Below are 107,576 nucleotides of genomic sequence, written 5' to 3'. Positions count from 1 at the left end.
TTTTATCTTTGAAATATCTCTGAATATTAATATCCTTGAATATGTAATATCTTCTGACATAGCCCCCACTTTAGTGCAAGCCCCCATCACCTCAAGCCTGCCTCAAGTCTTTCCTATCACCAGTTCATCCTCCAAACACCTACTAAAGTGGTTTTTCCTAAAACCTAAGTCATTCGTGTCATTCCCCCTCCTCAAAGAACTTCAGTGGCTCCCTATTGCCTCCAGGATCAAATACAAAAATCCTCTGCTGGGTATCCAAAGCCCTTCATCACCTTTCCCGTCCTCTTACACCTTACTCTCAGACAAATACTCTGGTCCAGGGACACTGGTCTCCTGGCTCTCCCATTCTCCCTCCAGGCATTTTCTCTGGCTGTCCCCCTCCTCCTCAACTCCAACCACTCACCTCCTTGGCTTCCTTAAAGTTTCAACTAAAATCCCACCTTCTACAAGAAGCCTTCTCTACCTTCTCTTCATTCTAGTGCCTTCCTTCGGTGAATCATTTCTCCTTTATCCTGGGTCTAGTTTGCTCGGTACAGATTCGTTCCTGCAGACACACACATGCTCGCATACACACACACACACACCAATTGTATGCTTTCTGAGGTCTAGAACTTCTTTTCTTGGATCCCCAGTGTGTAGCACAGGTCCTGGCATACAGTGGGTGTTTAATTAATGTTTATTGATGGATGGAATTCTTTGGAATTCTAAGTCCCTCTAGAGTATGCTCCCAATGAGGAAATCTTTGAAACCGACTTGAAAATTGCCCAAACTGGGTCGGGCACGAGATGGTTCAAAGGGAGTAGCAGATAGAAGGCAAGAGTTTGAGAATATGGTGCAGGCTCAGAGATTAAACCATGTAGACGCCCCAATGCCAGCTGTCTAGATACAATCGGGGCCCTTGCTTTGTGGAGGAGGAGGAGGACCAGGGATGCCAGTCTGTTTGGGGGGCAGATGATTAACCAGACTTGGCTGCTAGACACTGGAAATGCAAGCGACAGCCTTAGCCTAGAGGATGAGCAGCTCCCTTTAGGCACTGTCAGAGTCCAGGGCCAGGGAATTCAAAAGCAGAGCGCCGTCTTCAGGGGACAGACCCCTCTTTTCCCTCATGGCCATGTCTGCTGTATGCCAGGGAGGGTGCTCGAGCTGGTCCCACCCCTCGTGCAACAGCTGCTGACTCAATGAGCGTTTCTGGACTGCTATGGGCCACCCACGTTGCCAAGCACTGGAAATGCCAGGAAAGGCAAAACTGCAGCCCTGCCTTCCAGGAACTTACACTCTGACTGGGAGAAAACCTGCAGATTGCCATGAGCCTACTAGAGAGATCCAGGATAAATTGGGTGAGAGGGGGTCTGAAGCCCTTACAAAAGGTGGGATCGGAGCCCAATCTTGAAGGAAGCCAGGAGGCAGAACCCAAGAGGGAGTCAGCCAGCATGCCCTGTGCTAGAAGCAGTGCCCAACTCAAAGCATCCGTTATATCAGAATTGCTTTATTCCACATGCAGACATCTCAAATCTTTTCACTTGTTTTTTATTATTATTATCATTATTATTATTATTATTTCTAACCCACATGACATCATTTCAAACTGTCCCAACTAATGTCGGATACCGAAACATCCTCTGATACTTTAGAGGGATCTGTTTAGGCTCCTAAAATGCCATCTTTATGGTTGTTCCTCTAACAAACTCAGAACTGTTCTCCCATTTTCCTCCAACTTTAAAACATACTTCAATATAGGAACTTCATTGAATGGCCAGCCAAGAGTGTTCTGGCCTCTGGCAAGCATCTCCCAACTTAGGTAGGCCAAGGACCAGCCTGAGTCAGGTGACAGACACCCAACATCCAGCCTAGCAGAATTGAGTATCAGATACCCAGGGACCAGTCTGAGTCAGTAGACAGATACCCAAGGACCTGGCTGAACTGAGTGACAGATACCCAAGAACAAACCTGGATGAACTGGGTGACAGACACCCAAGGACCAGACTGGCTGAATTGGGTGACAGACACCTAAGAACAAGCCTGGATGAATTGGGTGACAGACGCCCAAGGACCAGACTGGCTGAACTGGGTGACAGACACCCAAGGACCAGACTGGATGAATTGGGTGACAGACACCCAAGGACCAGACTGGATGAATTGGGTGACAGACACCCAAGGACCAGACTGGATGAATTGGGTGACAGACACCCAAGGACCAGACTGGCTGAACTGGGTGACAGACACCCAAGGACCAGACTGGCTGAATTGGGTGACAGACACCTAAGAACAAGCCTGGATGAATTGGGTGACAGACGCCCAAGGACCAGACTGGCTGAACTGGGTGACAGACACCCAAGGACCAGACTGGATGAATTGGGTGACAGACACCCAAGGACCAGACTGGATGAATTGGGTGACAGACACCCAAGGACCAGACTGGATGAATTGGGTGACAGACACCCAAGGACCAGACTGGCTGAACTGGGTGACAGACACCCAAGGACCAGACTGGATGAATTGGGTGACAGACACCCAAGGACCAGACTGGATGAATTGGGTGACAGACACCCAAGGACCAGATTGGCTGAATTGGGTGACAGACACCTAAGAACAAGCCTGGATGAATTGGGTGACAGACACCCAAGGACAAGCCTGGATAAATTAGGTGCTGGAAACCCAAAGACCAGCCTGAGTCAGGTGACAGTTCATCACAGAAGTCTTCCCTGCTTGCTGGCACCCACTAAACCTTGAACTCTGATGCATAGCCCCCCAAACCCAAGTCACCTTCCTACTCCCATGTGGCATCAAAGCCCAACTTTGGCAAGAAGCTGACAAATCCCAGTGTATTCCGTGATTGAAGTTTTGCCCTCTTTGTCCCTAGCTCAAGTGAACAACAGAGCTTGCTGTGACAGGAAAATATCAAATACGAAAATAGATTAAGGATAAATAGTAATTCTTTCCAACTGCAGGAAGTCTGGGTCTCGCCATCACTTGACTTCCAAGTGATACAGGCACGACAGCTGGTGATTTCCCACCCTCTTCCAACAGGAACCCTCCTCCTCCCTCACTACAAAAGCCCTGGCTCCGTTCCTACCCCCACTACCAGAGCCACATACAAAAGCTGTCTGTAGTCCCTGCCTCTTCCCTCCCCAGCCGGCTGCTGCCAGAATCTTCCCTCCCCGTTGCCCTGGGAACTGTTTCCCCAACCCACACCCTTCCTTCCTGCCCTTTTTAGGGGTCCGAGGGACTCAGGACTCCTCGGTACCCAGGAACTCCGGAAGGGGACGTGACCTCCAAGCTATTATTATTTCATTCTCATTATGAGGAGCATTCGCTTTTGGGGGCTGACCTGAGAACGTACAGCGTAATGGAAGAAGCATGGGATATGAAGTCTAGGAGACCTGAGTTCAAATCCTAATTCTACTGGCTTCCTGAGTGGCCTGGAACAAGTGACTTAAAATTACTAAAAGCCAGGATTTATGTGTCTGTTTAAGGTTTGCAAAGTACTTTCTAAAAAATCATTTCCTTACCAAAGGGCACTGGGAAGTAGATGCTGTTGTTTATTCCCATTTTACAGATGAGGAGAGATTAAGTGATTTACTGAGGAGCTGAGTCTGAATTCAAATTCAGGTTTTCCTGACTCCTGCCCCCCTCCCGCCCCACCCCCACAGGCTTCTGCCTTAATGAGTACTTATCTCATTAGCACTAGTACCACCAGGTTAGAGGAAATAAGACCACTGACCAACACATCCTCCTAACAGTTGTACCCAGAAATAGTGACCCCTGGGAAAAGACGAAGAGCCCAAAAGGAGAGGGGGGGAACCCATCCCCCAGAGAAGCTAGCCTTTACCCCTCCCCACAACAACGGATCCCCCCCTTCATTGGGGGAGAGAATGGAGAGAATTACGCCGTCCAAGTGTCTCCCCACTACCAAGGGATTGGGATGCAGATCTAGAGAACGGAGGGATGGGCGAGGGCTGGGGCAGGGATCCGAAATGAGGCAGAGAGGACGACGCCCTGCGCTTACACAGCAGGTCCTCAGCCTCTCCGTTGCCCCTCCCTGGACTCCGGACTTTTTAGTCCCGCCCCTGGGTTGCTATGGTAACCCACCTCTGCCTTGGGAGGCTTGGACAGATGCTGAGCTCCCCTGGAACTCCTCCCTTTCACTGGCCTCAGACTTGAGGAACAGGGAGGAGCAGGGGTTTGTTTTGAGGCAGAGGCTTTCAGGGCGGAGTGCTCGATACAGATAAGGGGTTTTTCACACCTGGGATGGCTTTCCCACCAGCCCTGGTGGATATGGTCAATGGGGCTACCTTTGCCTCCCAAAAGCTCTTTGGGGAATTTGTGCTTACAGTATGGGTTTGGTTTTTTTTTTTTTTTAAGTGCTGCTAGAAGAAAGGAGAAGAGAAAAAAGGCTTAATATTCAAGAGTAAACCAGACAAGGCACTCCATTTCTACTAAATGAACCATTTGGGAAACCAAAGGAGCCTTTCCTAGTCTGGCTGTTCTTAAATATGATTTGTTACTGTTCACTTGGCGTGTGGGACTTTTCATGACTCAGTAGATCATACTGTCCAAGGAAGGGGTTTTCTTGGCCAAGATACTACAACTGTTTCCTTTTCCAGTGGATTAAGGCAAACAGATGTTAAGTGACTTGCCCCTGTCACTGCTGGATTTGAACTCAAGTCTTTGTGACTCCAGGCTCCTTGCTCTAGTCACTGAACCACTAGCTGCCTCCTTAAGTGTAATGCCTTGAGCTAAATTATTTGTGATCTCCTTATGTATGAAGTGCTTCTCAAAAGCACCTGAGAAGATTCCTGCTTTCTATTTCCCCCTCTCCTCACCTTAGTGTCTGATATGAACACTTCTTTATAATTTCACTAAGGCTTTTGGTAGGAAGAAAAAAGGGACAAGAGCACTTTTTCTCTCTCTGGGGCAGCCCTTTTTGTCTCCCACTCCCTCACTTGTTTAGGGCTTGGGGAAGCTGAGGATATAGTCTACAAGAGCACCTAGAGACTGGTCCCTGACCAGAAGGATCATAGATTTCAATACTCCAGGGGACCCTAGAAATTCTTAAATACAATTCTCTTGTTTTGCAGATAAGGAAGCCAAACACTGGGAGGAACTGTAATTTGTCCAGTTCTTACAGGTTGTTAAATGCAGAGGGGAAAACAGTGGAGCTGACCCCCAAAGGGGATAGGCACTGGAGCACAAAGACAGCCACTGTTTCAGTAATCAATTCACCCAGCATGTATTAAGCTCCTACTATGCATAACCAGGCACTGTGCTAAGTGCTGGGGATGCAAAGGCAAAAATGAGTGTTCTGCTCTAGTGAGATCTCATTCATTAGTGGCACAATGAATAAAGGCTTGGAGGGGCCAACAACAGTTACTTGTTTTTCCTCTAGTCTTATTACTCTGCTGCCGTTCAGTCATTTTGCATCAGAATTTTAGCAAACACATTTGGACTCCACAGAAGCCCTTCTACACCCAGGCTTACCAGGGGATCTGCATGGGAATGGGTATACACAGTTTACCAAATCTGAAGCTAACCAGAAACCAACCAACCAACCAAGCAACAAAAAACCTGTAAAGTTTAGATTCCACTCCTGCTCAGGACCTGGCTTAAACATAAGAAGAAGCATGCAGCTGGCTGTACGTTTGGGTATTTGCAAGAGAAAAATAATAATAAAGGACTTCTCCCCATGCTCATTTTAGACACTTATTCACACCATGGAATAAGGCATCGCCTTCGGGAATCCAGTTCCCTTGAAGTTTCATCCCCTGGTTTTTGCATCTTTTCAGGTTCTCACAACTTGGATCTATGTCTATGCTACAAATTAAGTCAATACTCTAAAATGCATCGGGTGGATTGTCTATAATTACCTCTAATGCAAAGTGATTAGCATCTATAGAACTAGCAAATTTTTGTAAATCTAGGGGAGCTGATTGGATATTGATGCATATCTTGACTTGATTTTTTTTTAATTCACCCATAAAGAGAAAAGCAAGCCAGAGAACCCTGGGTTCCTCAGGTACCTTCCTTCTCTTTCCATAGTTGTGCCTAGCTTTGCTGCCCTTCTGCTAATGAAGGCAAGTGGAAGGTTCTCTGGGGAGTCAGATCATGGCCAGCTATATCCCCAAAAGTCAAGCCATTTGTCAATCAGAGCCTAGGCATATCAATAGGGTACTGACTCAGTCTGAGTGCCATGGGTCCCTGGATCCAGCCAATGACTGCTTAGCTTTCATTTCCTCCTGAAATTACTTACTTTCTCCAAGGGTGTGATGACTTGAGAGTTGAAGCTTTTGATCCAGGTCCTAGAAGGAGAAGACAGTACCTTTATGACATCAGCCACTGCTTGGGACCTGGGCATCTCTACTCAGGACAGCTGAAATCCCTGAGATTCTACTCCTTTCCTCAGCTTGCCACATTGCCCTAATCAGTGAATATTCATTCTGTTTTGGGTTTCTCTGGGCTGGACTTCCTGGTCTAAAGTGTCCAGGTCTGAGGAGAGAGGAGACCTCTCCCTCAGGGCTGCTCCAGCAGCAAGAAAGGAGTCCTCTGAGGTGGTTCTTATTCCTTCAAAAGGAGTGGGGAAGAATTGAGGCTTCCCCGGCAAAAGTCAAAATACTTTTCTCCCTCTCCCTCCCCAACTCCAAGTACAGTTTGTTCTCATGAAATCTTAATTCTCTAGCCTAAGTTGTAATAAATAAGATTTTTATCCATCAGGGAACTTTAATCAACTATCTCCTGATGGCCACTAAACAAAAGGCAGAGGGAGAAAGAAGTTTCTCTAGTGATGGTGGTGATGTTCAGTCATTCAATCATGCCCTACTCTTCATGATCTTGTGGGCCATGGCATGCCAGTACTCTCCATGGAGTTTCCGTGGCAAAGCAATGGAATGGTTTGCCATTTCTTTCTCCAGTAGATTAAGGCAAACAGAATAAGCAACTTGCCCAGGAAGTAGAAAAATGAGAGCAGCCTCGAAAGGAAACCACTCCTTAGTCATATTCATGGAAAGAACCCTGGCTATAGAATCAGAGACCCTATGTTCAAATCCTGATTCTTTTACTATTGTATAATCTTGGAAAGCCATTTAAGTGCCAGGGACCTCAGTTTCCTCATCTGTAAAACAGGAGATTCTAGAGAGGCTCCTAAAGTTCCATCCAGCTCTAGGACAATAATCCAACTATCTCCAAATTAGGAAGGACCTCAAAGGCCATCTGATTCATCCACTATTGGATAAGCATCCCATCTAGAACATATCTGAACAAAAGTAAATGGTCATCCAGCCTTTGCTAATGAGAGAGAACCCACTACCTCCAGAGGAAGCCCATTCTTTCAGAGAGCTTTCTGATAGCTAGGAAGTTTTTCCTTATTGTGATAATTAAAATGTTTGGGAGCAAGGGAAATATATATATATGTATATATATATATATATGAAAATATACATATATCAATTATGACCGCTGAAATATGTTTTCTACTGTGTCTTGGTTTTATATAAATATAAGATGGTCACCAGGGAATATATTCCCAATTTATGAATATGCCCAAGCCAACTGGGTTTCATAGAGAAATTTAATTTATAATATACTGATTAATCAATAGAAAAAGAGAGAAAGTAAGAAAGGAATAAGAATAAATAAATCAGTCAGTTGGTTTTATCACTCACCCAAGATCTCTCTAGGTAAGGCTTCTCATGCCAACCTCAGGCTCCACCTTCAAGAGAGCCTCCTTTCAAGAAATGTTTCCAGAGAATTCTCCTCCTTCAGAGCCAGCCTTCTCTCCTGGTCCTCCAACAGAGCAACCTCCTCAGTCCTCCTTCAGAGCCACCTCGCTCAGAGCAAAACCTCCCTCTCTTCTCCTCAGACCCCGCTATCTTTAAGGAAACCATCTAAGTCCCCTCCCCTCAGTTCTCACATCTACCAATCACTGTCGATGTCTCCCCTGTGCCAATGGTGTCTCTAGCTTAACCCAGGACTGCCCAGAGGTCTGTTTCCTTTGCACATGTCTGTTGTAGGTCATATTCTCAAATAATTAAATCTTGATCTATGCTGCAGCCCTTCCTAAATCCTGTTACTCTAAGTAGGGTGGAGATTGTATTTTCCAAGACCTGGTTCTGTCATTCCAAGTATCTCTATTGTATCAATTCTAAAATCAATCATGACTCAAAGAACTTCCTGTTCTATGCTTAAGCATAGGTCAAAGCCCTTTCCATTGTTTAGCAAAAGGTTTCTGTCCTAAAGTAGTCTTAAGTAGGGAGGAGAAGGATCCTCCCATGCCAAGGGGTTTCACATTCCAATAGAGTTCTTACTATCAGTAGGAAATTTTTTCCAAGTATGAAATTTCCCAATGGTGAAATTTCCAACATTCATAAGTCTAAGAAATTTTAAGGTTTACAATATGTCAAGCTTGAATTAGCCTTCCTATAATTTCCACCCCGGGTCCTATAGGTTTAAAGGGAACAAGTCTAATCCCTTTTTTATTGAAAGGTAAAAATATTTGAAGACAGTTATGTCCTCCCCAAATCTGCCCTTCTCCAGACTAAACATCCCCAAGTCCTTCAGCTGAAACTCCTACAGCATGAGCATTCAGAGGAGAAAGAGCATCCTCCATCTCTCCTGAGAACAGATCAGAGGAAAATAAACTAGAGCTTTTGCATGGATGATACAGTTTGCATGTGTAGCAGGTAAAAGATAAAATAACCCATGAACACAGGTCTACAAGACTGAACTGAGATGAGAACCCAGGACTCAGCCCTACATTCCTGACTACACCATACAAGTTCCTCAAATGTGAGAGAGATTCACGTGAGGAAGGAGTATTAAATGTGAGAGTAAGAGAATTCCACAAGAGGATTCAGAACTTCTTTACTCGATGGCTTTTTTGAAACGGGCTAAATCTTTGTCTGATTCCGGTGATTTTTACATATATTGTTGTTATCATTCAATCATATTTGATTCTTCTGACCCCTTTTGGAATTCTCTTGGCAAAGATGCTGGACTGGTTTTGCCATTTCTTTCTCCAGATCTTTTGCAGATGAGGAAACTGAGGCAAACAGGGTTAAGTCACAGAACTAAAAAGTATCTGAGACCAGATTTGAATCCAAGAAAAATTGTCTTCTTGTCTCCAGGTACAGGGCTCTAACCCCTGTGCCTGCTGGCTGCCTGATTTACCTATGGTCCTGCCTAAAGCCTAGAGAATGGCTTAGTTGACCTTTCAAAGTCAGTTTCCATCTCTGACCCATAGCTCCTATTCACAAGCAACAGCAATCAAGATCTGAAAGAAAGAAAAAAAAACCTCACCCCTTTTCCCCATCTTTGGCTTGAGCAAGCCAAATTCTGAGAGAACCAAGAGAAAATGGGTTTCCCCTTAGTCACCCAGTCGTCCATTTCTTGATATTCCATCTTATTCAAGCCACATTAGAAAATGTTAGAGGAAAGAACGGCGCGTACCAATTTGACTGAAATAATAGAGAAAGGCATGAGACAGAATCTGGCTGTGGGAGGGAGTTTGTAACAGTTTGGGGTATCAGTGCCTTTGAATAAATTGCATAATAAGATCTGCTGGGTTGTTTTTTTTTTTTTTAATGTAATCACTAGATGAGTCATTCAACCCACAATTTAAGTTATAACATCAGCTTCTCAGTCTGTTCTTCAGCTGGCTTCTTGCTTAGAGCGGGTGACCTTTGCAGGTGAACGCTTTAGCAAAACTGCGATTGGACAGGAGTGTCATTGGGCAGCCAAGCAGACGCTGAACCATGCCTTCGGTCCTACGCTGAACCGGAGCTCCTTGGTGCCACCGCAAAGGACATTTCCATTCCCAGAAGCACCACACATGAGAGGCGAGGTGGTAAATGATCTTTGCTTAAGAAGAAACAGTACCGGGTAGTGAATAGAGGGTTGGTCTCAGAGTAAGAATAGACTGGGTTCAAATCCCACCTCTGACCCAAAAGTGGCTGTTATTGTAAGCAAGTCACTTATTCTTTCAGTGGCCCAGGCAGCTCTCTAGGAATATAAATATAATATATGTAATATAATAGAAATATAATAATATAATAAAGAATATAAATCATAAAGTGCTGATTTACATTAGTAGACGGTGTTCCCTATGTCAAAGAAATCACAATTCCGGTTTAAAATTTTTTTCTCTTTCTCTTTTTTTCTCTCTCTCCCTCTCTTTCTCTATGTCTATCTGTCTCTCTCTCTCTCTCTCTCTCTCTCTCTCTGTCTTTTTCTCCCTCTCTCTCCCTCTCTTTCTCCTCCCTTCTCTGTCTCTCTGTCTCTTTTTCTCCCTATGTCTTGCTCTCTTTCTCTGTCTTTCTGTCTTGCTCTGTCTCTCCCCACACACATATATATACACATATATGTACATACATACAAATATACACTTATATATTAATATGTATGAAAAGGTATGATTCAAGGATCTCACTTAAATATATACATATATGAGGAAAAGGATTATTTGGGGGACCTGACAAATATATATGTACATACAATACACATGTGTGTGGGGTGTGTGTGTGTGTGTTTGGAAAAGGATGATTTGAGGAGCCTGGGTTCCCATCCTAACTCCAGCATTGCTCCTTACTCTTTGTGTGACCTTAGATAAATCAGCAGCCTCTCTAGACTTCTGTTTTCCCATCTTTAAAAATGAGAGTTCCCCTTTATGATATCTAAGTCCCTTCCAGCCCCAAATCTGTAATCCTTTTATCTAAATCCCCTTTCCTCTCCCTGCACCCTTACTTCCATCCATCTCTCCTTCTGGGACTTTAGTCCAATAGTTATCTCTAAATTGGGACAATTCCCCTTCTTCTCTCTTCTAGATCTTGTCCCCCCCTGTCTACAAGCTCACTTGGGTCTCCTTTTTCTTTACTAAAGAAAAACAACCTTCCTCCCTCCACTTTTCTCTTTCTCTTTCCTTTTACTCACAAACCTCCCCACAAAAGAGTAGTTTCCACAATCTGCTTCTATATTCCCATCACCAATTCATTCTCACTGCTCCCAAATCTACTTTCCCTCCATCTTTGACAAACTTCTGTCTCAAAGGTCATCTCCTAATGAACAAACCCAGTGACCTTTCTCTCGGTCCTCATCTCCTGGCCTTTCTTCTTCTGTTAGATCGCCTTCCCCTTTTGAGGCTCTCTTCTTGGCTTTGGGGTCACTGAATTATCCTAGTTCTCCTAGCAGCTCTTTGACCCTTCCCCGTCTCCTTTTCCATCCCCTCTTTATCTTCCCATTCCCTAAATTGTGTCAGACTTGCTAAAACCGCCTCCTGCCTAAGCCCCCTTCTCCCTCCATGATCCTATGGGCTCCTGTTCCTTCAGCTATCAGCTCTATGCCACCTCCCCAACTATCTTTATCATCCTAACTGTTTTCCTAATCTCTGCATTTTCAACTGCCTGCCAGATGTCTTCACCTGGATAACCCATCAGCACTTCAAACTCCTAGCCCAGACTGGATCCTCATCTTCCTTCCGAGGATGCTCTTCCTTCCTGCATCTCCTGTTTCAGCTAATAGCAACAATGTTCTCCCACCCACACAAACTCAAATTGCCTGGTTCCATTTGCCTCTGCCCTCTCCCCGCTTCTGAATCCAACCAGCTATGAACGCCTGCAGCCCCTGTCCCCAGGGTGCATGCAGATTCCTTCTTCTTCTGCATCCCCTCTGCCATCACCCAGCTCTAGGCACCCACTATAGCTGCCTCGCCTGAATGGCAAACCATGATTATTTGCAGGGCTTCTTTTTTTCTTTTAGAAACCCTCACCTTCCATCTGAGAATTGAGACTGTATATTGGTCCCAAGGCAGAAGAGCCATAAGGACTGGGCAATGGGTGTTAAATAACTTACCAGGGTCACACAGCTAGGAAGTATCTAAGGACCAATTTGAACCCAGGACCTCCCGTCTCTAGGTCTGGCTTTCAATCCATTGAGCCACCTAGCCGCTCCCTTATAGAACATTTCATAGAAATTATATACACAAACACACATATATTTATATAAATATAAATAAAGATATAAACATAAACCTAAATATATAAATTTAAAAATAAATAAATATAAATATATAAAAATAAATACAAACATCACAAATATAAATATAAATATGTGTATGTGTTTAATTTATATATAAATATATACACACACAGGATATCCCAAAGATTATAGTAAAATTTTAAGTTCTTAATAGCTTTAATATATGTGCATATATATACATGTAAGTGCTAATGAGCATACATTATGTATGTATACATACATGAGGTGTCCCACGAGTCTTAATGCCACTTTAAACTCTAATAAGCTTTAATGTATGCATATATATACATACATCTTATATACACATCTTGCATATAGGTATACAGCTGTACATTATATTGTATACATGCCTATACATACATGCACATGTGTATGTACACAGAATATCCCCAAAGTCTTAGGGCTGCTTTAAGCTGTAAGAGTTTTGATGTGCCTGTGGACATACATGTATGTATGTATACATATATTTTATATGTTATTGATTGTTATTTACACATATTTAAATATTATTATTTATGCATATACACACACATAGGGGATCCCCAAAATCTTAACGTGGTTTTAAGCCTTGATCTCTTTAAACAACGTTTTAGGAGTTCCAAAAAGACTTTGGGGATATCAAGTATGCATGTGTGTGAACAAAATGATACGCAGAAATTTGTAGGCAATAGGAATTTTGCTTCATGGTATAAATAGAAATCCTAAGAAAGCACAACAAGAATGATAACAGTTCTAATGGTAGCTCTCACTGGGTGAAAGGCTACACTGTAAAAAGCACTCTGTTTAAAATGATCATCCCTATGCCGTCCTTAATAGACTTCTTCCCTCCCCTGCATTCGATGAGGAGCCCTTGGCATTCCCCAACACCTGGTACTCGGCTGCCCCACACCTCCCTGCCCTACAGTATTCATTGCAGGATGTCAGTTTTCCATATTCTCACCTGAAACCAAGTCCCTGAGAACTGCTGCCTGCATCCTCTCCAGCTCAGGCCAGATGAGTCAAGACAAATCAGAGGTTCTGAGAATCGCCAAACTGGTCCCAGGAAACTCCCCGAGAACCCAGGAACCCCTTTAGCCTGGAAATCTCTGACATTTGCACTTTTGTGCCTGATGTTTCTTCCACATAGAGGGTTCTCTCTGGCTCCCATCCTCCCCGCCATTCCCACTCCATACAGGCTCCACCAAGAATCTCCATCTATCAGAATCCTACCTGTTCTCCCCCTCTTCCATGATGTCTTCTTGATTTCTCCCTCTTTAACTCCTAGAACTCCAATTGATTTAGAAAGTCTGCATGCGGTCCTGGAAGGAAGATTAGACTTGGAATCAGAAGATCTAGTTTCAGAGCTTTATGACATACTTGCCATGAGATTTTAGACAAGTCAATTATCCTCTATAAGCCTTAGTTCTTAACATAATACCAGAACCACTCTATGAATTTGATGTAAGAATCAAATGAGATAAAGGATGCAAAAGTACTTTGCAAACCATATAATGCTGTCCAAATGTGAGGTACCATTCACAGGCTTTATATATTTGTATCTATCTATCTATCTATCTATCTATCTATCTATCTATCTATCTATCTATCTATTGCCTTATCCTTTGGATACATTTTTGTAGACATTTTCTCTCCTTTTAGACATTCTTTAAAAAACAAAAACAAAAACTCTTACCTTCCATTTTATAATCAATGCTGTATATCTCTAGGCTTGACTCTCAATCCACTGAGCCACCCAGCTGCCCCCTAGACTATAAACTTTCTTAGGCAGAGACCATGTCTTGTTCATCTTTGTTTACCCCATTGAGCCTTGTGCACTACAAGTGTTCACTAAATATTTGTTAAATGCAGAGAGGGGAATAATCAAACCATAAGCTTGTGAGCATGACTGATTCCTAGCAAAATTCATGAACAGATTATTAAAGGGATGCTCTGTGAATGTTTAGAAAGAGAAGTAATAATTAATAAGAGTATGTCTTTGTCAATAACAGACCAATAATTATTAAATTAATTTAATTTTCTTACAAGAATACCAGGCTAACAGGACAAGAAAATTCTGTAGATATATTTACCTAGATCTTAACCAAACATTTACCCAAGCCTTTTGTGCTAATGTAGACAAAAGAGAAAGATGGGCACTCGATGTTGATACAATTAGATAGATACAGAACTAGTTGAATAACCAGGTGCAAAAAGCAATAATTAATGGGTCTGTCAGAGCAACAGGGAATGTTTAGTCTGGAGAGTAGAAGACATGAAGAGGAGAGAGGGGAGGGGGAAGGTGATGTGATAGCTGTCTTCAAGTATGTGTGGGAATGCCATGTGGAAAGAATATTAGACTTGTTCCCTTAGTGCTAGGAACAGAGAGAAGAAGCTCCAAAGAGAGGGATTTGTACTAGATTAAAAAAAAAACTTCCAAACAATCAATTATCCAAAAGCAAAATGGGTTGCCTCAGGATACAGGAGATGTAAGAAAAGGAACATCTAGCCTTAGAGAGGGTAACAAGAAACAGAGTGTCTTCATAAAACTACCATGCAATGAACCTAATATAAATAAAGTCAAAGTAAATAAATAAAATGGAGGTCATATGGAAGAAACCTAGGATGAAAGAAAGTTTGCTAACAATGAAGAATGGTTTTTGAAGAAGATAGGAATTGGGGAAGGCCAGGGGCTAAGTTTACTAGGGTAGAACCATGGAAGTGGTCAGTGTGTACTACCTTCCTCAGTCACCCCCGCCCTCCCACTAAAGAAGGAAGGTAAGCTCTAGGAGAAGATGTCTCTAACAGTTCATGGTAGGTATGGTATGGTATCCAAGATTTAAAGGAAACTAGGAAGAGTAGATTTAGCCAATCTTCTATGGAGCCACCATATTCCCATTGTCTAAGACCAGTCCTATAGTAATCAACACTACAGTGATGGATTTTTGGAAGCTTATGGCAATCAACCCATAAAAAATGTTAGGTGGGTTCTTTTATTTCTTTTCTTTCCTTTTACTAAATTTTCTTAGTTTCTCTAAACACAACGAATGTGGCATTCAATGGCCTCATCCCTTCCAGTGGTCTTTTGGAAATAGATTGATGCTCTAGAGGGGATAATCAAATAAATTCTTCTTAGACTTTGGTTAGAATTTGAATAAAGCTGAAAGACCAGAATTGATAGTTCAATGAAAGAAAGGCTTAAAGTAATCACAAAGTTGCTTTTGGATGGGATGAGATATTTATGAAATGGAGGCCAAAGCACAATAGAATATAGGTTCCTTGAGGGTAAGCACTTGAGTCAGTCTGGTCTTTGTATTTTCTATGCATAAGGTAGTAGGTACTTGATAAATGTTTAGTGGTTAATTGGTAGCAAAGAGGCTATAGACACTGTCCTCATGAAGGGGAGGCCAAACAACTGGGATTGCTGTGGTGGGGAAAGAAGAACAAAGAAGAGACTTTTAAAAATCCAAATAAAGGGACTTCCGGTTAAGATGGCGGCTTAGAGAAAGCTGAAGTTCAGATCTCCGGAAAACCCTTCCCGACCGATCTCAAACTAGAAGCTCCTAAGGCGCCGAAATTCAAAACGATCAACAGCACAGACCCTGGGAACCCTCCTCCTGGACCTGGACCCGGTTCAAAAGGTACGGCTCCCCTTAAAAGCCAGAACCCGAGATCCCTCGGACCTCAGGGGTAGGAGCGCAGAGTCCAAGGCGCCGGGCTCAGAGAGCAGGGTCTGAGGAACAACAACCCTCAGGGTCTTCTACCCAAGTCCCAGTCCGGGTGAAAGTTACTGCCTGGGGCTTCCGCTGCAGAGAGCCTGTCGGTCAGGGTGAAAGTTACTGCCTGGGGCCTCCGCTGCAAAGAGCTGGTCGGTCCGGGTGAAAGTTACTGCCTGGGGCCTCCGCTGCAGAGAGCTGGTCAAAACAACAGCAACCCTCAGGGCGGGCAAGACAGCCTCAGGGCTGGATCCTGCTATCCAAGTCTCAGTGAAAGTCTGTGCTCTCGGAGCTTGGGGAAGCGGCAGCCCATCCCCCCGCAGGCCGACGAAACAGCCTCACGGCCAGGGATTCTGAAGGCAACTTCCGGAAATCGAGCCAGGGGGAGAGTGTGGCCTCGTGGTCCGACCCTTCCATTCCAGTTCCAGTGAGGCATATTCAGTTTAACCCAGGGAACGCTCATAGAACCAACATCTGCCCAGGACTAAAGCCTCTGATCACCAGACAAAGACAAGAAAAGCCAATCCTCCACGTTCAGAGATGACAAACTCCACAGAAGCACAGAAGCCCCAAAATACCAAGAAAAATAAGAAGAAAGGGGCGACTCTGGACACATTCTATGGAGCCAAAATACAAAATACAGAGCAGATAGAAGAAGATATACAAGAAAATTCTCCAAAATCTTCCAAAGGAAATAGAAACTCTCCACAAACCCATGAAGAATTTGAATCAGAAAGGACCAAAAAGATGGAAGCCCTCTGGGAGGAAAAGTGGGAAATGATGCAAAAGAAATTCACGCATCTACAAAACCAGTTTGACCAAACTGTAAAAGAAAACCAGGCTTTAAAGCAAGAACTAATAAAGCAAAGCCAAAACACCAAGAAATTAGAAGAGAACATAAAATATCTCACCGACAAGGTGATAGATCTGGAAAACAGGGGGAGAAGAGAAAATTTAAGAATAATTGGACTCCCAGAAAAGCCAGAAATAAACACCAAACTGGACATGGTGATACAAGATATAATCAAAGAAAATTGCCCAGAGATTCTAGAACAAGGGGGCAATACATCCACTGACAGAGCTCACAGAACACCTTCTACACTAAACCCCCAAAAGACAACTCCCAGGAATGTAATTGCCAAATTCCAAAGCTATCAAACAAAAGAAAAAATCCTACAGGAAGCCAGAAAAAGACAATTTAGATATAAAGGAATGCCAATCAGGGTCACACAAGACCTTGCAAGTTCTACGCTGAATGATCGTAAGGCATGGAACATGATCTTCAGAAAGGCAAGAGAGCTGGGTCTCCAACCAAGAATCAGCTACCCAGCAAAACTGACTATATACTTCCAAGGGAAAGTATGGGCATTCAACAAAATAGAAGACTTCCAACTTTTTGCAAAGAAAAGACCAGAGCTCTGTGGAAAGTTTGATACCGAAAATCAAAGAGCAAGGAATACCTGAAAAGGTAAATATTAAGGAAAGGGGAAAAATGTTATCTTCTTTTACTCAAACTCTCTTCTATAAGGACTACATTTATATCAACCTATGTATACTAATATGTGGGGAAAATGTAATGTATAAATAGGGGGTAAAGAAAGACCAAATAGAATAATGGTTCTCACACAAAGATTCACAGGGGAAGGGGAGGGGAAGAAAACTCCTATAAGAAGGAGAGGAAGAGAGGGGGGGGGGTTACTTAAACCTCAATCTCAGGGAAATCAACTCTGAGAGGGAAAAACATCCAGATCCATTGGGATCTTGAATTCTATCTTACCCAACAAGGGTAAGGAGAAGGGAAAACCAAGGGGGGGAGGGGGAGAGGGAGAACAAAAAGGGAGGGAAAGAGAGGGGGGAGGGGGAGGGAACAAAAAGGGAGGGACTAAAAAGGGAAACATCAAGGGAGGGGACAAGGGGGACTGATTCAAAGTAAATCACTGGACTAAAAGGTAGAGCCGAAGAAGAAAAGGTTAGAATTAGGGAAGGCAATCAAAATGCCAGGGAGTCCACAAATGACAATCATAACTTTGAACGTGAATGGGATGAACTCACCCATAAAACGTAGACGAATAGCAGAATGGATTAGAATCCAAAACCCTACCATATGTTGTCTTCAAGAAACACACATGAGGCGGGTTGACACCCACAAGGTCAGAATTAAAGGATGGAGTAAGACCTTCTGGGCCTCAACTGATAGAAAGAAGGCAGGAGTGGTAATCATGATATCTGATAAAGCCAATGCAAAAATAGACCTGATCAAAAGGGATAGGGAAGGTAATTATATTTTGTTAAAAGGGACTCTAGACAATGAGGAAATATCATTAATCAACATGTATGCACCAAATAATATAGCACCCAAATTTCTAATGGAGAAACTAGGAGAATTGAAGGAAGAAATAGACAATAAAACCATACTAGTGGGAGACTTAAACCAACCATTATCAAATTTAGATAAATCAAATCAAAAAATAAATAAGAAAGAGGTAAAAGAAGTGAATGAAATCTTAGAAAAATTAGAATTAATAGACATATGGAGAAAAATAAATAGGGATAAAAAGGAATACACCTTCTTCTCAGCACCACATGGCACATTCACAAAAATTGACCATACATTAGGTCACAGAAACATAGCACACAAATGCAAAAAAGCAGAAATAATGAATGCAGCCTTCTCAGATCACAAGGCAATAAAAATAATGATTAGTAATGGTACATGGAAAACCAAATCTAAAACCAATTGGAAATTAAACAATATGATACTCCAAAACCGTTTAGCTAAAGAAGAAATCATAGAAACAATTAATAATTTCATCAAGGAAAATGACAATGGCGAAACATCCTTTCAAACCTTTTGGGATGCAGCCAAAGCGGTAATCAGAGGCAAATTCATATCCCTGAAAGCTCATATTAACAAACAAGGGAGAGCAGAGATCAATCAATTGGAAATGCAATTGAAAAAACTCGAAAGCGATCAAATTAAAAACCCCCAGCAGAAAACCAAATTAGAAATCCTAAAAATTAAGGGAGAAATTAATAAAATCGAAAGTGATAGAACTATTGATTTAATAAATAAGACAAGAAGCCGGTACTTTGAAAAAACAAACAAAATAGACAAAGTACTGGTCAATCTAATTTAAAAAAGGAAGGAAGAAAAGCAAATTCACAGCATTAAAGATGAAAAGGGGGACAGCACCTCCAATGAGGAGGAAATTAAGGCAATCATTAGAAATTACTTTGCCCAATTATATGGCAATAAATACACCAATTTAGGAGAAATGGATGAATATATACAAAAATACAAACTGCCTAGACTAACAGAAGAGGAAATAGAATTCTTAAATAATCCCATATCAGAAATTGAAATCCATCAAGCCATCAAAGAACTTCCTAAGAAAAAATCCCCAGGGCCTGATGGATTCACCTGTGAATTCTATCAAACATTCAGAGAACAGTTAACCCCAATACTATACAAACTATTTGACATAATAAGCAAAGAGGGAGTTCTACCAAACTCCTTTTACGACACAAACATGGTACTGATTCCAAAACCAGGCAGGTCAAAAACAGAGAAAGAAAACTATAGACCAATCTCCCTAATGAATATAGATGCAAAAATTTTAAATAGGATACTAGCAAAAAGACTCCAGCAAGTGATCAGAAGGATCATTCACCATGATCAAGTAGGATTCATACCAGGGATGCAGGGCTGGTTCAACATTAGGAAAACCATCCACATAATTGACCACATCAACAAGCAAACTAGCAAGAACCACATGATTATCTCAATAGATGCAGAAAAAGCCTTTGATAAAATACAACACCCATTCCTATTAAAAACACTAGAAAGCATAGGAATAGAAGGGTCATTCCTAAAAATAATAAACAGTATATATCTAAAACCAACAGCTAATATCATCTGCAATGGGGATAAACTAGATGCATTCCCAATAAGATCAGGAGTGAAACAAGGATGCCCATTATCACCTCTACTATTTGACATTGTACTAGAAACACTAGCAGTAGCAATTAGAGAAGATAAAGAAATTGAAGGTATCAGAATAGGCAAGGAGGAGACCAAGTTATCACTCTTTGCGGATGACATGATGGTCTACTTAAAGAATCCTAGAGATTCAACCAAAAAGCTAATTGAAATAATCAACAACTTTAGCAAAGTTGCAGGATACAAAATAAACCCACATAAATCATCAGCTTTTCTATATATCTCCAACACAGCTCAGCAGCAAGAACTAGAAAGAGAAATCCCATTCAAAATCACCTTAGACAAAATAAAATACCTAGGAATCTATCTCCCAAGACAAACACAAGAACTATATGAACACAACTACAAAACACTCGCCACACAACTAAAATTAGACTTGAACAATTGGAAAAACATTAACTGCTCATGGATAGGACGAGCCAATATAATAAAAATGACCATCCTACCCAAACTTATTTATCTATTTAGTGCCATACCCATTGAACTACCAAAATACTTCTTCACTGATTTAGAAAAAAACCATAACAAAGTTCATTTGGAAGAACAAAAGATCAAGGATATCCAGGGAAATAATGAAAAAAACCACATATGATGGGGGCCTTGCAGTCCCAGACCTCAAACTATATTACAAAGCAGCAGTCATCAAAACAATTTGGTACTGGCTAAGAAACAGAAAGGAAGATCAGTGGAATAGACTGGGGGAAAACGACCTCAGCAAGACAGTATACGATAAACCCAAAGATCCCAGCTTTTGGGACAAAAATCCACTATTCGATAAAAACTGCTGGGAAAATTGGAAGACAGTGTGGGAGAGACTAGGAATAGATCAACACCTCACACCCTACACCAAGATAAATTCAAAATGGGTGAGTGACTTAAACATAAAGAAGGAAACCATAAGTAAATTGGGTAAACACAGAATCGTATACATGTCAGACCTTTGGGAGGGGAAAGGCTTTAAAACCAAGCAAGATATAGAAAGAATCACAAAATGTAAAATAAATAATTTTGACTACATCAAACTAAAAAGCTTTTGTACAAACAAAACCAATATAACTAAAATCAGAAGGGAAACAACAAATTGGGAAAAAATCTTCATAGAAACCTCTGACAAAGGTTTAATTACTCATATTTATAATGAGCTAAATCAATTGTACAAAAAATCAAGCCATTCTCCAATTGATAAATGGGCAAGGGAAATGGATAGGCAGTTCTCAGATAAAGAAATCAAAACTATTAACAAGCACATGAAGAAGTGTTCTACATCTCTTATAATCAGAGAGATGCAAATCAAAACAACTCTGAGGTATCACCTCACACCTAGCAGATTGGCTAACATAACAGCAAAGGAAAGTAATGAATGCTGGAGGGGATGTGGCAAAGTAGGGACATTAATTCATTGCTGGTGGAGTTGTGAACTGATCCAGCCATTCTGGAGGGCAATTTGAAACTATGCCCAAAGGGCGACAAAAGAATATCTACCCTTTGACCCAGCCATAGCACTGCTGGGTCTGTACCCCAAAGAGATAATGGACACAAAGACTTGTACAAAAATATTCATAGCTGCGCTCTTTGTGGTGGCCCAAAACTGGAAAACGAGGGGATGCCCATCAATTGGGGAATGGCTGAACAAACTGTGGTATATGTTGGTGATGGAATACTATTGTGCTCAAAGGAATAATAAAGTGGAGAAGTTCCATGGAGACTGGAACAACCTCCAGGAAGTGATGCAGAGCGAGAGGAGCAGAACCAGGAGAACATTGTACACAGAGACTAATACACTGTGGTATCATCGAACGTAATGGACTTCTCCATTAGTGGCGGTGTAATGTCCCTGAACAACTTTCAGGGATCCAGGAGAAAAAAAAACACCATTCATAAGCAAAGGATAAACTATGGGAGTGGAAACACCGAGAAAAAGCAACTGCCTGAATACAGAGGTTGAGGGGACATGACAGAGGATAGACTTTAAATGAACACTCTAATGCAAATACTATCAACAAAGCAATGGGTTCAAATCAAGAAAACATCTAATGCCCAGTGGACTTACGCGTCGGCTATGGGGGGTGGGAGGGAGGAAAAGAAAATGATCTATGTCTTTAACGAATAATGCTTGGAAATGATCAAATAAAATATATTTTTAAAAAAAAAGCTATTTAAAAGCAGATTTGATTCTCTTACATGCCTTGTAAAGGTTTCGGTTAGTGAACAAATGCCTGTTAATGTCATAATGACTTTGTACTGCCAACTAATGTGATATATATCATGAGATATGCAGAATTCTGCAAGGATGGCTTTCAAATCTATTTTTAATGAGAACTTAAATGTGTGTTTATTTACTACATGCTTAATAAATTATATAAATTGTTAAAAAAAAATCCAAATAAAGTCAGATCTGTGCTTCAGCTCAACTGTTGGCATCTTTTTTTATTCCAAGATAATGTTCAAAAGAACTGATGGATTTTGGCTAATTTCTGGTGCCAATAATCAGTATCAAGATGGGTGATTGGCCCATTTGTGGGCAGGTCTTCCTTCCTGAAACAAAATGGCAGCAGACCAATATTTTCAGGCAGACATATTCTCAATGATTGGCTTAAATGCTATATCCATTTCCCAAAACCGAGATCCTGGCTCAGGTTTATGTGTCCATTTTTCTAACTTGTTCCCCCAGAGGGGCAAACATATAAAAAGAAATGGTCATAACTAGTTTGTGAACAGAAATTGCCAAGGCCCCCTGAGGGCTCAGGTCTGTCTGATCTCTCAGTCAGTTGCTCACTTTCAATTCTTATATTCATCCAGAAAAATCACTTTCTAGTCTGTCCCCCGAATCATTGTACAAATGTAACATTTCATCTAAATCAGCTCCTAGAGGCCCTGACATTAGAACGACTTTATTGCCAAAGGAACAGAACACAATCCATTTATGGGACCAGGAACATCTCAAAAATGTCCTTTCTTCCAGTTCCATTTGAACCATGATGACATTTTCACAAAAGGGGATGAGATAATAACATTTTTTGAGAACCCTGATTCCTTGGCTCAGTGCCACAGAATGAAATTAGCTAAATTTAATTACAGATAACAAATGGCTATGCTTAGGCTCTCTGGCTCCCACTGTCCTCATCTCTTTGGCACACAGCTCTCCCTACTGTCCTTAGTTTATTCACTTCCTGCCTCACACACATATATACCGAGAACCTCACTCCCCCCTGCAGATGTGCAGGTTTGCCTCACCTGCCCCCAGGCTATCCCAGGGGGATGTATCATTCAGCCACCTCTCCCAAGGCTCCATCCACAAAAAGCTCCAGATCTAAGATGCTGCCCACTTTCATCCGGTCTTTCTCTGTTATTTTGTTTACCTTGGCGACAGTTGTGAGGACAAATAGGACTTAGACCCTATGGCAGCCAGCTGGTTCACAGCATAAATAAGAAATAATCAACAGAAAACTTGAAGCTGCAGGCTAGTGGGCACCAAATAAAACTCCCAGGCAATTACCCTGACATCTCCCTCCATCTCAACCACAAATTCATTTGTTCCTGACCAGCTCCAGAGTCACTTCTCCCCCTCCTCTCCCTACTAACAAAGAACTGCTCTCTCTCTGGAAAATAATTCTGCCCAGCAAAGATTCTTGGTCAAGTGGTCATTAGTGTTTAACCAAACAATCGGAAAGCCGGAGCTAGCAGCCTTCAAAGGAGTGCAGTTGTTGGGAAGGCAGCATCAAGGTCTGTCACTGTCCCATCCCTCATACTAGAACCATGGCTCTGTGACTTCTGTAGACAAGCTCTGACCCCTAATGCCAAGGTCTGCCACAGTCCCCAAGTCTCCAGGCTCCAACAGACATCATTTTTGCCCAATTCTTGCATTATCTGTCTCAAATATATGCTTCATGAAGGTTTCTTCGTGGTGCCTGGCAGCATCATAGGTGTGTAATAAATGCTTGTTGGCATGATGATTTGACTTGACAGTGGAATGGGTTTCTGGGATAAAGGCAGAGGAAAATAGACAAATCACCCAAAAGGATGAGGCAGTCTATGGGAGGGTGGGGGTGATTTCCAACCCTTTGGCAGGGTGGGGAATAAGAACTTCTTTTTAAGGTTGTGTGAATTTTAGGTTTTCTCCATCCTACTTAGTCTTTAGAATTCTAGCAACCTGTAATGTATACACCCCTACATAAGGATTAAGTGTTGAGGAGGGTGGCCTATGACCCGCATGTGCTAGCAAGTGACAAATCAGAAAAAACTGACAGACCCCCTGGGCTGTCCTAAGTCAAGCTTAAGCTACCATTGGTACATGTGAGACTCAGGAAGTGATGTAAAGAACTGTCTATATATTTGTCTATATATTTGGCATCACTTCCTCTTTCCAGCCTGTCTCTTTCCACCTTGGGAGCTCATGGTGGCATGCTTAGTGTGCTTGCAGGAGAAGCTTTGTAGAGTGGTTTAGGTGCGGCATCTTCCCTGACTGACTTTGGTGAGCGGTTTAGGTTGATTCCTCTTTTCCTTTACCTTCTAAATGAAACTATCCTCTGAGGAGACCTCTCATCTCAGAGGAGGCCTCATGGCTGGAAGCCAAGCTAGATTGAGAAGGCCCCTTGGCCTAGGCCTCTGAACTCCTATTGGCTTGCCAGAGCAATCCAATTCCCTTTCCTTTCTCTCTTCTTAATTTCTTCCTTCTATTGTAATTAAACCACCATAAAAATCCCAAACTGACTTGAGTATTTCATTGGGATTGAATTTTAATCCCTGGCGACCACTAATATAATATATTCAGTCAACAACCCTAATTTTACCCCTTAACAGTCGAAAAACTTATCCCATAGTAATAGCTATACTATCAGTATCCATTGATGGAGAAAATACATGTTGACAAAAAGTGACTCTGAATTCAATAGTGCTTTTAAATTAATTTATAATTTCATCACTATAGCATCTATTGATAATTTTATCCTAATAGTATCTATAAATTGAATCACAATAGCATCTACATACAATTGAAAAAGAATACTACAACTCTAAATGATCACCCTAGTGCAAATACCAATAATATGAAAATAGGCCTTGATTAATGACACATGTAAAACCCAGTGGAATTGCACATTGACTGGGCTTGGGGGGAGGAGAGAAGGAAAAGAACATGAATCTTGTAACCATGGGAAAATATTCTAAATTAATTAATTAATTAAATTTAAAAAATAATACTACATATATGTATGAGATACTTGGCATTCCAAAAGGAACATTTGCCTGTTCATGGCATCCTGGATCCTTTCTGGTTCATCTCCAGCCCATAGTTTTCAAACCACTGGTCTGCTATTTTTTCTCTGGCAAAAGAATCCAATGCCGTTCCTGTAAACAAGCCATTTTCTCTCCTTTTTTTTTTCAAATCAGAAACTTGCAGAAGTCTGAGCTTCCCATGTCACTGCGCAAGAAATGAAGACACCTTTTGTCGCCCTGCCCTCGCCCTAAAGGGCACGAAGTCAACACTTCCCCAAGTGTAAGGAAAAACATCAGCTAAATTTAAGCTCGCTGGTGACAAAGGAGTAGCTTTAGAGGAACATGATAGCAGGCCACAGGGGAAACCACTTGCTAAAAGTCAGTTTTGGAAGATGCAAGAAACAGTCTGTTTCTTCCAGTCCCTGAGGGTCTCCCTTCCCAATTCCAGACCCTGCCAGGGACATGCCAAGACTGGATAATTAATTCAGAGGCCCTGTCTCTGTCTAACAGAGCTTTGAGTTTGCAGAAAGGAGAGCGGGGCAGCAGCATACGGGGACTCAGAAGCAATGGCTTGCATCAGAACTATGGATGATTCAACTTTTTAAGAAAATCTTTTTACAGATGATGAAAGATATTATTTTTTACTAAAGCTCCATGAGAGATGTCTAGCAACTACTGGAGTGAAAGAAAAAAAAAATTCATCCTTTCCATTCCCAGCAAGGCTCCCTCCCATTGTTTGGGTGTTTTCTAGTTTCAGTTCCTTGAAAAATAGTCCAATTTAGCTCTACCTAGATTCTTAGGACACTGTCGAACAGAGCCTAGAAGGTAAGGGGGAAGCTCTGGGACCCTCAAATTCTCATTTCAACCACAGAGAAAAAGCAATCTGATAATTAATTTATACTAATGTATAGAGATCATATGTGACCCCTCCTGTAGTAGGAGGGATTTGTGTGCATTTCAATATGGGGCAAAATTGAAACCCCAAAGGATGAATGGGGGACTAGCTGGGTAGCTCAGTGGATGGAGAGCCAGACCTAGAGATGGGAGGTCCTGAGTACAAATCTGACCTAAGACACTTCCTAGCTGTGGGACACTGGGAAAGTCACTTAACCCCCATTGTCTAGTCCTTACTGTTCTTCTGCCTTGGAACCAATACATGGTCTTGATTCTAAGGCAAAAGGCAAGGGATTTAAAAAAAAAGGATGAATCTCTGATTATGGAATTTCAATTCCATTTTTTAATATATTTATATTTATTTATTTATTTATGTATTTATTTTGTGTACAAATTATAGATTTTTACATTTATACATATTTATGCAGTTATGTATATATTTATGACATTTATATACACATATGTGCATACTTTAGAAATATTTCTATATCCATGTACATGTATGTATATATAATATGTACACAAATACATATATAAAATAAAGGAGATATTTGAGAGGCAGGAAGGTCTTCCTAATAACCCTTGAATCATGTTATATGCTGTTTAATTAATTTATTAAGTACTAATTATGCACAGGACCAAAAACTAGACAACCATTGCCCTTTTTATTCCACTGGGGGAAACGATAGAGAAAAAAGATAATAATAATAGCAAACATTTTAAGCTCTCTAAGTTTTACAAAATATTTTACAAATATTCTCTCATTTTATGCTCATAACAACCTTAAGAGGGAGGTGCTATGATCCTCATTTTACAGATGATAAACTGAGGCAGCCAAAGGTTAAATGAATTGACCAGATATGTATAGCTAGTAAGTATCTGGGGCTGGATTTGAATTCAGGTCTTCCTGATTTCAGGTCCAGGGTTCTATCCACTGTACTACCTAGCTTCCTGATGAGTAGATATGAAATGATCTGAAGAAAGAAAGAACACCAACAATGTGGTTGGGGGCAGGGAGGGAGGGCAGCTAGGTATAGAGAGCCAGGATTCAAGTCATTTTAAAGCATGTGTGGCCCTGAGCAAGTCACTTAGCCCCCATTGCCCAGTCCTTTCTGCTCTTCTGACTTGGAACCCGTCCACAGTATTGATTCTAAGATGGAAGGGAAGGATTTTAAAAAGAGAGAAAATATGAAGAGAGAAATGAGAAGAGAGCCCAGGTTAGGGAGCAAGAAGTATATGCTGATCCAGCAATTGGAGCCTGAGAAAGAATGTCAAGAATCACCAGGACGAGCATCAGGAGAGCAATATCAAAGAAACTAAGGAAGGAAAGATTATCCTCAACTTTTGTCAGGAGAGAGAAATGTAGGACGATATGCTGAAAAGATTTCAAAATAAGTGAAGGAGTTTGAAAAAGAATATGTTGGAAGACTTGGACATATTTATGGACAGAAGGAGAAAAAATCTATACATAAAGAAAGTCTGAATGTGAAAGAAATTAGAGAGGGTAAAATCAAGGAGATAGAAAGACATTAATTAACCTTTTCAGGAAAAGGGCTTCCTCTTGCTCAGAAAGTATGGAAAGGTAGTTGGATTTTTGGTTCTGCGGGAAGAGAGATGAGAGTGTTCATGAATGATGACCCTGATTTTTTTCACTAAAGTAGAAGTCTAGGTCATCTGCAAAAAGGCAGGGGGAAGGGTTGGCAAGGAAAAGAAAAGATTTGTCCCCTGAAGAATGTGAGTCCAAAAGGGAGAAATAAAAGGAAAAAGCTGATGGTAGGAGTTGCCAAGGCTGAAGCTTGGCAGCGTATGAATGGTAATACACAAGAGGCATCCAAGGGTTGGGGTCAATGCATGTTGACTTGACTGACTCATAGTGTCACAAGTAGTAAGAGAGAAAAGAGAAACAAGACCAGGGATGATGGTGGTCTTGGAAAATGGGAGGAATGGAGGAAATCAGAACTGAGGATGAAGAAGAGCAAACCAGAAGAAAAGATGAAAAAGTATTAGGTGATGGTGGATTCTAGAGGATGTCTACCCAATGGATGTCTGAAGCAAAGGTTTAGGTCATAGCAGTTAAGGTAGAAAAATGGTGAGACCAGATTATTCAAGGAGAGATCAATGAGCATAATGAAGACCCTATGTTTGAGTGCAGAGTTTGGAGTGGAGGAAAGGCTTAATGAACTTCTTGAGAAAGAAGACAGAGTGATATGAAGGCCAAGAGAATACAGCCACAAAGAACTGGACCAAACCAACGATGGGTGGAATGAAGCTCAAAAGAGAAGAGGTTCCTGTGTAAGACTGAAAGAAAAAATAGAAAGGGCAAGGGAAGTGAAAGCTATTCTGACTTGACTTTTTACTCCTGGTTCAGGGTGTGGGTGTGAAGACAGAGTAGACATAAGAGAAGGCACAACCAGTGTTTCAGAATGAGAATGTGGCATCTTCTGGAGAGAGCTAAGTCTCTGTGAGTTCAAAAAGATCTCTCGGCAAGCCATGTGGTGTCTACTATGCTCTAGGCATATACTAGACCCTGGGGATACAATGACAAAAATGAGACAATCTATACACTGAAGGAGATCACATTCAAATAGAAGAGAGAACATATGCAGACAGGTGCCTATAAAACACAGATGAGGAAAAGGGAGGCACTGGCAGCTAAGGAGACCAGGGAAACCCTCTGGTGGTAGATGACAATTGGACAGCAACTTGAAGGAAACCAAGGATTCCAGGAAGCAGAGATGATGAAGGAATATAGTCTAGGCATGGGGGATGGCCAGTTCAAAGACACTGAAGACAGAAGTTGGAGAGTCATACAGTAGGAAGGCCATTTGGCTGAACTATAGATTATGTGAAGAGTGACATGCCATATGTCCTTCTGTCTTAGAGAAGGAAGGAAGGAAGGAAGGAAGGAAGGAAGGAAGGAAGGAAGGAAGGAAGGAAGGAAGGAAGGAAGGAAGGAAGGAAGGAAGGAAGGAAGGAAGGAAGGAAGGAAGGAAGGAAGGAAGGAAGGAAGGAAGGGAGGGAGGAAGGGAGGGAGGAAGGGAGGGAGGAAGGAAGGAAGGAGATGTAGATGTAGAAATAATCAAATCTGACAAGTGACTGGACATATGTGGTGAGAGAGGAATCAAAACAACACTAAGGTGAAAGATTGGTGGTGCCATCAACAATAGGAAATTTTGGAAGAGGGAGGAGGTTGGGATTTTGTACATGTTGAATTAGAGATGCCCACAAGTTACCCAATTCAAAATGTATAGTAGATGGCTGGTGATTATGGAACTGGAGTTTATGGCAGAAAGATTAGGACTGGATATATGGGTCTGGGAATCAATTTCCTAGAAGGAAGAAAGGAAATGAGCATTTATTAAGCACTACTATGTACTGGGCACCATGCCTGTAATATTGACAAATATTATACATTTTTATCCCCACAATAAGCCTGGGAAATAGGTGCTATTATTATCTCCATTTTAAAATTAAGGAAAGCTGAGACAAATAGAGGTTACGTGATTTGCCCAGTGTCACAAACTAGCCTGAGTCTGGATTTTAACTCGGGTCTTCCAGACTCCAGGTCCATCACTCTTTTGATTGTACTATCTGTTTCTGGGGAAGCTAAGCCAATGGGGGTTGATGAGATCACCAAGTGAGAGAGTATGGGGAAAAAAGAGAGCCCAGGGCCAAGTCTTGGGGTACACTCAGAGTTAGGGAACAAAGTTAATATTGATCCAACAAAGGACACTAAGGAGTAGCCAGACAGGTAGGAGCAAATGCAAGAATCAACAATATCACAAAGAAACCCAAATGAAAAGAGCAGGACAAAAGACATCTAGGATGACTGGTGGGGGACTGGTATCAGGAGAGTAGGAGTAGAAAGTAGCAAAGGGATGGGGCTTTCTCTTTGACATATTCCATCTGTGAAAACCCAGAATCAGGATTGCGTGAGGTTTGGGGAAGGCAAATGCTACCTTTTGTCTTCCCTGTGTCCACCATAAGATGCTTATTCTCTGTCTCTCACTATGTCTGTCTCTAGCTCTATCTCTGTCTGTCTCTATTTCTCCCAGTCTCTATCTTGCTCCCTTTGTCTGTCCCTGTTTCTCTCTTTCTCTCTGTCTGTCTCTGTCTGTCTCTCTTCCTGTGGTTGGTATGGGAAATTGGCAGCGTCACTACTCCCTCTACCAATTCAGTTCAGATCAGCAGCTGTCCTATAATAATATGGTCTTAAAGAGTTGCTGTCTTATCACTGGAAAATAGGGAATAAGCTCAGCCAGTCCAAATCAGATAAATGGCTCTGAGCTGGATCCTATCAAAGTTTTATCATTTATTCTTCCAATTCTGGTGTACTCTGTGTGTGGGCTCCCCTGACCCACTCCCAACCCAGATTCCTCTGAGCAGCTGCACTCAGTGCAATGGAGAGGGAAGGAGAGATAGCTAGAGGTAGGAACATTGGGATTTAGAACTGGGAGAGACGTTCAAGTCCACTCCTCCCCCACTTTCCAAATGATCAAATTAATCTCAGAGAAGTTAAGAGATTTGCCCAAGCTCACACAGCTAGGATTGTGGACATGGCCAGCATATTATTACCCCCATATTAACATAGTCCCTGTACTCATGCCCCATCATCTGTCCCACAGATCCATTCCCACTTTCTGCCTCTCCTAAATTTTGTTGTTCAGCTCATTTCACAAATGAGGAAACTGAGGCAAACAGGGTTCAGTGACCTGCCCAGGATCATACTGCTAGTAAGGCTCTGAGGCCAGATTTGAACTCTGGTCTTCCTGACTCCGTGTCCTGCACTCTATCCACTGAGCCTCATAATTGCCACCTGATGGCACTCCATTTAGTAATTCCTTGCTTCACCTGTGCTACCAAGAGGTCCTAGAAGGATGTCCTCTATGTTATTCGAGGACCCATCTGTTTCCTTTTCTTCTACCACTTCCTTGATAAACTGAGGGCCCAGGAGGGGAGGGGAGGCAGACCCTGGACTCAAACTAGTCGATCTTAAAGGTCAGCTCACCTTCCATGATATCACTCTTCCTTCCTCCATGCTGATAGCAAAGGTCAATGGTTCTTACTTTTGGTCTCAGAGTCCCTTCGTGTGTCCTCTTAGAAATGATTGAAGAATACCTCAAAGAATTTTTTAATGCAGGTTATCTCTACCAATATTTGCTGTTTTGGAGGTTGAACTGTCTTCGAATTGTTATGAAAAGTTTTTCACCTGGCAGACTCCAAAGGGTTTCTGGGAGCCCGCTTTGAGGACCACTGGCATAGACCATGCATGGGCTAGTCTGTCTTCTCACGACAAGAGCCCATGAACGCTCGCCTACTCCTTTCTCTTTGGCAACCTGTGAGAAGTCTCTGGCTGCCGCTGAATATTTTTCCTTCCTAGATCATGGTCTCCTCTGTCTTCCTATTCTTGTGCCCAAAGCACCTGTAACTGCTTGGTTGCCCTCCTCAGTCTCACAAACTGAAATGAGTCCACGGGTTGTTCTCAAGCCAAAAAAGCTTGAATGAACAATAAGGAAATGCTTGGGAAACCTGGGGGCTCCTCCCGGATTGGCCACTGACTTGACGGATGAAGGTGAACTGGAGGCTTCATCTCTTTAGTTCTCTATTTTCCAAGGGGGTGGAATGAAGTGAGGGGGTGGAAAGAAAACTGGCTCTGGTCTTAGAGAATGCGGGTTCAAATCCCACCCATGAAACTACCTGGGAGATTTGGGGCAAGTCATTTGACCTCCCTGGGCTTCAGTTTCCTAGTCTGTAAAATGAGGGGGTGGGACTCGATTCCTTCCAGCTGCAAACCTTTGATCCTTTGATCCTTCTGGATATTTTCTCAGAGCCTTTCCAGATCTTTAAAAAAAAAAAAAACCCAAACCTGAGATTGTAGGGTCCTATTAGATTTTAAGAGCTTGACTCATGCAGTGGACTTCTGGGTAATAAAGGATATCAAGATTGGAGAAATGGGGCTCTCTGGTCCTCTCTGGCTATTTGGGTCACACACATCTGTCAAATGAGAATAGAACCCCAGATAGTTGTCTGTGCTTCCCACCCCCACCCACTTGCAAGCCCCTACACTGGAAGGGCGAATGAGATAATTCCCAGCAGACACAAAGTCCCATTATCCTCACCCTTATTAATCATCATTATGCTTGTCCCCTCAGGGCAGGGTCAGACTTTTCCCTCAATTGGCAGACTCTGATTTCATTTGCTTCTGGAGCAAGGAAAGGAGGCTGAGAGATGTCATCATGGTTTTTCTCTCCGAGAGGGATAAAAGTATGTTGTGGGCTATTAAGTCACTGAAGAGCTTCCTGGAAAAGCTGGAGGTTTTTCTGACACCCTCTTTCCCATTCCCTCCTCCCAATCCTCTTCCTTGAAATAGTCTTTCCCCTCTCTCCTCCCAAAATAATGAAAAAGACTTATGGAGGTACAGTTTTCTTTGTTACAACTCTGAATGAAAAATATTTATGGCTCTCGAAGAATGAATGAGTTGGAAGGGACCATGGAACCAATTTCATCCCACCCCCTTTCACTAAGGTGAAATGATTTATCCAAGGTCACACTATGAAATGGCAGAGGCACTAGAGTTAGAACTCAGGGCTTGTTCCCAAGCTGAGGCTTGTTCTACTCCATCAGAGCTGTCCTCTCCTGAGATTCATTTTCCCAGGAGAGGTGACCACCTCCCCAGTGACAGAAGTGGGGCATGAGAGTAAAACCATGACAGGAAAAGTGGTACAAAGGGGGAAAAACTGATCTTTCCAATCGAGCGGCCAATGTAGAAGAGAATTTTGTTCTTTGAAAAATATCTCAAAACTTCTCAGAGATCCTTGGACACCTCTTCTTCCCTCTGTAGGTCAGAGTTGAGTATTTCATGATCTCTACAAGACTTTGATCCTAAGGGGAAACTAAGCCTGGAAAATACCCTGGTGTGTCTTAGCAAGTTCAAACTACCCAACACATCTTCTACGTAGTCACCTTTGAGTTTTACTTACTTCCATTCCCCATTCCAGGAATGTGCTCCCTCCCACTCTTTACTGTTGAATTCCCTCTATCTATCTATCTATCTATCTATCTATCTATCTATCTATCTATCTATCTATCTGTCTGTCTGTCTGTCTGTCTATCTATCCTTCTATATATATATATATATGTATATGTGTGTGTGTGTGTGTGTGTGTGTGTGGTTTGGTTTTTTTGAGATAGAGTCTCCTTGTCTCAGTTGTCTCACTCAAGGTAGCCACTAGTTGATCCCAATTGGAATGGCATGGAAGATTTAGCCTCCTCCATTTTTCTAATCTAGGCTCATGTGCTAATGGATCTGCCAGGTACAAACACCAGGTCAGCTTTAGTTCTACTGCTGGTTAGAACTCCCAGACTGGAGATCCATCATCCTCAGCATCTTCAGCAGCCAAGACAACAGGCATTCTCAATCACACCCAGCATGAATGTATTCTCCAAACCTTGAAGTTCTTCCGTAACTCTTTCCCAATTACCTCTGGTTGGAGATCCCTTTTCTCCATAAATCTTCACAAAATGCCCTCTTTTGTAGCTCCTAAATTCACTGAACATGTCTGTGTGACACTAGTTATCATCTTTGAGGGTTTTATTCCTTAGTAGGCTGTCAACTCAACAGATCGAAGAATTTTGAGCCACAAAGAACCTTAGAGACCATCCATCGGTTCTATCCCCTCATTTTACAGATGAGGAAACTGAGGCCCAGAAGGTTAAGCCCAAGATCTCATAGGTGGTCATCAGCAAAGCCAGAACTCATACCAAACTGTGCCAAATTCCAAATCTAGGGTTTTTTCCATCTCAACACAGCTGCTAAAGACTACAATAATGTAAATAAAAACAACTCCAAAATGGGGCTGAACTCAGGTTAATTGAAATGATCAACCTTGTTTGTAGAAATAAGGGAAAGGAAACCGTCTCTCACTCCCCTCTATTAAAAAGGAGAGAGATTACAGACAGACTGCTGTGGGTACGCTCAGATGCAGCTGCTTGTCCCTGGGGTTTTGCTCAGATTTTTCTTTGTTTTAAAAAAGGGTTCTGTGGCAAGGGGGTGGGGAAGTGGATAATAGGAAATGATTCTGGTATTTTAGAAAGGGAGTAAATAAGAGTTATTAACTGAAAATTATTTTAAAGATGTAGGAATTCCATGGCTGAAAAAACTCCAGTATCAAGAGTGAAACAAAGCCATGTCTAAGAGCCTTCCTGGAGGGAATCTCCACTCTTGGAATCATTGCTTCATAGACTTTGGGGCCATTCATTGACCTACTGGAGCAAGGATTGCTTAGATTTAGAAAAGACTTTCGAGAACTTCAGGCCCAATTTGCTCATTTTTCAGATCAGGAAACTGAGACCCAAAGAGATTAATTTAACTTTGCTAAGGAAGGCCATCATGAAAATCTATGCATAAAAAGAAATTGCAGTGGGGAATGACTTGTCAAACAAAATAACATTATGAGTAAAATCAAAGGGAAGGGCAACGATGAATAAAATCAAATCTATATGATGACTAGTGGAAAAACTGTTATTTCTGGAGTCAGAACAACTGGGTTCCTATACTGGCTCTGCCACCTACTCCCAGTATCACATTGGCCAAGTCAGTTAATGATTCTGTGCCTCCATTTCCTCATCTGTAAAATAGAAGGGTTGTACTAGATGACTTCAAAAGTCCCTTTCATCTCTAAATCTATGATTTTATATTCAATTCAATATGCAAGCCCAGGATCTATTCCCTCTCTTCCTTCTCCAAGTGTCAAAAGAAAAATGCTGATACAGGTCACCCCAGGGAAACTGGGTCACAGAAGAGCCCAGGGTAAAAGAACAGTAACACTGAAAAAATATCTCCTTTATTAGGATCTTAATTGCTTGCATTTATATGACAGTCAGAGAGGGGAAGTGGAGACAACTCTGACTTTGAAAACAGATTTGTCTGAGTTCTACCATTTACTAGCTGATTGACATTAGATAAGTCACTTAACCTCCATGCCTCAGTTTCTTTATCTGTAAAATGAGGGAGGGCAATACTGGATAAAATAAAATCCATAAGAGACTACCAAGGAAACCAATTATACTGGAATATAGTAACCAATTAAAAATTTAAAAATAAGCTCACAGCCCCCAGATTAAGAACCACTAGTGATTAAACAGGTGTTTACCCATGAAAATCTATGCCTAAAAATAAATTGGGGAGGGGCAGCTGGGCAGCACAGTGGATAGAACACCAGACCTGGAGTTGGGACATCCCAAGTTCAAATCTGAGCTTAGACACTTCCTAGCTATGTGACCATGGGCAAGTCACTTAATCCTGATTGTCTAACCCTTACTACTCTTTTGTCTTAGAATTGATACTAAGACCAAAAGTATGTGTTTAAAATAAAGAAAGACTATTGTAAAACATTTCCTGAAACAACTGGGAAACTGACTGGATAAAAAGCCAGTCTCAGGAAGATCTGGGTTCAAATTCCCTTTGACACACAGTAGCAGTGTGACTCTCCGTAAGTCACCCAACATCTCAGAGTCCCCCAGTCAGATTTTTAAGATGATAAGTCATAATTACCGATCTATATTGGTAGAGGAAATGTCCTATTCCAATAAAATCAGAGGTCCAATTAGAAGAAATTACAAACCAGCTTCAGATATTTCAGTAATTCTGTTGGTTAAGATCTGACAACACTTCAAAGATATACTTTAATCCCTCAATACCTTACTATGTGCCTGGTCTATAATAAGCCCCTAATAAAATGCTAAGTCTCCTTTCTTGCTTCCTTAGTGACCTTGGACCTGTGGTTGCCCAGTTTGGTCTGTGGGAACATTGTGTTTTTTTTTGTTTTGTTTTGGGAAATTTTTATTTAATTAGTTAATTTAGAATACTTCTCCGTGGTTACAAGATTCATGTTCTTTCCCTCCCCTCCTCTCAGCCCCTCCCGTAGCTGATGCGCAATTCCACTGGGTCATTGATCAAGACCTATTTCCATATTATTGATAATTACACTGGGATGATCATTTAGGGTCTACATCCCCAATCATATTCCTGTGGACCCATGTGATCAAGCAGTTGTTTTTCTTCTGTGTTTCTACTCTGTGGGAATATTCTTAAATGGGGTGGGAGGAGAAGAGAGAGAAGACCTTGAACTTCTGTGGCACCCTCTCTTCCAAGGGATAGCCTGAACTTCACCAGCAAGAACATATCACAACTTAATCCATGCCTGCCCTCCAGAGTCACGATAAGAAAGCCCTGGCTGGTTCCATGATAAGGAAGCAGACACCACGTGAACACCGTCCTTTCTGCCCAACCTAGTCCCAGCTCTGACCTAATCTAGGTTTTCAGGCTGTGAACTGGATAATGCAACCAGACACCTTCGAATGTGCCATCTGCTAGCTACCAATTATCAACTGAGCCTAGCTTGTGGAATTCATTTGTGAGCCATGCTTACGAAAATAGTCTAGGACGCTTTGGGAAAGGACAACGATGGGAGCAAAGCAAAGCGGATTGGGCATTAGAATCCACCGTGGTGGAGGGACCTACAGTGAAATCAGGACTGCCTCATCCAGCCAGCCCTTCTCAGGAGAGCTCTGATGGTTGTGAAGAGCATCCGGGCTGCTAAAGGGCATGGCATCTTTCCTAAGTGACTATCCATATGCATGTGTCGTTTTTCCAAAAGGGAATGTCTCTGGGTGGGAATCTAGTGTCACCATAAAACAAGACGGGACATCTGGTGTCTTCTACCTCTAGGCACAAGGATGAGGCTTGAGCAGAAAAATCAACAATCAAGGAACTGGGGCTGCTCATTTCAGAGCAATTCTTGACCAAGCTGCCAAGGAAGACCGGGACATGGAGAAAGTTGGCATCTGCAAAACAGCAAGAAAATGGTGACTCCGAGGAAAGGATTTGGGCTAAGTACTTGAGAAAAGGGTCTGCCATGTTAGGAGGGGAATAGCTAGATGGAAGGACAGATAACCCCAGCACTCCTGACAAACAGATCATAAGATTGTAGCTCAATTCAGAGCTTCATTTTAATCATGAAGAAAAAAGAGAGTTTGGTGACTTGCTCTAGGTCACACAGGTGCCCTGATTCCAAATCCAGCTATCTTTCCACTATTCTGATTCCCTAGATTTCAGAGACTAGTGTGGGCTGCTGAACTGGTAATGGAATACTATTGTGCTATAAGAAATGATGAATAGGATGCTTTCAGAAAAATCTGAGAAGACTGGTATGGAGTGCTGAACTTGGAATCAGGAAGACTTAGACTTAAGTTTCACTATAGGCATTTCTTAGCTGTGTTATCTGCCTTGGGAAAAGCATTTCATCACTCTGGACCTCAATTTCCTAATCTGTAAAATGAAGACGTTGGCCTCTTAGTTCTCTTCCAGCTCTAAATCTATACCATACCATTCCATATTAGACCTTACTATATACCATCTCATACTATGCTATTTCATAGCATATCTATATACTCTAATATTTCATACTGTATTTATTATCCTGTGCTATATTATTATATATTATACTATCCAGTGTTGGAGTTGTTTGTTCTTCATTTCAAAGAGGACCAATGACAACAAGGAATGAGATCTTGACTTGCAGATGAATTAGATTCAAGTAAGGCAGAGTTGCACAAAGTTGTCAGCCTCACTCTCTCTTTCAGAGTCATCAAAGTCTAATGGCAAGACATAAGTCAGGACAGCTGGTGATAGCTCAGAATACAGTGGATGACCCAGGCATCTTCGATGTCTGATCACAACGCCTGCTTCAGCTGCCTTCATGGCTGTTGGAACAAATTGTTCTCATTTGCCCATTCTGCCAGGAGAAGTCTTTACATGCTTGGGGTAGACACTCCCTACCTCACTGATGAGTTTCAGACTTAAGAAAGAACCCAGAAGGCCTGATTCTAATTTTCCCTGTACTGGGGAATTCAGTGACTCCCAAGGGAAAAACATCTCTCAGTTCCCAGCATTTTCTCCGACTGTCCCTCATTCTGTTTAGCTGTGCCCCATTCTGTCTACTGACTTTCTTGGCTTCTCTTTTTCCCAATTACATATAATAACAATCTTACTTTTTCTGAAATTATAAGATCCAAATTATCTCCTTCCCTCCCTCTTCCCTGAGAAAGTAAGTAACTTGATCTGGATTGTACATGTATGTTCAAGCAAAATACATTTCCCTATTGGACACTGTTGTAAGAGAATATTCATATAAAACCAAAGCACAAAAATAAAAACAAAATAAAGTGAAGAGTAGTTTGCTTTGATCTGCAATCTGACCACAACAATTCTTTCTCTGGAGGTGGATAGCATTCTGTGTCATAAGTTCTTCAAAATTATCTTGGATCACTGTATTGCTGAGGGTAGCTAAGTCTCTCGCAGCTGATCATATTGCTGTTACTGTTACAATTTGTTGTCCTGGTTCTGCTCACTTTACTCTACATCAGCTCATGTAAGTGTTCTCAGGTTTTTCTGAAAACATCCTGCTCATCATTTCTTAAAGTTAAATAGCATTCCATTATCATCAAATACCACAATTTGTTCAGCCATTTCTCAAGTGATGGACATCCCCTCAATTTCCAACTCTTTGCCACCACAAAAAGAACTGCTATACATATTTTTGTCCAAATAGGTCCTTTCCCCATTCTTGGATTCTTTTAAGTCTCAACTAAAAACCCACTTTCTCTAGGAAGCCTTCCCTAACCTCTTTTAATTGTAGTGCCTTCCCTCTGGTAATTACTTTCTATTTATTCTATAATTAGCTTGCTTTGCATATATTTTTATATGTGGTCTCCCCCATGAGATTTTAATCTCCTTGAGAGCAGAAATTGTCTTTTCCCTCTTTTTGCATCCTCAGCATTTGGCACAGAGCCTGGCATTTCTTTTTTTTTTCTTTTTTTAAATTAATTTTTTTGGTCAATTTCAAACATTATTCCTTGGTTACAAAAATCATATTCTATTCCTCCCTCCCCTCTCCCCACCCTTCCTTTAGCTAACACACAATTCCACTGGGTATTACATGTGTCCTTGATCAGAACCTATTTCCATGATGTTGATGTTTGCACTAGGATGTTCATTTAGGGTCTATATCCCCAATCATATCCCATCAAACCATGCAATCAAGCAATTGCTTTTCTTCTGTGTTTCTGCTCCCACAGTGTTTCCTCTGAATGTGGATAGTGTTCTTTCTCATAGATCCCTCGGAGTTGTTTAGGATCACTGCATTGACACTAATGGAGAAGTCCGTTACATTCGATTGTACCACAGTGTATCAGTCTCTGTGTACAATGTTCTCCTGGTTCTGCTCCTCTCACTCTGCATCAATTCTTGGAGGTTGTTCCAGTTCCCTCCACTTATTATTTCTTTGAGCACAATAGTATTCAATAACTTAATAATTCTTATTGATCAAGGACAACTGATTTCTTTGGCTAAATAAATGCCCCAAATTTGGCATCTTAGTGGCCAACAACCTTATCCTCTTCAACTACCCCATACGTGTAAAACCTACCCTGTCCTTCTCTAAAAGCCCAGTCTGTGTGATTGAGAATAGAGAGAGCATGCAGCTGACTTTTACACTGGGTTCTCTAATTCCAGAGAGAGAGGGAAAAGAAAGGAGAAAGAGAGTGTAGAGATAGAACATTTAAAGACTTTTCTTTTTTGTTGTTGTTTTATCAAAGGGCTTTCTCCAAATGCCTGCGTTGGAATGGACCTCAAGGTTTGCCTGGCAGAGGTTGCAGGGGTTCTGGGGCATCCCCTATGGGGCTATCCACCTCAATGATGAAGGCCATAACTCATGGTTGATCTCCCATCCTGTGTGCCCCTTATCCGTGACCCCCATAAGCTCACCAGAGGGGCTCTACCCAGGACTGGGGATACTCCTCCACTTCTTTTGGCATCGTGAGGGTACCAGTGGTTATCCTTTCCTCCTGCCACATCATCAGCCCATCTTCCTTCCCCCTTCCACCATTTTATACTCATTTGAAGCCATCATCTTTAACTTTGTGTCCTATAATGAAGCAACTTGCTAACTCGGGCCACCTACCTCTCCATTGCCTGCTGAGTGAGAATCATTCAATAAGCATTTATTAAGTATCAGCTATGTGTCAGGCACTACATAGATGGCTAAAAGTAAAAGCATCAGCCTCTGTTCTTTAGGAGTTTATAACAGAGCTGATAGAGATAACATGCTTATAGATACCTAGCCCAAAAAGGGTAATTGGGAGGGAAAGAAGAAAGGAAAGGCAATAGCATCCAGGGCTATTAGGAAAGGCTTTGGGGGAAGGTAGAATTTGAGCCTTGCAGAAAACTCACAATTTGAAGAGGCAGCAGTGAGCTCCCAGCATGGAGGATACCCAATGCAAAGGTAGAGAGCCTGAAAGTGGGATTTTCCAAGTCAGGAAAGAAAGAAGGCCAGTATGGCTGGACCACAGTGTAAATGATAGAGAACCATGTGTAATAAGGTTGAGAAGGGAGGTGGGGCTGGGTTGTAAAGAGCTTTAAATGCCAGATAAAGGAGTTTATGTCTGATCTCTGAAGTACTGGGGAGTCATTGGAGTTTAGGGAGATTAAGAGTGACACAAGATGACCTAAACTTTTGGAAAATCACTTTAGTAGTCATGTAGAGGATAGATTGGAGTGGGGAGTCATTTCAGGCATGGAGCTGATTTAGAAAATGACAGCAATATGTGATAATACATGTTTAACCCAGATGGAATTGCTTGTCAGCTCTGGGAGGAGGAGAGGAAAGAAGGGAGAGAGACAATATGGATCCTATAACTTTGGAAAACTTAAGTGGAAATTTGTTATTAAAATAATTTTAAAAAAAGAAAGAAAATAACAGCAATAGACTAGGGAAGATGATTCTTTCATACTTTTAAGCCATACAACAGAGAAATTTTGGTGTTAAAAAAAAAAAGAAGAAATGGGGCAGCTAGGTGGCTCAGTAGATAAAAGAGCCAGGCCTGAAGATGGAAGGTACTGGATTCAAATCTAAGTGGATGAAATGTGGTACCCAGTTAAATGGAGAGGCATACAGGACAGCCTAAGCTTCCCACATCAATGGGGATGCTCCTTGTCTACGTCTCCTCTAAACTTCTTCCAAGGTCCCTGGGGTGGGTTGACTTTTTTTTGTTTATTTGCTTGTTTTAATTTCTGGAATGCCCAGAACTTTGTTTAACCTCCCTTGCCCCTTGAAAAACGGAGGGGGAGGAAGGAAGAAGGAATGAGAGACTGGGGAAAGGGGAGAGGGAAGAGGCTTTGTCCTCATTAATGATTTGATAATGAGCTCATCCACTCAGGCTGGAGGTTGGGCACCAAAGTGATGGCTGCACAATGAGAGGTATTTCACCATGGAGAATGCAGGGGGTGGGGAAGGCCAGAGAACATATTGAAGTCATACATCAAGGGGACACTGACATGAGGCCCAGCGCCTTTGGCCTCCACTGACTAATACCTTCTGCTTAGCTGGTGGTTGGTTCTAGGTCTATTGCGACCATCACCTTGGGGTAGCAGAGAAGGGTCATTGAGCCCTGGGGAAACTGGACTAATAGAGAATTCCCCAAATTCAGAAAGTCTCCCCCAAAGCCTCCTTCTTTATTTTTTCCCTTTGTTCTGGAATTTATTTATTGGCATAATTCTTCATGTGGCCATCCCTAGTCAGAAGGCACTTCTTTACTTTGGCCAAGGAACCCCCACCAGGGACTCATGGGGAAATCTGGTTCTTTGGGGGCCTTTCCCCCAAGGTAGAAATTAACATTTGCATGTTTCTGGGAATTGGCAGGTCCTGCTCTGATCACATTGTCCAGCTCTGCAGGTCCATAACTGGTATCCTCTGCACAGAGGAGGAGGAGAAGAGCCCTTCTTGAACCTTAGCCATCATTCTCTCCCCTGAGGGAAGCCTTATCAGCACCCAGACTCACACATTCCTGATGCAAGGGAACAGCTTCTACTGTTACCAACCCTGAACTAAAGTCCAGGGAGGAAATTCAAGCAGATCGCCTCCTGGTCCCAGAAACCCTTTTATCATAACCCATCGGCAGCAGCCCTTTGATGAACTGAAGTTGTCTAGCTGAGCATCTCTGGGGAAAATCAGCTCTGATCTAGCATACCCTCATCCCACCTGCTGCCGTTCCCCTTCCTCAAGTGGCTCCTCTTTCCCTCTTCCAAGAACTAGCAAATATCTCAGATTCTCAGCAAGAAAGGAAGCCGTAGAGTGTGATGGATAGAAAATCCACTTAAGAGCCAGAAAGACATGTGTTAGAGTGCTGTCTCTGACAAATACTATCTGGGTGACCTTGTCAAAGTCAACTCCACTCAGTGCTCTAAGCCAGTGGCATTCAGCTCAAATAAAAATGAGGGTCCCTAATCCATACATAGCTGGAAACAGCTAGGTGGCTCAGTGAAGATCTGAGTTTCCTGACTGGGAAACCTACTGCTGGTATGACCCTGGGCAAGTCACTTAACCCTATTTGCCTTAATCCACTGAAGAAGAGAATAGCAAACCACTCCAGTATCTTCTCTTTTTCTTTTCTCTTTTAAATAACCCTTCTCTTCCATCTTAGTATCTGTTCTAAGACAGAAGAGTGGCAAGGGCTAGACAATCTTGGTTAAGTGATTTGTCCACCCAGGGTTACATAGTTAGGAAATGTATGAGCTCTGATTTGAACCCAGGTCCTCCCAACTCCAGGTCTAGAGCTCTATCCATTGTGTTAGCTAACTACCTCATCTTTTGGCCAATACTGGCAGTGGACCCAGTCCCCTGGGTCACAAAGAGTTGGTCATGACATACAATAACAATCCATACATAGAATATCCTTGTGGACCATCGATGAGCTTGGTTTTTGAATGAATTTTGAATTTACTTATTTCATTAAATATTTTCTAATTATATTTTAATACCTATATCTGAGTAATCTGTTGTGGGCAAATCTTGAAGGTTATAAGTTCTGGAGAAGATGTCATCTTACATTGATGAAATGAATTTTCTTACATTATTTCCCTCTCCCAGTGAAATCATGGATCAGGAATCCCTGTCTCTACTCCCTGTCTCCTGCTTCTAAATCTATCTAGATCTACACAGCTCTCATCAATGCTGATACTGGAGAGACCAGTGCCTAACCCTTAAGCAAAAAATACTTTCTTCTCCCAGTCTCTATCCATGCCCACCCAAATGAACCACACCAACAGCAAAAATCTCCCTCTCTCTTCTCAGACTTCTCACTTTGGTGAACTGCTGCCAGGTTTGTCAGACATATCCCCATCCTCCCATCCCTCCTTTCTCTCTCCCTCCCACCCCCAATCTAATTCACTGAGAGGTCAGAACACCCAACAGGCAGGAACCAATTCAATGCGGGCAAGAAGCTTCCTTCCCTCACCAGGCGGAAAGAGGGAGAGAACGCCAAGGGGCCAGGCAGTGCTTATAAGGAAATATTGCCTTTGACAGCCCACAGGCATCATATTTCATAACTGAACCGAATGCAGAAAGGATTAGCTGTTTGGGCCAATAAACCGCATCTGTAGTTACATTCTGACTGGGATAAAATTACCAGGGTTATTAATCCTCATGCTTCAAGGCATAAGCTGCTCACCAGCTGGGGTCAGAGGGAAAGTCTGTCCCAGCCCCCCCCCCCCCCCCCCTCGAATCGCAATAGTACAGGTGGACTTTGACTCCTCCATCTAAATTGCCTGGCTTGTGCAACTATCAGGAACAAGATGGCACCCTTGCCCAGTCTAATGGGACATCAAAAGTCTAGGAAAGACAGCCACAGCCTGGTAGGAGCAGAGTTATGGGAAGGGCAGCCAGGAATCCCATGTGGTTATCGGCATTTCCTGCCATGAGAAGCCCAGAGTAGATCAGGTGGCCCCAGAGGGACCCAGTGTGGAGAGGAGGAATGAATTTTCTGTTGCTGCCGCCAATCAGAATGGAGACTTTCCCATCCCACGATGACTATGATTGATGCTGCACTTTGCCCCTTCGTTCAATGAATGAAGCCAGGGTAGAGTATTGTGGTGTCATGGAAGGAGGGCTGAATTTGGAGTCAGAGGACAGATGTTTGAATCCTGGCTCTGGGTGATCTTAGGCAAGTCACAACCTCTCTAGCCCACGATTTCCTTGCCTGTAAGGCTGGGCAGCTGAATTAGATCAGGGATAGATTTCAGAGGTCTTTAAACTTGTTTTTTTTCTTCAAAATATTTTAATAACTGCATTTAAATATCATTAGTTTCCTTTGTAAGCCTATGCATTTTATTTTATTTTGTTAATTTATTTATATTTGTTAATTTATCATTTTATATTTATAGTATATATGTATATTTATAGTTAGATTTTATTTTGTTAATTTATTTCTATTTTTATAATATTTCTATTATATATTTCTATTTTATTTTTGATTTATTTATATTTTTAATATTTATATAATATAGTTATAGATATATTGTTAATTTATTTATATTTTATAATATTTATATTCTATATTCTATATTTTATTTTGTTGATTTATTTATATTTCAATATTTATATTATATAGTTATAGTTATATTGTTAATTTATTTATATTTTTACAATATTTATATTCTATATTTTATTTTGTTGATTTATTTATATTACATAGTTATTGTTATATTGTTAATTTATTTATATTTTATAATATTTATATTATGTTATATTTTGTTAATTTATTTATGTTTATAATATTTCTATTTTATTTTGTTAATTTATTTATATCATATATTTATTTTATTTTATATTATATTATATTTTGTTCATTTATTTCTATTTAAACCTTTACCTTCTAGAAGTCTCAGTATCAATTCTAAGACCCAACCACAAGCCTCAAGGGCAAGGAAATCAAGGTTAAATGATTTGCCCAGGGTCACACAGCTGGGAAGTATTTGAAGTTATATTTGAGCCCAGGTCCAGTGCTCTATGAACTCTGCTACCTAGCTGCCCCTATGTATTTTATTTTATGCATTTAAGAACATTATTCTCAGATGAGATCCATAGATTTCGTTAGAATGCCAAAGAAGTCCATGATAACCTCTGGGCTAGATCTCGTCTAAGGCTTAAGCTCTTATTGCCTGACTTTGGTTCTTCACTTTTTCACCCCCACACCCCTCCTTCCTTTGTCCTCCCAGGAGCCCCATGAACTGATGTTTCCAGGAAGCCTAAATGAGGGAGTTTACCTTGAAACCAGGGAAGAGGGGAGGCAGTTCAGAGAAGTGGTTCAGAGGCCAGAGAGTTCTTTTGTTTATTCTGGTTCGCCAAAGATTCAGACCTACAAGAGATAGGAAATACCGCTGTTATTTAAACACAAACTACAGTGGAGACCCAGAGTCTGGCCCATCAATATCCTGAAATGTAAAAGCAAAGAAATAAGCAGGATTTTTTTCCTCTCTCTTCCTTTGTTCCACTTCTTGCTGAGGAAACCCATTCCACAGACTTCCTTGGCACTCTGACACTGGGCCTCCAATAATCCCCAAGAAATCTGTTTCTGGTCATTCTTGTTAACTTGCTAGCTTCAAAATGGATTGTTTGGGGTATCTGAATATACAGTCATGGCAAAAATGTCTAACACACAAACTAAGAAAGCCACAAATTCAATAGTAAAAACATTTAATTAAGATGGAGCAATAGTGTAAATAACAAGAGAGAATCAAATTATAGATTAATTCTGTTTCCATATATAAATAAGTATGATAACAATCCTTAATTAGGGCAGCTAGATGGCACAATGGAAAGAGCACCAGGCCTGAAGTCACAAAGACTCATCTTCCTGAGTTCAAATCCGGGCTCAGACACTTACTAGCTATGAGGTCCTGGGCAAGCCACTTAACCCTGCTGTCCTCAATTTCCTTATCTGGAAAATGAGCTGAAGAAGGAAATGGCAATCCATGCCAACATCTTTGCCATGAAAATCCCAAATGGGGACACGACTGAAGCAACTGAATAACAACAAATACCTCCTTATAGGATCCAAAGAAGTATAATCTAATTCCCCCTTATAATCTTTTCAGCATATTGGAGGAGACATTCATTTTCGTAACAACCCAAAGCCCAGTGGTCAAAGTGTAGTTTCTTGATTTCTGCCTTGTAGTGATCCAGGTAAACCTTTTAGATCAGATTTGATAGCTGCTCGAAGCCCCTTAGGACAAGCTAGCAATCTGCTGAATCCCTAGGGAAGATTCTTCCAGGCTTTTGGATTTGGGAATCTCTCAACTACTGTGTCCCCTACCTTCCCCCTTCTGGCTCTCTGCTCCAGTTGCAACCCGTAGGTTGCTTCCTTCTCTTTCCTTCTTCCATCTCTTGCTGCCCCACTTTTTAAACTTCACATTTACCAGGAGATTTCCTACTAATCAGAGTGCACCTGCTGAGACCGCTCTTCTGTGCCCATAAATATGGCCTTCAGGGAAATGAAGACCAAGAAATTGCTCCCAGTAAGCATTGCTCTCTAAACCCCAAGTTTCATGGGAAATGAAGTCTTAAGGATTCTTTTCTTTAATTATACCCACTTTAGAACCATAAGGGAAGAGGAAAAACCAGAGTTCTGGGAATAGAAGTGATTTTCCTCATAAGAATGCAAGCAAAGTCTAGGACATGATGGTCTCTAAACTATACCAATACATGGTTCTGTTTCCCCATTTCACAGCCAAATGGCCCCTACTCCCTGGGGCCATTTTAATGGTTGCCCAGATGGCCATAAAAGTAGATCTTTGGATATGCTGAGTGGATGATCCCCCTGAGCCAGCCAGACACAGATCTTCATGGACTTGCTGGGTTCCATGGGAACTAAAGAGAGATAGTATGTAGAAAGCCTTGAAATTGGAATTAAAAGACCTAAATTTAAAAATCTCAGTCACCATTTGCTAGTTTCATCACTTAATTCCATCAATACTCTTTGTACCTTAATTCCATAGAAATGGATGGGAGGTAGGTAATAATGACTTCTCCCTCTGGAAGGAGCATAGCATTGAGAACCAAGTGAAACCACCGATACAAAGACTTTGAAAACTCTCCAGTGCCATATGTAAATATAAGGTGTTGTCATTTCCCAGCTTCTGGGCCATATCATAGGCATCATTAACCAAGGAATCATGAAGTTTTAGAGCTGGAAAGACCCAGAAGAAGGAAGGAGCATAGAGCGCAAGTCTGTCTTGAGTGGAGATTTCCTGTGAGGGAAAGTAGATGAAAGCAAGAAATGGGTTAGGTCCATTTTACAGAGGGCTCTGAGTGCTAGCATTTGGATTTTACCTTCTAGGTTGTGGTGAGTGAGGAGTTTGGATATCATATGCAAAGCAGGGTAATTCCATCAGCATATAGCAGTTCCTATAGAGATCTTAAGAGTAATAAGGCTAAGCAAAGGGAGTTAAGTGACTTGCCCCACCAGGGTTACACAGCTAGGAAATGTCTGAGATCATATTTTAATCCAGGACCTCCCATCTCCAAGATTGGCTCTCAATCCACTGAGCCATCTAGCTGCCTCTTCTTATTTCTACAATACATTTTTCAGTTCCTATGCCCCATCAAATTCCTGCCTGCTAGATGATTATTTTTTTAATTCTAGATGATTATTTTTTAATTATTTGTAATTGTTTAAAAGCATTCTTTTCTTTTTTTATTTCTTCATCTGAAAACTGCCTATTCAAATCCTTTGACCATTTATCAATTGGGGAATGACTTGGATTCTTATAAATTTTATTTATTCTTTATATATTTGAGAATTCAGACCTTTATCAGAGAAATTTGTTATAGAATTTTTTCCCCAGGTTGTAGTTTCCCTTCTAATCTGGGTTGCATTGGTTTTGTTTGTACAAAAAACTTTTAAATTTAATATAATCAAAATTAGGCATTTTACATCTTGTACTGTTGTCTATCTCTTGTTTGGTCATAATTTCTTCCCTTCTCCATAGATCTGACAGGTAAACTATTCTATGTTCCCCTAATTTACTCATATCATCATTCTTTATGATTAAATCATATACCCATTTTGACCTTATCTTAGTATAGGGCATCATTGAGTTCACATGCCTAAACTATAAGTTAAAGATGTCTGTAAACCAACCCCATTCCCCCACCCCACCCCCAATTACCCCAGAGAACAGAGGGAGGAAGTGATCCCTTTGGGGGCTGGAAAGAGGAATGGGACATGCAAAAAAATGTCCTAAGGCACTGGGAAGAGGGGGATGGAGCTCTCCCCTCCCCTGCTGACTGGCCATCCATGACAATATTTCACCAATGCTGGTATAGGGTGTGAGGTATTGATCTACACCTAATTTTTGCCAGACTGTTTTCCAATTTTCCCAGCAGTTTTTGCCAAATAGTGAGTTCTTATCCCCAAACCCGGGATCTTTGGGTTTATCCAACACTAGATTGCTGAGGTCCTTTACCCCAGACTATCCCATTGATCTCTTTGTTTTCTTAGCCAGTAACAAATTGTTTTGATGACCACTGCTTTATAGGACAGTTTAAGATCTGGTCTACCATCCTTCACATTTTTTTTTCATTGGTTCCCTTGATATTCTTGACCTTTTGTTCTTCCAGATGAATTGTGTTATTATTTTTTCTAGTCCTATAAAATAGTCTTTTGTTTGTTTGAATTCTTTTCTTTTTAAATTGAGTATCCCTAACCAATGTTGGTTCTCAAGCAGAAGATAAGGACTTGAAATATTATATATTAAAAAAAATATATATATATACATATGAAATGGGAGGTCATGACAGAAAAAGACTCTATTGAGAGAATGGAGGTTGGGCAGGGAAATCTGGTAGGAAGGTGGGGATGGGGGTCCATTTAAGAGCAGCCCAAGGTAAGCTTCCACAACAAGTCTCCAAGCACGTGTCCCTGCCCATGGCATGACCCTAAATGCAGGTGGATTTCCTCAGTGAGCTGGGCACTATGATGAATGGGTGCTGCAGCCGTTCTGGGGGAGATGAGAGAAATCTGGCCACAGATCAATCAATTGTGCCTTGGCTGAGTAGTGAGAGATGGGAGTTTTTATGGAATCAGAGGCTGGGGGCCTCTCTGGTCTCCATGATTGAAACAAGTCTAATTGCAGCTGGAAACTTGGGCAGGTGGGATTAGAGGAAGAAATGGATCAGGGGAGCCATATACACAGAGCCCTAAATTCAAATCTGCAGATGCTGAGTATGCTTCATTCAAAAGAAAGAAGAGATGTAAAAGAATGGGATGCAGGGCAGGGAATAGCATCATATGTTAGGAAGGTATATCAATGGAGTCAAGTTTCTCATAAGTGCTTATAAATCTGTGAAGAACTGAGGAAGCCCAAACCTTCTGCAAGCTAAACAAACTCAACCCTAATATTTCCTGGTTGACTCCATTTCCCAGAAAGGTTCTGTTTTGTTGAATTCAACCTAGGGACAGCTAGAAGGTACAATGTGTAGCATCCCAAGCATATTCACATCTATGAAATATAGATGACTGTATTACTACTGTGTCTCCAAGCATGAGGCTTTACCGATAAGCTTTGTGAAGGTAACCTTGACCTGATCACGAGACCTATTGCCCAACACAAGTCCATTAACATGTTCGGAGACTTGCCCGGGAAAGTGCGGTTGCGTCCTACACGCCCAAAAGGTGTTCCCTCTACCTTGCCACCCAATCTTAATTGTCTATACTTTGTGATGTGGTTACTACGTCCTTGGGAGTACCGCCCAAGCAGGACATGAATAAATTCAGAGGCAATCCCATGAACTTCCTCTTGGCCTTTCTCCCTTCCATGGAGCTCCACTGGGCTCCTCTATGACTATGTCTCTCTCTTCTTGACCTTCTCCTTCCCCGAGGCTGGAACCATCTCGGCCTGCATTCTCTATCTTAATCTCCTCAACCACCTTGTATTCCATTATCCTCATTTTCCGCCTTAAGGAAAATCATAGGGGTTGCCTGCCCTATCCAATCACTGATTTGTCCGTGTCTTTCATTTCCACCCTGGTTCTCGGTTCCTACCTCTCCTCGGGTCCCATCACAAAGGTGAGCCCCTTCCCTTGTGGGACCCTGCTGGTCAGGGAAGTCCATTAAGGAAAACCCCACACATGGCACCCCGGATTTGGGAGCGAAATTCCTTTGTCACAGGCATTCAAGCACGTGCAACTTGAGGAGCGATCACTGAGGTACGGAATCACAAAGGCGTGACCTTGCAGGTGGCCTCTGAAGGTGAGAAACGTCTTTTATTTCAATTTCTCATTTTAAGAAATTATCTAGAACCGGGTCCATAAGCCTCATCATATACTAGTCACCTTAGACGGTTAATGTCTCTGATTGAACAGAAAGGTATTGAGATCTCTGAAGCATTGCTTAAATAGGCACTGAGAAGCAAAGCCTGAATTCCCAGCAAGGGGAATTCCCAAAGTGCAGCTATGAGATCTGATTGGTAAAAGAAAAAAACGAGGCAGTATCAGAAAGAAAGACAAAATATCACAAGTCAGTTGGAATACTTGGGAAACTACAAGGATGGCCTTGATGGCACAACCTGTGCAGACTTTAGGCATCACAGGTGCTGGAAAGCCAAGCCTCAGTCTAACCCTAATTCTCAGAATGAGGAAGGTCCCTCCATCTGTGGAGGAAAAAGCCTCTGCTCAAACCTATCTCTTAGGGCAGATGGCCGAGAGAGCGCCATGGGCAAGTCTAACACTTTCTCCTAATCTTTTCACTATGAAGGATATCATTCTAAAAAGCTGGGAAGCCATAACGTTCAATGCGTTTGGCTCGTGGCTCCCTCCTCTACCTTTTAAAACGTGGGAAATTAGGCAAAGGGCATTAAACGCAAAGCCATTTCAGCATCCCGATCATAAGGTAGAAGGACCTTTCCAAATGCAAGAGGAAGTCCCTTCCTCGGAAGCTTTCAGTCTTCTTCAGCCACATTCATCCTTTAAGGCTTCTTGTCTTGTGCAGCCCGCCCCCTCCCCCGCAGAACTCTGCAAGCCAAAACGGCATTAAGGAGGCTACAGATAGCCCCCTGCAAAGGAGAAGCAGGATTTCTAGATTGTGCCATAGCATGCAAAAATATGGGAAGCTCTCAGCATTACAGAGCTGATCAAAACTCTTTAGCAACAAATTTTACACCAGATGATTGGAAATTAAGAAAAATATTAGCTGCTAAGAGCACATGGATTCTGATTAAAGTGCTACATTAAACAAGGAGGATTGACTTATCTTTCAGTCTTTTGCTCTTCCTTTCACTAAAGATACTAACAATATACTTAACTCTCTTCCTTTGACTGACTGATCTATCCTTGCTATCTCTCCCCTGTCTGTTGCTGCAGAAACAGACAGAAATATTCTATGTCAACCTCTGCCTCCACCCATGCTTAATGTAGTATTATGATCATTTAAATTTATAGAAATAAGCAGATAGAAATGTTTCTTCTACAAAACTTAGAAATGATTCCAATAGTACAGACGGAAGTTTAATTCAGCCTCTGGCCATTGAAATCCTGACTCCTATAGAAATTCAAAGCAGAGTGTCAAGCTTCTAGCTAAAGCATACGGGGCTAGATAAGACCAAAACAGACAAGTCCTAGAACCAAACCATTCTTATCAATTAAATATAAGTTCATGGCAAGAAATTTCTTTACTTAAACATTGCTTATTGCAAAAGTGAGGCAAGAAAAAAGTCAAAAATCGTAACTCTGTGCCATAACATGGTCATCTACCAGAAGTTACCTGGCACAGGTGAATGGTGAAAGCTTAATGAGCAACACTTAAACTTAGAGCAAACCTTTCATCACTTTGGGCTACTAGCATAAGGTTAAAGTGCTGTGAGGAGACAATCCCTCATGTAAGGACTATAAGATCATATCAAAGCATGAAAACTATTCCTTAAGCACCTAAAGGAAGACCAGAAAAAAAAAAAAAAAGCAGAGCACGTGTTTGCCCTAACTAGGAAGCAAACAGACATTTTGCTCTCATGAGGACAAACAAGCAAAAAGACTTTCTTATCAGCAAACCTCTCCACCAGTTTAGCATTTCTAAAAGGAACAGGCCTTTTGAAGCAGCACCAGAGAATACAGGAAGAATATTATTTAAATGTAAAGGTATAAACCTGTTATGCAGATCTTTGCTAAGAGATGGTATTATTATGAACCAAAATTTAAAAATTAAATTGTCTTAATTTGGATTGGACATGGCAAAATTACATAAGAAGGTCCAATTGTATTTCTTATAAGGCAAAGTTTTAAAGTTAAAAAGTCAGAGAAAGACTTTTGTCATATGCTACAGGAGATATTTTATCTGTAATAATATTTTTAAAAGAATTATTGTATAACTGTACGCCAAAAACCAAGGTATAAACACAAATTTATCAAGGTTTTCAGAGGTAAAATCCTCATGGACTCTTGCAACCATGTGACTCACTACCAAAACTATTTGGATCTGGAAAGAAAACTTAATTCAGCAGTTTCATAAATTGATCCTGCCATATAGAAGGCAATGCATCTACACCTCAGGTTATAAGTTTTTATGGCAAGTATTGAATATTATCAAAAGCAAAATTAATAATCAGTGCAAATTTTTAATTGACCAACATCAATTGGCATATGCTTTAGAAAACTTTCAAATATATTCCAATTTTAAATATGTAGAAATCATTAAAAATTTTTAAACAGGACATAAGGTCAACAAGGATAAAAATTAGCAGCCATTATTTAAAAACCTGTATAAAGTTAAAAAATTGTATGTAAAGCACATTACTGCCACTTTATCCAAAAAGCAAATTAATTAAAATTACTCAATATCAAAATAATATAGCATCAATTCTAAATATGAGACACATTCTCAGCATTGCAAGGCATCAAAGTAAAAACAGTGCTGATAGGATTCAAATTGTTAATCAGTAACAAATTATTAAGGCTATTAATTAATTTGATTAACCAGTAACAGTGACCTATGTGTGGTTTAGAATGGGCAACACTACCACTTATTCAAATTGCAAATATCAATCCTAATCATTACTGCAGTATAAAACCAATTACTAGTGTACAAGCTCAAATGTTACTTGCACTAGGTGGTCCATTTTGGCAACAGAATTTTATAAAACTCATAGGTAAAATTGATAATTCCATTCATATTATCAAAATCCTTTCAGTCATGAATTTAAATTTGACAGTTTAAAAATAAAAACATCACAGCAATTGCTATGCTTACACTTACTGCATCTATTTAGGGTACAGCAGATTGTTAAATGCACAGTATAAGTTTATACAAAAGCAAAAGCTACATGCAGATAGGCTACTGCTTAAGATCACAGCACAAGCTGGTAAAATCAAATGTGATTTATGGTATAATGCTTTTATGAGTATTGGTTCAAAACGTGAATATTAGACATCTATGCAGACCTTATTGCAAAGCCAAGGTGAAATCATTATCAAAGGCAAATGGCCTTGAGGACACTGCTTTTGAGCAGACACAGATCACTTGCACTCTCTGACACATCAGAGTGCCAAGTCCAGTATTCCTCAATATTTTATGCACACAAGTGAAATTAGCTACCAGTGCAAAATCTTGTGAATGTTATCATGTCACTCATGCACTTAAAACATGTGTCCAAACTAAACATTGTGGACTAAGGGAAGCATTACTACATGCCCCTATGGTATAAAAATCTAAAAGCTAATGGGATGGGAGATAATCACTCTCCTGATGTATAGGATCAAGCTCAAAATGATAAAGTATGCAAAGTTTTTACAGATCTTTTAAATAATTGGGCATATCTAACTATTCCAAAACAATTGTGGAGTAACAGTGCTTGTAACAGCAATACATGGGCTGACTGGGATAATCTATGGCCTAAATGCAAGCAATTTCAAAAGGGCTCAAAGGAATTGATAAGTCCCAAACTCCAAACACAAGGAGATATTTTCAGCCACTTTCTAATTTAACAAGACCCAATAAGGCTTTCTTTTGGGGTCGAGATTTCTGTTTATTTTCTCAGATACCAGAAGTCCATGGAAGAAAACTGAAATGATCCAGCTGAAAGACAGTCTGCCCAGAAAGTCAATGCAGATGTGCCTGGCACCATCCACAACATGGCACCGATGCCAGACAACAGGAAAAGCAGCCAATGAACTGGGAAAAACCATCACTGCCCTATAGGCAGGTCTAATGCAATATCCACACAAATGTACTTGTATGAAAGACAATACCTAGAGAAAAATAACATTGTTACTCACTAGCATTCTATTATGCTAGTATATGGGTATTTGTTGTAAGATCTAAGTTCATCATGTACCTGAAAACTTACCCTTTGAAGTATTTGTACAATATGTAACATGCAATTATTTTAGTGGAATTGTTCCATGTTACCCAAATTTGATCAAATGAAAATCATACTATTGAAATATTGAAACAGTACAGTGAATACTGTCCAATTGTAACACATTGTTGCTATCATCCAAAATGTATGTATAATATTTATCTTATAGGGTTCATTTTAAATTTGTAAGAACGAATTAGGTCTTCATTAGAATCAATCTTATTCAATATGTTATTGGAAAAGCATTGAAGCTTTTAAAAAGAAAAACGGGGTGGAAATGGTATTACTAACCATCTATCTCTCCTACACCCCAGAAGGAATATAAGCTAATATTATTAAATCACAATTCTCATGTAATGACAAACGTTGCATTGTATGTTGTACATGGATTGGGCTGAATATTGCCAGGAGATTAAGACTGTCAGGGACCCAACAGAATGATAATTTTGGGTCGAGGTTTTGTTTGTATGTTTACAGAGAATGAAAACACCTGGTCACCCACCAAGCACATCATGCCATGAGGCACGGGACCAGGAAGAGAAGCAGACGAGTACCATCTACGATGCCAGCTGATTGCATAACAAGCAAGCGGCAAGAAACCATTATTGGTGACTATAAAAACCAAACACTGACATTACACTACTTTTAATGACATTTACTATTCTACTGAAGGACAATTGTCATGCTGACATCCATTGGTCTTTTATAACTAAACCAATATCAAGCATGTCAACTTGTATGGACTAAACCCCACTCATATATTTATGACGTCAGGTGGATCCCACACTCCAAAGACTTTATCATGGGATCAAAATCGAAACAGCTATAATTGTTATATGTCAAAAGGAAATCTATTTTGTACGCATTGTAAAACTCCTTGTATTGTAAAAAATTGATCTATCAACAAGGGTATAGACATTGGTATGATTCTCCAAAGGAAAGGAGATAGAAAATTTTTCATTCATAACACAAACCTAGCAACCCTGACTACAAAAATTATGTTCTATGCAGGAGATGCTGAATAGGAATGTTTAATGCACAGATGGTCCTGATGTCACTCTTAAAAAAGGGATGAGATATCAGGCAAAATGCACTTTAGAAATTTTTAATTAGGAACCAAGGTTATTGAAAATTGATCATCTACATCTATTTGTAGATTATATTCCTGACAAAATCTATGTAGACATTATGTGCCAACTGCCATTGCTGTAGTTAAATGTTAACATCATTGTTGATCACTACTCCTAAAACTCCATCTTTTGGATTAATATCTTTATGGAAACTCTTTCTTGCTCTCTAACACCAGTCCCAGAATTCAGACGGCCGCTGGATTCGGGGTATATTAACTTCCACTTCAAGTACTGGAAGACGTTCTGGTACATGAAAGTAAAGCCTAGGTTGGACAATCTCTGTGGACGCGCAGTTTTTGAACCTCCTAGATGGAATAGGTTATTACACACATACATGGAGCAAGGGCAAAGTATACACTAAGTTTCTCCTTTTTGGAGTATGTATTGAAAATAAGAAAAATTTTGGCACTAATAAGCTTGTAGAAAAAGCACGTTGAATATTATTCATTTACAACTAGGAAAAGTAAGTTACATCAAACTCTGTATGATCAAGTAACTGTAGAAATTGCTTCTACAGAGAAAGCAACTCAAGCTTCTATCACTCCAAACATTGGTTTGGTGGAATGAATTTTGCAAACATTGGTTATGTTATATTCTTGGTTATTATATTGATTAATTCATTTATAGCAGAGATTTAAATAAGGCTCATATAAGAAATATGCAGCCAGAATGTACAAAGTCATTTCATTAGCTTCATTTTATTATGTCTTCAACAAATCAAAATGTTATATTTATGGCAAAATTGATATTTGTATTAATGTTTGCACTACTGTTTGAAAAATGTAAAAGATGCTAATATCTTTGGTATGCTATTCAAAAAAAAAAGGGGGATAAGACAGAAAGTATTTTTAAGAACATTTTTATATCATTTTAATCCTTTTGAGCAATTTTGATTTGATGCTCTCACTTTATTTTCTTTGAATATTTTGATTATACTATGTTGTTTTCATTTTTCTCTTATATTTTGAAAAATATTTCAAGTACTTTTAACACTCTAATCCTGAGCAATGAAGGTGCCAATATTTCTCTTGAAATGTACCCAACAGCATCAGATTACAAGAATGTGACAGCAATTGTTAAAGTTGCAGATGACTATCCTGGGAAACCATCACTGATTGCATAAAAAGGGAATGCAGAGGACACCTCAATGGGCCGGATAGCCAAAGCCACACACACAAGCATATATTCCATAAGAGATGGATATATGTGGGCTGCTGAAGTTGGAGGTCCTCGGACACGGTGCTTGACAACCTCATTCACAGATGGCTCGGGTATCAAAATCCAACCATATTGCCATGTGGCAGGCATCTAGGCGGGTGTATCCCTAAAATGCATAATCAGTACAAGGGAGAAAAAGGAAATTCCCCTTCATATCCAGATGCAGTCATCTTTTATCTTGCTACAAAAGCACTGGCAACTTCTTGTAATCCTAACTGTGTGTGGGCAATAATCTAATGCACCCATCCTATGTTCTATGGGACTACTACCTCAATAATTCAGGACAATCAGAGTGAAAACTATTTTCTCATTACTTTTGTCATTATTTTTAATCGTTTATGAAAATTTTCATCTTTGATTTTGATTGTTTAGTATTAAGAACACATTTTATCTTTGCAATAATCTTTATGAGCAAAGAGGAAGATTTTATTATTGTTGATAATCACACTTACTTTTTTCAGCCAAGGCTTTGGCAATATTTATTGAATATCTATTTTTAATCACTTGATGCATCAATTGGTGATGCTACATGATTTTTATATTTTTGATTTTGTTCACATTTCTATATCAACCACCTTTCATTTAAAAAAAAAAAAAGGGGGATATGTAGCATCCCAAGCATATTCACATCTATGAAATATAGATGACTGTATTACTACTGTGTCTCCAAGCATGAGGCTTTACCGATAAGCTTTGTGAAGGTAACCTTGACCTGATCACGAGACCTATTGCCCAACACAAGTCCATTAACATGTTCGGAGACTTGCCCGGGAAAGTGCGGTTGCGTCCTACACGCCCAAAAGGTGTTCCCTCTACCTTGCCACCCAATCTTAATTGTCTATACTTTGTGATGTGGTTACTACGTCCTTGGGAGTACCGCCCAAGCAGGACATGAATAAATTCAGAGGCAATCCCATGAACTTCCTCTTGGCCTTTCTCCCTTCCATGGAGCTCCACTGGGCTCCTCTATGACTATGTCTCTCTCTTCTTGACCTTCTCCTTCCCCGAGGCTGGAACCATCTCGGCCTGCATTCTCTATCTTAATCTCCTCAACCACCTTGTATTCCATTATCCTCATTTTCCGCCTTAAGGAAAATCATAGGGGTTGCCTGCCCTATCCAATCACTGATTTGTCCGTGTCTTTCATTTCCACCCTGGTTCTCGGTTCCTACCTCTCCTCGGGTCCCATCACAAAGGTGAGCCCCTTCCCTTGTGGGACCCTGCTGGTCAGGGAAGTCCATTAAGGAAAACCCCACACAATGGACAAAATGCTGGACCTGGAATCAACAAGACCTGAGTTCAAATTTGATCTCAGAAACTTACGAACTGGGAGACCCTAGGTAAAGTCCTATTGGCCTCAGTTTCCTCATCTGTAAAATTAGCTAGAGAAAGGAATGACCAACCAGTCTAGTGTCTCTGCCACAAAGAGTCTAACATGACTAAACAACATTTACAATCCATCATCCAGCCTTATACCTATGTAGTATAATACAGTTTTTAAAGAACATGAATTACTGCATTTTCTCCCATAACAGAGGATAAGGACTATCCCATTTTACAGATGGGCAAAATCATACAATTAAGGACAAAAAGGGTCATCTAACCTGCCATATTTGTCATTTACAGCATTCGTGTACCATAACTTATTTAGTCATTCTCTTGCTGATGGGCATCTATTTTGTTTATAATTCTTTGCTAACACACACACACACACACACACCATGCTGCTATAAACATTTCAGTGAATATAGGACCTTTCTTTTTTGGACCTTGGTATATATGCCTCACCAAGGAATCTCTGGGTCAAAAGACATTTATGTTTGTGATTTATATAAGCCAACACTAGATCAGAACATCATCACGTGGTGACTAAATCCACACTCTTAAGGGGCAACCTTTGGCTTGGCAGTAAAGTTATCCAAGGACTTCTCCACTTACGTTCTGGCTTATCTAGTGCTCCCCTGGAGGGGTTGCTGGGCAACGAGGGCATCAAACTTTAAGAAAAACGCTTTGTAATTTGTACCACCTTGAAAAATGGGTAGGACACTGTGGAGGGCATGAGTGTAGACATCACCACCATCTGAAGTCCATGTTGGGGAGAAGAGGGAGCCTAAGATGAAGGTTCCTCAAAATTATACAAAGTAAGACACCAAGGAACCGAATTCTGTTTGAAAAGTTGTTTTTGTTCATCCTTAAATTTTCTTTCTTTTTTTGTTTTATCAGTAGAAATAATTTTTTCAAAAAATTTTACACATGAATACAATTTTTAATAATTCTTTTCTAACATTTCATCCTTTGCTTTTCTAAGAGGACCAGTGACAGGACAGGTGATGTCTTGACTTACTCATAAATTGGATTTAAGGGAGGCAGAATTGGGCAAAGTCTGCAGGATAGAGAACCCAGGCTCAGGATAACAATCAATCAACAAGCATCAATGAAATGCCTTCTATTTCCCAGGCACTGGAGATACAAAGACAAAAACGAAACAAGACCCTGCCCTCATAGACCTTACATAGGAGAGAGAGGGTGGGTTGGACATATATAAATAAATAGATAGATTCTAAATAAATACAAAGTGGGAAGACAGTTCCTGCTCTGGGGATCAGAAATTGGATTTGGGATAGAAGGTGATTCTTGAGAAAAGCTATGAAGGAAACAAATGATTTCAAGAGACAGAGGGAAAGGGATTGTATTCCAGACAAAGGAACAAAGGTGAGAAGGGAAATGAAATATTGTAAGGAGCAGCCACAAAGCCAATGGTGCTCCGGTTGAGTAGAGTGGAAGAGTCAGGAAGAAACTTAGGACCAGAGCTCTCAGATCAGGAATAAGGGCCTAATTACAGCTTTGACATTGACAGTGACCAGGTTCTTGAAGGCCAGTGCCCTCCTTCCCTCTGTCTCTGGCAGTCTTCCAGGTTTATTATCTACTGGGAAGTAGTATAATCCCTTGAGCAGAATTTATGTCTATTTAGGGAGAGAAGCAAAATCCCCCACATGGTGTGATTTGGGGAGCTCCAGATACTTCCTAAAATCATTCTCTAGCCCAGGCCCTGTTTCTACCTCTTACATCCTGTCTAACATCTTTAATTCCATCTTCCAGTTAATTTGAAATGCAAATGTTATCTAGAATGGGTAACATGCCAGATGTTTGGGTAGTACCCATGGACATCTTTGCTCAAATGATCCAATCATCTAAATGGCTACCAAAGATCTTGAAGGAACAGGGCCTTTTGAAGAAAGGTCATGGAAAGTCCAAAGCATCCATCTAACAAGAAAATAGACCCAAATATGAGTAGCCACGCTGGGGAGAAATGGGAAAGGACCCAAACTTATCTGGAAGCACAAGATAAGTGGAATAGAAACATTCTCCTTGATGGTTTTATCCTGTGCCACACTAGCTCAACAGAGGGAGTCTGCTGCCCAATCAAGTTGAAGCCCCTTTCATTCTCACATTCATTCCATGAAGATGACAACATAATATCATTTTATTTGGCTAGTGGCTCCTTGGAATCTGGGGCTGACCCAAATTCAAATATTTAACCTTCACTCTGCCCAAAAAGATGAGAAACTGAATATCTGGGCACAGCAGAGTATTCCAGCCCAGTGACTGAAAGACCCATCCTCACTCTGATTTTTTAAATTTTATAATATGGTTTAATCCTCTTCTCCCAAGTTTCCTTCAAGCACATGAAATATATACAAAGACTGACCATGTACTAAAGCACAAAAACATTGCAAACAAATGTAGGAAAGCAGAAATAAGAAATGCTATTTTTTCAGACCATAATGCAATAAAAATCATGATCAATAAGGGCTTGTGGAAAGGCAGATTTAAAATTAATTGGAAACTAAATAATCTAATTCTTCAAAAATGGTGGGTCAAAGAACAAATCAAAGAAACAATTACTAATTTTTTTGAAGAAAATGACAATGAGGTAGCAACTTATCAAAACCTATGGGATGTAACCAAAGCAGTACTCAGGGAAAATTTATATCCCTGAGTGTATATATCAACAAATCAGAGAGGGAAAAGTCAATGAATTGGGCATACAACTTAAAAAACTAGAAAGAGATCAAATTTTAAATTGCCAGATAAAAACTAAATTGGAAATCATAAAAATCAAAGGATAAATTAATAAAATTGAAAGTAAAAGAACTATTGAACTAATAAATAAGACTAGGAGTTGATACTTTGAAAAAACAAATAAACTAGATAAAGAACTGGTTAATCTAATAAAAAGAAAGAAGAAAATAAAATTAACAGTATCAAAGATGAAAAGGGCAGTCTCACCTCTAATGAAGAGGAAATTAAGGTAATTATTAAGAACTATTTTGACAAATTATATGGCAATAAATATGAAAATCTAGGTGAAATGGGTGAAAAAATACAAAAATACAAATTGCCTAGATTAACAAAAGAGGAAATAGAATATTTAAACAATCCCATCTCAGAAAAAGAAATTGAAGAAGCCATCAAGGAACTCCCTAAGAAAAAAATCCCCAGGGCCAGATAGATTCCCAAGTAAATTCTATTCAACATTCAAAGAACAACTAATCCCATTACTCTACAAACTATTTGACAAAATAAGCAAGGAAGTAGTTTTACCAAATTCCTTTTATGACACAAATATGGTACTGATTCCAAAGCCAGGCAGGCCAAAAACAGAGAAAGAAAACTACAGACCAATCTCCTTAATGAACATAGAAGCAAAAATCTTAAATAGGATACTAGTAAAAAAGACTCCAGCAAGTTATCATGGCCATTATTCAATATGATCAGGTGGGATTTATACCAGGAATGCAAAAATGGTTTAGGAAAACCATCTACATAATTGATCATATCAATAACCAAACCAGCAGAAATCACATAATTATCTCTATAGATGCAGAAAAAGTCTTTGACAAAATACAACACCCATTCCTATTGAAAACACTAGAAGGTATAGGAATAGATGGGCCTTTCCCAAGTTTCCTTCAAAGCTTAGTGCAAATGACTCCTGCTAGATGAGACCTACCAACTACTATGTCTCCCCTGCAAAATTACATTGTATTTGTTTTGTATATATTTATATGTATACACAGTCATTCCCCTGATAGAATGTAAGCCACTGGAGGGAGAAGCAGGAAATATTTCCTTTATATGAGGCTGTAAGGTTCAGAAGGGAAAGTCTTGGATTTGGGATTAGAAAATCTAGGATCAAATAGTGAGTCTACCTGTTTGTCCTTGGGCAAGTTGTTTAAACTGGGGTGGGAGGGAGGTGTCCAGATTCTTTCAATGTATTCATTGCTTTACTGATTTTTTTTCTATTTTTCTTTTTAAGAAATCTTTTTTGTTATAAGGGATGGTCCTATGATGGGAAGAGGGATACAGGAGAAAGTGTAGGTAATGAAAAACAAAAAAAGATAAATAAAAATCTATTTTAAACAAAGAAAAGGAGAAAGTGAATCTTTAGTACAAAATTTCCAGAAGTCTGCCCTGGCAGAAAAGTCAGGTTGGATTATGTACCACTATGAGGAAACATAAGAAAATTATGTCATGTGTTTTGTTGTGCCAAGTAAAATAAATAAATGGTTGGTGGCCACCTTTGTATTGCTGATGGTCTTTATGGCACTTTGACATTTCTTGTATAGAGCCTGTTGCTTTGCAAATTACAACCATTTTCTCAATTCTTAGCCTCACTGGAGTCTCCTCTCCCCATAATGTTCTCTCTGGAAGTTCACACAAGTTGCTGAGCTGCCTGGGTCACTCTCCTCTCAGCTTAAAGATAATAGGAACAGGTATTACCTAAGGAGAGTAAGTCTCACCTCTTTTTCCAAAAAGAGACTCTCAATGGGAGATTCTCCAGAGGAGAATCATCAGGGTGGGGAACAGGGTGTAAAGAGACAAAAACCAGAGACAGAGGAGGAGAAAGAGGAAGAGAAAAAGTCAATGAAGGGGAAGTGAGAGGGAAAAGTGCCAATTCATTGGGAAATGGCTGAACAAATCATGGTATCTGAATATATTGTGAAACTATTGTTCTGTAAGAAATAGAGAAAAGGTTTGCAGAGAAACCTTGAAAAACTGATATGGCCTGATTGCAGAGTGAAGTGAGCAGAAACAGGAGGACAATTTAAACAATGTAAGAGTGAGTAACCTGGAAAGATCTAAAAACTCTGATCAAGGCAATGACCAGACATGATTCCTGAGGACCGAAGATGGAAAGAATGCTGCTAGCTGCCTACCTCCTGAAAGGGAGGCAAAGGACTCAAGATAAAGAATGAGATATGTTTTGGACATGGCCAATGTCCACTGTCCACTGTAGAAATTGGTTTTGCTTGACTAAATATACACATAAAATGCATATATTTTCATCACAATAATTTTGGATCTTTTCCTTCAAGAAGAGAAAAAATATGTGCTTGTTCATTGAAGAAAGTTTTCATTTTTATAAAAAAAAAAAAAGACTTGGAGGAGAAGATAGGGTGGTAGGTGAAGGAGTGCCTGTCCTCATAGCTGCTGGTCATTCAGATCAAGGGAACTGTCCTGATATTCAGTACCTTTCAGTATCCTTTCTCAGGTAGCCCAGATAAGCTCCTCCAATAAGCTGAAGGATGACTTGCTTGGAGAAAAGGGTTATTTTACTTACTACATTTTGAACAGCTGCAGAAAGGAGTCAAGGTGTCAGGTGAATGCTAAATATGCCAAAATTCTAAGCTAGGGTAAGGAGCAGACAGAGTCTCCTAACCAACTGTGTCCAGATTTGTATCTGGAGGTGCTTGATCATCCCTAACCCAATTATATACCAATTGGGTTGTCCACAGAGGTTGTGTTTCTGCCAAAAGGTTGGCAAAAATTTTCTTCGGGTATTTGCAAGGCACTACATACACACACCTAGGATTTAGTCCACCCCACCATTGTTATTTTCACCCAAACAACAAAATTGACCTCTGGCAGGTAACTGCATGACCTTGGGCAAGTCATTGAACTACCCTAGACCTCAGTGAGGGAGTTGGACTAGATGACCTCTGAGGTCCCTTCTAGTCTGCGATCTGGGATCCTATGTACTTAAGCTGCAGAGAAGATAGTGATCTCCTTTGGTAGAGGGAGCTCTTAACTGGAAGCTCCCTTGTTGTTATTTAATCATGTCCAACTCTCTGTAACCCCATTTGATATTTTCTTGGCAAACTTACTGGAATGGTTTTCTATTTTATTTTCCAGTTCATTTTACATATGAGGAAATCGAGATAAACAAAGTTAGGCAACTTGCCTAGGGTCACACAACTAGTAAGTCTCTGGGGTAGGATTTGAACTCAGATATTCTAGATTCCAGGTCCAGCACTTGTGTAATTAGAAAATTTTGTATCTTTGACCTACATTTCCCAGCATCCCTTTCCTCTTTACCTTTGCATTAGTTATCTGTGTATATAGTTCTATAACTCTACCCAAGGGCTCTCTCTCTTTTCTTGCAACCATGGCTGTTAGCTGACTTTTTGCTCTAGCTTTTTATTTTAGTTATTATTAATAAATATTATTAAATATCATACTCAGAGTTATGTTTGTATGTATAGAGGTATGTATCTATTATCTATCATAGTTAAAATTTTTACTTTTAACTTTTTAATTTTAATTAAATAAAAGTTTTCACTTTTTAAACTTTAACATTTTTAAATCACAGGTCTGATATAAAAAATAAGAGCTAGAGAAATGAATAGACAAGATAGATTGGCGAATAGATGGTAGATAATAAAGCCATGCCTACATACATAAATACATATTTATCTATAGATCTCTATACATGTATGGTTAATAAAAAGATATAAACATATCTAGTCAATACGAAATTTTTATACAAATAATTTAAATAGTCGGGTCTTCCCATGGCCATTTTTAATTTCTAGTGGCCAGGTCCTGGGATAGGTCTCATTTGAGCCAAACTCATAAGTTATAAGGCAGAGAGGCTGTGAGATAATCAAACAGAAAACCCCAGAGCCTCGCCTAACAGCCCAGCATTCCCAACCCAGCTCCCTAGTCTACTTGGCTCCGTCCTAGGGCAAAGACCAGATCAGAGACCCAGATCCAACAGCCCTGTGTCCTTCTGTGAATAAAAAGCAAACAGAATCATCAGAGAGTCAGGGAAGGGGTAGGTCCTGGGATAAAGGAGTCAGACAGTGTCCAAGAATAAGACAAGAGCTGCAAACCGTGTCTGTCCATGGACCAGCCAGAAAACAAAAACAACATTCTGAGTGTCTGTGGTCAAGGACTGCTGGGCTTATCCTCGTCAGTCTCTCACAGGTACATGACAGCTCGAGCAGCAGCAGCATCCTGGAAGGGCAGTGGACAAAGAGATCTGTGCCCCCTGACTGAGCCAAAAAGGCATCCTCTCCATGGCTAGCTGAGCCCTGGGATCTAAGCAGCCTCTAGAAAGGGTGAGCTTCAAAGAGGATCTGAACAGGAAAAGCTGCACCTCAGGCACCAAGAAGGAGTCACTTATTCAGGAGAAAAGACACAGATCTAGGAGAGGGCTCCAGAGGCCAGGAGGTGACCAGGAGGGCACACAGGGTAGACAGAAGGAAAGCTCGGGGAGATCTAAGCCTCCAGAGTTAATAAAAACAATCTAAGGAATGAACGGTCTAAAATCAGATGTCTATAAATAGTTTTCATTTTGAAACCTCCCTTTCCAAAGGAAACAGCTGCCAGGTTAGTTTCCTGGCTCTTGCCTGTGGAGAAAAGCAATACAGACCCTCTGTGGCAAAGAAGCTTCTTGAGGGCAAGGAAAGTGTCTGATCATCAGAGTCGCTGCCTCCTCCCCTGAGCAGAACTTTTCCCATCAATCACATAGCCAGAAGTCACCTGGTCCTCCCCTCTCATTTTACAAAATGAGGAAACTGAGTCACACAGAAATAGTGCAACTTGCCAAGATTGCAGAAGTGAAAGTGAGGGAGCTGGAATGGGAACCCAGATCCTCTGGCCACAAACCCAACAATCTTTCCACTCTACCACATTGTAGATCCTTAATAAATGTCTGTTGTGTTGGACATTCCAAAAAGTTTATTGCATATGAGCTCATGGTTCTCATAGCCAGCTTCTTAAAGAATGTTCTTAGTTCCTTTCTTGAAAGCAGGAACTGCCTGCCTGACTTTTGTCTTTGTGTGCCTAGTCCATGGTGGATGCTGAATAAATGCTCACTGAATAAATTGAGAAATGCTAGAACCAAGACTGCTAGAGAAGAAAATGGCGACCCACTCTAGGATCTTTGCCAAGAAAATGCCCAATGGGGTCTCAAATGACTGAATGGTAAGATGTCAGCTGATCTTTTATGACCATCATTATTGATCGAGGAAAGGACACATGGCATGGTAGCTGCATAGTTGACCTCCTACCCAGGAAGATTTGGTTCAAGTCCCCCCTCTGACACGTACTGTCTCTTTGGTCTCAGGAAAATCACTTGAACTCTCAATACTCTAAACAACTCTAAGACTATGTGTTTCAGAGAAGATAGAGCCGATCTGCAGTGGAAGAGGGAGTTTCCTCAAGAGTTCCCCATACCAGTAAAATCACTGGTTCAATCCCAATGATTTTATTTATATTAACATTAATTTATACCATATTAATTTTGTTTATAAGAATATGTTATATGGGAGTTCAGGATTTACAAAGTGCTTTAAATACATTGTCTCATCTTCTTCTCACAATACCCCACAAGATTGATACTCTCATCCCTATTTTACAGATAAGAAAACTGAGGATAAGTGTCCAACTAATAAGCTATTATGTGTATGAGGCAGGATTTGAACCCAGGTCTGGAGCCTAACTCCAAATCTGGTGCATGATTCATTATTATCATTTTGCATGACTTTTATGGGCATGATGCAAATCATAAGGATATATATGTTATATATAATATAGATTTATTATTATATTTCCTATTCGATATATTATTATATATGTTACATATATATTTATATATATAATAATAAATATATATTTGAAACCCTTACCTTCCATCTTAGAAACAATACTGTGTATTGGTTCCAAGGTTACCAAGAGTGGTAAGGGATAGGCAATAGGGGTTAAGTGACTTGCCCAGGGTCACACTGCTCACTAGAAGGATATTTTTAAAAATAATATTTTAGGAAGCAGCTAGGTGGCTCCACGGATAGAGAGGCAGATCCAGAGATGAGAGGTCCTGGGTTCAATCTGGCCTCAGACATTCCTAACTGTGTGACCCTGGGCAAGTTACTTAACCCCCATTGCCTAGCCCTTCCTGCTCTTCTGCCTTGGGACTGTGGATGAGAGAGGTAGTCTGCATTGCAAAGACTTGGTTTGCAAGGAAACCTGATGCAGGAAGAGAATGGAATTCTGCTGATCTGTTTTTCTTGGCTAGAGGTTCCAGCCCCATACCCCTGTTGCCGTACATTAAGGGTTTTTAAAGAATAAAAAAAAAATAAAAATATTTCCCCAATTTCACATAACAAGAATTTTTTTTTACATTTGTATTTGTGCATGAGAGTCTTTTTTTCAAGTCTAGTATAAGTGCTGATTTTAATTCAATGGATCCTAAGGTTAGAAATTTAACTGGAGGGAAACCCAAATCAAAGCAGAGAGCTTAAAGTGGTTTTCTGTGTGCCCCCTCACCCCCACCCATCTAGGTTCTTTATAAACAAGATGTTTTGTGAGTTGAGATGAAAGGGTCTCCCAAAGGGTGAGGCAAATAACTATTAACACTTCTCTGTGCCTGAGGAGGCACGGCAGCAGTCATGACAACTTCTCTTTCTGTGAATCCTGCTTCCCCATCCCCACCCTACCAAGAATGGGTCAGAAAAGGGAGCTGGCTAGGTGGCACAATGCAAAGCACCAGGATTGGAGTCAGGAGAACCTGAGATCAAATCTGGCCTCCGACACTACCTGAGTCACCCTAAGCAAATTATTTAACTCTATTTGCCTCAGTTTTCCCATCTATAAAATGAGGTGGAAGAGGAAATGGGAAAACCCCTTGGTTGCCAAGAAAATCTCAAATGGAGTACAAAGAGTTGGATGCAGCTGAAACAACTGAACAACAACAGAACATGTCCAGGATTTAATGTAGCCTCCCTCTTAATCCTCAATGTCATCTCCCCATCCTAAAGGAAGCCTGGTGGAAACCCAGTTGGCAAAGAAGAATGGCACAACCACTAAACTGACCATAATCGACTTTAAGCCAATGGCTTTGACATCCTCTCCAATCTAACCCCAAGCCTCATCCCATCTCCTCCCACCTCTGTGTATTTGCACACCAACTTCAGGACTCCCCAGAACCCCACCTCTGCCTACTGAAATTTCTCTCTTCCTTGTAGGCTCAGCTCAGATGCCTTTTCCTTCTCTAAACCATTGCTCACACTCCCACCTCCTCTGAAAGTACCAACTTCCTCCTCTCCACTTTCACGTCCCTCTGACCTTTTCAAAGTGATGTGCCAAGGTACACCTGCTTTCCTAAGTGATGGGGGCAGAGGTGTCCTGGGGGAGGATGTTATTTAGAAACTGCTGTTTACTGAGAAGGAATGGGGGGCAGGGATTTGGTCCAGGAGGTGCCAATCACCAATTTACAAGAGGGAAAGGGGAGCACATGCCAGCTGCCAACTTTTGAGGTTGGAAGCAGCTCTTACAGATGGAAGGGAGGGAAACGTGGTTGCCAAAGAAAATTACCCAGCCTACCATCTTTGGCAGGAAAGGCAGGGGTTTGCCAACTCGTGGACTCTGCATGGTTAACTCGGAGCTCTATGTGGGATTGAACCCATAGCCTCGGTCTTGGTGGTGCTTTGCTCTGGCCAGCTGGGATAATCAACCCTGACTTCCCAGAAATACAACTGAAGGAAGAGAAAAAACTCTCTTTGGGCAGTTCTCCAGGGAAGCCCTGCCACCTGCAAGCCTCCCTAAGTGGGAACGATGGCATTGATTCAACTGTGGCCAGGATCAGGGCAGGGAAGCTATACATGGGAGCCCTTTCACAAGCTGCTGGCTGCCCTGCTCACTTGCTGTTTGCCTGGCAAAGCTCACATGGATGCTAAAGACCTCTAGTTCTCCTGGAACCAGGCTGTCGGGGAGGAATGAAAGAGCCTGGCCAGCTCACAAAGGAGGGAGGGCCCTGTGCACAAAGCCTGATTTGGAGAAAGCAGAGGTCGAGAGATGGGGAGGAAGAAGAGAACTGGGGCAAGAGGACTTGCCTTCCTTTTCTTCACCTCCACTAGGTTCAGAGATGAGAACAGCAGCCTGAAGGTCCTGACTGCCTGCTGCAGTCCTACACTGCCTTCTGGGCTGTTCCAAGGTGTGCTTACCGCAGGCGGTGTTACTCTGACATTATGGGAAAAGATGGTGGCAAAATCTCAAGCCCTGGGCACTGCTGTGTATCTGCTGTCTCTCTTACTCAATCTATTTTGATCACTGCCTCTCTCTTCTCTTTGATTTTTCTCATTTTTTTCCTCTCGTATTTGTTCTCCATGTTTATTGCTGCCTCCCTCTCACTATTAATTTTTCTTTCTATCTCTTGCTCTGTCTCTGTCTCATGATTCACCCCACCCCAATCCCATGCACATTTGTTATGTTTCTAGCTCTTTTATCTGTCTTTGTCTCTATTTCTCTCCCATTTGTTTCTTCTATCTGTTTCCACCTCCTCCCCCTTCCCTATCATTCTTATTTGACTCTGCCTTTATCTCTCTGTCTATCTCTCTTTTGCTCTTTCAGTCTTTTTCTACCACCCTCTCCTGTTGCTCTCTCTTTTCCCTCTCTGCTTGGCTATCTCAATCTCTCCTCTCCATTTCTCCTTGTTTTCCTACCTTCCTCCCCTTTGCTATTACTCATCTCTCTTCTTTCCATTTGTCTTCTGTGCCTAATTCTACTTCCCACCCCTTCTATGTTATTCTCTCTCTCTCTCTCTCTCTCTCTCTCTCTCTCTGTGTCTCCTCTCTTCTCTATTATTCTTTCTCTTCCTTTCCCTTCTATATCCTTCTTTCTCTCTTTCCCCTCTTCTATATCCTTCTCTCTGTCTTTTTCTCTATCTCTGTCTGTCTCTCTCTCTTTGTCTCTCTCCTCTCTTCTCTATCATTCTTTCTCTTCCTTTCCCTTCTATATCCTTCTTTCTCTCTTTCCCCTCTTCTGTATCCTTCTCTCTGTCTTTTTCTCTATCTCTGTCTGTCTCTCTCTCTGTGTCTCTCTCCTCTCTTCTCTATCATTCTTTCTCTTCCTTTCCCTTCTATATCCTTCTTTCTCTTTCTCCTCTTCTGTATCCTTCTCTCTTTTTGTCTATCTCTGTCTCCCTGTTTGTCTGTCTGTCTGTCTCCTCTTCTCTATCATTCTCTCTTCTTTTCCCTTCTGTATCCGTCTCTCTCTGCCTCTTTTTCTCTCTCTCTCTCTTCTTCTTTACCCCCTCCTCCTCCCTCCCTCTCTGCCTCTCTCTCTGGTGATTCTGTCTCCTTCATATTAATTCATTTACAGCATTCTAGCTTGGCTTCCCTCGTCTCCATCTGGAACACAAATGGAGAGGGTCCCAAGGGTCTCTGAGACACCCAAGGCTTGAGAAGGAGAGGCAGGGAGCAAATGCGGTGGTGCTAGCACTTGAGAAGGCTGATAGTGGAGTTCATGGCAGTGCATACAGGCCTCCCACTTACCTGAACAGGCAGAGGTGATTGGACTAAAACTCTTACAGATTCTTAAGAGGAGCCAGGCAGTCTCATTATTGAGGCCGCTGAGTCACTGCTGGGAGGGAGCCAGGCTGTGTTCATTAGGCTTCTGCTTGAATGAGACACAGACCCCGCAGAAGCCAGTAAATGAGAAGTCCAGTCCTTGTTACTGTGGTAATGATTTCCTAGCTCGGGTGTGTAGGAATAAGTTGGGAGGCTTGGCTGCTTGCTATATCCTGTTGACTTTTCAGCATTTGCACTTTTAATACTAACACCGGCTGGATCGAGCCACATGGCAGGGGTAATGGCAGCAGAGCAGAAGTCATCATTTCTCAGGCCCAGGCATCCCTGGGGAGGGCAAGTGGGGAGAATCCCACTAAAGAGAAAAAGAGAGATGGAAACAGATTCTTCTGGGAATGGGGAAGGGGGGAAGGAAGGAAGTTGATAAAGAAAGAGGAGAAAGAAGAGAGGGCAATGAGGAAAAAAAGCTATGGAGAGAGGAAGAGAAGCAAAGAGAAAGATGGGAGAGAGAAGGAGCTTGTAAGGAGAGGAAGAAAGAGAAAGACTGAGGAAAAAGGAAGAGTAAATTAGAAGGTAAGGAAAGAAAAAAAGAGAGGGATAGCAGAAAGGGGAGAAGAAAATCAAGCCTAAAGGGGGTTGGATTTAGCACCAATGCGATGGGATGTCCTTGGATCTGAGGTCCAGGCTGGCCCAGGTTTGGCCATGAAACTGAATCACCACTACCAGTGGGAACCAAGATGGCAGCTCCATGCCCCACCTTAGAGAAGCAGAATCAGCTGGGAGGAATTAGCAGATAAGTATTTCTTCCATTTAAACTAGTTAGTTTGTATTGACACTATTTTGTATGATGAGTTCCACTTAGGAGGGAGAGTGAAGGGAGGACAGAGGGTGCCAAAGGGACTCCTGGGGGCCCGAGGAGTCAGACCCAAAAGGCCCCACCCAGTGCTCCAGGAATTTGGAAGCCTGGCTTCCCAAGCACATGCGGTGTGTGTTATTCTTACCACAAACCAGAAATATGTTCCTGTTTGAAATGGTTGGATCCACAGCTGTTTGAAAATCCCCTGGTACTTCTGAGACAAATGATCCAAGTCAGACTGTGCTAACAGGGTCAGCTTTAGAGCCAGGAGAGAGGTGCGCTTGATGTAGGATCCCTGCAATTCCACCCTCTGGCCCATCAATCACTGCCCAATGGAAATCCTGTGGGGGCTGTCAGACTCTCTTACAATATTGTTTACATTAGAAGATGATATGAGACTCCTCTGGCAAAAAGAAAATCCCCAGACCCAGGCTCTGTGAGCTGCCCTCACCCACAGCCGAGACACTTTGTGGGGTGTCATCTCTTCACAGGGGATGGGCTGGCCCAGGAGGAGATGTTGGGGAGCTCCCCAGCGTAGCCTGAGCACCAAATCTTGCAAGGTGGGATGCTGCTGCTCTCCATCATCCCAGGGGGCTGTGCTTACCTGAGAGGCTAAATCACTGGTTCCCAGCATTTCTTCTCAGATCTTACTTTAATATGGGATGGAGGGAGAAGAGATGGGAAAGCCATTTCTTGGTTTTGCCTCAGAGCCTTACTTAAAGGGGGATGGCTTTTCCCTGCGGGACAGAAGAAATCAATCAAACAGTTCTTTGACTGCCCCCAAAAGCTGGTGAGAGCCACCACCAGAAATGCCTGAGGATAAAGCCCAGGAACTATGTGTGCATATTGGGAAGGGAAATCTTCCAGCTGTTACAGCTGCCAGCCTTGCTAAAGAAGGATTATGCACCTGTTTAATCTTGATAGAAAGCTCCCAAGTTACGGACTGTTCTGCTCTAACACACCCCATTAAATATACCCAGAGTCCAAATGGAATAGAGGAAAGGAAAAAAACCACCTTTGAAGTAGCAGGCTGGAAGTGATATGGGTTGGCCCCAAGTTATGTCTGAGGAGAGAGAAGAGGTCCAGGTGCAATGCTGAATTTCCTTTGAGGTCATATTGACCTCCACAGTGGAAATCAGTGGTAACAAAGTTTGGGGGGTTGAGGTGGTAGGATGGAGAAAGTCAGCCCTCCCTCACTGCTGGACCACAAGGACCAACATACAACCTAGATTCAGTTCCGGGTCAGGGACAGGGACCTGATTGTTTCTTGCTTCTGTTAAATTCCACAGCCCTCAACAGTTTTAATCTTCCTTTTAATTGGATAGGTTGCTTTGTCCCTGAATAATCCCAGGGAGATTTCTGGAGATTGGGTAAAACCAAGGGAAGAAACTTTTGCTGGGCCTTATGTAAGGAAAAAGGAGTCTGAAGGGGAGCCAGGAGGTCCAGAATGCCCCAGTTCCTACAGGGTGACCAAAGTCCCAGCAGAATGACCAAATTTCCAATTTCTGTAGAAATTGAGCAATTGATGACTAAGAGACCAGAAAGCCCACAGGGGGTATATTTCTTCACTCTGTTCAACTGACTTGACCATGATTTATCAGTTCCAGGGTTTTTGAAAGGATGATTTATATTGATATTCCTTTTTTTTTAATTACATTACCTAGATTTCTCTCTATATTCAGCCCCTTTCCTCTTCCAAAATCTTATAACAAAGGTTTTTTTTTAAACCCTTACCTTCCATCTTGGAATCAATACTGGGTTTTGGTTCCAAGGCAGAAGATTGTTAAAGGTTAAGCAATGGGGGTTAAGTGACTTGCCCAGGATCACACCGATAGAAAGTGTCTGAGGCCAGATTTGAAAGTATTTTTTAAAAGAAGAGATTGCGAAATCAATCAACACATTGAAAAAAAAAATCTGATATTCCTTGGACCCCAGCCTCTGTGAAGGAACAGAGAAGTGTCTTCTCATATCTCTTCTTTAGGGTCAAGTTTGTTCTTTATCATCGTATAACATTCAGTATTTTTTTTTACTTTACCTTCCATCTTAGAATCAATACTGTGTATTGGTTCCAAGATGGAAAAGCACTAAGAGCTAACTATTGAGGGTTATAATCTAAGATACAATGGACTGGAAGGCCAGTGTGAATATTAAACTAGTGGCTAAAATGAATATTTCTCAGGCAGCTTCTGAATAGCAGAGTAACTTGGCCAAGCTCACACAGCAAGGGAGTATCTGAAGTCATATTTGAATCCAGGACCTCCCGTCTCTAGGTCTGACTCTCAATCCCTTGAGCCATCTAGCTGACCTCAACATTCAGTTTTGATTATTTTGTGGTGATTATTTCCATTTATATTGTTGTAGTCCTTATATAAATAGTGACCCTGTTTACTACGCTTTGCATCAATTCATATGTCTTTCCATATTTCTCTCTGTCCTATTCATCTTGTTTGTCATTTCCCACCTTCCTTGAAAAACACTAAGCTATTGGACCTAAGTGCTGCTTGCCCTGGTAATAAAAACTGCTAGTTATAGCTCTGTAAGAAATGCCTTCTTCTCTATCTCTACCAATCAAAGCAGATTTTCCTTAGTTTAGTTTATCATTCTTTACCTGCTAAACTGTTCTCTTCCCTGATCCTGAGGTTTATAATCTTAGATACAATGGACAGGACAGCCAGGATGAGAATCAAAGTAGGCTAAAATGAACATTTCTCCAGCCACCTTAGAATAGCAAAGGCTCCTGAAGGCTTCTGACCCTCTGCCTCCTCTTGGCATCCAGGACCCCTAAAGGCTCCCTTTTCTTCTGAGCATCCCCACCAGCTACCTCCATCTTAACCTTAGAGGTTCTGGAAAGTTCCTAGGTCCTGTCTGCTCCTTAGTTGGATATTTCCTCTTCCTTCTCAGCCCTGGTTTGGCTCATCTGTCACCCAGAACTTCAAAAATATATCTGCCACAACTCCGGGACCACTCAGATTGGAGATTTCAACTCTCAAAACAGAAGAAGTCAGTGGGGCCAGGTCTCATATGTCCAGACAAAACTGCAGGTGTTACTGAGCCCTTGGCTACCAGTGTTGCAGATTCCTGGAGGAGATTCTGAGCTAGATCAACTTCACTGCTTTATTGATGAGATTTGCAATGGAGCTAACCATCCTGTTAGTGTTCACACCGGGGAGCAGCACAGACTAAGTGTCTGGAAGCCCGTATCGCCAAAGCTTCTCAGTGCCATCAGCTCTAGGAACTATTGATTTCACAGCCATTGGTCCACCCCACCTCACACCTCAGCATCCATCTACCTATGCAGGACCAGATGAGAAAAGGGCTCCTTCCTCCGCACCAAAGAGGTGAAGCTGCAGGCATTAGATTTGGACGACATCACTAAGTTCCCAGAATTGCTCTGTGATGCAGACATACGCAGGCAATCTGCCTTCTCTCTGTTCCTTGAGCCAGTCAGAATCCCTGGCAGGTGGCTAATTGGTAAGTATTGCATTCCAGGTGCCATGCTTTGAACTTTGGCAGAGCCTGGGCCAGGGCACTGGGAAGGCTGCTTTTTGGTGCTGGGAAGTAATGGTATGAAGTCTTATCCATAACCCCTTGATCATAGAGATTCTAGAGATGAGATATTGAATATTCCTGCCCTACTCTTTGCCCTGCATTTCTTGACTCCTTTCTCCTCAATTTGTTCTCGGACCTCCAGCACTTGGCAAATTCCTTAAATTCTCTCAAAACTTGAGTCAAAGAAGTCCCAGTGGTGAACTAATCAGATTTTCTCTTTACCCCAGGGCCACCTGATTTTCAGAGAATCAAAGAATGGAAGAACTCATAAGAACCTTAGAAATATTCCAGTCCCAAGATCCATAAGCATCCAAGGTGTCAGTGGATAGATAGGTTGGGGGTAAAGAGTAGGATAATCCCTGAACCCAAATGGGAAAAAATGACATCTTTATTTCAATAGATTTGGTTTCTTTTGTAATTCTGTATTTTGGGGGGTATATCATTTTGAGAAAGGTTTCACCCTACTGCCAATGGGACAGAGGGACACAAAAGGATTTGAAGAACTCCTAGTCTACTCACCTCATTTTTCAATGAGGAAAACCAAAGGCAAATATGGGAAATGACTTACTCTTAGCTAAATGAGTAGTTAATAGCCAAGTCAGAACTAGGATCTAGGTCTCCTACCATGCATACAGCTCAATGACCTTCTCATGCTATCCAATTGCCTCCACGTTGACAGCTTTCTTTAAAATGTATCTATGATCTGACATACTATTTTCTCTCTCTTGGAAAGGAATCCATCCTGTCTCTCTCTGATTTCAGAGAGGCACACAAGGACATTATCTCTTGTTTCTTCAGAGGTAGGAGTGCAGCCAGAGTTTAGTGTGAAGAATATTATTTACGCCATAGAGACTTGGTATGGCGGCCAAGCTGGTCTTATGAGTTAGCATAGATAGTTTGTCCATGTGATGTCATTGGAAGGGCTTAGGAGAAAGTCATCTTGGCCCCAAAATATCCTCCCCCACCGCAGATCAGGACACCTGAAATTTCCAACATTTGTTCCAAAGCCTTCTCCTGCATTTGAACTGGGTTAAGAGGGTGTGGTTCAAGTCATGATAGAAGGAATAAACAGGATGCCTTTCTGGGTCAAGCCAGAGTTCATTAGTAGCCAAATCCAAGAGACCAGGCAGAAGGCCAGGAAGGAGTCCAGAGCAATGGCCCAAAGCCAGGGAATTCAGAATGGAGTGGGGGAAGGGGAAGCAAGAAGAGAACAGGAAATATTGTCATGACAATGGTTTGCATTGTACAACTGCTCTCTCCTGGACCACTTTTCTTTAGTCAGATAATGTGTATTAAGGGCTTACTCTGTATAGGACTATATTATACACTGGTCCTATGGGGGTTAAAAAAAGAAAGAAAAACAAAGAGTTTATATTTGGTCATGCAGTAGACCTAGGGCTGGACTTGGGATCCTGAAAACTGTGAGATCTTAGGCAATTTATTTATCATCCCTAAATCTCAGCTTCCTCATTTGCAAAATGGGATAAATAATATCTGTAGTTTTACCTCACAAGGTTTTTGTGAGGATCAGTTGAGTAAGCAACTTTTGTAAAGTGTTTTGTAAACTTTTTTTTACAATTTTTACAATTACTTGTCATTTCCTCTAACTTCCTCCCACTGAACAAGAAAACAATAAAAAGAAAATTCATAATAAGTATGCATGATCCAAGAAAACGAATGCCCACTTTGGCCACTTCTTAGGATGTACATCTTCTTTGTTATTGTCTCTCTGACCTGTTTCATCCTCAATCCTCTGAACTCGTAGTTTATCATTGTGTCCTGAAATCTTTCAAAGTTGTTTTACTCTAAACTCTTGCTATCATAACAAGAATTGTTCTAGTTCTGCTCACTTCTCTCTGTCACGTCATAGAGGTGTTCCCAGTTTACTCCAAAATTGTCCATTTCATCATTTCTTGTGGCAAATGATATTCCTTTATATTCATGTAAAATCGAGGTTTGTCCTTCTTTTCAAAGATGAGTGGTGGCATCATAGCATGATTGATGTCTTGACTCATTTGTGAATTGGATGGAAGTGAGGCAGAGTTGCACAAAATTGTCCAGCCTCATGTCCTCTTCCAGAGTCATCCAACTCCAGTGGTAAGACAAAAGTCAGGAAGACTTGGCTTCCTTGATGTCTGGTCAACTCCAAGTGCTCCACAGTGCCTGCCTTCAGCTGCCTTCATGAAACAAATTGTTTCTATTAGCCCGTTCCATGGCAAGGGGAGTAGGGGGGAATCCCCCCCATGCTTGGGATAAACACCCCCATCTCCCCAATTTTATATATTCATGTAAGATAATTGTTAGTCAAAGGTGGTAAACAAATGGTAAAAGTAATAAAGGTGGGATGAAAAAGGCTATAATAAATAGTTTTGTACATAAAGATCTTTTTTTTTCCTTCTTTTGATTTCTTTGGGTTATAAGCCTAGTAGTGATAAATAGCTGGATCAGAAGGTATTCACAGCTTAATTATTATGGGGATATAGTTTTAAATTTGCTTTGCAATTAAAAAACACTACAAATATCAATCATTATTCTACTGGGGGGGGATATAATACACAGCTTAGCAAATATGGGACTATTGAAGAAAGAGAGAAGACTTATAATTGGGCAGATAAGGAAAGGATTCCTAGAGAAGTGGCCCCTGAACAGAGACTGGAAAGAAATTAAGGATTCTCCAAGTCAAAGAGGAGAGATAAAGTCCAGGAATGAGGGACGTAGTCTTCGCAAAAGCATAAAAAGAAGATTGGGATGGCAGACAACTTGGCTAGAATGTTTGATAGATGAAGGAAAGTCACATGAAAATGAATCTAAAAGGTAAATTGATGTCAGATTACCAGGGCTTTGACACCCCAGACTGAGGACTTTTATCATAAACTCAATAGAAAGCCCCTGAGAATTTGAGGAGAAAGATGACAAAAATCAAATTATATATTCAAATTGACTGAAATCTTTCTTATTTGGGGCAATTTTGTATAATTTTCCCTCTTTTTGTTATCAATCATTTCAGTCCTTTCTGACCCTTCATGACCCCATTTGGGGTTTTCTTGGCAGAGATTCTGGAGTGGTTTGCCATTTCCTTCTCCAGCTCATTTTGCAGATGAGAAAACTGAGGCAAACAGAGTGAAGTGTCTTGCCCAGGGCCATATAGCTTGTGAGGCCAGTTATGACCTGAGGTTTTCTTGAGTCCCAACCTGAAGATCTATCCACTGTGCCACCAAGTGCCCTCCTTTCCTCTTTAAATACATCAATAGTTTCATGTTCTTCAACTGAAATAACGAGTCAAACATAGAATATCATTAAGAGTTCCTCCCTCTTCTCAGGCTCTGGCAAAGTTCTTCCAATATTCTAGTCTTGTCCCTTTGCTTTGTATGAATGGTTCCCTCTGTGTCCAGAGATATCCTGTGCCTTAGGAGAAACCTCTAACTCCTTCACAGTAACTCTCTCTATCAAAATAATAAAGTCTTGCTTTATTCAAATGTCTTCATGACCTGTTATTTGCATTTCATCTAAGTCACTCTTTGTATCTTCTCTAAGAAACTCACACTCCAGCAATCTAGAACATTCTCACTCAAAGGTCTAGTTCCCTGGTCCCTTAAGAATAATTTTCCTTTAAAATTTTCCTTTTAATTTTCTTTTTTTCTGTTACAATTTCCTTTAAAAGTTTTTCCTTTAAATTTTCTTTTAAATTTTCCTTTAAAAATTCTACTACTTCAAAATTACAAGTATTAGAAATAAGTATATTGGTTCCAATCCAATGGAGATACGTAGTGTGAATCAGAATCATTCTCTCTTTGCACTAATTGGGACATAGCTTTGGGAATGTTTCACTTTTGTTCTTTTTATAAAGTCAGCTCAGTAGAGCAGTTCCAACAAATTCCAATGAACAAACATTTACTAAGGGTCTTCGAAATGGGACTAGACTCGAAGATTGCATGTTAGAAAGGTCTTCAGAGACCACCTCGTCTAATGCCTTCATTTAACAAATGAAGAAACTGAAACCCAAAGATAGGAAGTGATTTGAATGTCCTGGGAAGTAGAAACAAAGACAAGAAGGATTTTAGGTCACTACTGGCATGTGGTCTACTGGTTAATAAGACTATAAGTAGAGACCGGCAAGGTGTTACATCCACATATATTCAAGCAGTGTTCTACAGGGTTAAAAAACTTTAATACTTTAATATCATTTTAAAATAAAATTTTATTTGTGCTATTATTTTTATATGTTATGTTATATAAAGTATATTTAAAATTAAATTAAAATACCTTTAATAGACTATTTAAAATTAAATTTTATTTCTACTTTATATTTGGTATATATTATATTTATACTTTTTAAAAGAAATTTTAAAACTTAATAATTTAACATTCTATTTAAAATAAACTTTTATTTATACCTTTATACTTATTTATTTATACTTTTAAAAACTAAAACTTTCAATATGTTAATATACGGTTTAAAAGAATTTTATTCATGCTTTTATATTTATGTCATATGTATAAATTACATTCATACTTTTAAAATAAAATAAAAATACTATTAATACTTTAATATGCTTAAAAATAAAATTGTATTTATACTTTCATATTTATATGTGGTATGTTAATTATATTTCTACTTTTAAAAAGAAAGTTTAAAATACCTTTAATAATTTAATGTACTTTTTAAAATAAATTTTTATATTTTTATATTTATATTATTACAGGTGAATTATATTTATACTTTTTGAATGAAATAAACATTTTAGTACTTTAGTATACTTTTTAAAAGAACATTCTATTTATACTTTTATGTTTACATGTCACATGCTTGCTATATTTCTACTTTAAAATATAAGATAAAAATTTAAATACTTTAATGCTTTTTTAAATGAAGGAAATTTTAACTATTTTTGTTGTTATTGTTCAGTCAAGTCGATTGTGTCTAACCTTTTATGACTCCATTTGAGGTTTTCTTGGCAAAGGTACTGAAGTGGTTTGTCATTTCCTTCTCCAGTTCACTTTTCATATGAAGAAACTGAGGCAAACAGAGTGAAATGACTTAACCAGGGTCACAAAGCTATTAAATGTCTAAAGCTAGATTTGAACTAAGAAAGATGTCTTCCTGATTCCAAGTCCAAATGTTCTATCCATTGTGCCACCTAGATGCCATATTTAAATATAAGTATACTTATAAGAAATATATTTAAATATACTTCTCTTAATGCAATCTAAAATTCTATTGGCTTTTTGTAGCTGCCATATTAAGCTTGTTGACTCATATTGTCAACAACTAATGAGTTTGTAGTCCCCTAAAATCCTCTAATCTTTGTCAGATGATATCCATAATTCCCTTATTTAATATTCACTTATCTCAGTTAAAATCATCTTATTCAATTCAGCCCAATTAGACTATCAAGACTTAAAATTCCAACTCTTATCCATTCAACTAGCCATTCCTTCCAGCTTTGTGTCATCTGGAAATCTGAAGAGCATACTGTCCAGAGGCAGCTAGATGGCTTGGTGGATAGAAGGCTGAGCTTGGACTCAGGAAGATCTGAGTTCAAATTTGACCCCAGACACTTACTAGCTATGTGACCCTGGGGTAGTCCCTTCACCTCTGGTTGCCTAGGGGGCAACTAGAGCAATCAGTATGGTCCATGAGTCGGATATGACTGAAGAACATAGCATGCTTTCTTTTCCTTTTTCACTAGTCACAAATAAAAATAATGGCATAAGACCAGACTCAGATCCCTGGGGCACATCTCTAGAGATTTCCTTCCTAGGTGACATTGAACCATTATGATTCCACCTTGGGTCTGGTCATTCAACCAGTTCCAAATCTACTAGCTATAATAATAATCTGGCTCAGTGGATTGAGATCCAGGGCTGGATCTCAGATCTTTCTGACTCCAGGTGGAGCATTTTCACCTGGCTGCCTTGCTAATAATGCTCACTAATCGTCGCCTTAGTAAGACATTCTTGCAAAGGTCACTGGCCATGCTCTTGTCTCTTTCACGACTGGGGACATTTACCCTTCCTCGGTCCTGGGGCACTTCTCCCAATCCATCCAAGGTCTGCCATACTATCTTGCGGTTCTATTAGCAATTTTAGTTATGGTTCACCAAAGACGAGCACCTCTCTTACTCCCCTCCCTCCTCCTCTGGAGTAGCAAATCCCTTTTAGCTATCTTTCGTTCTGTCCATTTCAGTCCAAAGAGCATTCTCATTCAAATCCATGTATTAATGCAGGCAAAGCTTTTGCTAGGACATTTGCTAGGGACAGAGACAAAAAGACAAAGAACAAAATCACTCCTGTGCTCCAGGGGCTTAAATTCTCCCTGGAGTCCAGCCCCAACCAAAATAAATGCTGAATATGTCTGCCTTCTCATCATCATCATCCATTATCATTAGCCCATCCCTTCTAAGCATCAGTGACTTGGGGAAAGGAGTTCCCTCGTTACAGCAAAAATAAAACACCCAGAGAAAGGTCACTATAGGAGATCCCAATCATTTGTCAAATAGAAAAATGTTACCAATAAAAGGCTATTTTGTGATTAAACACCCAAAGACTCAGAAGATGATTCATCATACTTACATTACTGCAACTCAGAAAGAAAATGTGAAATTTCTTTGAAAATATGGGGGGGGGGGGTCCAAAGAAATCTAAAAAGTCAACTCCTTTCCTTCTTGACAGAGATGGTAAATTATTGAGTGTGGAACATGGTAGATGATGTCAGATTTCTTCACTATATTGGATAATTTTGTTGAGCTGGGGTTTTTTCTTTTTTACTGATCTGCTAGAAAGAATGGAAGATTCTGGGCAAGTCACTTAACCTTGGTCTGCCTCAGTTTCCTCAACTGCAAAATGAGAATAATAATAGTACTTACTTCTCAGGATTGTGGTGAGGAATAAATGAGATAATATTTGTAAAGTTCTTAGCATAGTGCCTGGTAGTAGGCACCTAAGTCTATAATAATAATGTTTGTTGAATCAAATTAACTAGATTGACAGTAGGGGAAAAAGATATTCCATTAAACTCTGTTGTTGTTGTTGTTGTTCAGTCATCCCTGACACTTCATGACCCTCTCTGGGATTTTCTTGGCAGAGATACTGAAATTGTTTGCTATTTCCTTCATTAGTGAACTAAGGCAAAAACAGAGGTTGCCTGAGCTGATACAGTTAGTGAGTGTCTGAGGCTAGATTTGAACTCAGATCTTTCAGACTCTAGACTCAGTGCTCTATCCACTGAGCCACATAGCTGCTGCCATTAAGCTCTTAAAGCTCTTAAATGTAATTCAGATTACAGAATTTGGTTTGGTTCTGTAAATTTTGTGGGAGATGAGATAAAATATGATTCTCAAGCCTATTCTGATGACCAAAATACCTAATAGTATCTACAAGCAAAGTGTTTGGGACCATCCTTGTGCTGGGTGGGTACCAGTGATTTTCTGCATATATGTTTTAAAAATCAAGTGAATTGATTTCCCTTATTTCCTCAGTTGCGGAGCTATCCCCGCAGAGACTATTGGTACCATGCTTAGAGCCGCCATGTCTTGCACATGTTTATCATTCTTTCCAAATACCAGTACCCAAGAGGAAATGATTAAAATGGAGCTGTACCAAAGGGCCCAGCTGGGACACAAAGGGAATTTTCATCATTCCCTTTTAACTCCCCCAGACCACTCTGTCAACTTGCTCTGTATATCCTTAGCCATTTGCTTCTTCCCAGACCAACCATGGCATTTCTTAGTCACATGGCTTTTTATGGTGGCTATATTAAAAATGTTCTTGGAATACTCTCCTTCTATTTCAAGACTTTGGGTTAAATTTTTCTGCTACTTGCTAATTGCTGAAATTAAGGAATGAAATGCTGGTCTTAACTCATCCTCCATTCTCCTTTCTCTAAATCTTATCTGTGTCAGAGCAAGAATGGGACAATTATCACCTTCCAGACAGCACCTCTTCTTAGACACCACCATAAAGCCTCAGTGACCTACTTAACATGAATACTCAAAGCCCAAATCAGGAAGGAAATGGCATTAGATGATCTATTCCTTTTTTTCCAAGAGATATGAATGCCAATACTAATAGAGAGTCATTCATATATTAATACGAGAATAATAGACAGAACTGCCACTCACAGAGACAGAACCATCGCCCATAGTTCCCAAGAAATATATCATCGATCCATAAAAATTGAAGACCAATCTTTTTTCTTAGATGTCACCATACCAAGTAGTTGTAGTCTCCAAACTACATGGAATAAAAAATAGCTGGCTTTTATATACTACTTTAAGTTTTATAAGGCATTTTACATATGTGACTCATATTTCATTCCTATTCAGGCTCCACTCCTTACTCTCTGGACTTTGCCTGACCCTGGAATCGGGGTCACTCTGACCCCAGACTTCTCACACTTGGAAGCAGGTTCTGTCCCTATAGACTCTTCCTCTGATTGCCTAGCACATAATATGTGCTTAATAAATTTTTATTGTGACAAATAGATAGATGTCATAGATGATGCATGTAAGATCTAGATTAGATTGCTTGCTGTCTTAGGGAGAGGAAGTGGAAGAATTTAAAATTCAAATTTTATTTTTACTTTTAAAAAAATTTATTGAATTGATTAATTAAGAAAAATTTTCCATGGTTACATGATTCATGTTCTTTCCTTCCCCTCCTCCCACCCTCCCATAGCCAACGAGCAATTCTGCTGGGAAACTCAATTTTTTTTAATGCATGTTAAAAGTTGCTTTGCATGTAATTGGGGGAAAGGTAAAATATTTTAAAAATTAATGTTGACTGATTAACTTCCTCCTCCAAGAACCTCCATTTTAAGGCAATTGCCCAAGCCAGTCATGTTTTCATTCATCTCTGGGTTCCATTCGTTTCTGACTCTGGAATTATCTTGCCTTGCCCCTAACATAGGTACCCTTCCTCCCCTCCCTGCTTGTCAGCCTCCTTTTGTGTATTGTCTTCCCTGATTAGAATATAAGCTCCTGAGGCAGCTAGGTGGCTCAGGGGATAGAGATGGGAGGTCCTGGGTTCAAATGTGGCTTCAGACATTTCTTAACTGGGTGACATTGGGCAAATCACTTAACCCCCATTGCCTAGCCCTTCTTGCTCTTCTGCCTTGAAATCAATACTTAGCATCAATTCTAAAACAGAAGGTAAGGGTTTAAAAAAAGACTATAATCTCTTTGAAGGCAGGGGCTATCTTTCCCTCTTCTATTTGACATTTAGTACAGTCTATGGCATATAGTCTTTAATAAGTGTTTGTTGACTTGATTTGACTTTACTCAACATTTCATTTGATATTCCTAACAACTCTAGGAAAAAGTGCTATTATTGTGCCCATTTTACAAATAAGGAAACTGAGGCTGAAAATGTTGTCGCTTGACTAGGTGGGATTTGAGCTCCAGACTTTTGATCTACTGCTCTACTAGCTGCCTCTAATAGAGGTTTTGAAAATAGAGGGGAAAAGAACTTTAAAAAGAAATTTAAACCCTGTAGAAACAGAACAAAGTTCACGCCATCCCTCTTGTCCTGCTTACAACTGGAGTTGTCTCAAAGCTGCCTTGGGTTAGCCAACAGAAGATGAGCTTGTGTTCTAATAGCCTTACTAATTATAAAAAGTCATCATTTTATCCCCTCACACAATAGTCTACAGAACATTAAACACAAAAGAATAATGGCAAATGACTGAAATGATTGTCCTCAGACCATTTCTACAGGAATCCAATCAAATAAATATGAGAATAAGAGCAGTATAACAACCACAACCACAATAAAAATAATAATAATCACATCACACCTAGGGCACTCTGCTGGGCTTTCAGCTTGCCTATCATAATCACTGCCATTTACATCATGCTTTAAGGCTGGCAAAGCACTTACATGAACTTTGTGACAACGCCATGAGCTGGTAATACTATTTTGATGGATGGGGAGTCACAAGGAAACAAGTTTTAGCCAATATCACTTGAATGAACCAAAGCCCAGTGTGTCCTGGAAGCTGTCCACATTTATTCCCAAGCTCCTAGATCTTATACCGTCAGAGCACCAAATAATTGTAGAGTCATGGACTTGGAGATGGAAGGGATTTTAAAGTCCTCTCTTTTTTTTTAAAGATTGGGTCTCCCTATCTCACTAAGGCTAGAAGTTCAGGGACTACTATGATTAGCAAAAGAGTTTTACCTTTTTCAGGGTTCATCATGTAAATGCCAAATGTAGTGTAGATGCCTAATTAGCCTAACCATCTACAGCTCAGATCACCAAAAAGTTCTAATCTCAGTTTCCCTGGCAACAGGGATTACTAATGTGTGCTACCAAACCCTGCTCTACAGATAAAATCCAGGAATTATTATGACAAGGTCGCAAAGGCAGAAAGTATCCATAAGAAGTGATATTTATAATAATGCTTTTTAGTACTGCAAAACACTTTTTTGTCAAAAAGGGGTCCCATTATTTTTGTTGTGCTTTATTTACTAAGACAGGAAAATGAGCAAATGCTTTTGAAAAACACGAATTAATTCTTTTAAGAACTATGGTGCTTAAGGGGTCAACTCCCTCAGTTAATCGCACACAAAAATCTTTTAAATCAGAATACTGTGCTCCATCTTTTCTGCATACTGTTTATTCAAAGTTCTTCTGTTTGTGACTTTAGAACAACATTTTCTTTGAACTCTCTTAAAAAAAAAAAACACTTACCTTCTATCTAAGAATCAACACGATGTATTGGTTCCAAGGCAGAAGAGTGGTAAGGGCTAGGCAGTGGAGGTTAAATTACTTGCCCAGGGTCACACAACTAGGAAGTATCTGAGGCTAGGTTTGAACCTAGGACCTTGCTCTTAATCTATGGAGCCACCCAGCTGCCCCCTTCTGTGAACTTTTAGGTGACTTTGTAGTATCCACGCGGTTCACTTTGACTCTGCTACCACCTTTCCCCATCACTCCAATGAAAAGAAATCAAAATGACTGCCACAACGTCTCATCTCTCCACCTGACAAAAGAAAAATGTTTCAAAATTACTTAATTGTTTTATTCTCCAGGGTCTTCCTTCTAAGTGCTCCCTCTTAATTCAATAAAAGAACTGATCTATGCTAATAAATGTCTATGGCTGCTCCAGCCTCAGAGTTTGTTACCCTGATGTACACTTATCATCTATGAGGTGGGATGTCAGTCTCCTTTAGACTCCCCTGTTGGGGAACTGGGCAGAACATGGGCCAAAATCAAGGGCGGTTTCTATAACTCACCAAAGGGAAGTCAGAGGAGCCCTGAAGACAAATAACACAACAGAATCTGATTATCCAAAGTAAACAGAACTAAACTATTGCATTTTAGATTCAATTCAATTTAATCAATCAGCAAGCCCTAATTGAATGCCTACTATGTGCCAGGCACTGTATTAGTCACTCAGGATACAATGCAAAGTAAATCAGTTAAAGATGGCTCCTAGGCTGTCAACATGGATGGTGGATCCCCTGAAAAGAAGTTAAGAGAAATGGTGAATTAAGGAGGAAAGATGAGTGTTTGGGGTGTGTTTGAGATGCCTATGGGACATATAGTTAGAGACGTCCAGAAGACATTTAGAGGTAGCTGCTGGGTTGGAGCCCGAGTGAGAAAAGAGAGCTAGTTATGTATATTTGGGAGATGGCAAAAAAGAGCCAGTCATCCACTAGGATTGGAGCAAAGGAGGAGAGGATGGAGAATGATGCTGAGCTCATTTGAAGTGTGGAGATGAGGAAGAGAGGGAAATTTAAATGGATGTTCCTCTTAAGATAGAGACATGCAAGAACCAAGAATGGTGGGTTTATTCCAAGGCTCAAAATATAAGGTCAGAACGGTCCATAACTTTGAGGTTCATTCTCCTAGCCAGGGTCTTCAGCACCATGGAGAGGAGAAAATGTTCTTCTGAAGCTGGCAATTGTCATTGGAAAGAAATTTCTCTCCCACTCCTCCCACTCCCACTCCTGTTCCCCACCAAAATCTTTGGACTGTTCTTTGCTTCTGTGGGTATACGGACTCTTGTCATTTATAGTCTTAGAGAATGTTGGGGGCACAGAGCCTGTGTGATGTGGTGAAGAGAGAACCAGCCACTTAAGAAGTCCTGAGTTCAAGTTCTATCCTGATATACATTATTATATACACACATCCTGGAAAGTTACTTAATTTCTTGGTGTACATGTATGCATTTTATAATATACAAATATTTCACTAATAAACATCACATATATAAAAATGTATATACATAAACATACACATATGTATATTTGTGAAGCTTGGTTACTACATGTCTAAGGAGCAACTAGATGCTGCCTAGTAGAACAAAGGCAACCTCAAATTAAGCTGAGTCTGGAAGAGGCTTGACAATTGAGTAGGACTATCCTCTGGGAATCACAAGGATTACCTGAGTCACTCAACAAATATCAACAAAACACCTTCCATACCGGTAAGAATGGGGGGCATATTAAAGAACAGGCATTATGAGGAGCTAAAAGGAGACTGACAGACTTTTCAAGAATGGGACCTTTCACTCCATTGTAGAATGTAGAAATGGTTCTCCTGAAATACCCAGGTCCCATTTCTCCCCATGAAATCCTTCCTGATTATTTCAGCCCACAACGAGCCATTCTGAGCTCCATTAGTATATAATCTGTACCCTCCAACCAGCAGGGAATTATACACTGCCTTACTCTACTTGTTTCCCTTCATAACATCCCTTCGATGACTACAAACAGTCCCAAATGGCCTCAAGGCCATATCCTGAAACAAGATCCTTTTGAAAGATAAATTCAGAAGTAGACATGAGATCTGTTTGACTGCATTAAGACTTCTGGGGCACCATATTTTATACATACATATATAGGTAGATACTGAAATTAATTATAGTTACTTTAATAAAAATACATTTCTTATGCATTTTTTACTTTTTAAACGAACTTCTTTATTCATTTTCATTATTACTATTACAGCTCAACTTGTAGTTGGCTCTCTTAGTCTTTGGCACTTTAATTGTCATTTTTATATCAAGTTGTCATATTATACCATTTATTTATATCAATAGTATGATTACAGACTGTATATAAGTTTCATATGTCATATGGGAGGCAAGGAAAAGGGAATGTAATACTGTGTGTTATCATAAATTCCTTGAGGGTAGGGAATCATTTTGTTTTTTCCTGTACTTAATGTAGATAGAATCTGGTAGGGGAGGAGGAATGGGAATAGGCATTTATACAGTGCCTACTATGTACAAGGCTCTGTGATAAGTGCTTTTTAAAAAAATGTATTATTTCCTTTGATCTGCACTGGGAAGCTCCATTTTATAGTTGAGGAAACTGAGGCAAACAGAGGTTGAGACTTGCCCTACAGTCACACAGCTAATAAATATCAGAGACTAGATTTGGACTCAGGACTTCCTGACTCCAGACCTAGCATTCTTTTCCGTGTTCCACCAGCTGCTTCTAGTAGGGTGATGGATACATAAAATATGGATTTGGATAATTGATCAATATGAGAGCCAGAATAGAAATATCTCCTATACCTGCTGGAGCTGCAAAAACAATTGTTTTCTAGATGTCATCCCATAAAATAGAGATCATTTCCCATTCCACCCCCCAATTAGACACAGTTTAATTCACTGAAAAGTACAACAGTGAGGGGGTAGGTAGGTAGGTGACTCGGTGGATAGAGAGCCAAACCTGGAAGCAAGATGTCTTGGGTTCAAATCTGGCCTTGGATATTTCTCAGTTATATGACCCTGGGCAAGTCACTTAACCCCAATTGCCTAGCCCTTACTGCTCTTCTGATTTAGAATTTGTACTAAGACAGAATGAAAGAGATTTTTAAAATGCCTCGGTGAATAGGGTCCTTAGAAGGGCACTTTCTGAACCATACAAAATGATCCGGTAAACCAGGGCTTTGGTGAACGACACACCACTAACATTGCTACATCTCCAGGAAACTCTAGGAGTGTTGCTGCTGGGTAGAAGGTCCAGAGCCCAGGATGTCCAAGGCTCTACTGAGATGGGAACAAATACTCCATTGGCCCTAGTCAAGTTTATAACATAGAGAAACAAGTACATGGAAAAAATGGATCATTATAAATGTTTCCCATATATTTCAGAGAAACATAGCTTTTATTGAATGACCTCCACCCCAATATCAAAGTAGAAGGAATAGACAGACATACAACCCTACTTCTTTCACACAATTGTTGGGAGAACCACCTGAGATAATGTATACTCAAAGCAGCTGGGTGGCTCAGCGGATAGAGAGCCAAACCAGGAGACAGGATGTCTTGGGTTCTACTCTGACCGCGAATACTTCCCAGTTGTGTGATCCTGGGCAAGTCACTTAACCCCCATTGCCTAGCTCTTCCTTGGAACCAATACTTGGTATCTATTTGAAGACAGAAAGTAAGGTTTTGTTTTTTTTTTAATGAATATATATTCAAAAGATCACTTCAAAAGTGAACTATGGATGTTCAAAGAATCTCTGCCCAGGGAGACCACTGCCTGAACTAGAAGGTCCTAGGAGTTACCTGAGGCTCAGAGACTTGGGTTGAGTTCTAGAAACTCAGATCTTTCTTCCTTTTTTAAATTTAAACCATTACTTTCTGTCTTAGAATCAATACTATGTATCAGTTCTAAGGCAGAAGAGCAGTAAGGGCTAGGCAATGGATGCTAAGTGACTTGACCAGGGTCACACATCTAGGAAGTATCTGAGGTCAGATTTGAACCCAAGATTCTTTCTTTCTTTCTTTCTTTCTTTCTTTCTTTCTTTCTTTCTTTCTTTCTTTCTTTCTTTCTTTCTTTCTTTCTTTCTTTCTTTCTTTCTTTCTTTCTTTCTTTCCTTCTTTCTTTCTTTCTTTCCTTCTTTCTTTCTTTCTTTCTCTCTTTCTCTCTTTCTTTCTTTCTTTTCTTTCTTTTCTTTCCTTTTCAATTTTATTTAATTGATTAATTAAGAGCTAGACCTGGCTCTCAATCCACTGAGCTACCCAGCTGACCCCTGGACCCAGATCTTTCTGACTGTAAGCCCAGCACTCTAGCACTAGGTAACATTACTCTATGAATGGATCACATAAATGGGAGCCACCATCGGCATCTTAACACAAAATTTCCAACCAACGCTTACTTGCGTTGACATTGAATCTGTATTTTGCAAACTTTTGTTTCTATGTTTTTGTTCCTCCTTGTGCAAACGGAAGACCCAACATGGGGGGACGGATAGATCAGGTAGTTAAAGCTAGATTAGCTGGCTTCTAAAAATAGTTGTCAAGCGTTTCGAACATCACGTGGTACACCGTGGCTTAACAGGTGGCTTGCTCAGAAGCTCAGGAGCCCCGCCTTTTTCTGCTCCGGTTGAGCCTTGGCCACCAGTCTCCCAGCAAACTCACCTCCCGTGGCAAGGGGGTTTGGAGAGAGAATTTGGTGGGGTCTGCCCCTGCCAGGAATCTCTGCGGGCTGCCCAGGTGAACCTGGAACCGGACTGCAGCAGCAGCCTGAAGCCGAGCTGCCCAGAAGCTTAACTGGGATCTTTCTTAAAGGTCAAGGGGAAGAGAATGTCAGGTCTTAGTAGAGGGACTGAGGGAAAGAGAGTGGAGCAGGGAATAAGCGCCGACAGCTGGCTTCTGTACGGAGATGCCAACTCCATTGTGACTAGGAGGAACAGGCGTTTAGGGGAGAGTCGGGAGACTTGGGGTCTGAGTTCTAGCCTCGCCACAAATCTTGGACTCCGTATCTCACTCGCAGCTTTCATCCTGTTTCCTCCTCTGTAAAATTAGGGCAAGATTGCCCGCAGCGCTTACCTCACGGAGTTTGGGGGGGGGGGGGTTGTTTGTTTGTTTTTGCTGAAAGTGCTTCGCAGGCCTTAAAGGCCAATTTCAAAGCAAGCTAGCATTTCCCTTTGCACATCCCTCGCTGCCCAGATCATCTGCCTTTCCCTTTCAACTTGAAGCTCATTTGCAATTGTCGAGTTGCCTTCAGCAGCTGTCCCTGGAATAAGGGGGGACGACTTGACATAAGACATTGTTTGAGAGACAATTACCTTAATGAGGGAAGCCTCAGTGCCAGTTCTGTTGATAAAACAGGGAAGTTGGCCACTCCCCGGCAGACTAGAAAGCTAATTTGTCCCTTTCTTCTAAAACCTGGGCAGAGTTGATGCCATCACTGCCCTCCTGACTAGACAGCAGCTAATTATTCACACTCATTACCAAGTCATGTGTCAGGTCATTGAGCCGGTGTGAATCAAAGACACTCACTCAGGTTGTGGTGAATCCAATAGCAGGGGAACTGGAGCAGAACATGCCGCTAGGCAAAACGTAGGGGTCAGCAAGCTTTTCCATTGGTTTCCAACATCTTTCTAGATGCTTGCTAAACACAGATGCAAATCCTGGCTCCATCCGCTAAGCAGCTCCCTCGGCTTCTCCTACTTCTCTTCCAAGGACACCTATTCAGACTGGTTTCTGTGATTGTTTATCTCTTGCCCAAAAGATTGTGTCCCTGAAAACCTTGGCAAAACTAACAGCAGCCACCCTCTCTTGCTCCTGAGTTCTTTTCCTGGTGATTTGTGTTTATTACTAGATCCTACTAGGAAATCTCTTCTTCTTCAGAGGGAACCTCCGTAATGCTAACCATAAAAAGCCAAAACATTCAGCCAAATGACAGTCCCTGTGACTAGTGCCTTTAAAGTAATCAAATGTATTTGGGTTCTCTCTCTCTCTCTCTCTCTCTCTCTCTCTCTCTCTCTCTCTCTCTCTCTCTCTCTCTCTCTCTCTCTCTCTCTCTCTCTCTCTCTCTCTATTTCTCTCTCTTCCTGCTCCCCTCCCTCACCCCATGCTTAACTGTATCAACACAGGTAAAGCTTTTCCGGGTGCTAAAGCAGTTTCCCAGAAAGTTCAGTCAACGTCTGCATCTCTCTGCTGTCAAAGCAAACAGCTGTAAAGTGTGGGAAAGCAGATGTTTCGTCTCTGTGACACCCTGCAGCCCATCTGACTGTTTGGGGACTGAAGTGGCACTGTTTGGGTGGCTTCGGATTGATGCAGAGTTGGCAGCTTTTCCCTAAAGGCAAATTATCTCCCAAATTCCTTCAACTGATTTCATTGTGCCAATGTAAATGCAACCTGAAATTCCTTGCCTTTTTATGTCAAAGATAAGTTACAGGGTGTGGATTCCATGGACACAGCCATGCAGAAGGCATGGCAAATGAGCAACTATCTCACACTCAGTTACAGAGCTGGAAAAAATTTTTTTAAAACATGTGCACCTTCCTGGTCTATGTTTCTGCTAATAGATTTTGCATTTGAAGATCCGTCCTTACGACTTTCTCCCTCAAACATCATTTTCCACATTGACTATACATCTAGCATCCTGCCTCCAGGAAACTTCTCGTTTCCTGTTCGACTCTGGACCTCTTGGGTGCTTACCCTCCCTATACCTCAGTTTCTTCACCAGAAAAAGAAGGAGTTAAACTAGATAATCTCTAAGGTCTTTTTCTGGAATTAAATCTATGATGCTCATCACTTATTTCTTCAGCCACCCAATAGCATTATTATAGTTATTTGTCTTTTGTTTTCAAAGAGAGCCAATGGCATTGCAGGGTGATGTCTTGACTTGTGCACGAACTGGATTTAAGTGAGGCAGAGCTGCCCAAATCTTCAGCCTCATTCTCAGTTTGAGATTCATTGAAGTCATGGCAAAATAAAATTCAGGACAACTGGCGACAGCCCAGGCCACAGTGGATAACCTTGGCGACTTTGATGTCTGACTGAGCTTTAAGTGTTCCACAATGCCTGCTTTCACCACCTTCGTGACTGTTGGAACAACAGCTGTTCCTGTTTTCATCTATCTTTTGGCCCTGGGAAGTCTTCACATGCTTGGGGTAGACAGACATTCCCCCTAACTCACTGATAAGTTTGAGGCCTGTTGGTTACCTTCAACTTGATTTAGACCTTCTGCAGAGACTGGTTTTTTTTTGTTTGTTTTTTTGTTTTTAGGGTGTGGGGGTATAGCCACTGCAGCTTCTTGGAGTCATAGGTAAGATTTAGGTGAAAGCTAGAAACCAAAGGAAGAAAGTAGCCCCAAAAAAGAGGGCTCAGCAAGCCCTCCACCCAGAAATGCTATTCCTCCTTCAACATCTCATACACCCAGGATCATAGGACCATGAGTTTAGAGCTGAAAGGGACTCCAGAGGTCATTTCATCCAACATTCTCACTGTACAAAGGAGGAACCTGAGATCTAGAAAAGCAAAGTGATTTATATAACTTGAGATCACATAAGTTTTAAATATCAAAGGCTAGATTTCAACACAGGTCTTCAGATTCCAGATTTAATATTCTTTCTTCTATAAGCTCTTACAGTTAGTTGAAAAACTGCCCTTCCAAATGCTAAACTCTGAAAATTCCCTCTCTGCCCTATCTTCACTCCTTCTTCTACCTTCTGGATGCATACCTGTACTTGCCCTTTGATTTACCCTTCTGTTCCACTATTCCTCTCTATTCTTCCAATCTATCAATCTCATCTGGACCTTACTTTCCTCTCTATAAAATCTTGACCCTGTGGCCAGTTATTTCAGTGATTCCTCTTTTCTACTCTTAAACTCCTTGTACCTCTGAAAGAGTAACCTAAAAAAAGAGCAGAAATAAGGGCAGCTAGGTGGCTCAGGGGATAGAGAGTCAGACCTAGAGATGGGAGATACTGGGTTCAAATTTACCCTGTTGTGAGTAAAAGTTAAATGTGTGTGAGTTTGCAGACTGACAATAAAAGGGCAGAGTTCTGAAATTCTGGGGAGTGCAGCAGCTGCTGGGGAGAGGCAGTTAATTCTAAGGACTATGGCTTTTTCCCTCTGGGTGGACCTGAGGAGAATTAGCTTTTCCCTGTGGATTTGATTGTTTGTTCATCACATCTTATTGCTGTTTGGATTACCCTGTACCTGTTGACTTTTTGACACCTACAGAGTTCCTATACTGTGACACCTGGCAGCTGATCATGAGACCATTGTTGGGCCCTGTCAGACTTGCACACAGACCTTTTACCTTTAGATTATCCAAGGTGGGGTTAGTGTTAACCTAGTTAAGTTTAGTAATTTCAGATTTATATAGTAAGTATAAGGAATAGAGTAAGGAAACACTCAGAAGCAATCTCTTTATGGAGATATTTTTAAATCTGGGGAGGTATAGATATTTATAATAGAGTAAGGTATAACCAAATCCCTTCCAACCTATCCTTATTGTATTAAACACCTTAATTTATAACCTAGGGGTGTGTGTGTGTGTGTGTGTGTGTGTGTGTGTGTGTGATCTCAGGGTCTACCTCTCCCTGCCCTGGACTTGAATAGCCTTTCCAAACCAGGTTACTGGCCTAAATTACCATCCAAACCCATTCCCTAAAACCCAACAGTTATATCAACCCTCAAATATATCCTAGCTGTGTAACCCTGGGCAAGTAACTTAACCAAAATTGCTTAATCCTTACTGAACGTCTGCTTTAGAATCAGTATACAGTACTGATTCTAAGATGGAAGGTAAGGGTGTGTTTTGTTTTGTTTTTAAGAGCAACAGAAAACTTGAGGCTATAGGTATAGATTTGGCTTCAGACTCTGACTCTTACAGACTAATCCTAGAACTTTAGAGAGAACGATTTCCTTAGACCTTAGTTTCCTCATTTGTAAATCAAGGGGTTGGATTAGCTGATTTCTCCAGCTCTGGAACTGTGATCCTGTTCTCTTTTATCCTTCCCATCTGGATAACCCTAACTCTGGCCAGCACTTGTCATCTACCTCTTTTTTCTCCATTTCTATTCTCCAGCAGCCAAATGTTGCTGAAGGAAATAATCAGAACATCATGATGAGTTCATTCTAGATTTAGAATACCTTGTTTCAAACTGAGCATTATTTACTACAATAATCCTTTGATTCACCTCTCATTGGCTTTCTAGCATATTCTCCAAATTGCTATTCCAGACCTTCTTTCTTCAAACACCAACTCCAGTCATGGACTTTTGGGCATGATATAGATCCAAATACAGGCTGTTGATAGAAGATAAACTACAAAGCAGGAAGGGATGGATGCCATAACCCTAAGCAAAGTGAAGTTGGACTATTCTGGAAGCAAAGCTAGATCCTAGACTGCCATGGAGATTAATTGCAGATTTCAGTGAGCCAGGTTGCCATGACAAGAGAAAGAAGGTCGCAGACCGCCCAGAATTGAAGTCTTCTTCAGTAAGGAAGTAAGTGTGTCTATCCACAGTATGACTCACTCCTTTTGGTCCATGTTTGAATGCATTATGATTAAAATTATTTCCAGAGCCTGATTTATGGGTAAGAATATTGATTCATTGAGTAGGCTAGCATTGTAACCAATAGATTGTGGTCCTCTCCATGACCAAAGACCTTGTTGGACTTCAAAGCAGATCTCTAGAGTTTGGGGAGCTCATTATTGAGCCCTTCCCTTGAACATCCCTAGACATCTCTAATTGGCAAATAGCTCTTTAGGAGATGGTCCAGCAAACCCTCCTACCTTCCCCTTACTGACAGGTAATGGCTATCAAGGCTGTAAGAAAAGAATCATTTTAAAAACATTCCTGTTAGCCAAAATTTGTGAAAGGAACACATTCCTAAGGACAAAGAAAATGGAAAAAGCTATAGTCTGGATGATGGCAACTGTTCGGGTCTAGGTGCTGCTCGTTGGTTACAGAACCCTATCTCTGTTATACTTATGAGGAAACTGAGGACCAAGAGATTAAGTGGTTTTCCCAGAGTCACCCAGCAAATAAGGTCCAAGACTCAGTAATTCTCTCTAAGATATGGAGTAGCAGGGCTCTGCTACAAGAATAATATAGTATGTGAAAAATTAATTCTCACAAAAGACTGGGAAAAGAGCAAAGCTAATGATTGTGCTGACCCTAACTGCATCTTCTGGATTTTTACTAAGCTTTTATTATTTAATTTAATTAGATGTTTATTGTCAGAGGATAGCTAGGTGGCTCAGTGGATTGAGAGTTAGGTCAAGAGAAATGGAAGGGCCTGGGTTCAAGCATGGCCTCAGATACTTCCTAGCTATGTGACCATGGGGAAGTCACTTAACCCCGTTGCTTAGCCCTTACCACTCTTCTGCTTTGGAATCAATACTCAGTACTGACTGTAAGATAAAAGAGTAATTGGGAAACAATGGAGATCATGATGGACAAAGTAGGATGGAGGTAACAAATGATTGATCTGATTAATAGAGAATTAAAAAGGAGACCATGCACAAAAGGGAGGAGCTAAGGAAGAAGGGGTAATCAGCTTTCTGAGAGCCCAAAAGCTCTGCTCTTACACCAGAGCAACCTCTGTCGCTGAGTGGTGTTCTTGGCAGTTAAGGCCCAGCACTGGAGAGGCAGCAACTGTTCTGGTCTAGGCGCTGCTCGTTGGTTACAGAACCCTGTCTCTGTTATACTTAGGAGGAAACCGAGGACCAAGAGATTAAGTGGTTTTCCCAGAATCACCCGGCAAATAAGCAGAATTGCTCAAACTTGATCCCAGGTCTTCTGAAGCTCTCATCACTAGACTCAGATCACATCCTCCATGACACCTTCCCTCATATCATCCCCAGCGTTATATGTGGGTTAAAAGAAGGGTTCGAACTAACTAATTATATGTATACACACACACACACACACACACACACACACACACACACACACATATATATATAAATAATAACAAGTTTATTTAGCTAAAGGGAATTAGGGGATACCTAACTTCTAACCCACACCAGAGATTAAACCTTTATAACTTACTGTAACTATACTAACTTCTTAAAGTATTAACTAAGCTGGGGGCGGGGTGATAGGAGCAAGGATAAAGGCCAAAGAATCTCACAGCACGGAAGTCCTCTTTGATTCAAACAGCAGTCCCAGAAAGATATCACCAACAACAGCTGAAATCTACTTCTCTGTAGCAGCAGCAGTAGAAACAGACAGAAATGTCAAGAAAGCCAAAGAAGACAGATCCACTGGCCCTCTGGGTCCACCCCAGAAATACCAGACAGATACTCTCTGGGCTCTCCTGACTGCTGGAGAAAAGCAGCCTCTCCCTCCTCCAGGGTCCACCAACTGTCTCCAGCAACTGCCTCTGTGTTCAGTCCCAGTTCCTGGGAGTTCTGAGTAGAATGTTGGTTTGCAGAATCTTTTTACATTCAGCTTGCCCTAATTAAATCCTTTACTACACCAGCTAAAAGAGATCTTTCCTGCCTCAGAGTGTTCACAGCATTTTCCCTGAATTTCTTCCTTGAAATTATCACTCTCCCCTGTGTTTTAATTCTACGTGTTGTTTTCCCCTCATTAGTGCTTCACCTACTTGATTGCATGTACTTTGTCTTATAATCTTTGCCATCTCCATGCCTAACTGGTGCCTCTATGTACACAGTATGTACAAAATAATTGTCCAAATGAATTTTTAAAAAAATATTTATTACCAGTCTCAAAAAATACAATTAAATAAACAAATAGCCAGGTGTGGTAGGTTCTGTACTGTAGTGGATGAAGACAATTAGGTATACACATTAAGCCCAGGATTGATATAGTGAGTCACCTAAGGAGGGGCAAATTGGGCATGGTCAGAAACAGCCTAGTTCAAGGTTCTCATGACAATCAGTAATGGGGTCTGCCCTTCTAGTCTAGACCAAACACGAGACTCAGTCTTAGATGGACTTAGACAGATATATAGATCAGCAAGGTGACATAATCATTATACATAGATATATGTATATACATTTTGCAGAAAAAGAAACTGAGCCCCAGGAAAGCTAAGCAACTTGTTATATACCATGCTGCCAAAAAATCCCAACCAACACCACAAACTCCCAACCCATGCCATAAGCTCCAAGCTGCTTACTTATTGGTAACTCACATTTGGAGGCATGATAAGTCACAGCTGCTAGAGAAGTGGCAAAATCAGAAAGATTTGGGTTCGAGGTATATCTCTGACATAGAATAACCATTTGACTTTGGGGAAATGCTTTCACCTCTCTGTGTCCCATTTAACTCTCTAAGCATACTTGTCAGCCAGTGGTTGTTAAGAGCTTCCTCACCCAGGGGGTCTTTATAATGATGAAATCCAGACACCCCTCTTCCTCCACCACCACCACCAAAAGCCCTTACGCTCAGCTCACATTGCTTTCTCAGCTTCACAAAGAGCTTTCCTAAAAAGAACCCTGTGAGGTGGGTGGTATAAGGATGATTGTCCCCATTTGATAGATGGGGTGACTGAGGCTCAAGATTTCAATACCTTGCTCATAACTGCACACCTGGTAAAAAGGCAGGATCCAAATCCGGGTCTCCAGCCTCTGTGCCTAATATTCTGTTTCCCATTTTGCCATGCTGCCTTTCAGAGATGTCTGTCGACTTTAACAAAATAGCAATCTAACAATAACAATTGAATTGTTCTGTGTTCTGCCCCAACCCACCGCCTCCCACCAACTTTTCCAGCTGGGTCCTTATGATATTCCTTTTTCGTTGTTAGTTTGTATCTAATCATAGACGCAGAACCAAGCATGCGTGTTGTTCTTATTGGGCTCCCTTCCTATCCATCCCCAGACCGAGGAAGAGAGGAAGAGGAATGAACTGAGCTGAACAGCTCCTGCGGGGGTGAGGCTGGAGAGGTCATTCATTATCACCAGAGCAGAACTTCCTAGGCTGCCAGCATAGTCACACTCCAACTGATAGACAGTTTTGCATTCATTTGTAATGTTAAGTACTTAATCAACAAGTTAAATATTCTCCAATTTCACAAGTCTGATGACAGCTTCTGAAGAGCTTTCTGTGACTTAAGTGAGCTTAAATCTAAACCCATCAGGGTTTGTCTGATTAGCGCTGACAAATGTAGAGAAGGCTGCTAAATAGATAATATATGTGCACACACAGACAGACAGACATCCCCCCACACACACACACACTCTCTCTCTCTCTCGTGTGTATACATATACACACAGAGATACTTCTTCCTAGAAGAATTGCAAATGTTAAGGTGTTTACATTTTGATGTCCCCTGAATTATCTAAATCCCTCCGCTAGGAAGCCACAGAAATAAATAGGATTCCATTAGTTCTGACTCCATCTGTTTATTAGAAATACTTGTCAGGAGAGCCATGTGCTTGGGTGGGCTTTACATGGTCCAGACCTTCAGTGGAGGGCTTCCTCAGCGGTCACTGGGTCAATATTTCATCTGGCTCCCTTAAGTACTGCTCTGTTTGGCCAACCTCCTAAAGGACCAGCCTCATGCGGTGTGTCCGGTGTTCTTTAAGGGCCACCAAAACTGCCCTCATTTAAAATCCTCCTTTGCACAAACGTACCCTACCTCCTCACGGAAATCATCCAACATCAGAGCTGGGAAAGATCTGAGAAGTCGATAATTTACCTGTGTTGTTTTGAAGATGGAAAACTAAAGTTCAGAATGTGATCTAATTTGCCTGAATTCCCCCAGCAGAGCCTTTAAATCAAGACTTTGGACCACAAGTTCAATGTGATTTCTGATGCAGCCCCACCCATTCCCTTCAGTTTCTTGTTTGGGTGAAGACTTTGAAACACAGGTGAGTGGGATTATCATCGGTCACTCCCTAGCAGTCCCCAAAACCTTAGCAGGAATAAGGAACTAAGGTTCTCCTTAGTTGGCTAACATGGCCCTGAGAAAATGAGACCAAGTTTTTAATGATGGAGACAAGGGCAGGGATGGAGATGATTCGGAACCTATAAGCTCTTCTGGAAAAGGTCAAGCCAGTGTACTGGGTTCTTGGGAAGGAGTCGGTGGCCACTGGGGGGGGTCGGCAATAGGGATTGGTCAAAAGAGCATACATAGGGAGAAGCCAATCAACCAACCATCTACTTTATTATCTTTTAAGACATTGGTTTGAGATCCAAATGCCTCATACTAATTGCTTGGCTTTGGGCAAGTCATATGAACCCTTTTAGCTTCCGTTTCTTCCTTTGAAAAGTGAAGGGGTTAGATTGGATGACTTCTAAGATGCTTTCCAGCTCTAAATCATACTATCCTGTGAAATGAGATAATCTATGTAAAGCCCTTTGTCACTATAAAGTTCCATAGAAATATGACTTATTGTGATAATTACCAGCCTTGCTTTATATTTCAGTCCTCAAAATTGCCTTTCAAAACTGCTGAGTTTCCTCTTGGACTACCAGTACACACTGTCCTTCCCCTCCCACTCCTATCTTCTCACTATGGTCTGAAACCAGGATGATGCTTTCCAGTGCAACTCACAATGACTCAACGATAGGGACCTAAGCTGAACTATAAAGGATAGAAACGCACATACCCACATGCCTACATACAGACACACGTGGTCTTGTGCTAGGGGCAATTCTAGGGGCTATTCCTCAGGAATAGCTTGGGAACAGAGCCTTTCAAATGGGAGTTCTAATCCAGATTTTACCACTAATCAGCTGTTTGACCTTGGGCAAGTCAATTCATTTCTTTGGGTTTCAATTAAACCCATCTACAAAATGAAGTAGTTACATTGGTCCCTTCCAGGTCTAAACATTTATGGTGTTATAAAAATAGGTATATATTTTTAAATTATTAAACCCTCAGTTGAAGAGAATGCAAAATGCTCTTAGTCTCTATTTGGGGACAGGAAGCCGAAATATCTTACATGAAAAATTAAATAAGAAAAGACAACATTTTAAGAGACATCATAAGACTTACATAATTAATTTTCAAATATGTCATACAGGCAGTAAGTGCTATGATTCCAGAGGATGGGGATAACCCTATGGAAAGACTTGACAGAAAAACAAATATGATCAGTGTCTTGAAGGGGGAGTGGGACCTGAATTTTTAAGGTCTGAGGGAGGAGGAAAGCTATGATCAGAGACATATTGGGAAGCAGTAGGGGTGTCTGTTTCTTTCCCAAGGCTCAGGAGTACCTTTTTTTCCCCAACTCTATTCACACAACTCCAAGTTCAGAATATTGTTCCAGCAGCCTCTATCAATATCATTATATTCCTTGGGTTCTGTTAGAATGTTTCAATATGTCAAGGGTCCATCATTTAAATAGTGAGTGGGGACAGCTGGATGCCTCAGTGGATTAAGAACCAAGCCTAGAGACAAGAGGTCCTAGATTCAAATCTGACCTCAGACACTTCCTAGCTGTGTGACCCTGGGCAAGTCACTTACCCTGTTGCCTAACCCTTACCATTCTTCTGCCTTAGAAGCCATATACAGAATTGATTCTAAGGTGGAAAGTCAGGGCTTGAATTTAAAAAAAAGTCAATAGTTGGGTATACCTTTAACTGATGCAAATTGTACCTACTTTATTCTTTATTAGACTATTTTATGTGAGAATTTTGTTTCTTTTGAATAAGCATATTTATTATAATTTATTATACATTTAAAAAATATTTTTACTCAATTACATGAAAAAGTTTTAACTTTTGTTTTTTTAAAGTTTGGGACAAATTCTCCCCCTCCTTCTGTTCTTCCCCTCCCCCTTTCTGAGACAGCAAGTAATCTGAAATAGATTTTACATGTGTAATAGTGAAAGACAGCTTTCAAAAACCCAATAGTAGTAAGGACTAAGAAATTATGGTTAAGTGATTTGCCCAGTGTCACACAGCTGAGACCAGATTTGAACCAAGTCCTCTTGACTCTAAGCCTGGCATTCTGTCTACTCTGAGCCCCAATTAGCTGCCCCATGAGTTTCTACCCAAAGGAATAAGACCATATTTTTGGCCCAAGTCCATGTAAGAGTGCGGTTCCATTTGTCCCTTATTGTATATTGAAGCCACCAATGAAATCTCTATTTTGAAATAGTTCCTCCTTTGGTATTTTTATACAAAAACATTTGTATTTAGTATGATATATAGTAACCAGGGGTGTGCTGGTAAATGTTTAATAACTAGGGTTTGGGGGGGCACCCCGCCCCACAATACATTTTAAAGCTTAATCTGTATTAGTAACACTTTCTCCACCACAAAGCAGTAAATCAAGCTGTAATTTGTAATATTTACCAATATGAGGTGTATGAAAATTTACTAATCTGATTTCTGTCCAGGTTGGCTCTATCACACCCCTAATTTTCCCTTTTGGTTACATGGTAAAAATTGTTTTCTCTGAAAAATTATCCTGACCCTATACCAAGATAAATTCAAAATACGTAAATGACTTAAATATAAAGGATGAAATCACAAATAAATTAGGTAAACATAGACTAGTATACCTGTCAGATCTGTGGAAAGGAAGGAATTTAAGACTAAGCAAGGGATAGAGAACATTACAAAATGTAAAATGAATGATCTTTATTGCATCAAATTTAAAAGTTTTTGTACAAACTGATGGAACCAAATTTAAAAGGAAAGCAACAAACTGGGGGGAAAAATTGATATCACAAAACTCTCTGGCAAAGATTTCATTTCCCAAATATATAAGGAACTAAATCAAATTTACAAAAAAATCAAGCCATTCCTCAATCAACAAATGGTCAAGGGATATGAATAAGCAGTTTTCAAATGAAGAAATCAGAACTATCAATAAACACATGAAAAGGTGTTCTATAGCCCTCCTGATAAGAGAAATGCAAATTAAAACAACTTTGAGATACCACCTCTTACCTAGCAGATTGGCCAATATGGCAGCAGAGGAAAGTGATAAATGTTGGAGGGGATGTGGCAAAATTGGGACGATAACACACTCTTGGTTGAGTTGTGAATTGGTCCAAGCATACTGGAGGGCAATTTGTAATGATGCCTAAAGGGCTTTGAAAGACTGCCTGCCCTTTGATCTATCCATTCCACTGCTAGGTTTATACCCCAAAGAGATAATAAGGAAAAAGACTTGTATAAAAATATTTACAGCTGTGCTCTTTGTGGTGGCAAAAAAAAAATTGGAAAATGAGGGGGAATCCATCAATTGGGGAATGGCTGAAAAAATTGTGGTATATGTTGGTGATAGAATACTATTGTGCTAAAAGTAATGATGAACTGGCAGAATTCCATGTGAACTGGAAAGACCTCCAGGAACTGATGCAAAGTGAAAGGAGAAAAGCCAGGAGAACATTGTACACAGAGACTGATACATTATGGCGCAATCAAATGTAACAGACTTTTCTACTAACAGCAATGCAATAATCCAGAAGAATTTGGAGGGACTAATAAGAAAGAATGCTATCCACATCCAGAGAAAGAACTGTGGGAGTAGAAACACAGAAGAAAAATATGTGATTGATCACATGGTTTGATGGGGATATGATTGGGGTTTTGGCTTTAAAAGATCACTCTATTGCAAATATGAATAACATGGAAATAGGTTTTGAACAATGATACGTTTATAACTCAGTAGAATTGCTTGTCAGCTTGTGGAGAGAGCAAGAAAGTGGGGGGGGGGGAGGATCATGAATCATGTCACCATGGAAAAATATTCTAAATAAAAATTATCCTGACCATTTATAACCTCTTAACAAGTCAATAATTTTCCCCTATTTGTAATTTTTGTGAGGATATTTCCTTTGCAGGATTTTTCTTTCCATCTCTAAGATAAAGCAGCTTCTTGGAGGTTCCTCTCAGAAAATTCTGAGAACCTGCTCTGGCTACACTACTCTCAATGAAGGAACAGTCATTTCTCAAGGTTATCCAATGTATACCAAGGTTGAGCTGCCTATAGGACCCATGCTGAATTCAAAAAGACCATCTACAAGCTCAGCTACTTATGCTGTAAAAGCCAGATTAAAAGTGAGACTCTATTGATACATTAAAAATAAATGCAGTTTCAAATCACATGAAGGCATTCCTACTGCTATGAACAATGGCTGGTAGGGAACAGATGCCTCTTGCTATGGGCTTCCCTGGAAGTGTGCACACACCTTTCCTAGAAGGATTTGAGGAGGCCAAGGCATCATTACTGCAGTAATTAGACAGCTATACAATGTCCTTTGATTAAACAAGGCTTTTTCTGATTGACTTTGGCCAAGTCATTTTACTGAGGCTAAATTTCTGGGTCTTAGTTTGCTAATCTGTAAAATGTGGAGACTGGATTAGATAACCCAAACTCCCTCCCTCCCTCCCTTCCCTTCTAGATTTACTATCTCATGACAATGTATCTGTTTTCTAAAGACTTACCTAGTTGGACATATTTTAGAAACAGCAGCTCTCAGATAATCAAATAAGGCATGGAGGTGTTTCAATCTTTTATCAGTGGCAGGAATACCCACACCAGCAAAAACACCAGTCCTTAGGGTATACATGTATATATTACATACATATATTTACATTTATTTAGTTGTTTCAGTTTTATAGGCTTTTCATGACCCCATTTGGTTTTCCTTGGCAAAGATGCTAGAGTGGTTTGCCATTTCCTTCTCCAGCTCATTTTATAGCTGAGGAAACTGAGACAAAGAGGGTTAAATGACTTGCCTAGGGTCACATTGCTAGTGTTTGGGACCAAATTTGAACTCAAGAAGATAAATCTTCCTGACTCCAGCCCTAAAACTCTATCCACTGAACTACCTATATATATATATGTATGTACATATTCAATTGAACTAATACTTATAAATAAATCTCTATGAAGGGCAACATGATATGATGGAAAGAAGGTGGGAGATGGAGTCAAAGACCTAGATTCAAATTATATCCCTGGCACTTGTACTAGCTGTGTGACCATAGCTAAGTCACTTAGTTAACATTTATTAATCTTATCTGTAAAATTTAATACATAATTTGTAGCACCTACTTCAAAGGTAAATGTAAAATGAATGTAAGATGCTTTTAAAATCTCAAAGTGCTATATTAATGTCAATTATTATTACCTATAAAAAATGAAATGAAACATTGATATAGATGGAAAGTGCTATACTGGGAGTTAGATAATCTAGGTTCAATTCTCACCTCTAACAATTAATACCTCTGTCAGACAACTAGGTGATGAAGTAGATACATGTCTATAGCTCTGGACCTGGAGTCTGGAAGCCCCTGAGTTCAAATCCAGCTTAGATACTACCTAAGCAAGTCACTTAATGCCATTTGCCTCAGTTTCCTCATCTGTAAAATGAGCTGAAGAAGGAAATGGTAAACCACTCTAGTATCTTTGCCAAGAAAACATCAAATGGGGTTATGAGGAGTTGGACACCATTGAAAAATGGCTGAACAAGGGGCAACTAGATGACACAGTTGATTGAGAGCCAGGCCCAGAGAATGGAGATCTAGGTTCAAATCTGACCTCAGAGACTTCCTGGGTGTGTGACCCTGGGCAAGGCATTTAACTCCCATTGTCTAGACCTTATCTGTCTCCTGTCTTTGAACCTGTATACAGTACTAATTCTAAAACAGGTAAGAGAAAGAAAGAAAGAAAGAAAGAAAGAAAGAAAGAAAGAAAGAAAGAAAGAAAGAAAGAAAGAAAGAGAAAAAGAAAGAGGGAGAAGGAAGGAAGGAAGGAAGGAAGGAAGGAAGGAAGGAAGGAAGGAAGGAAGGAAGGAAGGAAGGAAGGAAGGAAGGAAGGAAGGAAGGAAGGAAGGAAGGAAGGAAGGAAGGAAGGAAGGAAGGAAGGAAGGAAGGAAGAGTGAAAAGAAAGGAAAGGAAAAAGACGACAACAATAACTGCAAACAGCACAAAAGATGGATTGGTGAAGTGCAATGCTTCAAGAAAGAAAGGAGTATCCCTTCGCAGGCTCCGGAGGGGCAAGCGGGATGTGATGAGGACCTAGAAAGAGCAGGCAGCTACTGGCCTGGAGAGAGGAAGAGGTGTATGCAAATTAGATGGGGAGCTGGGGAGGGGCGAGGAGGCGGGCACTTGTGTGCTCTGTGACGGGAGAGTGCCGGCTGGGGGAAGGGGAGGGCGCAATTCATCCATCACCACGGATCCGCCAAACTATTAGCCCTGCCTCCACAATGTAGGGAAGTAAAGCTGCCCCCGACCGTAGGAGTGCAGCCGTGGGGAGGGGAGACAAGACCCGCCACCCCAAATGAGCGTTTACTAATGTGGGAGTTGTTACTTGCCATTAGCGGTAAACCAGGTGTTGACTATGTGAATATTTGAAGTCTAATTTAATTTAGCACTTAGATTAGGTGCTTGCTATTTATAAGCCAGTGACACCAGCCCAAGCTCAAGGTCTTAGAGCAGGTGGGAGCCAATTTAGCTTATAGACAGAATGCTCTACATAACTCTGCCTGGGCTGGGCCCGGCCGGCCCTGGGTTTGCAGAGGGGGAGCCTCTCCCAAGCCAGTGGCCAGCGTGTCAGACAATGGCAGATGTTCAGCCTGCAATCAGCTCACAAAGAAGGGCTCTGAACTGAACTAATTGAATCCAGCCTCCTAAACGGGCCTCTCACAAACGAGCCGTACCCTGTTGGTTATAACCCGCGCAACTTTTTGGGCAGGAAGAAAAGAACTTTTGTGCCGGGGAGCCTGTTCTAGGCAGGGCGGGAGGAAGGTTTTTCCGAGGAAAATGGTTTGCCCCATCTGGTCGGCTCTCCCTCTCCAAGGGGGAACTTTGGTATCTTCCGCTGGACACAAAGAAACTGCTTCCAAATGCCCTCACTCTAGCTAGAGGCTCTGAACACTTGCTGCCTTGTGACTGGCCGAGGCATTCACTGGGAGCCCAACTCCTTGCCCCTGGGGGCAGTCGAAATGACTTTTCCCAGAGCAGAGTCTATGTGGGAACCCTTGTCCTGTCCGGGAGGAGGCGGGCCCCTTTGCACAGAGGGCCGCTGCCCAGGGAGACACAGGCCAGGGCCAAGAAGGGTGACCTGCAGGAATCTAAGCTTGTCAAGGAACGCCAGCGGGAGGGCGGGCCAGCTGGAGCCTCCGCAGAGAACTATTTCTTTAAACAAAACTACTCTGGCTTGTTCTGGGCAGAGGGAGAAAAATCAAAGCGACCTTCTGGGTGGAAGGGGTTTTCTTGTGGGGGAGGGGATGCCGGGTCTCCGGAGAGGCTCAGTGCAGTATGTAGATCATGGTCACGCTAATGGTATTAAGTTTGAAGGCCTCTCAGTATTCCCCTTATTGCAGCAATAAATCCAGGGTGTTAGTTTAGAGAACGTGTCCCAGAGATTGACTCTCTGCAATTAGAGACCTCTGACACTAATCTAATAGAGCCCGGGCCCCTCCGGAGAGCTCCTCTGAACCAAATACAATATTTGGGCTGTAAATAAAGACCCACACAACAGGTCCGGGAGAAATGCTGAGCAACGCCTTGTAGCTCACAGGCCATATTTCATTTCCCGAGTTCTGCTGGCTCTTTGCCCCCCAATCCCTTCGGCTAGTCCCGTTCCATTCCAGCCCTGGGAAAGGGGAGCCTGACATTTAACATTATATCAGGCTCATCCTTTTCCTGTTTGCCGCAAACGGGCGGCTCCTGCGGGTTGCAACTTTATTTTCAGTTTTACGATGGGATGAGAAGTCTCCCTGATTTCCTCGCCTGGAAGGCTACGCCCTTATTAGGTGATTGGGCTCTTCTGACGTCCCCTTTCTCGTGTCCCTAATAGGTTCTAGCAACGAGAGCATCTCAGGGGAAAGAAAACTTTTGATGCAGTGCTATCGGCCCTGTACCTGCCCCCGCCCCCACCCCCCTCCCCTTTCACAAAGCAAGCCGCAAGAAATTTTTTTTTTCTTTGTCATCTTTAATTCATTGCCTGGTGAAGGCAAAAGTAGGCTCATGTATTTTTTAAATGGATTTCTGTGTTTTCAGTTTGTAGGATGTGTGTGTATGTGTGCTTTTTCTTAAGTGCCCAAATGTGCCTATATTGCAATACCCCCTCTCTCTGCGCAATGGAAAGCTAGACCAAACCCTTCATGTGGCATCTTGGGTTATATCAGATCCCACTTACAAAGGAAGCCGCCCTAAAGGGCCTCTAATCTCTGGAGACATCTTGATGATCAGCTTGGCTTTCCTGAGCTTTCTTACTGTTCAGATACTTTTTGCTGGACCATCCCTGGAGGAAATCTTAGGCTGTAGCAACCTGCTACTTGTTTATGAATTTTCCCTTAGTGATGGGGATAGGAGGAATGGAGGGGGGAAGGAAGGGAGAGGAAGAGATTGACTATTTCAATCCATCCCTAGGACCTGACTTCCAGAGGAGATGAGAGCTCTCTTTGGGATGAGGAGGAAGAGGGGGTGGGGATGGAGGACAGACCTCAGTTATCCAAATA

General features: G+C 40.9%; 1 long non-coding RNA gene across 1 annotated transcript; it reads right to left on the bottom strand.

The window, feature by feature from the left end:
• Positions 1-13,184: 13,184 nt before the first annotated feature.
• On the bottom strand, positions 13,185-70,957 carry LOC103093258 (uncharacterized). Its single transcript, XR_001625149.2, has 3 exons — positions 70,029-70,957; positions 44,981-45,072; positions 13,185-13,319 (listed from the first exon to the last, which is right to left on the bottom strand). It is a non-coding gene; the product is annotated as an uncharacterized LOC103093258 (long non-coding RNA).
• Between the last annotated feature and the right edge of the window lie 36,619 nt (positions 70,958-107,576).

Source organism: Monodelphis domestica, chromosome 5, assembly GCF_027887165.1.
Source record: "Monodelphis domestica isolate mMonDom1 chromosome 5, mMonDom1.pri, whole genome shotgun sequence".
Lineage (NCBI taxonomy): Eukaryota > Metazoa > Chordata > Mammalia > Didelphimorphia > Didelphidae > Monodelphis > Monodelphis domestica.
This window is presented reverse-complemented; position numbering and strand designations above follow the sequence as displayed.